The sequence below is a fragment of the Cyrtonyx montezumae genome, unplaced genomic scaffold (genome assembly GCF_038088225.1).
Source record: "Cyrtonyx montezumae isolate F1298 unplaced genomic scaffold, pur_monq_1.0 scaffold_70, whole genome shotgun sequence".
Classification (NCBI taxonomy): Eukaryota; Metazoa; Chordata; class Aves; order Galliformes; family Odontophoridae; genus Cyrtonyx; species Cyrtonyx montezumae.
This window is the reverse complement of record NW_027072079.1, coordinates 103,174-225,069: the sequence shown is the minus strand read 5'-3', so window position 1 is coordinate 225,069 and position 121,896 is coordinate 103,174. Positions and strand designations below refer to the sequence as shown.

Sequence of the window (121,896 nt, the reverse complement as noted above, 5' to 3'; positions counted from 1 at the left end):
CTTGCTGAATGAGTTATTAGTAAGGTCAAGAGACTATACTGCAAGCTGGAAACACGAAGTTTACTACAGTAGTACATTCAGGTTTTATCATCAGTAACTAAGCCATGACAACACATCTGGCTGCACTCACTCAACCTCACGCACCGACCAAGCACTTCGGCTGCAGACACGCTCTGCAATGCAAGGCCATTCATGGCAGACACATCATCCTACAAGCCAACTGTTAAATAGGTTAAAAAAAACTTCTACTTTTACAGAAATGCTCATCTTTTTTTTTTTTCAAAAATAATAATCTTTTATCCTTCTCCTCCTACACCAAGTGACACGTTCATCTGTTGATTCATATTCTCCCACTTCGTCAAAAAGCTAGTTCCACAACCCCAAAACAGATTTCAAGCAGGAAACCCTCTGCAAATTAAAAACAAAAATACAAAAATTATAATCTCTGTATTCATATTGATTTGAATCCTCCAGCATTTGTGAAATCACTTTCAGAGATGAATTTTGGGACCCTCCACACCTTCTCCACACAAGCCACACTCCAGTTCAGTATTCCCCTTCACAAATACATTTTTCCTCACAGTCTCCTTTGCTGCTTATGAGTCCACAGCTCAAATTAAGTCGAGGAATGGGCCGGACAAGCGTTACTTTGGTGACCGAGGTGGCACAAACTGCTCCTTGCCGAGACGCCGCGGCGCTCCCTGAGGCGATGATCTGCGTCCAAACTGGCGCCTCTGTTCCCTGATTTTCCCCGCAGCTCCCCTGGGAGGTCCGCTGCCTCGGAACCCGCAGTAATCCTTCATTCGACCTTCAGCTTTGTCAGGAGCCTTCTCCGAAGCTCTCTCAGCTGTACCGCTTTCGTCGGTTTTGGCAGGGGGAACTATGTTGGTGCGAAGTTCCCTGAGCGGCTGAACAGGAACAGTAGGTGGCTCCTTTGGGGGCTTCTGGCAAACTTCAGCGTAACTCAGCTTGCGTGGCTCCTTCGGGACCAAGGGAGAACAGCCACGTTTACAGACAAGAATATTCACACCGTGCTCTTCCACGCCATCCCAGCAACACCACCAAGAACACACAATGAGTGATGAAGCCACAGCTGTGGCAAACTGCACTAAAGAGACTCCAGGTGCTGCTTCAGCACACCCGAGGGAGGAGTTCCCCATGTTCCTCACTCGGTCTCTGCTTTGGGCCTTACCTGCACCGACACCGCAGGAGCTGCACTTGCATTGGTAGAAGACGAAGTGGTATTTGTCCTTGGTGGCTTTGCAGAGCTGACAGGACAGACAGGCGCAGGTGGGGACGTGTGGCTTTTAACATCTTTCTGAACAGACACTTCTTCTGGTTTGCTCTCTGGCTGAACTGTGCTGTTAAATCAAGAACAGTTTCACATTAATTTCTGTATTAGACATTAATGTTTGCTTCCATCTTTAGAGCCATAATCACAGTTTTCTGCGGAACAGAATGAAACAGCTTTTACTGCCATGATTTGTTGTTTTCATCTTGTGGCCTCCAGCGAAGGTACATTCCACAAACAGGAAAGGAAGCACAAACATTACAGCCATCCTGCAGGATGCCAGCTACAGTCTTAGCCAGAACACACAGATTTTAATACTCTCAGTCTGAGTAAGCTGCATACCTTAATGCCACAGCTTCAGTCTGACCTGATGAACTCACGCTCGTCACGGGCTGCTGGACAACGCTGGGCGTCTGTTCCTCCTGAGCAGAAGCTGGACAGCTGGACAGCAAGTCTTTGCTTTCCTGTTCAGAAAGAAGTTGCAAAACCTGAAAAGATGGCACATGTGCTTGAATTGCTCCTCAGCATCCCAGACCAAGAAAACTGAGAAGTGGGATTTTCTAAAGGCAGCTCAAGACCACATTACAGAGATTCTGCTTCTTTTAGAGCATCACCTCTAAACCAATCACCATTTATGTGATTGCAGCAAACAGTGGATAAAACCCACAGTAAGTGGGGTTTATTGCTCATGCAGCAGATTCACCTGGAAAAGCCCTCGTCTAGGCTGACTACATACAATCCATTCCTACAATGATGAACAACCCACATTTCCTTGCTCTATTCTATTCCAAAACTGAGCTTACACTAGTGTAACTACAGAAGCTTTGACTGAATACTCCCACGAAGCCAAAGAAACCCAGGAACAGAGACAGAAAATGGGCTATTATATTAAAACAGTATAACATTTGGTTTTAAAGCACGCTGACATGCAGCTCTAACACAAACAATTCTTTAAGCAGGAGAGAAGGAAGACACAGCAAAGGTACATTACTGTGGGCTAGACAAAGACTTGAAGCAGATACCTTTTCTTTGCCGATTCCTTTGACAACATCAGACATCCTGCTCTCCAGCACAGGCTCTCCAGGTATTTTTGCTGTACTACCAGGCAAAGGCGGGAAATTTGATGCTAGCAAATCAAACTTTGGTGTCTGAGTCTTTGTTTCTGCTGAAGGCTGAGGTCTCTACAGAGGAAGAAAATATCTGTTAATAGAGCTGTGACATATAGCACTGAAAGTGAGCATCGGGGAGTTTCCCTAGGGACAGTGACTACCCACAGTGTAATCTAAGAAATTAAGGGCAATGCCATTCCTTCCATCAATGCTAAGACAATAACCTCACTTCGCGTGAGCAAGGGAAGTGGAACTTACTGAAATCCGGTCATCTTCTCGTCTCCTCCGACCTCTGAAGATATTCCTCCTTTAAAGGGACAAAAAAAAGAACCCACTCAGTCACTTATCTGTGGCCAAAGTACATATCTGCACAGGGGAACCCGCAGTAGCGGGACTCCCAGCAGCCCATCGATGAAGATTTCACTATTGGTTATGCCAACAATTCATGCTAACAATTAAGTACTTATCACACTCTCCTTAAGTGTCATTTTTCCCCACTGACCACAGAAATATCTACTGTGCCAATGGTTGATGATCCTGAGCCCCACATCTGTTGGACCTCCAACACATTGCTGCGTTACCTGCCCCTGCCAATGCCATAATCTCCATTCTGCTCCATCTGTGTGGTAGGAGAATCCTTCTGGGAATAGCCTTGCTCTTGGTGCCCGCTTAACGTGCTGTTATGCCGCTCCATAACAAAATTCCTTGAGTTGGTTCTACTCAGTGGTCCATCCCCCATTGACACGGTACTGGCAGCAGCTGGACCCTCCACAGCATGCTCTGAGCTGCTCGATGATCGAAAGTGAGGCTTCACACTGCAGGGCACATGGCAAGAGGCTCTGTAACCCAGAGTTTAAAGAACAAGAGGCAAAGCTTCTACTGACTACTGTTAATTTGTAGTTGACAACAAGAGGAGGTCAATATGTACTGGAACTCCACCACAGAAGTCTTGTTTCCTGAACGTTTGTTAAGAGCAAAGAAACTGTTCTTCCTTACTTCCATCTATTCCTTCCATTCTAGTTCTCTTGCAACCTCTGCTCTCATCAAGTGCTGCCAGTAGAAAACAGAGGTCACGGCGTGACAGATGCCAAAGGAAAACAAAATCCCCAAAATGCGGTACCCCGACCTGTACCTGCTGCATGGACACTGGGTTCTGGCAACTTCTTTGGAGAACAAAACCTTACTTCAGTGCAAAGAAAAAATCTGAAGAGCAGACGTACAACTGAACACAGTGAGGAGGCCTGGGCAGATCAGACGGGGGAAGCTGAGAGCCACCCTCCCCAGGAGCTCCCAAAGCCAACGATCTCAGTCCCACTGCTCCCATTATCAAACACCACCACGCTGACTGTGGTTTCTGACAACCCAGACCTTTCACCCAGTAATCGATTACCGCATCAAAGCTGTATCCCCGCTGAACCTGGATGTGGATCTGGGTCTTAATCAAAGAACTACCCTGCAACACCGAGCTACCGGAAAGCAGAACAGCACCCATCTTTTCATAGTCAAATTCTGAGTGATCAAATTCATCTCCTTTGCCAAAGCCACTTTAAATTATCTTTTAGATAGCTGGACAGAAGATACCAATTTAACTTAACCAACACTAACACAGTGGATTTTCTATCACAAAACCCAACCTTCCTTCCCAAGCGGATGTTGCAACAAATCAGAGCAAAATAAACACAACCAGCTTAGACAAATGTTTAGCTACAGACAAAAAAATCCAATATTTAACTAGCGACTGCCTGTATGACAGAACAAACGAAGCTTAATGAACCAGGACAAATCCAAAAGCAGCAGCTGAATGAACCTCTCTGAACAAACCCTTCTGCAGTTCAAGAGAAGATGCATCAAGCAAAGATTAATTCATATTTTGCAGCTCCAAGCAGCATTAAGAACCACTTCTTAGGCACCAGTAAGGTAATGTCTTCCACCAGCAACAACCACAGGGAACAGGAGATAAGCCAACAAAATTCTCCTATTTTGTTCAGCTCGCTCTTAAAATGGAAAAGACTCTCAGGTCACTCTTCAGCCCTCAGATCTCATAATCTCAGCCATCACTGAGAAGGCCACAATCTTATCTGGGCAGAAGAGCGAAGCAGAAAAGACAAGGAAAGATAAAAAAGAGGGAAAAAAAAGCAGAGAGAAAGAAAGATGATATGAAAGAGTAAAAAGAAGGAAAAGCATGAGGAGCAGACTGCCCAGACGCTGACTGTTGGACCTGTTCTCTCTTAGCGCGATACTTGATCATCACTGGGCCAAACCTTCAGTCCTGAGCTTACAAAGGAGTCCTGCTGAAGTCTAATCCCTGCCTGCTTCTGGAACTTTAAGACATATTACTTCATAGTCAGAGCTTGGTACAAGCACAGTGGCTCAGCAAGAGTAGCAGGAAAGATAAGACAACCAAGACAGACCAGCAGAACCTGTACACTCCTGGCCCTGAAGCTATGACTTCCCAATAACACAAGTTTGGCAAATGAAAGTTTTAAAAGCTTAAAGACTACACAGGTGAAAGCTACAAGAAGTCAGAGAACGTGTGGGCACTTCCAAACGTTGATTTTCGGGCACTTACAATTCTTGTATGGATGCTGAAAACGTACTTCTGAGACAACACATGTAATGAGCAGTTTTTACAAGCCCTAAGTTCGAACACAGTTCAAGGCAAAGAAAAAACCCACATTAATCAACTTCAGGATCATAGCTGTGATCTGTGCAGCTGTGACAGAATCAGCTGCCCCATCTCCAGGGCCAGCATTAAGGCTCTGCTGAGTCACCAGAGACCACACTTCCAAGATCATCCTCTGCCAGCAACCACAAACCTTAACTGCACCACACGAACTGTCAGTTGTCAACTGACTTCTCAAACAGTACACAATGCAATTTCCACGCTCAACACAGCAGAAGAGCTCACAAATAAACCCATTTCCACCCACACAAACAGATCACTACTCTGCTGTGTTTACAGTGTACTGCTCCAGCAAATACAACGCTGTTTCCTCCTCCCCAGTGTTTATATCTCAGCTGAGTCTTTATGGTTTATCAGGAAAGATGGGGATAAAGTAAATAAACTACAAGTAAGAGCTGCAGCATCGTGCAGTGTTAGCACAAAGCAGTCAGGGCACGCAGCTCAGCTGCACGTGCTGAGTGGCTCCCTGCAAGGCCACCACACAGCAGGAAAAGCTCACATTTGCACTGCAGAAGTTTAGAATCTGTGTATGACAGACTTAGAAGTATTACCTTAAGAAGTTATTTACTTTTCAGCAAAAATTCCTCTGAGGCTTTTAAAGGAGCTACCTTTGCTCTCTCCAGCACATATGGCCATTATTTTAGGATTTTAAGCTGCTACCTTGACCTTCATTTCGTGGAATAAATCAAGTTGACAAACATGGTTTGATTATTTGATAAAATAAATAACCCGGGTGTGCAAAGACCTCAGAACAGTGGTGCAGATCTCTTACCGATTCCTATGGAACGGGCGACCTATACTCAAAGAAGCAGCATTTGTTTTATACGATCCTGGTGTATTAAAGCCATTCACAAATCCACCGTTAGGAAAGGGGGCCTGCAACAGACACAACAGTCTCAGTGGCTGAATTTCAAAGAAAAATATTTGCAATTATACGAAATCAGTTTCAGCAGTCATTCATCTAGTCTGTACCAACTTCTATGCAGAAACCCCACCAGGTAACAAGGCAGTCCTCTGCTCCCTGAAACAGCTACAGAGCTCATCCACTAACAGTACCTATCAGTCACGGTTTTATGATGTGGAATATCAATAATATAACAAAAATCATAAAACCGTGACACTATTGGACAACAGAACTTAGCACCAAAACCTGACAATGGCAGACAGCAGTGAGATCCACCTTGCTTCATGAGGTCCCTGACATAGAGGAACCTGACTGAAAACTCGTGTGTTCTGAAGCTGAGCCTGCTGATGTCACTCAAGCTCTTACTGTTTTTTGGGGCTAGCTCCCCCCATTCTCAACAGGCAGCAGCTGATACTCACCAGCGGTGTTTCAAAGTAAGGTGCAGGATTTGGAGACCACGTCTGAGGCACGATGCTGTAAATAGAGTACTGCTGAGGACTATATACAGGCTGCATGAACAGTGGGGAGGCAAACTGTGCTTGTGTTTGAACTGGCTGCGCATAAACGCTGGAATCCACTACCCGGTAACCATTCTTAGCAAAAAATGTGTTGATGGCTTTTATCCTTGCCTGTAAGATAGCAAATCAGATTACAGCACATGCGTTAGATGGGACAAAAGGAGAAGTAGAACATGATATCCTTCTTGTCTATTGAAACTGTAACACGAGGGATACTAAGAGGAAGTAGGCTGATTACTTCTTACAAATAAAAACTGATTAAAATCAATCAGATTACACTCTTAGGAGCATAGGATACACACGCTGCTTTAACTAGAGAATCCCTGAAGCTTAAAGTAACACTGCTTTCTATAGCAGTAAGCATCCAGACAATTCCCTTCGCAGCACAACCAGCAGGCCTCAGCCTTATGCGCAGCACAGCTAACGAACCAGAGCCTCGTGAAGGTGAGTCCCTCTCCTGAGCTCCACAGTCCCAGATTCCCAGGGAAGTGGAGAAGATTAAATAGAAATGTATTTCACACCTCATGGGAAGCAGCACTGCGGATAACCAGGAGGCACCGAACGGTGACTTCTCAATGCTATCTATGACCTCATTCAAGTCAGCAGCCTACAGATCTATAAGCTACATCTCTAGCTTCCATCTACCCCACTGCTAATTCCTTAACTCCCCACTCCCACAACTGCATAAAATGTCATTCCAATACAAACAATATTTCATTCTGAAATCCCTTATGAAACAGCCTTACCATTATTGGCTTGCCCTGAAAGGTTTTCACTTCTTCCCTTAAGTATTTAAATGCCTGCACAAAAGAGATTAACATTAGAATACCTTGATGAAATCGTACCACTTTAAAGATATGACTTAATGTGCTTCCTTGTTAGCCCAGCTAAGTTATCTGGTATCCTGAATCAGAAGTGTTAGTTATCGCAGTCGTGGCTGGCAAGTTCTGAGGCAGGAGGCAGACAAGTGAGCTGTAGCCCTACAGTCTAACTCCTCTATTCACTACAATTTGGAAATAATTGCTTAAAATATCAAGAGGGAAGATCAGGAAACAAACAATACTTTTAGCTGCAGGCAGCACACATGCAATTCTCTCGAGCAGAGGAAGTACCAGTAAGAAAACAGAGATATTATTAAAAGCTGAAGGCAGCCTTACCTGTTGGGCATCTGTATCGGACTGGAATGTAACGTACCAGTTGTTGTTGTGAGCAAACTCACAGCTTATGACTTTGGGGCAGTTTTCATTCTTAAACAAAGCCTTAACCTCCTAGGGGAGAGAAAAAAACATCAGGGACTTATGGGGTGCAGCTCAAGCTCTGTAAATTCTTGTCTGTCATCCAGATGAGAACGACTTGAAGGGATATTTTCTAATTTGACAGCTTTGCAACAATTGATTGTATTTCACGGTCACGACAATGTGCTGTTCAATGTCTGCCTTAAAGGAACTAATTAAAAATGCTAGTAGACAAACACTCCCTGTTACAACTTTAAGAAACAAAGAACTAAATCATTCTGTTAGCCAAATATCAGTAGGAATTTTATTATCCCCTCTTCTCTGAACATAATGAGCTCAGCTCACACTGGGTCACAATGAATGAGAGATGTGTGTGTTTAATAACATTCCTCGCTGCCAAAACGACCGTCTGACTTCAAGTCAAGTCACCACTGTGACAGAAATCCAGCCTGAATCCCAAACTATGTCCTGGGCTGACTGTACTTTTGGATCTAAAGAGATCAGTGCCAAGTTCCCTCCAGAAGAGCCCAGCTAGCTCGCTTTTGCAGGAAGTTTACTTAAGAATATTTTTATGTATTAAAAAATAACAGGGTAACAGTGACAAAGTCATTTGGATCTGACTTCTTTTGTCAACGGATCCAGGGAGAAAAAAAATTACTCATGGAGCTTACAACAAAAATATCAGAGCTTAATTAAATACCAGTTAACCTTTTAAGCAAGGCTTCGTGTCTGCAGCACTGCTGAAGAACCTCCCAAAAACATCAAGTTCTCCATCCTTATAATTCTTTACCTCTACAGGTGTTGTTTCGGGGATCTCACGGAGAATGATAATACATCGTTTGTGGTTTGGTCTGACTTTCTCCCCTGTCTCATCCACTTGTACCATAGGAGAAGCTAAAATTAAAACACAGAAACTGGCTTCACATGGGACAGTGTACAAGTCAAAAGTCATCTCTGCAGATTTACATTTTGAGTGGATTCTCTGCAGTGAACTGGGTGCACTCTCACCACATCACTGTTAACACCATCCCAGAGCGGCCTCTCACCAGGACAGCTTAAGGCATTTATAACAAAGCATAACTGGAATTCAGGAGTCTCTCTCTGCCACACAATGTTCTCTTCAGCATTTACCAAACACCCAGACTTACATCTTAAAACGTCGAGAATGAGGTCCATGTCAGTTGTCAGCTTCTTAATACCTTCCATGTTAGCAATTGTCCAGATTGGAACGAACTGATCGCTGTCCATCTGGGACATCAAGTAGAGATCCTTCGAAAGATTCTCACTAAAAACAAATTCATTATTTTATTTAAAAATCCCACTTTTTTTTTCTTTTTAAACAGAAGCCTTAAAACAATTGTGTGCTGCCAGGCTTAAATGTTCCCTGACACTATTCACAGCTATGCTAGACAAAACGAACTCAGATTTCAACCCCTAGAAAGTTAGGAGAACAGGGAGCTGAGAAAGATGATTGAACCAAGTAACTTCCATCAAGTTAGAGTGCTCTCCATGCTGCTTTCTCTGCTAAAATGATCCTCCCAGAGGCAGCTCTTCTCTAAATTACCCCAGCACCTTCCAGCCACGAAGCACAGAGGTCAGCCTGGTTCCCACTCCTGACAAGGATCCATGGACAGGGCTGAAACACACCACAGTGCTCCTACAGATCCCACCCCACACTGCGACCAACTCCTGCCACTCAGTTTGTATTTTATTATGATAACACATATCAACCAAACAACAACAACAAGAATCTGCTAACAGTTCTAATAAAGAGTTCACACAAAGCTGAGCTAACTGTACCGTGAGAAGCAGAACTCAAGTTGTTTCTTCAAACATTCTCTGATGTCTTCTGTGGATACAACGGAGTTGCCTTCACCTGAAATTTATCACATTCACCATCAGATCTCAGTTTCACATCAGTACGATATTGAATACACACTCAGTGGGGAATGACAAAGTTCCCACTCCTAATTTACAAGGCCTGTCTTTAGAGCAGCACGCCATGCAGAATTACAGATACTGACAGTGGTGCTCTTGACCAAGTACCCACCGGCCACTTCATAGATTTGGTATCCAAGATCTTCTGTCGTTAGGACAATCCCATTTGCAGCTGCTTCATCAATTCCTGTGCCATTTCTTGCAGCTTCACAAGGCGTGGAGTACATCACTTCATATTGCTTGCAGCTATCCTCCGAAATCTCTATGTTACCTGGCAAAAGAATGCACCATCAGCAGAAACCCAACAATGAGCTTCAGAACAATTTCCATTTAAGAATGTCAACACTAAAGAAACCACTCAAGAATGCAGTAACAACAAGGCTTGGATTTTCAGTGCCTGTGTTGCAGAGGACAGCACTTCCCACTTCTCCACTTTCACGCAGATCTGGATGGCACAAGGGTCTCAATAAATAACTGCACCCCAAAATCGTAAGATCCCCCCCACAGCAAAGGGATGATTTAGGACACACATTTTCAGCTGAAATTTAAGATATTTAAAGTTCCCCAAAACTTTGAAAAACTGCTCTGTAGTTTCTACTCCAGTAATAATGCTCCTGTGCAACAATACTCAGCAACACCAGGACTGTAAGCGGCCCTCAGAACTTGTTTTCTTGTTCACAGGGTTAAGTTAATACTAAAGTGCAGCAACGGCAAAAAAAAAAGACACATCTCGAACCCATTTCTACACATTTAGCATCTTGTTTCCCTCTTAGCGCGTTACAGTCATCACCGGGCCCCTGGAACACCATCACTCAGCTCTGGATGCCTCCCTGGATCCCTACACAGTCCCGCACACCACGGTGGTAAGGACACCCACTCGTGGGCCGTCTCACCCTCGGTCTGAGTCCCCGCCACAGCCGCCGGTTCCTGCCACGAGTGCTCCGCGCCATTGCTCGGCGGCGCCGCCTCTCCGCTGCCCTGGGGAACCTCCTGCCACACCTTCGCGTTGGGGTTTAAGCCGGCTCCTTTGGATGTTACCTGCTGAGGAGACAACGATTCCATTGGGGAAAATAATGCACAGGTGCTCGTGCAGGTAAGCCCCACGGCACGGCTGAACGGCACGATGTCCTGCGCAGATCCACACGCGAAGTGGCGAGCGATGGCTGCTAAACACCTCCGTCCGTTTTCATCACTCCAAATGGGGAAATCCCTGGCATTTCCATTTCCCAAATATTTTATTTCTACCTCCATGAGGCACTGCCTCCAACCTCTTCATTTACGCCCGCCAACAGCAGCGGGGGAAGCTGCTGGCTGCCAGGGACTCTGCCAACCCTCTAACAGTTGAAGATTTGGCTTTTGGTCCTCCTGTCACCTCTGCAGCACAAAAGGGGATTTTCCCCCTCCACACCCTATCCTAGAAGGTTAAAACAACGAAACAACAACAAAAAAGAAAAGCCATCGCATTCCAAAAGGAAGAGTTACTGGATTTAATTAACGACATCTACCCTAACAAGCATCTGCTCCACTAAGCCAGGATTCCTCATGAACCCATGTGAGCATTACCCGATCTCTGTGACTGTCATACCCCACTGACGAGTTCTGGATGTAGGTAAACTTGTAACCAAAGAGATAAATGCTCCCAAAGAGCCACAGTAAAGATACACAGCACCACAGCGTGCCCGGAGGAGGGGAAACAGAGCTGCCATACTTTTAAGACTGGGCAACAAGACCCATCATAGGACTAAGAACTCCTATCACCCTCCAAGCAACAAACACTCCTCCAAACAGGTTCTCTCCCCGTGAAGTACAGCCCACCTCATTCACAACGCCTGCCTCAATTCAGAAGGCAAAAGCCACTGATCTCACAAAGCCCTTATCTCACGAATTCATGAATAAGGAAGTTTGATATTTCAGACGCCAGCCTCCAGGAGTCTGAGATCAAGGAGTGGCTTACTCCCAGCCCTCCAACATAAAGCAGGAGGATAAGGAAACAGTTGCAGCAGCGTTAGAGATAATTTCTCTGCCAAGGTGGCACCTAGTTCCACAGCAATTTGCTGCAAGGACAAACCCAACCCCAGGAACAAAAAGCCTCCAAACTGCAGAGGTGCCCATGGCAATCACAGCAGAGGGTGAAGCACAGGTGACAGGTTTTCCACAGCAGCCTTCAGAACTCAAAATCTGGGCACAATGAATTCAGTCCACACTGCAACAGAGTTTTGTGAATGTCAGCAGAAGAACACGGCTGGAAGGAAAGGAGAAGTAGCAGTAGTGCAGTGTAAAAGGACAGAGCAGTTCCTCTCCAACAAAATGCTGGAACTAAAGCTCAAAGCGCAGGTACAGCACATTTCCATCAGTCCCAATGCAGTTCAGCAAACCCTGAACCACACTCTGCCCACCCGCAGTGCAGCACACGTAGCAGCAGAGGGAACCACTTCAGAAAGCAAGCATCACATTTCCTTGGATTTACCTTTCATCAGTTAAAACCAAATCTCAACGTGCATCCGATTCACTGCTTTACAAATGCTGCCCCTCTACGTTGTCTTAAAGGTTCAAACTCAGCTCAAGACAAAAAGAAATGCAACGTGTAAATATGATTAAGTGAAAGTGAAAGGCTTCAGGACTTCGCTGCACCGCTGGGGCAGATCAGAGTTTAAAAGCATCCCTGGATAAGTCTGAGTTACTTCAGCACTTCCTGGAAGTCACACGTGTTAACGGGGAAGTTCTGAAGTCACAGGTGCCAGAGCTAAGCAATAAGAAACTGAACAGATGTGGGCTGATAAAGAAATGGATGGGCCTAATAATACAGCGTCTGAAATACACTCCTGAAACAGAGCGTGGGCTACTTCCTCTTCGTTGTAGTGCCTTTAATGACACGTAACGTAGCTCTGGAAGACCCAGCTCTGATGTCATGCAGCTTAAGAGCAAAGCACCATGAGCTCTGAGCAGAGAAAAAGTCCCTCATTTACACTCAGCCTCCTGAGAATACCCCGTGCTGCACTCCGAGAGCGGCGCCGCTGTTCTGGCAAACAGCTCCTCAGGAGCAGAGGCCAAAACACCGATTCCTGCTTATTTAAAGGAGGTTAACAAACACCAGCCCCCTCCATTGGCTGCCAAACAACCCTGCCTGCTGCTATCGGGAACTTTCATGATGAGGTTAAAGCTTTACAGAGATACAAAGGTTAGGAACACTCGCTGGCACCCACGAGCTGACAGAGCTCTCAGCTGAGCCTCCCCCCACTTCACATCACTTTCAGCGAATGCGATCAAAGATTCCCCTCCTGAAATTCCTCCACGTTGGTTACTGAAGCATCTCTCACCTTGAAAAGATGAGAAAGAATATTGGTTTTTCATTCTATCAGTCCACATTACCTTTCACAGATTCAAATAAGCCTACGAATCTATGGGAGGTTGACTGAGAGAAATCTTAGGACGGCTGGTAAGGAAACGCCTGCAGGGACGAGGACACGTGCTGTTACCCATCACCTTCTCAAAGCTCAGCACCGAGGGACACTGCTGCTGTCAGACACACAACTCCTGACCTGCCTGCAGGACATCCCACAGCAACAGCTCAACACCCTGAACGTCTCAGGCAGTCCTCAAAACACACAGCAGCCATCGCAGGAGAACTGCTGCCTCTGAACCATTACCTCCACTCAGCAAGTTTGCTAAGAGACTTTCAGGGCAAGCAGAATTGTGCACGATGAAGAAACCAATTCGCAATCAGCACGTGCATACCTCAGCTAAGCCTTAAATATAGCACTGACAGCTAAAGTCGGCGAGCTAATCCTCCCAAGAGCTGCACGACTTCCAGCACAATCCCACTCCGCAGCGTTTTTCAGGCAGCCCCAGAGAAGCAGAGGGAAAGCCGCGCTCTGCTCCGCCCTCTGGCCTTTCAGAGCAGCTGCCCCCGACCTCACACTGCCATCCTGGCACGGAAAGTACACCTTCACAGGGTTGGATATGTTTGGTTTGGAGCTTCTGAGCACATTACTGAGGGTTCCTGAACAAAGGTGGCAGGAGCTAATGAAGCTGTTGACAAAAAAAAAAGAAGGAAGGAGCCCAAACAGAAGAGCTAAAATGAGTCTGTGCCTCCGTGGGACGCGGCTCCAGGGCATGCAGCTCCAGGCCAGGTGGGAGCACAGAACCCCCACGCTCAGCTCATGAGCTACAGCAGCTCAACTTTAATACTGCAAAACCGAACTCTCACTGCTCATCTTTCCGTGTCTGTGCAGTCTCCCCCCTCCTCCCCCCTATTTCCATACAACTCGAGCTGCAAAACTAAGGCAATCCCCATAAAGGACCGTCCCCGAAGACTTCTATTCACACGCTCCTCGCTGCAAAACGCGTCAGCATTCACGTGGGAGCAGAACCCGCCGTTAACAATCGATTCGCTGCCCTCGCTCACGTCCCATTAACGCGGCCGTTCGCTCCGGACGCCGCTCACTGCAAACTTCAACGGCGCAGCGCCGCAGCCGAACCCGGAGCCGCGATCGGGAACTGCGCTGAGCTCACACGGCGCGGAGTGCGGGCCGGGCCGCACCGCCTCCGCGCGGGAATGGGGCTCTGCGAACCGCTGCGACCGTTCACCGATTAACGGAAAGAACGCAACCGCCGCCGCCGCGGGGCCCGGTGGGACGGAGCCCCGCGGCGGTCCGAACGCCGCCCCCTCCTCCCGCCCGGTGCGAGGCCCCGCGCCGCGCGTCACCTTCAGGGCGGGCCCAGCGCCGGCGCTCCCCGAAGGTCACCGCGGTGCCTTTCACCCACTCCCTCCCGCCACCTCCGCGCGGAGGCCCCGGCCCCGCCGGAACCTTCCAGAGCGCCGACCCCCTCCTCCCCCCCCCGGCGCCCCGCGCCCGCCGCCGCCGACCCCGGATTTGCTGTGTCAGCCCCGTCCCCTCCCCCCGGCGCGGCGCGGCGTGCGCGGCCTCCCCGCCACATGGCCCGGCCCGGCGCCGCGCCTCACCTCCACGAACAGCAGCATCGTGTCCCCCGCGCCTCGGCCGGCGGACCCGCGCTCCCCGCCGCGCTCCCCGCTGTCCGGCGGCGGCCGCGCCAGCGCCGAGGACACCCGGGCTCCGCCTCCGGCTGCTGCCGCCAGGCCCGGCCCCCGTCTCCCTCCGCCGCCCGCTGTCTACTTCCGGGCCACGAGGGACCACTACCGGAGCGCGGGCGGAGCTGGAACGGTCCACTCCCCGCGTGGGGAGGGGGGAGGAAGAAACCACGCTCTACTGGAGGGGGGGGAAGGCACGCGGGGGGGAGACAGCGCCCCCTTGCGGACGGGAGGGGTTTGCGGCCCCAAACTCTTCTCCCGCCTCACGTCACGGGAAGGGGCCGGAGCTCCCACGCGTGGGAGAGCGCACCTCCAAACCGCTTCACTTCACCGCAGCGGACAGAGACTGCGCCAAAGTTATTGCGTCAAATTTCGGTGTTTCGGGGGTTTAAGTGATCTGGAAATGTTCCGTTAAAGAATCGCAGTGGCTGAAGGATGCAGACCTGTGGCAGTGCCTCGTGCCCTGCAGGGGAACCCCGGCCCCACTTAACACCATTACCTGCAATTACGGCCCAGCAAATCGCATGAGTTTGAGCCAGAGAGGTAATCGCAGTCCATCGAGGAGATTAGAGGTGGTGGCACAAGCTGTGCCTCAAATTGATGGCCCAGCTGGCAGATCCCGTGGGCACTGCACTGACCAACACGTCTGAGACACACCTAAGTAAGAAAGAAAAGCAAAATAACATAGAAGAAGCAGAATAAATAACTCCGGGCAGAAGAAATGAAAAGTGCCCTTTTCCTGACAGCAGAATCTGTTCTGGAAGTGCACCTTCACCCCCTGGCAGCTCCAGACTGCAGGGGCAGCAGGAGAGGAAACCCCTTTGGGTCGTTCTTTATTATGACATCCAGTCAGTCCTCGTTCTGGGGGCTGTATGATCAAACCCATCACCTCCTTTTCATTCTTACCCCCCCCACACCCGATATCATCAGCCTGAGCACGTTTCATCATCAAAGCACTCTGCAAACAGTAATCCTTTTACCCTCCTGTGAAGTAATTAAGCATTATCCCTGTTTTACAGATCCCTTTATCTCCAGAATCTGCTCGTTAATTTTTAGTGTACCCATCGCTTTACCTGGCACGCTCACAGCAATAGAGAAATCACAGCACAGAACTGTTCTGAGCCTCACGTCCAGGCGTGATGAGCTCAGTAAGTCCTGCAGGGTGATGACTTTGGGGAGGCCCCGGTTCTGCCCCACTCCTGCAGGATCTCCCCATTTAATCGCACTGGTGAAGTCGTTGGCCAAGACACTTCCACTCCTGGCAGAGCTTTTACTCACAGCCTCACTGGGCTTGAAGTGCAGACAGGGCAGAAAAACAGACGCAGTCTATAGAGCCAGTAAATAATTCATTCTGCAACAACAATCGATTGTCCTCCAAGGGAGCAACTCAGATGGGACAATTCAATAAACAGAACGAGCTATCATCGGGCAACATTTAACACCCATCTGAAAGGCAAAGAGAAACAGTTTTGTGTCTACAGCACAGACAGCTTTCCTTCCTGTCAGTCACCATCTGTACACTCGCAGGAGGGTGGTGAGGCCGACAGCTTTCCCTGAGCCCCCCTGGCCCCCCAGGAGCCCGGCTCACCACGCGGATCCCCACGGCCCTCTCTCCACGGTTGGTTTTGGAATCGCAGCGGAAACAATCGTGGCTCTGTCTGTGATGTGGCAGAGCAGAATGAATTGATGCACACGCTGAAATGAGATGTTGTGCTGTGAGAACAAATGAAGGGCATGGAAGAAAGCTCCTTTTTGTGGCTCAGCTTTGTGGAGTTGGATGAGAGAGGGATTTATTTTTCGTTATTGGTCAAATTATCTGACTACGAGTGGATGCCAGTAAAAACTGGGATTTCCTGTATCCTAACTTCCCTCTGCTCTATTTATTTTTCCACCTTCTGAATTTATCATTTACTTCACTGCAGAAGACTGTGATCTGGTGGCACGTGGCATCTCAGGAGCACCTCACCTGCTGCTCCAGAGGAGGAAGCAAGTCAGCAGGAGGAAGAGGAGGGCTGCAACATGTCCCTGTAGAACAGCGAGCAAAACCTCTCCCAGGCACTGCAGCCAAGAGGACATTTCCAGCACCCGCTGATTTTGCAAGAGGAAACTCCACCTCGAAGCAGCACTGAGGGCACAGCATCAGGAATTCGTCCTTAAGAGGCCACAAGTTGAACGTTGTAACCACCAGGCAGGCTGACAAAGGCAAAAAAGCAAGACCTATTGTAGTCAGAAGCCTGGAGCAGCTACGCTGGCAAAAAGATTAATTACTTCTGGGTGTGAGCTGGAACCACACACCCAGCAGTGCTGAAGTCTGGGTTACTCCCAGCAAAGTGGGAAATGCAGATCTCTCCCTGATTACACTGAGGCAAGGAGTCCATTTCCCTATTTCTTAGCTTTCACCTCACTTCTACCCACACAGGAACAGGCAAAAGGTGCTGAGTTTGATGTATTTACTACAGTCTTGCTACCATCACCATTAAATGGCACACAAACACTGAGCTGGCAGCACGGTCTGCCCGAGCCCTGTGGGTGCTCTCATTCTGGACAGCCAGGGTGCTCCAGCAACCACGGCAAAGCCTTTGGGATCACAGTGCTTTCCCAACATGCAGCACTGCAGACACTGGCTGGGTCTCTTTGGTGGCTTGGCAAATATGTCAGAAAAGGCTGTTCTCAGCAGGCGGGTTGGAAACATCTGGCTTTAATTCTTCTTTAAAGCTGTGACATTCGTTTGGACACCAAACCACTTTCCTTTCATCTATCCGGAGGACTAACCCTGTGGCAGAGCAGCTGACTTTCAGCCTGCCACCACGGCGTGCTGACTTTCATTACCCTGCAGGAAGGAAGAGGTCACGGAGGAGCCAGGGCAGTGCTCTTTGCAGGGGGAGAGATCTCAGGAGAGGGCGGCTGCTCACAGCCGATGCCTTTTCCTGCTCTCCTCCCTCCCTACAGTTCTTCTTTTCAAGTTGTTTCAAGGCACACATTTCTCTGTCAACATGTCTCGCAGTGGGCTCAGAGTCCAGCTCAGACCTGATTTTCCTCTCAACTCACTCAGTTCTGAGAACTAAAGCACTTAAGGAACTGACCGATGTGGCACGCTGTCCCAAGCAGGGAAGAGGACGCTGCTGTGCTGGAGGGAGGAGCTGTGCCTGTTCAGAAATCCCACAGCTGAGGATGCTGAAGGCTTTGTGGATGGGCTGGCACGCTGGGAAGGAGCTCTGATAAACAGGAATGCAGGCAGAGGAGTTTCCTCAACAACTCCTGGAAGAGAATCCTAGTATCAGTAACAATTACAGCAGGGGACAATGTTTTGAACTCTTTGTGCAGCTGAAGAGGCCTAAAGCAAGAACACTGAATGCTGGAAAGATCAGCTGCGCCATCACACGATCCCATGGAAGCACAGTGAAGTTTTATCCGAAGCCAGAGAGACTCTTGGCTCTTCTTGCAGGTCTGAGCTCAGCAGTCGTGTGTTCACAAACTGCCACTGGTGCAGAAGCAAACTGTCTGCTGTCCAGGCAGAACCAAACCCCACCAGCGTGGGATCCGTGCCTCTCGCAGCGGATTGCTGGGTCCTGCTCCAACCCTTCAGCACCGGGCAAACACACAGAGCTGCAGCTCCAAGCAGCAGCCAGGCAGCGGTGCTGAACAATCCACTTCCCATGTCAGACTGGCTACGCCCAAAGTCTTGGCAGTGCTGGAGTGTATGTCCTGTGGCAGCAGCATTCAATAAAACAGCTCTTCTCCTCTGCCCACCCCCCTTCCCAGCTAATGGGCTGCTGTCTTGAAAATGCCACAGTTAAAAGGATTTACCCTTTTAGTTCAAGTGCCCATATAACAGCAACGTACAGCCAGGCAACAATACACTGTCCCGTGGATTCACAGCCATTGTCCAGTGCTGCCTGGAAAGAAAAGTGCCATGTGGCACTGCTAACAGCCAAAGAAAATTCTGGAATAGCTCAAGAAAGTCTTTTGGTAACTGAGCTTTCCTTCTTTCCCTGCAGCACCAAGATTACTTGCAGGGCAGCCAGGCCACTTTGCAGGAGCTGGTCTCAATATCCTGGTGCACGACAGCAGAGCATCCCTCTGCCTCTGACTGTCACACCAGGACCAAGGCTTCCTGGCAGGAGTTGGAGTGAATCACACAGAAGGAGAGAACTGGAGCAGGAAATACAGCTGCCAGGCTGACTCAGCATGGCTTCCCTCTTGAACCTTGAACAGATGGGAACTGTGAAGAATGTTAATGTTTAACTCCACCAAAAATCCCCTATTTAGCAAAAGGCGTCTGAGGCTCACGGGCTCCTCTGGAAGTTGTGCTTTGCTTTGCCACCTTTCAGCAGGCAAATCAAATCCAAAGGGCCTCACAACAGTGATAAGCTCCAGGAAGGAGGTGGATAAAATCAGTGTAGCTCTGCAGACCTGCACTTCACTGGGCACACCAGGTCACACCATAACTACACACTTGCCTTGTAAACCTCCAATGTGTAGGGCAGTAACAAAGCATGCATCTGTGCAGAGACACGAATGGTGCAACAGTCACCAGTGAGCTGGAAAAGAGGTTAACAGTGAAGGGACAGATCGAATGATGTGGAACTACTTCGGGGCATCCAGACCGAGTGGAAAGAGTCAGGAAAGGATCCCACAGCACTGAGCACCTGGGCAATAAAACCACAGGCAAAAAAAACCCACTAATGTAGGCAGATATGGAGGGGTAAAGCTAATGACACAATGATGGGCTCTAAGCTGGCTACTGCTACTCAGAAAAGAGCTGGTGCAATCCTGGGGTAGTGAGCTCTGCATTCACTGATGGAAAGAAGTGGTATTTTTAAAAGGGAATGCAATAAGGAAAAGAAGAACTGCACTGATCTTGTAGGATACTGGCACTTATTATTTTACTGCACTTTACCTGCAGAGTTAACACTTTGGTGTGGTTAGGTTGGTTTGCTGGTGTTGTGGTGGTGACACGTGCTACATGAAAGAAGCAACCCTGGAGTCTTAAAACTGTGCCTGAATGAGAGCTTGGGAAGGGCTGCAGGGACCAACAAGGGCTCTTGTGCTGCACACATCTAAGATACACTGGGTCCTACCTCGTGTCTTTCTGCAGCAGCAATTTTCTGCAGGGCTTACAGCCTCTCCTCCTCTATCCCACCACGTCTGTGGTGATATCTCCTTTAAGTTGTGCCGTTCTGCTTTAACCATGTATTTTTTTCTCCTGCCTTTCTTTAGTTTGAAAATAAATACATAAATAAGAGAGAGAGAGAATGTAAAGGCTGATCGAGCGTGTTTGGAAGTAAAATTCCAGTTTAATCACTGATTAAACAAACGAGTGGTGCTGCTGGGAGGGGTCACGTGAAGTTCATTGGTTGGGTGGAGAAAAAGAAAAAAAAAAAAGGCCAACCATGTGGGTGTTCAAACACTGTCTGTACCTTGGAGTGTTCCTTCAGCAGCTGTCCCAGCCTACCTGCTGGAGCTGGGCCTCTTCTGGGGATGTTCAGCAGCTCCAGCAGTCACAGAAATCAGTCAGAGGATGCAGACTCCATCAGGAAGCACTGCTGCTCCAAGAGATAAACCCTCAGGTGGAGGATCAAGAAGGGGATGCTGAAAAAGCAAAAAAAAATAGCAACAAAAACAAACCAAAAAGTTATTTGGACTCTCCTCTCTAGGATAAATACTGCTCTAAGAGTAATGCTAGAGAAGATGCTGTCCCTTTTAAACCAAAAAAAGCTACACCTGAAATAACTACACCTGAGATTCTTCTCCTGGCATAGGCTGGCTGTATCTCACTGACTCGTATCTCCCTGCAGCTCACAGCAATCTCCCTAAACCTGCACACAGATCACACTTACAAAGCCTGTATCTTACAAGGCTCGTGCATTTCCTGGGCCAACACTTGGATTTTTTACTGAAACCAGTGCATTTCACACGTGCTGCTGCTGCTGCAGCATTAACTCCATTGCTCCCTGCTCCGTGGTGGTCGGGGCACGCGTGGGGAGGTGTGCAACAGAAAGGCACCTACAGCAATTCCTCAAGTGCATCGCTCAGATAAACATCTGGAGGAGCCACTTTCTGGCTGCAGAGCGCACGCTTGTGTCATGCTAATGAAGATGCATAAACGTCCCAGCATCTCAGGAATGCGGGCTATCGAGTCGGGCTGCTGAAAGCCTCTCTTCTGTTCAGAAACAAACTCGGGCTGTGCGGGGGACCCCAGCACGGGCACTCCCTCCTCCTCTGCAGTGCTGAGGGCTGTGTGTACCCCTAAGAGCAGCAGCCGCCCCAGATCCACGGACCCCACCGCCATCCCTGAGACTTCGACATCTCGACGCCTCGAGAAGCGAGAGCGCGCACACGTGGGGAAGACCCCCGCGGGGAGCCGGGCTGCGCATGCGCTGAACGGAGACATCCCCCCCCCCCCACCCGCACACACTTGGTAAAATTGAGGCGTGGCCTGCGTTCGACGGGGCGTGGTCTGAGTGGGGGCGTGGCCATCGCGGTTGCCCGCCGCCGCCGCCGGCGCGGAGGTGCAGTTGTGGCCCCGTCCGCGACAGGTGCGCGCGTGGCAGCGCCTCCGGACGCCGCAGGTGCGTGGGGAGGGAGGGAGCTGTGCCCACTCTGCCGGGGCCGTGGGGAGTGCCCGCCGTGGGTGCCCGCCGTGGGGGTTCTGGGCCCTGGGACCGTCGCCGGGGTCCTGGGGCCGCTCCTCCCGAGCCCGGCGCTGCCCACGCGGTGCCGGCTGGGGGCAGCGGGGTGGGGTCGTCGTGGGGGTCGGCACGGGGAGCGAGGGAGGAGCGAACCGGACGGGTTAAAAGGGAGGAAGAAAGGTGCGGTGCGGGTGGAGCAGGTGAAGAGGTCCCGGTGCTGTGGGGCGGTGCTGCTCGGTTTGATGCGGGTGCCGGGAGCCGCGGGGTGGTCGCTGAACTGCGGTTTTCCTTCAGGACCTTTCCACGTAGGTTGGGTTTCTGTTCCACTGTCGCTTATCAGAGCAAGGTGTGCTGCTCTATGGGGTGCCCTTCCCTCCATGGCATTGCAGAACTCCTCCCCTCCTCCTCCTCCTCCTCCTCGGGACTCTTCCATCTTTAACACAACCGTCTCTGCTGCACCACGCAGAATCTTCACAAAATCACAGGGGTTGGAAGGGACCTCAAGAGATCATCGAGTCCGACCCCCCTGCCAGAGCAGTTCCCTGCACCAGGTCACACGCATCTTCACGACGTTGTTTGAATTCTGATCACGCAGTAAAGAACCGTTCCCTGAAATGGGTCGGAATAATCACTGGGAAGGAGCAGCGAAAGAAGTCAAAGATGTTTGAATGGGGTGAAACTGAAAGCGAATGGGAGGGGGCTGAGGATGTGGAATGGAGCTGGGAATGAGCACGCATTTCTGGGCACCTTGGAGTTCTGCTTCTCATCCCTAACTGCCCTGACCCTCTCAGTGTGCTCCTTCGCTTCCCCTGTGAGCTCACAGCAGTCGCTGCTGCTTCTGCCTGGAGGCATTGCTGAGCAGTGCTGATTGTGCAGCGCACCTGCAGCTCTAAGGCAGCAAACGGGGAGGAAACAGCAGTGCCACAACGGTGGAAAAATTCATCCACAAAGAGTGATGTGAAGGGCTTCCATGCTTAGGCATCGAATTAAGGCCCATTTTCTGCACAATTTAACTAGATTTTTGTTTTCTCAGTATTTTACTGCCACTGTCCTTCCGTGTAAGGTGCACGTCAGTCAGCAAGGTGCTGCCTCTGCCAAGAGAGGCTTCTCATGAATGCCCTGCTACTGTTTCCTCTGCAAAACGGACTCCTGTTTAGAGAATGGTGATTTAAACTGCAAAGTGGGGCTTCGGGTGATCTTCTCTTGGCTTCACATTAATCACAACACTGAAGTTGAAGCTGTAGCATGGGACAGCTGGCTCAGAGTTTTTTCTTTCGCAGCAGATGCATTTTTCAGGAGTAAATTCAATCTGCAATCTCTGTGGATGCATTCCACGCCTTTATGAAATCTGTATGCTAAATGTTCCCTACTGGGCAATGGCAGTAGGGGCTCTGCCTTGTCACCACAGAAATGTGTATTTATATACATGTAAGGTGTGCTTGTTGGAAAGGGAATGTTGAGAACCCCTCAGATTCGACTTAGAACCGTTATCTTTGTGGATGATCACTTGTGCAGTTGGCTAAGAGTGACAGCTTTTCAAGGTCTGGATAACAGAGCATCCTTTTCCTAGTTCAGCCTTGTCAAAACTTCTCAGGGTAACAGGAGGTGATTTAGGGATGCAAAATGCTTTCTGGAAACCACAAAGTTCAAACAGTAACTCTTCAGCCCAAGTTTCTCTCGTTAGTTGGAAGTGGAGATGAGTGTGTTTTAGAGACTGCCTTTAAATGGGAGATGTGAGCCTGAAGCTGCAGCAAGCTGCAACTGGAAACGTAACACTGATAAGTGGTTTCAGTGTTTCAACACTCCAACAAAAATAGTGCAACTTTTCTGGTTTGCCGTGATAGTTCAACCTGTACATCTAAAAGCACCATCTACATCACGATCTTGAAAGACGTGTGCTGGCTTGGTGTGTCATTCCCTCCATTGCATCAGGTGAATTAAGGAATGTTAGAGAAAGTCCCATTCTTCCTGGTGATATCTGCTGGGACAGCAAGGTGATGGTTGGTTTATCTGCACAGCAGCAGGGTGCAGCACTGGAGAGGTTCCTCTGGTTCCAGTGACAAACTGGTGCTTTGCAGACCCGTTCTCCCCTGTGAGCATTGGGAATCAGGTTCTCCTGCCTCAGCTTCATGTAAGATCAGTGAGATCCTGCTTGCTGCAGCTGAGTTCCTTAGGGCTGAGCTGCTGCAGAATCCCAAATCTTTGATGCTTTTCAGGAATTGCATTGTGTGCATACGAGGATTTCAGAATCACATCTTCCCTACGTTTTGCTGTTCGTATCGAGTTCCTGAGGTGCCTTTTAAAGACTCAGACTTCTGGAGTTCTGTGACCTAATGGTCAGCTAGAAAACTGATGGAAAAAATGGGAAAGAGATCAGCCTGTCTGATATTACCATTGCAGGATCAGCCTTGGATCACTTGCTGCAGGCATTGTGTGACACCAGGCTAGGGGTAAAAGAAAATAGGAAAAAAGGAAAGGCGTTGCCTCGCAAGCTTTATTTTTGTCTTATCAAGGAACTCTTTAAATTAATCTCCCCTCCTTTCCTCCTCCACAGAAGAAAACTGTGTAAAATATATGTATGCATGTATCTGATACTGTCTGGTTGACTTACACTGTGAAAAGCTATACAAAATTTCTTTCAGTTTAGAGCAAGACAAAAATAGTCAAAACTATTCCTTTAGGTAACTGGTAGCTATTGTGTCAAGAGGTTTACAGCTGCCTCTGTGAACAGACTTATGTTAGCTCACAGAGGAAACGGCTGCTGCACGAAGAGTGAACGCCACCAGTGAATGAAAAATGTTTGCATAGGAATTACATCCTCTTAGGTTTCATAACTCAAGCCTTCTTACATAAATGCCAGCACATTTGGTTCAGAAAGCAGAACAAGAGAGGGCATACCAGGGCTTCCTGAAGCCTGTCTGTGTGAAGGAAATAGGAGCTTTGCGTTGTCAGTCACAGCCTGCTTCGCACTCCTCTTCTGGTTTACATCCTATCTATTGCCCCATTCATTGTGGCAAGTGCTTTATCAGGAGCATCATCTCAGTGGCATCTGCAGAGGGAATTGTAACGTTAATGTGATGCTGAGTGGTGTTTTTGTAGTCAGTCGGTGGTCGTGATGCTGGATGATCAGCACTTGGTGGCACTCTGCTGCTCATGAACGGTCACTTCAGACGGTGACTCTCAAATCACTGCTTTTCTGCTCATAGTATTCATGGCACTGTACTTTCTTCCTCAGTAGGTGTTTGTGGAGATAAGATGGAGCCTTCCCCATTTAATAGAAGACAATGGACCTCGCAGTCTCTGAAAATCACTGCAAAAGAGCTTTCTCTTGTCAACAAGAATAAGTCATCAGCTCTCGTGGAGAGGTTCTCTAGGTAAGTACTGCAAGGCTTCCCAACACAGTCTGCCTGGGGAGGTTGAAGCTGAGATGCTGAACAATAACTATTTCAATGACAGTTGCTTTGTTTCTCAAAATAACGTTGCTCTGCGGGCATTTAAACTGTTTCAAACATCAGAGTTATAATCTCTCTGCTGTCAGTTGAGTGTGATGCTCTCTGTCACATTACAGTTAGATCCTGGGGGTGTAGTGTTGGAGTGTAGGCAGCTGTTGTTGGTGGACTTCATCAAAAATGGGATTTTGCAGCTTCATCATGAGCTGCATAGGATTCTCTCTTAATGTGGGAGTTGGGCAAAATGTCCTAGACTTGCATTAAGTGTAGCAAGGTTTTATTTCAATCTTGAGAGTGGGAGAAACTTCCTGGAGTAGGTAGAGGAAGGATAATTTCATTCTGAACTTTAAACAAACAGAGATGCTGCTCTGTAAGTACCCCATCCTGGGGAGAAGCTGCTTGCTTTGACCAGCCTCGTTAAGGTAATTTATTCACTCATTGAAACTTGATTACAGAACCTAGTCATCTTGCTAAATGTTGATAATCCTTTGGAAAGGGCTTACTGGAAGTAATCCAAACTGCTATTCCTTAATCAAGTGGAGTCCCTCTACATAAGCAGTGTCAGCTCCTTGCAAAAACACAGCACTGCTTACTGGCTTTGCCAACTCTGACACTAACAGAGGAGCATGTTTTTTCATAAATTGTCTTTACATAAATATTTTTAAGTGGAAATATATTTTTTAATCCCCATAGTGTTTAAATTATCACTTTTGCCAGGTCAGAGACATGCAAATTTGCAACAGCAGAAACTTAAATGGTGCACTGCAGTGGGCTGAGAGTGCTGCCTGAAACCTTTCAATCCTGCTTTATGTTTTCCAGTTGTGGTACAGTGCTTTCATCCCCATGTCTCTATTGCTTTTTCCAGTAGTATTGATCTCTATTCCTCCATAAACTTACTTTCTCAGTGTGTCTCATTCAGAGCTTCCAAAATCTGCAGTATACAAGGTACAGCTTAATACATTGGTGTGAATTAAAGAGGGCCAGCTACAGTTCTTCAGCAGCTTTCAGTGAGCACAGTAAGTGCAACTCACGGCAGCAATAAACAAGGGTGCAATTTGTCCACTCTTCTGCATGAGAAGAAACCTACATAGGAGCACACAATTCACAAAAGGAAAAAAAACTATCACTAAGGTTCATCAGTTGTGAGATGGGTTTTTGTGTGTTGTTTTGTTTGGTTTTTTTACCTTAGAAAGAATCTGGTCCTTCTAAGGGCTTTTCTTTTTTTTACTTAGAGCCCCTTATATACATTAGTTCCTGGTTTGATACCAGCCATTATTTAAAGTCTGGGGCTGATGACTTAGAATATTAGTGACTCATTTATGGCCTGTGACATATCAGTAGTTGTATGAAAAGCAGAATTGCACAGATAAGAAAGACCCACAGATAAGAAAAACAGAAACATGATGAGTGATGACTCTTCTCTTTGAAAAGCAGAGCTTTGGTTACAAATGGCAAAATGTGTCTGATCAGATTAATTAGTGCTTTTCCAAAGCAGAGTGCAATCACCGTGTGCAGTGCTGATCAGTGGGGTTGGTGTGCTCTGAGCTGTGGGTACACTTACTCCCAGTGGAGAGGCATGCAGATTGCTGGGAGTTTTCTGTAGCTTCTTAAAGGACTTTGATTCATGATCCAGGGTAGCTTATCTTCAGAGGGCTGTGATTAACATTTCCACTGCTGGGGTGGTTCAGCTGCTCACGAAGCAACTGCTGAATTGGTGCAGTTTACCACCCAGCATAGTATGATAAACTGGCACTTATGTAGATTTTCTGTGTATGCCAGGCTGTAATTTGTTACGGTTCAGCAGCTGCTGTATAAATAGCTGAGGCAATATTCCTGTGAGGGTACACAGCAGGCAGCTGGGTGGGAGAAACAATACAGCTATTCCAAGGTAAACTGCCTATATTTGAGAATGAGAGTGCTTAGCTAACAAAAATTATCAACGCATGTTATTACTGGAAGCTGAATGACTTAAAACCTGTCTGTCACTTTGCATTGCTCAGATGCTATTTGCTACTGTTTTTTCCAGCCTTGGGTTTTATTTGGTAGGTCTGGTAAGTGCAGAGTCCTAGGTGGAAATGCAATCTCAGCTCTCTTCATGATCATTCAGTATTCTTGTTTAAAAATTGTGGTTTTTGTTTTTGTTTTTCTCTCCTTCCTATTTCCCAAAGGTATCAGAAAGCAGCTGAAGAAGCCACAGCTGAGAAAAAAAGAAATGTAAGTATCTGTTTCCTAGGCAATAAGCAACAGTCTGCAACCAGAATGGGTCACCTGCATGAAATGTTCCTGTGACAGTTTATTTTGGGAATATCAAAGCTGTTGCTATGGGTCCTACAGAAAACTCAGACACAGTGTCTGCCTTTGACCCATTCCCTCTTTTTACTGCTGTGAATGAAAGGAAAGAAAACCAAGCGACTTGCCCAAAGCTATATGTTGAATCACCAGTTCACTAAGCAAAAGGCAGAAGGAGTTGGCTGTCATTTCGAACCACAACCTCTTTGTTCTTAGCTGTAGGCAGTTATGTGGTACCTCTTCCTTTCCTAACTAAATTTAAAAGTTGGCTTAAAAAGAAGCTGCCAGCCTCTCTGAAATCTAGCATGCATCTCTTTGATAACTGTAGAATCTGTGAAAAATGCCTTGTGCTATTAGGTGTGCCAGGACTGCACAGCAGTATGTCTCGTGCAGGGGTGAATAGTTGCTGGGCAGTTTTGAGTCCTTCTGTTACATTACAACATTTGCCTTACAACGTCAGTACTTTCTTTTAAGTACAGTCAGCAAGTGAGCTGATCTTTTTGTAGCCTGGATGGATTCAAGATAATTTGCAAAGCAGTGTTCAAAATGTGACCAGAAGAGTAATAGGGTGAGAGACTTAAATCCTAATATAGCTGCTAATCCTGTTTAATTCCTGTAAGCCTTGCAGACCTGCTCCACTTGCAATGAGTCTGATACACAGTGGACTCCGTAAGGGAGAGAAGGCAAAATTGCAATGCTGGCAAGTATTAGATTTGAATGAATCAAACATGGGATGGGCTGATGCTCTGAGGAGAGGTAACTGCTTGTGAGCAAAATTAGTCTGGAAAGCATTTGAATGTGAGGAGTACTGCTGCTCCATGTATTACCATCTAACTCGCAATGGTAAGGCAGCACTTGTGCTTTGTGTGAATGTTTCCTGTCTGGTGCTTTCAGTGTGTTGAGTGAAATAGAAGAAAAAGCCCAGCAAATGATGTGGTGTTTATGAATGGGAGCAGAAAGAAGCATCTTGTCCGTACCTCACTTAGGTCTTACTCTGTGAGGTATAAAATGCTGAAGCCAGGTCTCTTGTAAGTAAAATGCTACTGTTTTGTGCTAGTATAAATGCCAAGGATCAAAAAGTACTGGTTTTTGGAAGCTAATCTTGGAAGCTTTTTGGAAGGGTTATTAATTGTTGTCTTCTGAAGCAGCTGGAAGACATTGCAACACTTGGCACACCGCACGTCTCTCTTGTGGCTGCTTTTTCTGTTGTTTGTTTGTTCCAGGACTAGAGACCCTCGTTGTGTGGATTTGGGTCCCCTTCCCTTCATGTGTGGATCTGAGCCTTTTGTGTGTCATTTAACTCATTAGACCTTGACTCCCTTTTTCCTTATAAGGCCATCCTGTTTGCTCACTTCCTGCTTTAGCTCCTGACTTTTCTCTTCTCCCCCCTCCTTCCTTTCCCATCCTGGATGCTTTCTCCATGTGGCACAGTTGTAACTATTCACAGCTGTCTGAAAAGCAGAGAGCTGAGCTCAGTACCGAGCCTTTAACTTCCTTTCTCATAGAAAGGAAGTACTTCATCAAGCGCATAACTGGAATCTAACTTCTTGTTCTTTCAGAGCACAGAAAATCTTCCCCCTCATTTTAAAAGGGGGAATCTGAGCGTACTAAAGAAGAAGTGGGAGAATCCAGCGCCGGGAACGGAGTCTCGGAAGGAAACACTACGAAGCAGCTGTGCTGAGGTTAGGCACAGGGTCGCGAGCCCTGAGCTGGGAGTTGGAAGTAGCCTTGCTTTTTCCCCAGACACAGAGCAGATCCCGGCAGCCGGCACAGCATCTCACAGCCAGGCCTCTTCTGGCACCCCTGGCCAGCTGCAGTGTCCCGCTGTTGACAGCAGAAAGTCTAAAAGCCACTCAGCAGAGAGTGGTAAAATGGAAAACTATCTGAGAGAGCCCAGAGAAGTGGAAAAGCCTGAAGCCAGTGAAAGCACAGAGTCCTCAGGGAAGATAGAGAAGTACAGCGTTCCGCTGAACAAGTTAAAGATGATGTTTGAAAAGGGTGAAGCAGCTCAGCCCAAGGTAAGGATCTGACCTTGCATATCTTAAGGGAAACTAAAACTGCTGCCTCCTGGGCATCAGGAAAAATCCCTGGAGGGAGTGGCTCGGAGCTGTTGACTCTGTGAGTAATTGTAGTCGTTGTTTGAGCTGAAACATAACGTGGCTGCTGTTAATAATGTAATTGAGCTGAACGGGGATGTGCAGAGTGCTGCTTTGCTTTGTCGATTGCTCCTTGCAGCTGTAAGATGAATTTGCTTTTGATAGAAGGTTAACATTTAAAATGAGAAAAATACGTGTGGAATTTATGAGGAATTTTTTCAAATCATGAAGGGAGTGTTTATCTCCTGTGAATTATGTAAACATGAATTGTGTCAAAATATGTGTTAGTTATATATAAAAGCTGTTTGAAGAGAGCTCTGCAGTATGGGCAGTTGCAGTTGAGATGAACGTACTGATGGTGTGAAGAGCTTTATGTGTATCTGTGTGTGTCACACGTACGGATGTAGATAGATGTGCGTATAAAAGTGCTGTGAAATACCTCCATCTTTTCCTCCCTGTTCTCTCTTCTTTCTGTGTTAACAAATGTTCCTTATCAAAAAATCCTCACGGGGAAAAATAAGCAAAGATAGCCACACGAGCTGCTGCCTTCACTCGTTTTGACTTGCAAATGCACAGGGCTTGCATTTTCCTACAACTGCTCATGAAATCTGATCCTGCATGTGGACTGCAGACTGTGTGTCCCGGGGGAGAATTGCTTAACTAGAAAATGAGTTGCATATGCCAGTGACTTGCAACATAGTCCTGAGGCTGGTGGATTTTCCAGTTTTCTCATAGTTTCCTATACTTCTGGCTTTGTTTTACTGTGAGTGATTTTCTTGCTTAAAACTAGCAGATTTTGTGCAAAGGTTTTTAAAACATGTATCAGTTAGGGGCTTCAGAGGGGCAGCTCTTTGTTGAAATGACTACATACAGACCCCAAACTTACTTTAACAGCTTAGATTTTCTAGTCTTTGTCATTCTGTAAGAGCCACCCATGCTATCAGGGTGGGACGTGGAGGGTGATTTCCTGATAGCACTTCTCTGAACTCTTGCTGCAGGATGAATCCGTCAGGATTCCTCAGGAAAGTACCATTTTGCAGATGGACGTGAAGTAATTTTATCTTAGCCTGGGGAATAAAATTGTTTTGGAGATGACTGAATCTGGAACTGATAATTCTCTAAAGCTTAGTCATTCGAGTGTGGTTGAAATCTGAGTGAACACAGTAAAAATCATACAGTGGATATTAAACTCTTCAGGTTAGGTTCAGATCCTGTCCCTATTCCAAGTTAATCTGGTTACTTTTTAATTTTGGTAAGAAAAAGGCACGAAGGGCTGTGAAGTTTAAGTCGGGGGGAGGGGTTTCTGATTAGAAAGCACTATTGTAAGGTTTCTGGTTCTGGGATTTTATCTGGGGATTGGAGGATGATGTCATGTAGTCACGTACAATGAAGATAGTTCAGCACTATGGGGACACAGATCTTTCTCACTAAGGTAGGAAGTGACTGCAGCAGTGGTGCAGGTTTAACTAACTGTGGGGTCTGAAAGTATACTCTTCCTGAACCCTGTTTGTTGATAAACTCCTGGCTTAAGTGCAAGCAAGGTTTCATCTAAGAAATGGTAATTTTCCTTGGCATTTACTTCAGCCTTATAATGTAAGCACTGCCAGAGCTTTCCTGACAAAAAACGTGTACGAGCTGAGTGGCAACATGGCTATAGCTTCACAGCAGTAAAGATAAAATAACTTGCCTGGTTGCTGGGTAAGTCCATGGCAAGAATCCAGGTTACTGCCTGGACTTCCTGACTTCATCACAGACTCTACACAAACCTATTCTGATTTTCAGGGCAAAACTCTCTTAGTTTATTCGTCTGTGTTCAGATTTTGCTCTGATTTCTGCAACTGAGCTACAAGCCAGGTCTTTTTCTTCCACAAAGGCACAGTGTAAATGCATCTTAACACATTAGTCTGAACCAGGAGCAGGCATGTTGGTCTAGATTGCTTCAGTGCTAAGCAGAGGCCAAACATTAGGTCTTTTATCAATTTCAAAGAATTCTTCCTGTAAGTAATAGCAAAAGCATACCTGAGGAAGATCAGAAGAAAGAGCAAGTAGATCCCTAAGACTTGTTTAAAAAAAGTTCTCTCTAAGTTGGTTTGTGTTTTTCCTTTAAGGCAGAATCTTACTATGCCTTGTGTATCTAACCTGATGCTCAGGGTCACATTTGACACAGTTGTCTATAATGAAATAGGTGTAACTTTTATTTGGTCTTTTGCCCAACAACTCCTGGTGCCCCAGGCGAAGTGCTGTTAACTCTGTTGTACCTCTGCACTCACCTCTTTTGTCTTAGAACACTGGGGCTTTCCAGACATGAGGAATACTTCATTTTGCAAGCAGCACAAGCTGTAGCACTGGAATAGTGGCCCACCCAGAATTATAGAGGGAACTGAGTGGGATAAGCCTAAACCTGGGAGTAAGGGATTCCTTCATGCTGATGGTGTTACCTTCCATGCACCCTAATCAGCCTAATTACCTGTGGTCAGCCTACTGGTGGCAATGGAGAAAGTCTCTCACCTTCCTTTTGGTGAACATTTTTCACTTACTACTCTGCTTCTTTTTTTCTTTTTCCACAGTGTAAGACTACTGATATAAAATCTGCACAGCACTGGCTTTACCCAGTCTGGATTTCTGTTTATGTTTTTCCAAAAGGATGCTAATGTTTTCTTGCAGTGAAGTTGGAATCCCAGACATCAGATCTAAATTCCTTAAGCCTTTTGTTCCCCAGTAGTGAAATCTTCCTCGTGAATGCTGCTCACCAGTTAAACTTCCTGTGTCTGTACTACAAATTTGTTTGTTCCATTTGTAGCTTCACCAGTCCTGCTATGTGCAAGAGGGTATATGTGGTCCATACAACAGATTTAAAAAATCTACCCACAGTTTATCTGAATTACCTGAATTCACTAGTTCAGAGTTTCAAGTGGGCTAATAAACTTGTTTTTTTCTATCCTTATAGGATCTTCTCTTCATGTGTATTTTGCTTATAGTGATATTTTCTGTATGCTAGTGAAAAACTAGTCCCTTTGAAGGACCAATTTCTGAGCTATAATAGCTTCAACTGTGTGGGCTGAAGGTGACATGAAAGCAGACAGGATGAATAAGAATATGTAAGGACAGTTTGCTCAGAATAAGGAATCTGCAAGTTCTTACAAGCGTGCAGACACTCCCGAACTGAACCTATCAACACACTCAGTGGAAGGAAAAGGCTTGTCATAGCTAAGCTCTTTTCCAGTAAGAAAAGTTTAACAAAGCCTTAAACCACAGAAATAAGAACTATTTCCCATGCTAATGGAAAAAAAAAAAAAAAAGAGGTTTTCCAGCTCCATTTTCCTTTCCTGGTAAAGTGCTGTTTTGTATGACAAAGCAGCCTGATTTTTCACAGTGATTATCTTTCAGTGCAGTTCTGTTAAAATAAAACTTTGGAATTTCCTTCAGGTTGGTGACCAGCAAATAAGAAAGCTGTTGGAAGGAGCTGGGGGTGCAGGGATATGTGGTTGTAGCATCTTGCCAAACCTGCCTTCTTCTCTCATCAGCCTCAACAGTAATTTCTGTTTTTGTGATTTAATTTTTCCTAAAGAGGGAGATGACAAAGATCTGTCACCTTCTAATGTTTGGTATGCTGTCCTTCAGCTGTGGAAACATCTCATTTCAGTGAGGTCCAATTAAACATTGCATTTCATGAGCACTTCTTCACAATTCCTCTTACTGAGCACAGCATTTTTGGGAGTTGGCCTCAACAAATGTATGTCAAATCTGATTTGAGCCAGCCACAACGTTTGGGTTGTAACTACAAAACTGCCCACCAATGCAGCCTTGCAAATAGTGATTATCCTGTTTATCTGAGAATATTTATCTCTAACACTCTAGCTTAAGCCTTATCAGACCTAATTAGGGAATTATTTGGTACCAAGTGCATGAAAAATAGAAATAAAAACAAATGGCTCTAGGTAACTTTTGTTAGTGTAGTTTTTTTTCCCTTGCTGTAGCTGAAAATCAATGCAGATTTTTGTTCTTACTCCTTTCATCATTCTTTCCAATTTTAAATCTTCATAAAATGACTTTGAACATTAATTTCAAAAGAATTGGTATGAGATGCAAAAGTCAGGACAGAAGTTTTGTACTTACAGTGGTAAATGGCTAAATAGCTCACCTGGGTTGTTTTCTGATTTTTTAACCAAGATATCTTATCAAAGGACACTTACCAACCTCTTCACAAGAGTATTTTCCAGGTGACAGAGGGTCATCTATTCTGTGATCAAACTTTATATTGGTTAAATAACATGTCACCTGCTAGACTTGTTTATTCTACTAAAGCAGATTTGCTAGTGACACCTGTGCATCTTAAAGGATTAAATGCAACAATCTTTGTTTGCCCAGGCAGCTGATAGGTGGGTTCTGTCTCTAATAGGTTGCTAGAGACCAGAGGAAGACAGCAATTGGTAGGAGGATTTCTGAAAACAGCTTCTCTTCGGAGGACCTTGATGTTGGCCAAGGAGAGAAGAGTCACAGTGCATCAGGTCAGTAATCCCCCTGTTTGTTTGTTTGTTTTCCCCAGTTTATATAATAGAAAAATACTTTAACATGATAATAACAGTAAAATAGTCATCAGTGTTCATACTGTTTGCTTCTGAGACCACTGGCTTAAATCTGTGTGAGGTGAATATAATCCTTCTGAAACTAGCTGTGTAGATTACAGGGCTTAGAGCCTGTGACTGGAGAATTTCTGTTGTGCTGATAAAGGGATGGGGTTTGTAATCTTCATGCGTGCAACTGGTGTTCATGAAGGTTACTTCTTATTCATGTAATTCTTTTCATCTTGTAGATACGAGTCCAGCACTCAGCCCAGATAAGGTAGAGACCAAGAAAAGCCTCGAGATGCCTCGCTTAACAGAAACTTCAATAAAGGATAGGTTGGCAAAGTATCAGGCAGCTGTGTCCAAGCAGGGCAGTTCTGCAGGCCTCATTACCACGGTAAGTCTGTTTGCCTTGGGTAGAAGTGAATTTTAACCCCAACCTCAGGCTGGAAATAAGATCTTATAGGAGCCACACTCTTTGAAGATAATGCCATCTCATTTTGAAAAGACCTTTGTGCTCACAGGGCTCATTTTTAATGAAGAGTTGCCTCTACTGCAGGAAGAAATAAGTATTTGCATCTTGCTGGACTGATGTTGAAAGTTTTCCAGGAAATTAACTGCTGGCACCCTGACTGTGGTCCTTCTGAAACATAACTGACATTCTTTTTCTTTCTGCCTATCTGGAGCTCTCTGCATGCTAAAAACAAACAAAAATCTCACCTCTGTAATGTACACTAGCTGTAAGCTAGGGGAAGCAGTCTCTACCCAGCTGAAATGATTTCTTGATTTCATCTGCAGTGTAGATTTGATTCTGCAGTTCGTAGGAGAAAAGTCTAGTGTAACCTTCATGGTATGAGTGGAAAGTCATTGCAGCCGGTGCAACAAATGTCATTATCTGCAAATTGCTGATTTGAGTCCTGTTTCTCACCTCTGTTCAGTTTGCCAGATATTTTTTCCAGCTTGTGGCTCAGAGTAGTAGCTGATTCAATAAGTTATGTCCTAATGGCAAGAGATTTACCATAGATTTTTTTTTTTTCTCTTGAGACTGTTTGCAATTCCCCAATGCTATCAGTTTGCTACCAGTGCAGCCTCAAGCTCTTAGGAAGTCCCATTTAGCAGAATTTCTTGTGATTTTTGGCCTGGCAGATCAGTAAGGTGCTGATGAGCTTAGTGTTTGTAGTACCTACAATAGCAGCTGTAAGTCTTGGTTATTTTTTTATTTGCTGCCAAAGGAACTAAAGATCTTTTGACATGGCAGCATGGTATTTGTACTTCCCTTCTCCGAAAATGTGTCACATCTATGCTGCAAAAGAGAGACATAATCTCTCTTGGGATCAGCTATTTTGTGGGCATTGTTGTATAATTAGGTCTGGATTGAAACTGGTAGATGTTTTTGCAGTGGGTTAGAATAGTGGTGAGAAGCAATTCTTTTACTAGCATTGCAAGTGATGCAGGAAGGGTAGGGAGAGATTATGAACAGCATGTTTAGGGATCTGTGCATTAAAACATCAGTACTTAATTACATACCTGTTAGACTCGATGGGTTTACAGAATCCTCTAAGCTGCTAGTGCTGGCATTTAGCTCTCTCTCTTCCATGTTATAAAGAAGTTGCCTTGTGAATGGCATGAGTCTTTCCCCAATTATCTTGAATCCTGCGGCAATGAAACACGAGGTTTTGCAGGATTATTAAAGTGTGAAAGATTCTTTTGTGTTAATCTTAAGGCAGTTTGTAAAAAAACAGATACCTTAGTAAATAACAGTTGGCTTTTTTCCTTTTTTTTTTACTACTATAGAAACAAGTAGGATTTGCTTTTATGTTGTATTTAGCAATTACACAGTGCTTTATGCAGTGCTTGTCTTGAAATAATTTTCACTTCCAATGAAAAGTTAACATGACTGGAAAGTGAAGATGTATGGAGTGAGCAGGAGAAAAATGGGAGAGTTGATGTTAAATGGAAATCTGGAATCAGAGAAAAGGGCTGTCATTACCTTAATACAGGAAAATGCTACAGCCCCATCTCTTTCCTCATTAAAATCCACCACTTTGCTAATGTGTATAAGATGCCTCTTGTTTAAGCTCTTTCACTTATGGCTGTGTATGCTAGGAAAACAGTTTACAAAAATAGAATTAAGAAGAAAAATAGCAAGTACTTTCTTAGGAGAAAAGAGCCTGTCAACTTTCAAGTGCTTTATTCTATAGAATGAGATTCAAGCCAGTGAAAGTGAACTCAAGAATTACAAATCTGAGCAGAAGGAGAATATGCCACCAAGTTTTGAGGACTGCATTTCCTATCAGGATGGGGAGAAGGTAAGATGTTCATGCTGGTGAAGGTCAAGGACTTCACTGTAAGTGGAAGAAGTTGCTGAGTTTCAGCTGAAGTGCTTGTTCCACGTGCTGTTTAGAAATTGAATCTGAGCATGTGACAATATACAGGCTGCAGAATTCCTGATTTTATTCTTTAAATCTAGACTATATCTAAAGTATGAGCTAGCAGGTCTCAGTGGAAGACTTCTAACGTTGTAGGGAACATCTAGAGATAAGTTTTCTGGTGGATTTCCCATCTTCTCAATAATGACATGTCACTAGTGTGGCAGAACCCGTGGTTGTCATTCTTATGTGTTCTTTTTAGAGGCTTCAGCAGCTGACAAGCCTCTGGATTGGGGTTGGTTTTGTTTGACTTTGCCATTAATATTTGAATAGGGTGAAGTCACTTAAACTCCTGTGTCATACTCCCTAACAAAATATAATGATCCTCAACTAGGAATGTGTTTTTTTTTAAATAACTTAAAGGATGAAAAGCTTTGTGTGACGCATGTAAAAGAGACTTTGTCACCGTTTTTTCTGCATTTAGCAGCTAAATTTCTGTTAAGGTAACAGAGTGCCAGTCTGAGTTTGCTCCCATTTTTGAGCTTCAGCTGCAAATTGAGGCTAAATTACTCTCTGAATACAGAGATAATAAAGCATGCTCGACCATTTGTATACTAAACTGGGATAGCAGACGGGATAAAAGTAGCTGAATAATAATTGGGGTACTGTGTATTCAAGCCATTCTGAACACGTGGCAGCCTAATGCCAGGAGGGCTTTTAGAGCTTTCCAGCCTTCATTGGGCCTGGAGCCAAATTGCTGCTTTCAGCTGTTCATTACTGATGGCTGAGTTTAACTGGTTGAGGCTGCTTCTGCTAGAAGGTGAGTTAATTAAAAGAACACCTGTGAAATCAGAATACTTCTCTGCTGTTGTATGGAAAATTTGAATAAAATTGATTGTACGCAGCAGTAATTGCTAAATTATTTGTTGAGGAGTGCAGGTGTAATAAAGAACCTGAGCAGAACATTGAGAATCGGGATTGTCTATTTAAATGGCATGATGAAATTTGGAAATAAGCCTAATTAAAACTGCTGGTACTTAATATCAGCAATAGGAACCCTCAGGCAAAAAGAGAGCAAAAGAAATGTGCTAACCTTCTCTGGCATTTTTTACACTGAATCCATGACTGATTTAGAAATCAGATAAGTGACTCTAACACCCACAGAGCACACGCTGATGTGCTTCCCAGTACACCAGTGTTGGTTATTTTTTCAGTAGAACAACGTGTGTTAATTTATGTAACTTGCTTCTTCCATTACCTCATTAATTTACAAATGTCAGCTGCCTGCGATGGACCATTCAGTCATTAAAGTGAATTAATGATGTTCTGCCATTAATCTTGTTACAGTAGTTTAGTTTCTCAGTGTAGCTACTTAGTACTATTTGACAGCAATAGCACCACATTTAACAAGCCTACATCAAGTGCTTTATCTGTGATGTGTTTAGTATCTGAGACTGATTTATAACCACCTCTTAGAAAAACTGGTTTTGAAAATTCAGAGCTTTTGTTGTTGTTAGGGTTTTCTTTTGTTTTGGAAAGCACTGTTTTTGTTCAGTGCTTAAGTAACATAGATTTGTCAAATGTTGGAGGGAGCCATGAGGTTTCCAGTATGGGCAAGGATTTTCTCAGTGAGAACTAGGAAGTACATCAACAAAATCAATGAGGCTTTCTAATAACTAAGAGAGAAAGATGTACAAGCTGCAGGTGTTTGGGGAAAAACAAAAAAACAGTGTTTATCTGAACACTACAGCAGATGATCTGAACGTTGCAAGAGTTGTAACTGTGTGAGGATATCTGCCTTGTAGCAAGCACCGAACATTCTTGACAGTCAGCTGGACTCTGTCTTGGGCCTTGCAAAACAAAAAAGTAGTTTCACGCGGACCTTATTGTGGCCAGACTCTTCCTGTCTGAGTGCTTATGCTGTCACTCTGTGTGTTACTTGGGCCATGGTTTTCAGACTTTTGAAGATTGCAGGTGCTCATTGCCCAATGTTCTCTTGCAGGTGTCTGTAGGTGAGAACAGCCTGTCTTTCCACTCCAGCCTTTCAGAGGATGGCAATGGTAAGCACTTGTTTTGTCTGCCTCAGCAAGAGTAGGATGTGAAAATGAGGAATTGCACTCCCTCTGATCAGTTATTTGTAGGATGCTTAGGACCACTCGTGACAAATGATAAATTTGACCTAATAAAAACTTTCCTAATGCTAAAAGTCTGTCCTGTACAAGGCTGAACGTTCTTAGTAATGCAGGATGACTACCAAATTCCTTTGGTGTTGACCACAGGTAGACAGGTTCCTATTAAGTCCTTCTCATGTTGCATTAGATTTATACCTGAATGCAGGGCCACGTGAGAGCACTTTGCAGAAATGACAGCACAGAGTTAGGTGTTGGATCTCTGTGTACAAGTTTCTGTAATGTATTAACTGTTCTGACACATGAGTAGATTGATCATGTTTAAATATATTTGCTGTATCCAGATCAAAAGTTTTAATAGCAAACAAATACTTTAGCCCTCAGCTGGTAGGATTGCTATTTGGTCCTTGTCAGTGCAAACTTTCCATGATTTTCAAGTCATTGTAATTATCTTTTCTTCCTGTTCTCCTCCCTTAGTTGGACAAAACCTGGAGAGTGAGACAGAAATTCAGAAACCTGTCAGCACAAAACAGCAAAACTTTGCTTCCAAATCACTTGGCCAGACAGATGCGTCTCTGCCAAAAACAGTGAAGGTAAAGGAGCTATTTATTCTCAAACACTGGCAACGGTTAGGAAAAGCTTTCTATTTAACAGTGAAAAGCCTTAATTCAACCAATCTGTCAGTGAAGTAACTGTATTAATGTCTGATCTGACCATGAAGGAACTTCAGTCTGAATAGAAAAGCATCTCAAAACTTATTTTTCCCAAAGATGAGGCTTGAGCTGCTTACTGGGAGCTGCGCTGCTGCTGTTGCAATGGTGTGTCCTGTGCAGAGGCAATCTGTTTCTCTTTAGCTTGGGAAAAAGGGGTTTGAGAAGGGATGCACATCCTGCAGGGGTTTATCTGTGCCTCCTGTGAAGTCAGAGCTCCTAGATGGTGGCACTGAGGTCCCAAACCTGAGAGCCTTCAGTATGCCAGGACCTGCCCCTCCGTGCTCCTCTTCCAGCTGTTCCCAAAGCAACAGCAGTTGGTAGAAACTTAATATCAAGGGTGAATGGTGAGTGACTCCATGGGGATGAAGTGTGGCATTCTCAATAACAAATCTTCAATGTTAGGTTTTCTTTAGCAAGGGCTATAAAGCAGATGGAGCACTTCTCGCATAGGAATGTATTTGCTAATCTTATTAGCCATGCAGACAGCAGTTCTGAACATTTTGATCACACTGCACTTGTCACATGTGCTGTCTGGAGTTAGGATGCCTGTTCCCTGGGCTGCCACAGGCTCACTCTTGAGGAAACAACTGTGCTTTTGTTGTTCTCCCCATCTTGGAGAGGAAGAGCACTGATCTAACCAAGACCAGTAAGATGTGGCTTCTTAGTGTTCTGAGGTATAAATGCTAGCATAAGAAATTGGAGTTGCCTGTAATGTTTTTGCAGTCTTGATCTGTGAAAGCATACAAGGTTCATGCAAGCTGTGTGTTTTGGTCCTCTGCAATATCTTCCTATTACTATAACCGTTGTAGTCCTCTACCTCATTACTGCTTTTGATGCTGCGCTGCTCAGATAGAAACCCAGATGCTGTTTATTCACGTAAGGTTCCTATTTGTCTTTTCCAGCTTCTGTTTCCTGTTCTTGGTTCCTAATCTCTACTCCTGCCTTCTGCTTCCCTCCTAATGCGAGCTCAACTCTCAGCTTTCTGTCAAGTTCTTTATTTATTGGGCCTCACCTTCCTCCTGTAGCTCCTATCTGTAGTATGCCTGGAAAGGAATTTCTTTCTCTTCACACCCCAAAACACCTCTCCATCAGACACAGGGCTCATTGTTATACAAGTAAGTTCCTCTTCTTAGATGGGGATGCACACTGCAGAGGCACATGCCAGCACTGTAATGTAATGTTGCAAAACTAAGCTCTTGGGGTCACTTTTTGATGGGCAAGTAAATTGTTGCTGCCTTGCTTCCTGTGGCTGAAGAGGATGGTCAGAGTTTTGTCTGAACTGGTAAACTCTCATTTTCTGAGATTTCATGTAGCAACTTGAGATTCAGAGTTCATATGCAGTTTTGGCAGCATGTAGGGGCTGTGGGTCTTTTCAAAAGGAACTCTGAATTTTTGTTGGTCTAGTTGTCATCATAATCAGAACTTTAATCTGCTGTAGCTTAAAACGATGCCTTAAAAAGTTGAAATACCTATTGAACTGAAATTAAATTGGCAGCAAATTTTGTGGCTGTGCCAAACAGACTTGAGCTGACTCTGTCTTCAGCAATCTGTCCCTTGCATATTGTAACTTTCATTGCCTAACCATTGTTTCTTGCCTGTTATAAATGAATTGCTGTAATTATGTTTTCCTGTGCCCATCCTGTTTTGTTTTGTTTTTTTCTTGAGTCACAATATTTTTCCTTGGAGCTTTTCAGTAACTTTGGAGCAGGTAATTCTGTGTGCAGATCTATTTTTTTTTTATGCTGTACTATCAATGTGAACGTGCAATCCCATGGATATGGAGCTTAGGTTCTCCTATTCTGCTGCTGAAGTAGTTGTTATCAATGAGCAGCCTGAGAATACCCATTTTTCACCTGCAAGTTATTTTTTTTTCTTGGAGGTATCTTTCCTGCTGGCCAACCATAATAGATTCCAAGAAGTGAATGGCACCAAGTGACCTTTTTCATGGACAATGTGCTTGCTCCCTTGATGCTTTCAGAAAACAAAGTCTGAAACTGTTCCCATATCGCAGGGCAGCAACGCTTGACTCCTTAGTGTTTAAGTTTACCCTTGCACTAAATTCTCAGGAAATTCTCTTAGTAACTACATAAACAGTTTTAGCTTTTTAACCTCAAAGCCATCCTCAGCTTTAAGTCTTGAGCAAGTTGGAGAGCTGTTTGTCCTGAAACCCGACTACAGTTTTTTTTGTGTAGAACTGGAATTGCTTACAAATGAAGTCAGAAGCATTTCCTGCTGCCCACATCTGCACTGAGGTTATTTTCTCCTCTTTAAAAGAGTAGAGCATTTAGCAAAAACGGACTTCAAACTGCTGAGGGCGGTCTGCACTGTTCCTCTTCTCTCCCCAGCCTCAACTTTTTATTTGTTGAGGTTTTCAGATCTTTTTCTGTGCTAACTTTATTTTTGGTAAGTCTCATAATGACTGTATCTACTTCAGTATTTCATCATTTTTTTTATAAAGAAAAAAATAAGATTGCAGAAACATCCTAGATTTCTGGGAACTGGCTCTGTCAGAGTTACAGCTGGGTTCTAGCATTTTCATTGTTCCTTCTCCGCTTGTGATGTGCAACTCAGTGGGGGAAACTTTGCCTGTCAAACCATACCAATCCCTGTGGGCTTGTTGTAGCCTCTTCCACGCTAGTTGCCCACCAGAACCCACTCTATCAGAATTAGCACTGAGGTTGCAGAAATACTGCCATTTTTTCTGACAACTCTGGAAGCTGTGCATGAACCCAAGCCAAGTCTCCTAGCAGTTGATTTCTTTTCCAGCTAATGAACTTTCTCTTCTTCCCGTAGAAGTTTCAGTTGCCAGCAAAGGAAACCTGTGTTGGGTGTCAGAAGACGGTGTACCCGATGGAGAGGCTCCTTGCCAACCAGCAGGTGTTCCACATCAGCTGTTTCCGTTGTTCCTATTGCAACAGTAAACTCAGGTAAACACGCTGCTCCGTTTGGCTGCCTTCGAGGAAGTGTGGCTTTCCAATTCTCAGAAGCTGAGCATGAAGCTGTCCAGGCCTAGCTGAATTGAAAACAACTATAATCCAGTGAATTAGAGCATAGGAGTGGTAATGCACTTCTAGTTCTGCCGCCTTTGCACTTAATGCAGTGTATTTTGTAACTTGTAACGTCACTTTGTGACAGAAAGATGTAGTGTCCGTTTCCCTACACTTGGAAAGAGGGTCATACAAACATATTGAAACTGTAAGCTTGTCTTCTCTAAACCTATTGGAAGAGATTTGTTTCAGCAAGATAAATAACACACTTGCCTCGGGGGCACCAGAAACTCTATGCTAACATATGACTTTGTATCTCCCTGAATAGTCTTGGGACATACGCTTCTCTGCGTGGGAATATTTACTGCAAGCCTCACTTCAATCAGCTCTTCAAAGCTAAGGGTAATTATGATGAAGGTTTTGGACACAAACAGCATAAGGAATTATGGTCAAGCAAAACTGAATGTGAAGAATCCCTGGAGAAAACTCTCCATGGTGTAAATGCAACAGAGAGTCCTCAAAACCCAGGAGTAGAGGATGCCCCAATTGCAAAAGTAGGAGTTCTGGCAGCGACTATGGAAGCAAAAGCTTCAGCCTTGCCTGAAAGAGAAGAGAAACCAGCAGAAACAAAAAAGCTCAGGATTGCCTGGCCACCTCCATCAGACCAAAGTATTCAAGGAAGCACTTTGGAAGAGGGCATCAAAGTGTTAAAACCCAAATGGCCCCCCGAAGAAGAGAGTTCCAAGCCAGATGTGTTGGAGGATGTGGATCTGGATCTCAAAAAGTTAAGAAGATCTTCCTCACTGAAGGAGAGAAGTCGTCCCTTTACGGTAGCAGCCTCGTTTAGAACAGTATCTGTTAAAGGCCATAAAACAGACAATTCATCCTCTCCTTCTAAGGCAGAGAGAGACACGTTGAAAAGAAGTGAGGAACTGGAGAGAGAGGTTATGGTAGACAAAAAGCAGAAAGAGAAGAAGATTGAGAGTAGGAACATCCAGAATGCTGAGGAGAAAAATGTAGAGGAAGAGCTGGAATTGCCTGGTATCAAAACAGCGGAGTATAACTTTGTAGAAAACGGCCAGGAGAATGCAGAGACAGATGAGGAAGAGCACACTGTGGAAGAGCAGAGAACCACAAATGAAGAATTCCTTGAACCAAATTCTCTGAAGCATTCCAGCTTATCCAATGTAACTGCAAAGGAATCATCTCCTGACCAGAATCGTAAATCCCAAGATGTTGGTTTCTGGGAGAGTGAAGATATGGAAGATCTGTCTGTGGAAGAACAGATCAAAAGGAACCGTTACTATGAAGATGATGATGAAGAATAAACAGGCCTCTTATAATAAAACTTGCTTCAAGGTGCTGGGCCATTTTAAATTGGTGTTTTTAGCTTTAACAAACAGCTGTCCTGTATGAAAGCGATGCTATACTGCACGTCAACATTAAGGGAATCATATGTACAGATTATCTCAGCCAGAAAAGTACTGCAGAAGCCTGAAAGAATGTGTGGGTGCATGGAAATGAGTATCTGTGGCTGTGGGATGCCTTCGACAGGTAACCTCTGTCCCCAGGATGAGAACAGAGCTCCTCTGTGCTCCTGTTGTCTTATCCTTTTGGATCTCTAGGACCTGTTTCACTAACTCACAGAATTCGCCTGTGTGCAGTGGTGGTATGGAACAGGCTTTCTGTAATACACTACTTTTACCACTACAAATGCTACTGCAGTGCTTAGGGACCAGTTTCAAAGGGACTTTGTGACCTGCTTTAAAAACGGTAACTGAATGCACTTTAATACACGTTAAGGGCACAGGTTTGTTGTGTTTTTTTTAATTATTATTACAATAAAAACACTTTCTGGGTTTGGAGTCCAACAACTGAAGCATCTTAAACTGAGCAGAACATAACTTTCAGAACTGCTTATGATTAATTGAAGATTAATACTCCATTTTTTCTCTGTGCAACTGGAATAGTGTGCCCACTGCTGGAACAAATGTATTTTAGTGCTTATCCAAACGCTGTGCTGACTGACAGAACTTCTTGAGGACAAGTCCACATTTTTGCAGGAGCCTGCAGGGCATTACTTTTGCATTTTATATGCATTTTGAATGGTTTTTTGTTTACTTAGAGTTCATTATAATTCCTTTAAAACTGCACATAACATTTTAAGGCCTTTTGGAAATTTTGAAATCCTACTTGTATTGAGCTGCCGTAATTTTTTTTTTTTCATTATGGCTGTGAAATTCTGCTGCATTGCAAATCTTTGGAATAAAACCATATGAACCAGAAATTTTCTGATTGCTAGCATTGAAGTTTAGTACAGTTTTAAACTTGACTGCATTTATTTTACAAATAATGGAATCTGAATGGTGGAAGGAAGATAGCCCTTTTTATTAGCTTTTATTTTTACTGTAGTTACATGAGAATTAACTCTAACTCTATTTGAGGTGTAAAATATCCTGCTTTCTTAACAGTCCTGCTAACTTCAATAAAGTTTGGTCATTTACATTAAAAAAATATATAGGTCTGAAGACTGGATTCATGCTCGTTTTGCAAAGAAGTACCGTTTTAAAAAGGAATGGGAAGTTATGGGTGAAATCCCGAGGTTCTTGCAGCTGGAGGCCAGGCAGTGTCTTACTGGTGCCACTAGGTGACGCTGTGGGTCCACTTTTTGTGAGCATCTAGCGAGGATTGCAAGGCTGAGGGAGAGGGATTAGAAAAGGGTGGGCAAAATAAGGACATGCGGGTATCTTAGTTCCCGTTTCTGGCTTGATCTGCTTCTCAGGCAGCTGAGGACAATCCAGAGTTGGTTTAGTTCAATCTTTTTTTCCATACAGCTGCTGTGTACTGAAGTTGTCTCCACTCAATCCTGGGGTAGTTTTGGTTGGGGGCTCAGATGTAATGAAAATGCAGTGAGTGCACTGCAGCAGCAGAAGCAGATGCTGTCCTTTGTGCAAAAGGGAGGGAGAGTGAAAGAAGGGAACAGCCTGCTGTTGGGTAGCATGCATTAGCAGCTGTGTAGCATAAGGTGTCGAACCTATGGATTTTTTTTTTTAAGTGGAGAACCAAGCCTTGGTTTGAACAGATAGACATTGCAAATGTAGGGAAGCTGATGTACAAGTCCACATTTTCTTTAACCTTTAAATCCTTACCTTTTCTTAACAGCATCTACTTGATCTTAGGTTTCCTCAGCAATCACCAAGCAGTTCTGCTGGAAGCTATTGGTCGTGGACTTGGGACATGTTGGTTTATCCACCTCCTTGTTTCTTAGGAGATGCAGCTGAGCTTTAACAGTGCATCCCCGGTTACATGATCCTAAATCTGCCCAGCTGCCATTGGTAGAGATTCATTGTGGTTAAATTTGAGGCACCTGTGAGTCCTTGGGGGTGCAAAGATTCTGACCACTCAGTGAATATATTCAGAGAAACCAGCACTGAACTTGCTCCACTGAAAAAAAAAATGTGGATATTATGAACTGCTGCCTCCTTGGATCTGTTAGTTACCGAAGTGGTTGAGTGCTCAATGGCCCATTTAATTTACGTTCAGCTGGATGGATGCCAGAAGGGCTATTATGGGACAGATGGGTCTCTGCTACCATGTACGTGGTGCTGAGTACCTTTATGGACCTCTTTAGGACATAATTAACAAACAGAATGAAGCCTTTGTTCCTTGGGTAACCCTCAGTCCCAAGCCCATCACGTTGAAGTGGTTTTCGGAATGCTTTTTAAACTACTGGGAAGGTTTTCAACTTTTTCAATGTGTGAACCCCTCTGTTTTGCACTTAAAGGTTAAACCACGTCTACGTTAATAAAGTGAACCCTTGTTATCTCACCATGTGAGAGCTGGACGGCTGTCCTTGCATCTCTGGGCCCTTCCCCAGAGCAGTGAGTGAAGGGCCGTAGGCCAGGCTGAAGTCTGCTCCTCGGGGCTCAGAAGCCAATCTTGAGATTTAGAACAGAACAATCGGCCTTATTTTTCTTGTAGGAACGCCCCAACCGCCGGCACCGCGGGCAGTTCCCGCCCATTTTCCTCAGGGAGCGCTGCGGGGGACAGCGTATCGCGCGGGTTCCGTTGTGCGCATGCTCCGAGTTAACGGTCCGCGCAGGGGGCGTGGCCCAAGAGGAGCCCCGCCCCCGCATCAATTTCTGCGCAAGCGTTCTGTCTGGCGGGAGGAAGCGGGTGGAGTTAGGCGCGGAGCTCCGCCTGCTGTCGGTGCCGCCGCCGGGGCGAGGGTGGGGGGGAGGGAGGCGGCGGAAGATGGCGGCAGCCGCGGCAGCGGCGTTGCGGGCCTGGTTTTGGAACGAGCGTTTCTGGCTGCCGCACAACGTGACGTGGGCCGACCTGGCCGGCGAGCCGGACGGTGGGCTGCAGTACCCGCGGGCGAGCCACGTCCTCTCCGCCTTCCCGTTGGCGCTCGGTATCTTCGCCGTGCGGCTGTTGTTCGAGAGGTGAGCGCGGGGCCGGGCCCCCTCCCGGAGCCCCGCGGCCCTCGGGCGGCGGCCGCTGCCCCCTCCGCGCTGTGGTGCGGTGTGAGCCCACGGGGGTCTCAACAACGCGCTGCGGGGCGGGCCGCGCGGTGCCGGGCCCGGCTCGGTTCGGTGTCCGTTCAGTTCGGCCCGGCTCGGTTCTGCTCGGAGTACCGCTCGCCCCTCAGATCCCGTGTAGGCCTCAGGCCTCCGCTCGACGCTCCTTTCATCTCTAGTGCAGAGGGAATGCCGGAGGGGCCGTCCCCAGGCGTGGGGAGCAACCGTCACAGCGTGGGGAGCAACCGTCACAGCGTGGGGAGCCCCGCACGGCCCTCGGCGCCTTTCTTTGGGGCCTTCCTGTGCCTTTCGGGGGCCTCAGTGCGCATCTCTGCCTCTCTTCGTGGGCTCGTGACTCCCCTGTGCCTTGCTGTGGGTCCTGACAGCCCCCCCTGCATGCCGAGGGGTTGCAGCACAATGTTGGGAGGACCCACCTTTATTTCCCATTCCCCGGGAAGCCCACCCCTGTATGGGTGACAGAAGGTGTTCGGATGCTCTCTGCCTGCATTGTGCTCTCCCTGATGGTTTCTGGGTGAGGAATTAAGGCCTGCTGTGTTCCTCAATGCTCTGTGGGTCTCCTCCGTGCGAGGTGCGGTTGGATGATGTCTGCCCACGGACAGGTGTGGTGCAGCATTTCTTACTGGGTTCAGTATCCATAAGGTTGCATTACCTCTCCCCTGGGGCAGCAGTTTTTGCTTTTTGTGATGGATATCTCTTACAACCGCATGTGGAGCAGGCTGTGTGGCTGACAGCGATGCTAATTAGGAAAGTGGCTTGGTTAAGAGAATACTTTGGCAAAGCTAATTAAGACACCTCGCTACCTATTTCAATAGTTTATTAAAGGCTGAGTTAATCCTACATTTCTGGGTGTAATAAGTGGATGTATTTCACTGTTGAAACCATTAGAGCAACCAGGAACTGAGCTGTAATTCTTCAAGTTTTCTGTAGGCAGTGTGGTATCCTGAAGTGAAAGCAGATTTTGAGAGCAAAATCCTGGTATGTTTTGAGAAATGCTGTCTTCTTCCTCCTGACACTTTGAACATGTCATAATGGGTCAGATTTGTCTAATGACATTCCCTTGTGCTTATACCCCAGCTGAGTCCTTGGGGATGATTATGGCTTCTGCAATACAGCAGTGACATCAGACTTGGCGACTCAGAACTTGAGTTCTGCTCTCCTGCATCTCTTTTATTTTTCTTGTTCCCTTCATTTCTCTCTGTCCTCTGTAGGAGATCTTCGGTGTGAGGAAGTGCTTTTGTTATGCTGACATAATGTTTCTGTGTGTGAATGCTTCTGTAAATCAGCCTTTGTATCTAGGTGTTGGTGAAATACTCATTGAGCTGAGTGAGTGTGGGAATTGTGTGATGAAGAACCAAGCTTGCAGGGTGAGGAAAGGCCCTGGTTTTACTGGAAGTGGACTTTGAGGCAGGCAGGAGAAAGAAGACTTCTGCTTATAAACGTGATAAATTAGTGTCTTTTTTTTTTTCTTCTTGCTATTGTTTTACCCTACACATCTTTTCCCACTGCAGGCACAAAAAACCTCCCAGGTATTGGGGAAAGCTTGTAGTATTTTACTTGTATAAGGTGACTGTAATTACACTGAAACTCCTTTTTACTTACAGTCCCTCCAGCTCTGAGGAAGGATCAGCAGCTTGTGCTCGTTCTGGTGCAAAAAGAAAAGAAAAAAGGATTTTAGATGTTACTTTGTCAAATCTGTCTGGGAATTAGGGATGGTTCTGGAGTGAGGTGAGCACTGAAACTGAGCGATTGTGAAGAGATGAACTCTCACTTTGGGTATGTTGACTCCAGGATATGCTTACTTTGTCAGTCTTTAGGGAATTGTTCTTCTTTTCAGAGCTGTAGGAGTGAGCTAGCAGAGAACCTGAAACTTCCAGAAGGGAAGGGTTTGTGGTGTACAACGTGACTTGTTAGATGCAAATCTCTATGCTTGAAAACTGGTGCTGGTTTCGAAGTCGTAATAACTGGAGTGAGAATATAGCTGGGTAGGTGTGACTTAGGCCAATAAACAAATAGAGGTTCACAAAACAGCAATAAAAGCATTTACACAATGATAACTCCTTGCTGGGAGGGTGTGGCATGATCTCGACCTTGGGAATAGCTCCTTCAGGAGATTTGTGTGGCATCATAAAGTAATTAGGTAGAACGGGACCTCTGGGTCACCTCATCTTATCGAATCCTTTCCTTACAGCAGGACTGGCCTTGGAATTGGGTTGGATTGCTCTTGGTGCTGTCCAGTTGTGAATATCCTCAAGAATGGGGGTTCTGGAGAGAGTGGGGATCTTATGGGTGGCATTTTTGGGTGATCGGTGGGAGACCATGGGGTGTGCTGCAGAGATAGTGGCCAGCAGGGGTAAGGGAGATCCTTTCCCCTCTTCTCTGCCCTGGGGAGACCCCATCTGGACCACTGAACCCAGTGCTGTGCACCCCAGCTCCAGACAGACTGCTGGGAGAGCCCCTTGGAGGGTGCGGAGCTGTCAGAGAGGTGGGAGAATCCTCTGGAGAGATCCAGACCCACCTGGTTGCTTTCCTGTGAAACCTGCTGTTGGGAAAGTGCTTTGGGAGGTTGGACTGGGGGAGCTGCAGGGATTCCTTCCAGCCACTGCCCTCTGTGCTGCCCAGCAAGCCCTGAGGAAGGTTGATGGTGGGCTGGGATTTTCCCCCTTGCTGCATGAAGCCATCAGTGGGTGAGAGGAGCAGCATTGCCACACTGGGCTGCACTTCCTTAACAGAAAAGATATCCATGGCTGCCATCGTTTTTTCCTTCCTATTTCTGTGGCTCTGCCTCCATTACTGTGACTTTTTCTCTTTGTTTACATTGATGTTTGCTTGCCTCCGTGCACCAAGAAATGTTTGTGTGGTTTTTTGTTTTGCCCTTTGGTCACCTGCATGCTTGGCTGAGTCCCGTGCAGTGTCTGTAGCTCCTGCTTTACTCTTTTTTCTTTTCCTGATTTCTGGACACCTGTATTTTCCCTAAGCCTTCAAGTGAAGGAAGCTCACAGTCTGGAGCAGTTTTGTGCAAAGCTTCAGTGTGTTTTTCAAATCACTGGGTTTTAAAGTGAATTATTTCTGCTTATTTCCCCCTTTTTTTTTTTTTTTTTTTTTTGAGGCAATGCTGTGTCTTCTTTCCTTGATGCTTCAGGTTTGGAATTCCCAAATAATGCCACTTTTATGGATCGTGGGAGCTTCCTTAACCATTCCCTCTCTTTACCTTAAACTAAACTTGCTCTTAAACTTGCTCTTAAACTAAAGCAGCTCTTTATGGAGCCAGAAAACGAAACAGAACTGTTTGACATCCAGTGAGCACGTGGGAGCTGCTCTGCTTGTTGAGGTGCATCCTGGAGGAAAGAGGAGCAAAGAGATAGGCACTTTATAACATCACTAACATGACTTTAGGCTGGTGGTCCAGGTGGCTGAGGAAGCAGTGAGCCATCAAAGCAGGGAAGAGCCAAGCTGAAAGGAAATCAAGGAAATCACCCTTTTTTCTATTTTATTTTATTTTTTTCTTTAGCTGCGACTGTAGAAGAAGCGAGCAGGACATAATGAAGGAACAGGGCAGGAACCTGGCACTACAGCTGCTATTGCTTGGGGGCTATTTTCTAAAAGCAGCAGAGATCATTTAGGATTAGTTGTGAGCTGATCCATAATTTCTCAAGGGGAAAACCCTACAACCTGTGTCTGTTCTGAAATGCACTTGTAGCTACTCCTAACTGAAGCACTGGTGCTGTGCTCCCAAGCATGGCTGCAGCTGCAACACTTATAATAATGATTCTGCTGAATTTCAGTCTCATCTTTTAAACACAAAAGGAAATGGCAGCAAGTGTGATGGTTGGCAAAAGCAGCATTTTCTGCTTAATCACGCTCTGAGTCTTCTAAATGAAATACATATGTGTAATGAAGTTGTCTCTGGAACACTGTTTTGAAGCAGAGTAGATTTAATGATGCAAGTGTTGGGTCCTTTTCAAAATCATTTTTGAGAAACAGGTTTTTGCATGCTCTCAAAGTAATTGATTTTTTTTTTTTTTAATTTTTAATTTGCTGTCCTTGAAAGCTGTTGCCCACCAACAGAGGAGAACACAATTCAGATGTTTGGTAATGTGCTTTTTCCACAGTATCTCTTGGCCAGTTTGACACAGAACACAACACAATAAGTTTTCAATGAGCATGTCTTCGTGTCAGTTGCAAAACCAGGTTTATTTTCAGAGTGGCTGTGCTATAAAATGCACCTCCATCAGCTTTTGGACACTGTGGTGCTTGCAGTACTGAGATGCTGTCTGGGTCTCAGCTGATGTCTTCCCCACCTTGCCTAGGGAAGCAAGCCACTTAATCTTGGTTTTGTTTTCCTCTTAGGGAAAAAGAAATCTGTGTTTGTGTCTTTTGTGAACTGTGTGACTTGAACTTCCTTTTATTTCAGAGCTATATGATGCCAAGAAGCATTCTGGAAAGAAGGTGTTTGATGTGTGGTGCTGCAGGGCCTCCAGCAGCCCTTTGCAGAGGGCTCATGCCAGTGATTATTTATTATTATTATTTATTTTTGAGTGGTGCAAGTCATCTGATGGACCACATCCTGATCCTGCGAGGCCAGAGTATTAGAACTGAACTTTCCACCTTAGATGTGTTAGAGCATGTGCTGCCTGCAGTTAGCAGTTGGGTTAACAAAACATGTGTGTTGGAGCAACGCGAGAGAAGATCTTCAGAAGCATGTTGGATAGATTTTGCAGTTTGTGAGAGGGTGGGGCTGTGACTTGTGATGAAAATGTGCCTTGTTTGAATCCATCTCTTTGTGTTTCAGGTTTATAGCTAAGCCATGTGCCATAAACCTGGGTATACAAGACAGTGGAGCTCACAGAGCCCAACCCAATGCGATTTTAGAGAAAGTGTTTACATCCATCACTAAGGTGAGTTGCACTGCTAGGAGCAGAGACCTACCAAGGAGAGGGTGTGGGTTTTTGTCTTCCACTTCCTTGGCTTGAGAAACGTGTACCATCTGTAATGCTTTCATCCACGTGTTCTTTATATTCATTTGCCTTTGACGTGTCCATCTTGTGGGAAAGTAAGTTCCCTTTATGGCTGACCTGTGCTTTTGCACACAGAGGACTCTTCTTTGAATCAAAAGAATCCTCTTTTAAAATAAGAGTTTTCTTCCTTTATTTCCCTGCCTTTGTCCCAGCTGTTACTGCTGTAATGGGCAGTAATTGCTGGTTTACAAAAAAATTGCCTGGCATCTTTCACTTCCTATTGGAAAAGCACTGCTCTGCTGCGATCTGTTCCCCTGCTTTCATTGGCCATCTGGGGGAATGCTTTCCTCTTCCTGTGCCAAGTGGAAGTCACTTGCTCAAGTAAAAGCATCCAGTCCATGGATTTGTGCCCTGACAAGTGGTGGGATGCTGAATGTTGGCAGCAGGTATCGCTTTTATTCTAAGTTTATGGCTTTTCTCTTGCTTGAGCTGGCAGTGCTCCTTCTCTTTGGAATGACAGAGCTGCTGTCTGTACTTTTGGATATTGACAAATCAGCACAGGTGGGGGGATAGATTTTCATTAAAGATATTGAAATGGATGGCTTTATGTTCTCATTTGGTGATGCTGAACTCCATTTTGAGTGGAGTGGAAAAAGCACTTGGTGAATGGAGGGGAAATTCTATAAAAGCCTCAGCAGAGCTTGCCTCATGGGAGCAGTGAAGTTCAGGAGTAGCTGGGATGACACGTGAACAGGAAGGCCCCTGTGATTTGATGCCATTTGTGGGGAGGACTTTTATGCAGGGGGATGTCCTTGAAAATGATGTTGAGGAAACCCATGGAGTTGCACACTGTGCAATACTTATCTAGTTTCAATGGAAACAAAGCTTCATTTAACTATGCCAGTATACTTATGTGCTGTCAGAGAATGGAAATGTGGGGTGGCACTGATGCAGAGGGAAGGTTTCATTGCTGTCTGCAGTGGGAGCTCTGTGCACTCTCCTTTGAGGCAGATTCACTCTCAGTGTAGCAGCAGCCTGATTCTTTAAAGCATGGAAAGGAGGCAAGAGGTCTGCTTGTGATGGAGCTATGAGAAGTTCCTGGTTCCGGTACTGCAAATCAGATGGCAGATTATCTTGTTTTCCAGTTCAGCAGTCTGGTGACTCTGTATTCCATGAGCGTTCTGCGTAGCTTTCTGGGTTTGTATGTAACTTAAGTGGTAAGATATGTTTATCATCTTTCAGTTGTAAGAGCTCTCTGGCAAAGCTTGTTAAAAGGACACTGATCTGAAACTCGTGTGGATTATCTCACCACTGGGCCATTGTAGAGGCAGTTATCAGGTTCAGTTTGCTTTTTCTGCTCCTGTAAGTCCACTAATGTCATTGTTCAAACAAACTCCAGTGAGAGAACAGGGATGCATTCTTTGTTGTGCAATTATTTCAGTTTTCAAGTTTAATTTTATTCATGCACCTTAAAAGTGATAATGGAAATAATGCCGTTTCTCTGATGCCTTTTTTTGGAATCTATAAACATCAAATATGTTAAAGCCAAATTCTTGCTTTAAAGTTTCCCTAACTTCACAGAGGATACCAACCCTTAAATGTCTTCAGCTGTCATCTTCCTGAGTTCCAGACAGCCTGAGTATCAACTCAGGGCACATCAGTGCAGGTTTTAACTGGTAGGACAGAACATTTTAAAAGCTCCTCCTCCCAGACTAAGAAACAGAACTGCATTCTGCGTAATGATGTGCTGTCAAATGATGAAATCAGTGAGGAAATGTTAAACCACAAGCATTATGAATACTTAAGTCATTAGTGGCTTTTGAAGGTTAAATAAGAATGAATATGGCAACAGGTTCCCCCTTCTGGCAGCATACTGGTGTCAGGGTTAAAAATGTATTTCCTCGTGGGTTTTGTCGTCCACGTCTGGATCCTATTGCAGTTGTACAGAGGATGTCAAACTGAAGGCAGGTTGAGAAGGACGGGAACTGACATTTGTTTCATTTTCCAGTCTCCAGATGGAAAAAGGTTAGAAGGCTTGTCAAAGCAGCTGGACTGGGATGTTCGAAAGATCCAGCGCTGGTTTCGGCATCGGAGGAACCAGGACAAACCCACCACCATCACTAAATTTTGTGAGAGCATGTATGTTCATGGAGAGGCTGGGATGTGCCTCTATCTCAGAGCTCTGGCTCTTTGTTCTCTCTTTTCACTGAAATTGTGGCCAGCTGCCCTATTAAACTGGTGCTTGGGGGGTGGCTGGTGGGAGGGAAATTCTCCTGTAGGCAAGTGGAAGAAGTTAGGAGAGCTTCTTAGGACTCAGCATTCTGCAATATTTGATATATGTGCATGAAACCCAGAGCACTTGTATAGGAGTTACTCTTGCCAGTGATGCACAGCTTGTGAGAGTGAGACGTGGCCATACTGCAGACGTTAACACTTCAGTGTGTGTGTGCACATTTGCATGTGCACAGTTCAGTAGTTACACTGAAGATGAGTTGGCTGCTTGCACAGCTATGCTGTAGCAATTTCCCAGACACAATGACCTTATGGCTTACAGTGATGTATGTGCTTCTGTAGATACTTCCTGAATTTCTCTGCTTTTCCCTTTGGTTCATTCTTTTGTCCTTTGTTTCTTTCTCAGTGCTTGTAGTTCCCCTCTTAGTGCAGTAGCATCTGAGTGCTTTTTTTCCTGACTTGTTTCTTCTGTGCTGATTTCTTTCCTTTCCAGTAATTTTCTTCATATTAATTCTTCCCCCCAGTATGATTTTGCCTACTTAAAGCCACAAGGTAAGAAGGACAAATACAGCTATTAGGATACATTCTGGATAACAGCTGCTTTTCTTGTTATCTTGATGTTGTTTATTGAAGCATATGAATGTTGCATGCTGACTCTGAACTTGGCTGTCGATGCAAAGGAGTGTGGAATGAAAACTCAAATGGATTTAACCTCATGTAAAATGTGTACAAACGAAGGACTATCAATTATTGGGTGAATGCTTTTCAGGTGTCAGAATTACTTTTTTCACAGTTGTTTAAGTTTTTGTTACAAATGTTAACCAGAAACCATTTCTGTTTCATGTTTCGTCTTTTGCTTCTTCTTCCAGGTGGAGATTTACATTCTATTTAAGTATATTTCTTTATGGAATCAGGTTTCTCTGGACGGTGAGTTATCTGTCACACCCCTCTGCACCCCTCTACCTGGTTTTTCTGTTCGTTGTAGCACTGGATTGGCACTGCATTGCTGAAATGTCAGGGGTTTGTCTTTGGTGTCCCTTCTGTGCTTGCACCTGGCTTCAAACAAGGGAAGTTTGGTGACAGTCACCTCTCTGTGCCCTTGTCTGAGATCTTAGAGTTTCTATGTAAAAGCCACTTTGACAATATAAGAAAACTTCTAAACAAATCTGTCATTATGGAAATACTAGAAGCTTGTTTTTTCTTCCCATAGGGATACAGAATTATCTCTGGGTCATTATTATAAGAGCTACATGCTCGTTCTTTGAATTTCTGTTGCATTATAGTTTGCCTTTGGGTGCAGAAAGATTATTTTAAATCATTATTATGTCTTGCAGTAAATTTAACTTGGAACAAAGGTAAAATTTCAGTGAACTGGAACTGTATTGGTCGATTGCCTTAGATAATGGGGAATTAAAAAGACCAACAGAAAAATAAACTTGATTTTTCACTTCAGGCACCCTGGTTTTGGGACACACGACAGTGCTGGTACAGCTACCCTTTTCAGGTAGGAGATAAAAACTTAGTAGATTCAAATCTCCCGTGCAATTTCTTATTTTTGTTAATGACAGCAAATTGAAACTGAGTAGTCTCAGCTCTTTCTCATTCTGTGGATGCTTCCTGGGCTGCAGCCTGGTAAGCTTCACAATTAGTTAGTGGCCATCCCTATTTGAAGGCACAGAATCTGCATTGCTTTGTGTCTTCCAATCCTGGTTATGTAGGTTTGTCAACAGTGGTGTTTCTTCACACAGAGTAGACTCGTATTCATTTTGTGTTTTCTTCCCGCTGAGATTATAAAAAATAACTTACTTACAGTGCTATTTTAATTGTGTATCAAATGTGACCGTAGAGAGGCCAACCAATCTGGTTCAGTGCCTGTTTTTCCTAATCCAAGAGGCTGCAGTATAATTTGTAAGCACTGAACTTTATTCAAAACCTGAGATTCTCCTGTCAAACACGCAAGGTTGCTTGTGTGACTAAGCCTGTAGTAAGGTGGCTGTTGCTTAAGCTTGTTTTAACTAAGCCTTAATTCTGGATCTTTAACTCATGCCTCATCATTCTGAAGGAACACAGTGGGAGGGAAAGGAAGGAAAAAGTGAATTGTAATGTAAATTTTGAAGTACTTTGTCTTCTGACTGTGCTGTCTTTGTTTGTTTTCCAGCCTCTAACATCCAGGCTTTATTATTATTATATCTTGGAGCTGGCCTTCTATTGGTCTCTCATGTTTTCTCAGTTTACAGACATTAAACGAAAGGTGAGATTAACCAGAATTGCACTAACTGCTTTGCTAAATAGACCAGGCTAACAAAAACTGTGAGTGTGCTTGGCCAGTAAAGCTGAAGCTTAGTAATAACTGAATTTTCTCCCTCATTCACACCTCTCTGTAGCCTGCCTCCTTCTCTAATCATTATACAATCCTGGAGGAAGGGAGGAACGAGCCTGCTGTGTGACCTGGTGTATCCTTGAGAGGCTCTTTCGTCTTCCAGAGGAAAGAACAGAATCACTCAATACCTTCTAATAAAAACAGTTAGCAAATTGTTGCAGGAAAAAAAAAAAGATTTTAACTATAGGGCTTTCAAGAGGACAGGAAAATAAAATGCTCTAAACATTATCTTGCTGAGCAGGATGAGAAAATGGGAAACACTGAAGCTATAATAATATGTTTTTTGAAAGTAATTTTTCGTCTCTCTGTGGCAGAATGATGACTGTTCATGACTGCTGGAATCTAATTCTGTTGTGCTGCATTCTAGGATTTGGCTCATTGTTGCTGTTGGAAAACAGTTCATAGTAAATCATGGCTTATTGCTTCTGCTGTACAAACTTCAAAGTTACAAATTATCCTGAATCTTGCATCAACTATTGGAAAAAAAAACCCAAAACAAAACTTTGTTTGTTTTTTCTGTACGGAAACATTAGCTCCAAGATGCAAAATGTCTTGGAGCTGCAGAAAGGAAGTGAATAACAGCATCTGTGATTGTGTTTACAATATTTAGTTCTGTATCCTCGTGGTAAGGTGCACTGATGTAGAGTGTAAGTCTTGTACCCAGGGGACTGAACTAGAAAGCAGCCTTCAATGTATGTGCATTGAAAAAAGTTTTTGAATGGAGCAGCCCAACTCGTGATGTTGGATTATCTTCTGTTCTGTGGCTGTTGTGTTCTGGCAGGCTTTTGCATGCTGTCAGTGGTAACAGCAGAGTACTTATAATTTGTGCCTAGAGCTGTAGAGACCATCAATGTGACTGTAAAGCCAAAGGGAACCAAAAATAAGGGCCATTTATTGTCCTGTCAATCCTTTCAAAGGATTCTGCAGCCATACTCTTGAGCGTTTGTGCCAGAGACTGTGCTGTGCCTGTGTGTGCAGAGGTACAACTTTACAGAGGCACGCGTGCTGGGAGAGACCTTTCTGGAATCTCTTGTGATGGTGGCTGATGTGTGATGAGCTGTGCTGTGTTTGAAGTGGAGCCCAAGTCTGAACTGATGTCATCCTGTGACCTCAGTTGGTTGGTTTTGTGGCTCTGCTCCAAACACATGTATTTGTTGGACAGCCAAAGGGTCTTCATTCATCTTTCTATTTCCAGGACTTCCTGATCATGTTCGTCCATCATTTGGCTACAATTGGACTCATCACATTCTCTTACATGAATAATATGGTGCGTGTTGGAACACTGGTGTTGTGTCTCCATGATGCATCTGATTTCCTCTTAGAGGTGAGTCTCCTTTCTAGTCTTTCTGTACCTAATGCTGGGTGCTGTCAGGGAAATGAGCTGACTTCCCCATTTCTGCTGAGCAGCATTAAGCATGCAGTAATATCTGCGTTGCTGATCCTGCTTTGTCAGCTTTTCATCACTGCTGTAGTGCTGAGAATAATCCCTAAGTATTCCTAACTCCTCATAAATGTGATGGCTTGAGGGTTTTGGAGCTCTACAGCCTGGTAATTACATGAGTGCACAAAAGGGAATAATATTCTCATGTTTCCCATCTCTTCTAGGCTGCAAAGCTAGCCAATTATGCCAAGTACCAGCGTCTCTGTGATGCCTTCTTCATGCTCTTTGGTGTTGTGTTCATTGTTACACGATTGGGCATTTATCCTTTCTGGTAAGCACCTCGAACTGTAAGCTCTTGTTTGTTCTTCCAGTCCTATAAGCAAAGCTTTTGCACTTCTTGCAAGCAGTGCAGGCTGTCCCTTGTGGCAGCCTGAAGTTGCAGACAACCCAAGTGCTGTTTGGAGCAGTCAGGAGTATGAAGAAACCTCTCAGCAGTCAGTAAGAGAGTGTGAGCAGTGACTGGAATCTTAATGCACAGCTGGCCCCTCTTTCTCTTGCTGCAAAATGATGACAGTGCTCATTAGTGGAGCACAGTCAGCTGCTATATGAGCAGCTCAGAGCACTGTTTGCTTCTCTTGACTTGAGAAGTTTTTGGAAATAGTTACAGAAGAGGCATAATTTCTTGAAGTAAATTTAATTTCTGAGTATTTGGCTTAGTCATCAGTGCAGCTTTTGAATTCTTGTGACGCTTGTGTCCTGCCCTCAAGTCGTGACTGTTTAGAGCCTGAAATAGGTCTGAAGTTTCTTGGGAGGTACAACCCTGGCTAAACAGCTTACAGCTAATCGTTCTGTAATGAGGTTCTCTGCTGCCCCATTAGGTCAGGCTCAGTGAGGTGGTCCTGGTAATGTTCTCCACCTTGTTTCTGGTGAAAAGAGTGCATCGAAAATTTTGTTAGAGCTGATTATTGCCATAATTATAGTGTAACTATTACTTTATTACAATATTAATTTTGATTTTATTGAATATATTTATTTCCTGAGGAACGGACAGCCTGCATCCCTATTCTTTGGGGGGCTACTCCAATCATAGGCAGAAACAATATTTACATTTTGGTATCAGAGCTGCAATTAAAGCTCTTCCTTGTTTCCCAGTAAATGCATCAAGGGAATCAAGATAAGGAAAGGTTTTAGCACTTAAGTCTCCAGTGTTTCTTGCCCTTGATAGATGAGATTGTTGTCATTGTTCTCCTTGCTGTTGTCTTTTGTGAGGCGATGCTCTTGCATCATGCTATTACTCAGCAGCCCTGTAAATGTTTAATGTATTTTCCACTGGCTGTAGTGTAACTCCTCATCTTTGCAGAGGAATCAGACAAGCTTGCAGTGGTATTGCAGACCTTATACTAGTTCACCTCACATATATTCCCTTCCCTAATTAGCAGAGTAAAGCACCAGCAGACCTAAGCTGGCCACAAGTCAGCTGTTCCTGTAGCTGCATTTTGGGGCCTTGGGTTCTGCGTTGACAGGCTTGCTTCTCTTTTCCTATGAAATGTTAAAAGCTATGCAAAACTAATGGTGCCTTTAAAGGTCTCTCCACGCATCTCTACTTCATGAAATCTAAATTGTTTATTACATCACTTAAGTGCTTGCAATAACTTCCAGCAACGAGAACAGCAAAACAGTCTTGAAAGAAAGCAAAATGCTTTGTCTGTGAAGTAGTTTGTTGTCTTCCAGCTTGGCAGGAGGAATCTGTAAAACCAGGAGGGAAGGGAGGGAGACCAACTGGGAATAAGATCTTCGTGATTTTTAAAAATGGGTGAAGGATGAATGCCTTAACAGTTGTTTTAGTGACCAGAGCAGTTTGACATCACTTCCTGTAAAGTTATTATAAACTCTGTTGAAAAGGAAATTGGCAGCAGATCTGTTCATGTAACCAAAGTGCATAACATTCACATCTTCTCCTGTTTGTTGCTCGGTTCCAGTGTTTCTAATTGGCTTTAGTCTGTCTCCTAACTCTGGCGGGAGATCAGATGCATCACAGCTCTGACAGGAGCAAAGCAACAGATGCTTAAGTGAGATGCAGAGTGCTGTGCATCTGGCCAGTCATCTCGACAGAGAGCTGGAAGCTCTTGTACCAGCACAGATGATCTGTAATGTGTTTCTGGATCTCTTAGGATTTTGAATACAACCCTATTTGAAAGCTGGGAACTGATTGGTCCTTATCCTTCCTGGTGGCTGTTCAATGGCCTTTTGGGAACCCTGCAGATCCTGCATGTCATCTGGTCCTATCTCATCGTTCGCACTGCCTACAAGGCCCTCATGCGGGGAAAGGTAAGGTGTTGGGGGCTGGTTTGGCTTCCCTTTTTCTACAAGCTCTGTGAAGGAATTATGAGAAACTCGGTTGGTGTCTCATTAGTGAGGACTGGTGCTAGTTCTCAAGGTAATTGCATCATGGTTAGAGCAGTTCGTGTGGTGGTAGTGTTTTGTTTTTGTTTCTAACCCTAGCTGCTCTCCAGACCAGAGCTGCCAAATACATACAGAGGCAGGGATGCTTTCCTTCCTCTCTGTTCTGCTCATGTAAGGAAACAACACCATTTTCCAGTACACTGAGATGTATTAATGTTTATGACTGATTTGTTACCTGCTTTGTTTGGAGTTCAAGGTGGTAAAAAGCTCATTTCTAAAATAATCATTTAGGATGTCTTTTAGCTTCTAGCTTTCCAACATCTGCTGATTCTCGGGTTGTGCTGAGGATCCTGCATCTTCCCTTTTAGCACTGAAAGGCTTCTGGCTGCCAGTGGGAGCCAGGCATTGAGCTGCAGAAACAGAAGATTATCAGAAGTACTGGGGAGCAAGCTGTTTGTCACCAGGCTAATGGGGTGCAGTCTAGCTCCAATCCGAAGTATGCCTGTTTTATTTGTGTGGAGGGGCATTAGGGAGAGGGAAGGTTGAGACTCCAGCAGCTGCTAAGTGGTAGATGTTATCCTGAGAGCAAACAGTGCTGATGTTTGGCTGTAGCCTAAATTGCCAAACTTAAAAGTTGCACTTCAGCTGGAGGCGTGAGACGGGGCAAGCAGCCTAGGAACCGATTTGACACCCAGCCAGCCCATCAGAAGCCACTTCCTTTGCATCTGCGAATGCAACAGATGGTTTGCTAGCACAAATGCCTTTTTTGTCATCTATCTGATGTCTTGATCTGAGTTTTTCTCACAGTTTGTGTTTGACTTCTTAGCTACCCACACTTGAAACGTAACCTTGAAAAATATATCTGTTTGTGGCAGCGTTTGTCAGGGGAAAATGTATTTTAGAGCATGCACACGAGTTTGTCATCTGTTCCCCACAACTGCTGCTGCAAGGCTCTTATTTTCTATGCAGCTGTTCCTACATCTGAGGTCTGTGTCTTTTCCCTTTCCTTGCTTTTCTCCTGTCCAGGTGACCTAGCCAGAGAAGGGATTCTGAGCTTTCTCTTCTTCACTCTTTTCTCACTCCTTTTCCTCTGTGCCAGATTGGAGCTGGACAGTTTCATCCTTTGCATGTAAGTGTGATCTGTACTTCTGTTTCTAGGCTGAGTGGAACACAAAGCTCTGGGGCTACAGCTGGGTGCTGCCTTCTCTTAAAATGCTCGTTTCCCTGGCTGATGCAGTGCTGGCCCTGATCCAGTGTTAAAATGCAGGTTTCCCAAAGGTCTGAGCAGTGTCCTGTGGCTTGTTCTGATGTCTTCGCCTGTCTGATTTGTAAGCTCACAAGGACTCTGATGTCTCTGTCTTTAGTGCTTGTTAACGCTCTGCTGAATGAAAGAGGACAGCAGAAAAACAATCCTTTTTGTGAAAAGGATTACAGCAGTTATGGGAAAAACGTTGAGAGATCTCTGCTTCCTTCCAGTGACCCTATGAACTTCCAGTATAGGAAAGTAGGGAAAAGTACCACAAATTTTGGCTACAGACAGAAGCAGGTACATCCAACAGGCCCATCAGAACCCATCCTGGAGATCATTAACTTCTCTTTCTGTCACATCTTCCTCGGAGCTGAAACATTCCCACGAGGCGCTCTTCAAAAGCCAGAACCCAGGCACAGAACAGGTGGAGCAGGATCAAATTTGAAGCACCTGAAAGCAGGCTCCCCACAGAGTGCTTGTACATGAAGTGAATGAGGAGTGTTAGCTGCAGACAGAAGCATGGAGAGCCTGCCCTAGGGGATGTAAAGCAGGAGCCATTTGTGCATCCAGGTGGCACTGGTGAGTTTATGGCTCTGGAGCCCAGCCAGTGACCAAGGTGCTTATTTACTGTTGGCTTATGTTCCCTTGCCTTGTATCCTGGAGCACTACTCTTCCATGGCACTCCCACAGCAGCTAGCAGCGATGTATACCAGAGCGGTGCCTGAGGATGGTTCCAAAGGTTCAAAATCCCACATAAAGTGGCATTGGCTGGCTTTGTTAGTCACCTTATAACCAAAGCCATAACCACAGGGCAGTTCCCTGTGGGCTGAGATGCTTCTTCAGCTCCTGGACTGCTTAGGTGTTGTCTCTGTTCTGCTGACTGCTGCCCAGCTGTGCTGCTCCTTGTAAACGAGTGCCCAGAGATGAACAACAGGCAGTGAAAATGGGAGGCACTTTGTGCAAACAGCAATGTAATAAATATAGCTGGTTAATCTTTAAAATATCAAAGGCATTCCCTGTAGGACAAAGTGTTCTTTCTGGAACTGATAGATATGTATTTTGTCATTGTATTTTGCTGATTGTTACGGTGTGAGAAGATTTATTATTGTTACTGAAGACAAAAATTTATCTGGAGAAGCAGCCTTTAACCAGTCTAGAATGCAACTCTTGGAAGACAAGACCTCTAGTATCCTCTGATGTGGTGAGAGTGAAGTGTGGTGCCTCACAGTGTTTGGAAAGCAGAGCTCCTAATTCCCAGCTGTCTTTTTCTACGTCTGTCTTGTGTTTTGCATGTGATGACAGGCTCTTCAAGCTTTAAGTTAATAAGGGTGGAGTACAGAAGGCAGTTGTGACTGGGGCTGGTTAATCCCTTGGATACAACCTCCTACTGTTATAACTTTCTGTGAATTGACCAACTTCCCTCCTCTACCAAATCTCACTTGGATTGCTCAGGTATCCAAAGATGACCGCAGCGATGTAGAAAGCAGCTCTGAGGAGGAAGATGTGACATCCAACAGCACAAAAGGAGTTTTTAGCACTTCAAGCAATGGCTCCAACCGCATTAACGGCCACGTGGCTGGCGGGCAGTGGACAGAGGAGGAGTAAGGCTGGCCTTGAGCAAACACGAACTTGTCTCTAAATATTTAGATGTGTTGAACTCCACATTCCCAAGTGATTTTTTTAATCAAGATACCCCTTCCCCGGAAACCTCCAGCAAATCTGAAACAGGCACAATCCAGACCAGTCAAAGGCTTGGCATGACGGACGGGAGAAAGCCAATTACTAGGGCAAAAAGAAAGCTGCAGAGATTTCACTTTTAAGCCATTGTGTACTTCAATCTTAGCCCCACCGACATTTGCAGAGGTGTCTTTGTATGTGTCAGACTGGTTTTTACTGGGATCAACTCAAGGTGGAATGAGTTTGGGCTCAGCTGGCCCCTGGCCACGGTTGGTGAAGGCACTGCCAGCGACGATGGTTCATTCAACGCAGGGTCAGTATCATCTCCTTGGTGCACTCCATAAGCTGCTCAGAGCATGGGGAGTGCCTGATCTTCTGCTCCCCACATACAGGCTGCAGCAGACTCGTCCCTCTGTGCTACAGCTAAGCTCTGTGTTGCGTTGTGTTGTGCTAAACAGAAATGTTGCTCCAACTCGTCTCTGGGGTGCTCTGTGCTAAGGAGCCTATAGCTTGCTAACTGCTCTCAAGAGGGACCAGGCCAGCATTTGCTGCCTCTTCTGGTGCTGAAAGCCCCTCTGAAGCCTCACTGACAGTTGTCTGAAACAGGGGAGGGGATTCCTTATTGCCCCTAAGACAAGTATCACAATATGTACCTTTTAAATCTTTTTTTTTTCTGCTGCAAGTTGTGGTTTTGAAGACATTTCTAGAACTACTGGATGCAGCTGGCTGAGTGAGGAACTCGAAGGCAGACACTGCTGGGGGCTGTTTTCAGCTTTCCACTTAATAAGGGGTTTCAGTCCTTCTCAGCTGTGCTTCAGGACAGGAGTTAAGAATGGCGCTGCTCCGATTCTGCAGTTTTTGTGGAGGAAGTCACTGGGCTGGAAAAGCAGCCACACTGTGGGCTCTGCTTCTTTTTTTACTCGATGGTACTTGGGGGCAGTGGAGGACCTGCATGTCAGTCATGAGCAGAATTTTGGAAACTTCTTGAGTTGTTACTGTTTTATACTGTTGTTTACTCTTATCTTGATTAAAAAAAAAAAAAAACAAGAAAGCACTTCAGAAACACGGTTCACTTTGTTAACTGGAAGAAAAGGAAATGAATGGACATGTCCTGGTGGCCAACAGAGGGATTGGGAACCAGCAGTGTGTGCCCTCGTGGGCAGTGGGACCCTGGGGTGCACTGCACACAGCGTGACCAGCAGGGCAAGGGCAGTTCTCCCCTCTGCTCTGCATTGAGCTCCCCAGTTCCAGGCAGACTGGGAAGTGCTGGAGAGAGCCCCAAGGAGGGTGCAGAGCCAGTGGGGGCCTGGAGCACCTCCTGGTGGGGATAGGCTGAGCCCCAGGGCTGCGCACCTGGAGGGGGAGAGGGCCAAGAGAGGATGGGATCTGATCAATGCTTGGCAACATCTGGGCGTCAGGAGCATGGGGCCCGGCTCCTCTGTGGTGCCTAGAGCCAGGATGAGGGGTGCTGGGCACGAACTGGGACCAGGATAATTCCATCTGAACGGGAGGGAAAACGTCTTTGAGGGAACCCCGGCAAAAGCTGTCCGCAGAGGTCGGGGAGCGTCCTCCGGAAAGTTCCAAACCCGCCTGGATGCTTTCCGGTACGACCTACTGCGGGGACTTGGGCTGGAGGACACACAGAGGTCCTTCAACCCCCAACGGCTCCGTGATTCCCCCTTCCTCGCGGTTCCCAGCAGCTGCGGAACCACATCCTTTCGTTTGCTGAAGCGCGTTTTTAACGACGGATCTATTTTCCGACCCCCCCCCCGCGCACACAGCCGCAGTACCACACTCGGGCGTTTCCACGTAGTTTTATTGCGCTCCAGACCCCTCCGAGAGATCATCACGGCCCGGGATCCTCCGCCCTCAGCTGTCGGGGCCGGCCGAGACCTGCCGGGCGCGGCGGTTCTGCAGCAGGCGGTAGGCCCGGACGCCGCACAGGTACCCGCCGTACAACGTCAGCAACATCATGGAACCGGAGACGGCCTTGTAGCCGAAGTCAGCCAACTGCTTGCTGGACACCATGGCCGCTCCTGCAACAACATCGCGGAGCTCAGCCCCCCCCCCCTCCCGCCGGCGCTCCGTACCCCGGCCCCGGCCCGCCCGGCCCGCTCCTCACCTCTGCCCGCCCGCTCCGCTTCCGCCGCCGCGCCCCGCCTCCGAGTCACGTGGGAGGGTGACGTCCCTCGGGGCCGCGCGCCCGCCCGATGCCCCGCCTCCTAGTCACGTGGGAGGGGGAACGTACCGCCGCGCTGCCTGCTGGGAGATGTAGTCCGCCGAGGCGGGAGGCGGCTCCGCAGCGCCCCCTGGCGGAGCTTCTTCACCTCCACGGCACTCCCGCGCTCCGCTCCCACCCGCCCCTCTGCATCCCCGGCCCCGACCGCTGTTCCCTCGCTCTGCACGCTCCTTTCCTGGCCCTTCTCAGCACCTCTGCTCACTTCAAGCCGCCTTGTGCAAGGCTAAGGCCCAGCGACCTGAAGGAGACGGCTTTCAGCTTTGGAGTCCCCACTGCCCCGCTACCAGGGGGGCTTCCCCCCCTCCCCGAGGGCTCCCAACCTGAGCGGTTTCTCCAAGAGGGCTCTGAGAGCTGTTCCTGTCCACCATCCCAACCCCTGCCAACCTCAGGCTGCAGCACAGCAGCCCAGAGCTGCAGAGCCCTGAGCCGCGCAGGAGCTGCAGCGCACGGATGTGCTGAGGCTGCAGAACATAACTCCAAATGGCAAAGGGAAGACTTTTTATAGCTCGTGAACTCCAACGCTGGTGTGAGGTGTGGGCTGTTGGAAAGCGGGGGACATTGAGAACCCCCAGGTGAGAGCTGGGGCCTTCAGGGCCTGTAGGAACACACAGTGGTCGAGAAATGCCCGCTCGGAGTGATGCACCTCCACAGCAAATGGGTTAACAGCTGAATTCCAGTCCAGAACAAAGCTCCACATCCTACTGCAGGTACTGGCAGCAGCAAGCCGAGGTGAGAGGCTGCAGTATATTGAGGGAGGAAAGCTCAGACCCACTGCACGAGCCTCACGTGGGAGATCCTGAATCCCATCAAGACAAAGGGGAGCAGACGTTGTGCCAGCCCTGCAAGAGGACACTGGATTTCCTTTATCCTCCCTCCAACCTCGCTAAAGTTCCTCCTCAGAGGAAGCCAGAGCTGGCTACTTTGTGTGCTTTTCAGCTCCGTTGAATTTAAAGGTCGTAGGGTGCCACCAGGAACGCGTGTCTAATAAAAGGCACAGAAACAACTGCAGTGCCAGCAGATTAAATTCCCCTAGCAAGAGGGTGAGCGGAGAGCTAAAGGGCCTGGAAAGGTCACTCAGTGTGAGATGCATTTCAAAGAAAGACAGTGAGGAGGCAGGGAAGAGAAGCTGGGGAGAGATGAATAAAACAGCACAGAGTGTCCCAAGGAACTCAGAAAGCAGAGAAGGGGAGGGTTGGGGTACAGGCAGCACAGCAGAATCCTGACCTGGCTCCTGCAGGCCCCAAGTGGAATTGGGACTCTGTACCCAGCTCGGCAATGCAATCTCAACACTTTCCAGTCCTCACCCAAGACTTAGTGCTGGAACTGCTGGCGAAGAAAATCAAGTGGGATGGGATGCTGTGCTGTGTTCTCTCCCAGCAGCATCCTGCAGCCCAAAGAAGGAACTGACAGTGCCTTCTTCTGCACCCTTACCAAGAGCAGCAGGCACCAACCCAAAGGCAACGAAACCACAGAGCAAACAACCTCCCCTTCCCTCTCCAAATTTATTATGATTTTAAACATTGATGAAGTACACTGCCAGTCAGAGAGCCTGCAGCACTGGGACCTGGCCTGAGGGCGGTTGAGCAAGACCTGCAGCAGCTCCAGCCTGCCCCACATGGGAACACTGGCCTGGAGCAGCAGCAGCAGCAAGCCAGTGTCAGTGTCCGAGGAGCACGTGGCGGCCAGCTGGACAAGGGGCAAGTTTCAAAGGCACAGCACAAGGCATGAGACCTCTGTCCCTGCTGTGCTGCTGGAGGTCTCCCTGTACCTGCTGTGGATCACATCCTTCGGTGCCCCTTGTTCTGCTGGTGGACAGTTTCCAGCACCCTCTCAAGAGCGGGGAAAGCACAGAAGCTGCTTTCTCAGCTCCTGTAAATCCACACAGAGAAGCGAAGGCCAGCCTAAGGCACAGAGCAGAACAAGCCAGAGAGAAGGCAAAAAGCTGCTGTGGGTCATTCCTCTAAGAGCAACATGGCCCAACTGCTGTATCAGGTACACTGCCAAGGGCTACGCAGCCTGCCAGCTGCTAGAAAGACTTTGGGGCAGTTGGTCCCTGCATTGCCAAAGCCAAGCCAGAGAACAAAACCCATACGAGGGAGGAGGGCTGGCCAGGGACAGCCAGCAGGCACAAAATTAGCACAGGCAGATCAGTGACAAAAGGGGTCAGAGGCCAGGGTCGGGTGTGAGAACAAAAAGTGAAATCAGTGAGCTCTGAGGGCTCTCCCTGGAGCTGCCCTCATGCAGGCAAAGTGCCGGCTGTGCTGTGCAGCAGAAGCAGCTGGTGGTGGCTGAGGAAGCTGCACATGGCAGGGAGCTCTCTTCTGTGCTGGTGCTTCTCTGAAGAGTGATGATCAGCTCCTTTGAAAGTCCTCAGGAGCTTCAGTCTCTGATGGAGCCTGGCAGGGAACCGTGGCCCCTCTGTGAGGCAGTTAAGACAAAAGCAACAGCAGCAAGCAGGGAAAAGCTGGTGTCACGCCAAGTGGCCCCACAGGGCTATTAGCAAAGCTTGTCCTGCCAGGCAGTGCCTCCTGCATAGCCTGTATCCATCACGACGACCTAGCAGAGTCTCTCTGAGAACTGAATCCACCAAAGCATAAGAAGGGGAAAGGAGGAAGATGCTCAGGTCCACTCAGGGCAGGACCTAGGCAGCAGCAGAAGCTAAATGAGCCCTTCAGACAGAGAGGGAGACCAGCAGGTACCTCCGTGCAGATGCCAGACTCGAACTGGCAGTCTCCATGGCTGAGAAGGGAAACCTCTGCCCTTGCAGTGCTCTGCAAAGGCTCCCAGAAGTCTGGACTCCTCACAAAGCTGTAGCAGCAGCAAGATGGTGCGGGTGGGAGCTCACCCCTCTTCTCAGCAGGATCCACAGTTTTGCAGGCAGAGCCCATTTACATGTGCTCAGGGTGGTTCTGGAGACACTTGATGACATCAGAAACAGGTTTGCCCTCATAGCAGATCTGATAGACAGCTGTGAAGAGGGGGAACCTGTGGGCAGACCAACACAATCACTCAGAGCAGTCACAGCAACAGATGTGCTGGGCAGCAGCAGGTGGGACTGCAGCTCATTGGGTGCACACAGTGCAGAGCTTCACCTGAGCAGTGGGGATGCTGAGAGGAGTGGGGAAGGAGAGCTCCACCCCTACCCCAAGCCTCAAAAAAGCAAATCAAGGGAGATGAGCTCACTCACTTATCCACCATGTTCTTGGTTTTAAGGATGTGATTCAGCTCAGCAGACGTTTGGGGACCTTGCAGCTTCTGCCCATTCAACATCTCCTTCTCCAGCTGTTCAATGGACTGAAACAACCCAACAGAGAAGGAGTTGGACACTGCCACGCCATCCATTACCCCACGTTCCTTCCCTGGAGCTGGGCAGTGGGATTGGGTGAGTGAAGGTGATACCCTGGTGCTAACTGGCCCCACGCTGTTGCAGGTTCCCCTCGCTGCTGCTCCCTGCTCTGCTCACCTTCCCAGTCTTGGCAAAAGCCTCAGCCACTTTGCGGTTACGACCTCCGTAGCAGGTGGTGATGAGATCGGCGACCCCACAGCTCTCCAGGAAGGTGGAAGGGGTGACGGGGCCCTTGCAGAAGATCTTGGCAAAGCTAATCATCTCCATCAGCCCCAAACGGATCACAGCAGCCTTTGTGTTGTCTCCAAAGCCAAGACCATCGCAGAAACCAGCCCCTACAGCCACAACGTTCTGGAAAACAACGACACAGAGCCATGTGTTCTCAACAGAGCCCCGGGGCACTGCTGCATCCACAGGTGAAAGTGTGATCCCATCAACAGACTGCTGCCTGCTCCTGCCTGTCTGGTGACCACCATCCCTCCAAGCAGCTGAGCAGGACATGCACAGAGCTCCCCTGGAAGCCTGGCTTTCTGCCCAGCTGTCTCTAGGCAAGCTGGAGTGCAGTATCCAGAAGAGATCACTCAGTGCTCTCTGCAGAGCTAACTGAGCCCTGAAAACCTCAGTGAGCAGCTCACCCACCTTCAGAGCCCCACAGATCTCTACAGTGTCAGCTTCCTGCACCACCGTGACCCGAAAGTTTGGTGTCTGCATCAGCTCCTTCAGGATCTGCCCATACTGTGCATTCTTACAGCCTGATGAGACAATGAGAGAAGGGACAAGATGATGGAGCAGACCCTAAAGGAGGACTTCATTCCAGCCCACCCGTGTGGTCCTGCTGCATTCAGCACAGTGAGAGGAATCCGTTGCCCAAATGATGGACATGGCTAAACATTTGCAGGCCCACAAAGTGCCAAGCAGACGTTGCCTGGCAGATAACCAAGGTTCAAACTTGGAATTCCCAGAAGACAGGGACGATCCCTGCCACAGAACTGGCATGTCCGCTTTTAAAGGCGTCTTCAGAGATTGCAAATTCGGGTTTGGAGACTGCTGTTCTCCCTGCAGTGCCCTGCACCGTGTGTGCTCACGGTGGCAGCATGCTCTGCTTACACCTCTCCAGCCTCCTGCACGGCTTGTTTGCTTTTGTTCTAAATACAGACACTTTGAATCTTGTAACTTCTAACCCAGAGAACAGCTCTGTTGGTTTTGGCCGCTGTGTGTGGTTCACAAACAACGTGGAGGACGGCAGGAGCTGCCAGCAGGTGAACTTTGAAGCAGCCCTGGCTAGCAGGTCCAGGGGAGCGTCCTTTGAAGCCCAATGAAATGAAGGGAAGCAAACTATTTCCTAAAGGGTCTCCAGTGCCCACCCCGTTCATTTCTGCCACGCTGACTGCCAGATGTTCATAGTGCTGGCAGGAGCTTCCAGACACACAGCTCTGTTTTTAACAGTGAGCGATCCCATTGCACTGTGGATGAGTTCACCCAGTTCCCGTGGACTCTCACTGCCTTCAGAAGGAAGGAGGGCCCAAGCAGCATCACGTTCTCCCCTCTGCCTCCTCCTGCTCATCAGAAATGAGGGTGCTAACGAGAGGGACGTTGGCTCCTTACCGATGGTTGTCTCGCAGAACTTCTCTTCTGCCACTTCGCTGGCAATGTTGGCCCCCATGAGGACACTCATCTCAATTCCCAGTTTCTCGTGGATGATGTCTGAGATCAACCTCAGCCCATCGGGTCCTTCATCCACCCCCTGGGAAACAACCAGGGGCAGAGATGAGCTCGTGGCCCAGGAGTCCTGGCCCCAGTCCTGCCATCCCAACAGCCCCCCCATGCTCAGCTGCACCCCACTCCTCACAGCACACGGGATCTCCCATGTGTCCTCACCCATCCCTATCCCAATACACCTCCAAATCCCCACAAGGCACTGCCCATGCTCCCGTGTACCTAACTCCGTTCACTGCAGGGGAGTTGGTCTAGATGACCATTAAAGATCCCTCCCAACTAAAAAAACTCGATGATGCTACGACGCTATGACTCCAATTTCTGCTCGAAACCCCCCAGCACCCTCCTGGCTGTGCCCCTGCTCACACCTTGATGAGTGACATCCCGATAGCACCTTTCTTCACGTGGGCCTTGATCTGATCGCAGACTTTGCCGATGAACTGGTGGGGCACCACGAACAGGAGGATGTCAGCCCCAGAGCAAGCTTTCACCAGGTCTGGCTCTGCCACCTGCACAGCACAGCTGCCATCAGGACCTCGTCCACAATGCTTCATAAAGAGGGGTCTGCCCTAACCCACAGCACAGGGAGCAGGGGGTTTAGGGGACAAACTCTGCCCCATGAACCGCAGGGAAAGGCTCAGCCTGGCTCCCAGCTTGGGAGGCAGCAACACGTGGCCTTGGGATCAGCCCCTGGGATGCCAGAGTGGGGGCAAAGGTGGGCAGTGAGAGCAAGCAGGGCTGCAGCTCATCCCAAAGCACGCGAGGTCACCAGGAATAGCAGAGCCCCACGCAGCCTGCTGCACCCCTTCCTCCACGCTGCCGGCACATGGGGCTGCGGCAGCTCAGCAGCTTTTTATTACCTGTCACCAGGGTGATAAAACACGGCCCTCGTGCTCAAGCAGGCCACCGGAAGGCTCTCACTCACCACGTTGGGGGGCAGCTTGTGGCCCGGCAGGTACTTGACGTTCTCGTGCTCCGTGTTGATGATCTCGGTGAGCCGCCGGCCGCCCACCTCCTCCTCCAGCACCCACATGCTCACCGTGTTCTCGAAGGTGCCCAGCCGTGCTGCATTGCTACCCACGATCTTGGCGATAGCAGAGCCCCTGCGTGGGGGAGGGGGGGGGGGAAGCGGAGCCGTGGGCAGGGGGCACCCGGGGGGATCCCAGGGCACCGGGAATCACGCAGTGCCCCGGGTGGGGGGCAGCACCTGGAATAGGGGAACGTGGCGGGCGCTCACCAGTTGCCGGAGCCCACGATGCACACCTTCTTGCCACCCATGGTGCAGGGAAGCAGGGAGCTGCGCAGCACGGAGCCCGAGGGCGCTATTTGAAGGCTGTCCCCGTCCCCCCCCCCCCCACCCCGGGCCGGCCCCCCCGCCCCGCCCCGCAGAACCGGGCTCCATCACGGGGACGATGTGCACTGCCCCGGAGCAGAGGAGGAGCGGCTCAGGTCGCTCAGAGCCGTCCTGCCTCTCATTCCCTCCCAATTTTCTGCAGAAAAGCAGTTTATTTCCTCCCGGTGCCTTCCTCCCCACCCCCCTCCTCCCCTCCCCCCCCCCAGTGGGAAACATGACCCGTCTGAACGCAGCCCCAGCCTTAACCCCACCGAGAGCAGCAGCGCTGACTGCTTGACCTTAGGAGCTGCCCTTGCTTCTGCATTCACGATCTCACCAGCGTCCTCAAGCTTTGTGCATTACCTTTCCACTTTTAATGACAAAGCCGAATGAAAAGGGCAAAGTCCCTTTTTTTTTCCACGGCTTTTGACCCATTTAGGTAACCCTTAATACGGTTTTCTCCAAGTTCTGTGGCACGGACACGAGGCTGGCCAGCATTTATCAGCAGCTGGATTTCTGCTCCACATCCTTTGCTCTTATACCACAAAAGCACCCTGCAAAGGGCTCAGTGGTCCCCGTGAGCCAGAGATGCTTTTAAGAAAGGCTCAGTGTGAAAGGCTAAAACGGGAAGAATGTTCTCTCTGCAGTTTCTTAAACCAGCTGGCTTTGTTTTAAAGAGAAAAGTGAAAATGATCCTGTCCCTTCCCAGGCAAATACACAAACTGTCATCCACTAAGGCAGCTGCTGAGAGAAAAAGCATGCTGTCAGCACAGGGGGAGGACAGCTTCCTTTGCAGGCTTTTATTAAAACTGGGTGACATCTACAAGGATACAGTACAAAAAAAAACAAAAAACAACTTTTGGTCCATGGAAAAACAAACAAAAAAAAAAAGAAACCAACAACGCAATAGTTAAGAAAAGCAGTTATTCTGCAACAGCTATGTTTGCCTACGCAGTGTTCAGCATCCTTCATGTGCAACTACCCTGAGGAGTCAGTGGGCTGCTTCATCAGCACCAAGACCTTCACCCCAGTACCACAGAGGAGCAGTTTCAAAAGGGGGCAAAGGAGAAGGGGAGGGTCTATTACTCACAGACATGTGGGAACACAGACACGAGTAGGGCTCCCAGATTCAGAGCAACCTCCCCAACCACACCACGCTGGGGTTGGGGGGCTTGTCAGTATTGTGGTTTTGCAGCTGTTCCAAGGGAACCAACTTTGAGTTACAGTCCGTTTGCATTACAGTTCCAAGCAGAAATACTGAGATCCAGGCCAAGAGAAGTTGTTCTCTTACACCCGACCACTGGGTCACTAGTAAATAACTCCATGAAGAGGCATAAGGGCTGCTGCTCCCCAAGGTGAAGAAAGTCTGTTTGTACATTCCTGATCCATAACTTGACTAAAAAAACCACAGGAGCTTCAGCACGGAAACATCTGCTAACTCATATATGCTTGGGGCTACCTCCATTCCCATTGGATGGATCCACACTCCCAGCTCTGCAGGAAAGAGCCTCTGGTCCCCACAGCCAACGACACGTTGTCACTGTCCCAAAGGAATGAGTAAACAATACTCTGCCCCTGCACAATTGCACTGGGCAGCTGCTGCATTCCCTCCCCACTACAGGGAAAGCAAGCAGCCAGCTGGCTTCCAGGAACCATCAGTGGAGTCTTTTTCTGAGCTCTCCCAATGCTTCCACATCTCTGCAGTAAGACAACGCTTCATCTCCCAAGTGATTCCCAGCTCAAGGCAGTCTGTCACAAACGTGAAGGGAGCAGCACAGGGGGAAAGGATAAGGAAAGAAACAATTCTCTATACAGTCCAGTAACTTCCTCAAAGAGGAGAGTGACCTGTGAGGCAGCCCAGTGCAGCAGCCCCCTCCCACTGAGGGAGGGGAGGGATGGAGGTATGTCAGCATCCTGCCCACTCCGTCTCCTGGTACCTTGCTACAAACCGAGGCAGAAACTAAACTAGCCACAGAACTCTGCCCCTTCAAGCAGATCCTGGCTTCCCAGAGTCAGGCCTCACGTGTGCCACAACTAGATGCTAGTTGAAGAGGGACGGGAAGAGGAAGAGTTTCTGAACTTGAGAGGAGCTCCAAGTCAGCGTTCATACTGGCTACTGGGGACACTACAGGCAGCACGGAGTCAAGGGGAGGCTCTTGGAAGCCTTGGGACTGCCAAGGCAACAGTCAGGAAGAAAACCAGGTAGAAGTGTGTACTTGTTGGAGCCTGTCTGCTTGCCACACCCCAGAAGACCCCAGGTGTCCTAGAGCTGCCCCAGAAGGGACAATGCCAGGATGGATGATGGTGCAAGGCCTCAGCACCACAGCGTGGTTACGTGAGCCTGAACTGCATGCTCTGCAGCACCCTGTCTCCACAAGGAGCTGTGATGCCTTCTGGTTTGGGAAGAGATGAGGGCCTATGTGTTACGGATTCCCAGGGCCTGCTCCAGCTCCTGCCGTCTTTGCTGGACCTGGAAGAGAAGAGTTGAAGCATTAACACAGATGGCAGCATGGTATTCAAGTACCCCACAGGGCCCAGCTGGATCAGGCTGAGCACAAACTGGGATCATAATGCATCAGCAGTGTCTGAAAGCGAGGCTTAACACTGCCCCTTTTCACCAGGGCATCAGCCCCAAGGAGTGACAGGTACACCAAGTCATGGGGTATGGAAGGGATCTCTGCCTGGGGACACTTACCTTGGAGTAGAAGTATCTGCACACAGCTTCCTGAGCCCATGGCTGGAAGTAGAACTCAGCTCTACGCTCCTCTTCAGGATTCCCAACAACATCAGTCATCGTCTGGAAAGCACAAAGGACAAAGCAGTTCAGGGAGTACGAAAGCTCTGCACTGAACAAAACTGCACCCCCCCTTTGCCTCAAAGAAACTTCAGTTCAGTCAGGTCAGGTCCTCATGCTTGATATCAGTTCAAGTCCTGCTTTCTGAGCAGGAAATTGCCTTTCTCTCTCTGTGGGAGCTAGTTATAATGAGGGAAACATGTGACTGGATCCACCCTCCACACAAGAAAAGCTCTTACCTTCAAGTCCCGGCACTGGGACTGGAGCCAGTCATTGATGAAGCCCTGAGGATCTCGGGCAAAGCTCAGCATGAACTCACGCTGGGTCTTCAGCTGGTTAATTGTCTCTATTGTTTCATGGATCTGAAGGAGACAAGCACAGCATCGAGACTGCTGAATGGGGGAAAAATGTCAGAGAAACACAAAGAGATCCAACACGTGAAGGTGAATTCTTATACTCTCTGGTTGACTTCTCAGATAGGATTCACAGCTCCCTGCTCTAAATGTTACCCGTTTTTCCACTGATCTCTTCCTTTAAAACCCTGCTTCCAGGTAAAGTCACCTATCTATAACATGGTTGCCTCACTCCAGCTTTCAAATGCCCAACAGAGCAAAGCTGAACGGCCACATTCAGAGCTCATCTTGCTCCACAGACACACTCCTGTCTAGCAACGATGGCTGAACTGAAGGAACTCCTCCTACCTTGTTATCCAGAGCAGCAATTTCCTGCTGACTGGCAGTTGATAGCAGGAATGAATTCATCTGAGTCTTCAAGGTGTCATCTACCTCCACATCAATGTCATAGCAGGCCGTTTTCTTCTGGTCATTAGGATCAACACTAGAGATATCCAGAAGAAAGGAACCACAAAAAGTGAGTAGTTCAAGAAATTGTCACATCAAATTCTGACTGCTCGAGGGTGGTGCAGCTAAGGACTGCAGGCAGAGAAAAGCCAAGCCAGTGCTGGCTTCAGCTCTAACATCAAACAGCAAAGCTTTATTGATGTCTTTACTGCACATGAACCAAGTGATTGTTCAGACAAATTTCTACCCACACACGTGTAATGCAAAGACAGTATGAGCTCCCTGTGAAAGAGAGGGATACAGCAAGTGTCAGCAGTGCCCACTGCTGTATAAGGAAATAATGGCAGGCAATGCAGGGGAACGGCTACTGAAAAATCAGAGCACATTCTATGTCACCTTCTGTGCCAGTGTCATCCATCCTTTCCTCTCCTCCTTCTAGAAATAAGAAGCCAAGTGGAGCAGCCTCACCTGATGACGTGATTTATGATGATCGGTTCGGGGGGCATCAGCAGTGCATGAAGCCTTTGTGGAATTTCAGAGAACTTCATCCGCTGAGATTCAAATATCTGTGACAGAAACACAGGGCTAAGGGAAGGAACAGGAGCTCTGTGCCAGAGGTGCATGCCTGCTGACCAGGAAAAGCTGAAGCTCGTTCCCCACCACAAATACCATTACCTGCTGCAGGTATTTGTCACAGATGACGTACTCCCGCTCGTGGGGGTCCTGGAGCTTGTGGGTCTTGATATATTGCCACAAAGCCTGGATGATCACTGGGCGAGTCTGAGTGTGGATCCCCAGGAGACGAGCCAAGCGGGGATCCAGTTTGAACTGGGGAGGCTGAAAGAAGAAGCACAGAGAGGTGAGAAGGGACTACGGCCACAGCGAAGCAAAAGCTGCGTACGCCCAGCACTGCTACCAACATCTCACCTGGTAATCGAGCATCAGAAGGACAGTGCAGCGCACGTTGACATCTCCTGGCCTCTTCACCTGGAAGCCATCTGTCTCCTGAGTTGTAGCAGTTCTGTGCCACTGGGATAGGTGCAACAGGAGGAGGCATTTAGCTGCACCCACACACTCGATCCCTTTGGCTCCCGCTGCTTGCCACCCAACCTCACCCACGACAGAAAATTCATCTTATCCCCATTTATAGTTTGAATCAAGAGTGAATGCATTTATTCAGAGCTCTGGCAAGTCAGTGGAAAAGCTAACACGAGAATTCAAAAGAATTCAGCCCTGGCTCCCAGCCACTTGTTAAAGCCTTAAATACCCCACTTCACAAGTTACACAATGACATACAAATTCAGCCTGCTAGAAAAGCAACCCATTTGTAGAGATAATACAGCAAAAAGAAGCAAGCTCACCTCTACCAGGTGATTGTCAGGGCCATAGAGGTCTTTATCAAGTTCAATGACCAGAGATTTAAAGAAGGATGAGAACTTTCTTTTCTGTTTGGTGGCATCATATTTGGACAAAGCAGACTGCAAGCAACACAGGAAGGAAGGGTGTCAGGAGAGCAAGCCCCAGGACTCAAGCACAGGCAAGGTGCACAACAGTGTTCCTGTAAGTTGTGAACACTTACGTTCATCAACACATGCTTGAAAATCAAGTCCCAAGTCAAAAATGGTGAAAGACTGGAGATAAAGATGAGCTTGGAGGAATTAACTTACTCAGCAATTACATAAAATGCGAGTGCCCTGGTTCTAAGAGCCAGGGTACACAAGTGCCACTGATAGGCTCTCACCATTAATTCTTATAGCTATAAGAACTTTGTATAACTCATGTTCTGCCATGGGGATACCCATCGGTCGCCGAGTTGGGCTCTCGGTCTCGTCACCATCAGACTCCTTGGAAAACAGAGATGAAGGAGGATATCAAGCCCTTAGCTACACTCCCAGGCACTAAGAAACTGGTTCAATTGCCAATTCCAGATCCATAAAATCAACTCTGTAGTTGGGTGCCTTACACTCACATCTTCTAGCAGCCGTCCTTCCACTCGAAGCTCCCAGGAGGCCACTGTTCCTTCACCATCCTCTGCATCTGACTTGGCAGGATTGAAGGTATTGGAGATAAAAATACGTAGCTTTCGTTTTTGCTACAAGAAAAAGCATCAGCTCAATATTCATTCTGCACCAAAGGGATGACTCATCTTGCTTACGTTCTGTTAAAACTAAGCTTAATATTCTTCTCCTCCTCATACATCCACTCTCTCGGGGCAAACAGTGCAGAGAGAGGCAGTCCTGGTCCTGCCCCCCACTTAAGTCTCGGGCATTAGGATTCTTTACACACTTACAGGGATATGACACAATCTTCAGAGCCCTCCTACTCTCCTGATCACAGTCAGAGTCTCTAAATGTCCCTCACTTACCTTAATGGGTCGTTTCAAAGCCTCCTGGATATCCAAGCGTTTCCTCATGATGGTCTGGTCCAATTTCCTTTCAAAGGCCAGCAGGTCCATATAAGCTTGAGACTCAGGCACAAGTTCACGAATCTACAGCAGAGCACAAGCCAATCAAGAATGCAAATCACTGTCAATTCCCCCCCACACCTCTGTACCACCAGAGGCTGTGACTGCGTGTGTCACTCACCCTCTGAGGTAGAATTTTGTCTGCCATCTTCTTCTTTTTAGCACTGTGAAGGAAGGAACACATTAAAATGGCAACCGTTCACAAAAGGAGCAAGATGAGGTTTGTCTGGTTCAGGACCATGGCACCAGGAGTGCTCTCAGCCCTACAGAAGCTGATCACCTGAATACAACCCCAAGGAAAGCAGGGCTGCATCACTGGAAAGGACGCCCTGGCAGAGCGTCCAACCAAAGGGGCTCCTCTGGCTCAATTTTCTCTACACAGACTTTTCTAGGAGACTCAGGAGTGAATTATCAATGTTGCTGTGGCATCACATTGTACTGCCAGAAACTGAATGTAAACCTGCTTTTGTCTAGCAGCTGCACATTATTCTTTTACCTGCTGGAAGCTCCCCTTCACCCTGAGAAGAAGCTGCACAACAACGTCAAAGTATCTTTCAGACACCCAACAAAAAGAAGCAATGAGAGGCCCAGGCCTGGCCCTGCACACAGGAAAGCTTTGTGCTGCTATGAGCAGCCAGCAGATGACACCAAGTCAGTGCCTGCTCCTTCAGTGAGGACTCACAGCTCTCTCTGATTTCAGTGATACCTGTCTGCACCCTGAAACACAGATCTTTCCCCATGGGGCTTTTTGGAGAGAGAAGCAACGTATCTGCACCCATCTGGGGATGCCCTGAGCACCCCCACTGCCCTAGGGATGCACTGAGGATGCTCTGAGGGCCCCTTGGACTCAAGGATACCCTGAAACTCCTCCTTGCCCTTGGGGTGCCCTGAGGAACCCTGTTGCCATAGGAATGCCCCCAAGACCCCTGCTGCCTTAGGGATGCCCTGAGAATCCCTGCTACTCTGAGGATGCCCTAAAAAAACCTCCTGAGACTTACACTGATCGGGAGTTACATGGGAAAGACCTTAAGTGCCCCCACTACTCCAGGGACCCTTCGTATTTCATGGATGCCCAAGGATATCCTAAGCCCCTCATTGCCCTGGGGGTGCCTGGCTACCTCCTGAGGACACCCACTGCTTTAAGAACCCCTCGCTGCCCAAGGGCTGCACAAGGACACCCCGAGAGCCCTGCTGCCCCAGGGCTGTCCTGAGCTCCCCCCTCCCCTGAGGCTGACGACACCCAACGATGTTCTGAGGCCCCTGATCCCCTGGCAACGCCCGGATCCCCCCGGCACCCCCGGCCCTTACTTGTGGTTGCGGTTGGGCACTGCCTGGGGTTGCACCTGCTGCAGCTGCTGCGGCGCGGGCCTCTTGCGGGCCTGATCCAGGCCGGCCTGCGCCATGCCGGGCCGCACCGCCGGGCTCCCGCCGTACCCGGGCGGCCCCATGGAGGGACCCTGCGGTGCCAGGCGGCTTCCCGGTAACATCCCGGGGCGCTGCGTGGGGGGGGAAAAAAAAAACCGCTCCAGTGCCCACCGGGATGGAGAGGAGGGAGGAAGGGGGGGGGGGCGGCCCCGTCCTCGTCCCGGCCGCCTCCTCTCCCTCCCGCCCCGCCCCGCACGCCCCCGCCGGCCCCTCCCCTGCCTCACCGGATAGGCGGCCCCCGGCAGCGGCGAGCGGTACAGGCCTTGTCCCGGGGCCGGGCCCATGCGCACCGGCCCGCCTGGCGTGCCCGGGCCCAGCGTTCCGGCCCCGGCAGCGGCTCCGCCGCCGCCACCGCTGGGAGTCACCGACTGGAAGCCCGCCCGCGCCGCCATCTTCTCCAGCACAAAGGGGAGCGGACCGGAACCGGAGCTCTGACATAGAGAGAGCGCGCGGGCACCGCCCTAGAGCGGCACCGCTCGCAGAGAGCGCCCTCTGCTGGCGGGAGGAGGTACTGCAGGTGGGAACCCGCCGGGGTGGGGGGGGGCTGGGAGCCTCGATGCTCTGAGCGGGGGGGGGGGGTGATTGAGCCCCCCATTCTCACAGATATTCTCTGTCCGTTTTGGGACCGCTTTGTTTAGGGTTGGGGGCGCCCGGAGGAGGAGTCCACCCTCAGCAGCTGCTGCAGAAGGCACAACGCTGAATTAAAGGGCGCTTTTTGCAAGTATTAGCATTATTTTCCCTGTCCCCAGGGCGCTCATCCGTGTGGTTGTTCGTAGAGCAGAGGGACCTGCATCCAGCCTGCATTAATCCATGAATAAAAACCAAGAGAGCAGTCACACTGCAAGTACTAATTAAGCCATTCATGACGAGCCATTCAGGAGCCTGTCCTGTACACGGCCTTGTTGACTGAGGATAGAAGTGGGGAGATGTTGGCACCTTTTCCACCAAATTCAGTGTTTCCTGACCTCGATGGAAAACGTGATGCCGTGAGCACAGCCATTAGCTGTTGTCTCAGCATCCGTGTGTCCGTGCAGTTAATGTAATGCCACCTCCACAGCCTTGGCGCCTGGCTGCCTGATGAAATATTCATGGGGAGGAGAAGCGGTGGAACTTATCTGCTCCGCATTGTTCAGATGCAGCAACTTCAAGTGAGGCTTAAAGCCCGGCCAGAGCCTTTTGGGCAAGCTGGGATGTGGCTGGGAGGGACACAGGGAGGGAGAGAAAAGAAAGGAGATGGACTCTCCAGCAGCAGTTCCCTCTCTGTATGGAACTGGGGAGCCCAGCACTGGGCCCAGTGCTCCAGCTGTGCAGTGCACCCCAGGGAATCATTGGCCTTCTTGGCCACCAGGGCACACTCCTGGCTCCTGGTTACCCTGCTGGCCACCAGGAGACCCACGTCCTTCTCTGCAGAGCTCCTTTCTGGCAGCTCAGCCCTTGTTCACTCATCCAACCCACATTAAAGAGCTGCAGGGTCCTAAGAAATCCCACACAGTGTGAGCTGACATGGTGTGGCCCAGCTCCCTTTCTCCAGGGATGCTCTCTTGCCAGTCCTCCTTGTCCCCTGTCATTAGCTGTGTTTCATAAGAAGCAGGGGCGGGTGGAAATAACCCCAGTGTCTCCTTACACTTGTCCTTTCTCCTTCCCTCTGCCCGAGGGTTTTCTTGGTTCACTGCTCAGTGAAATGTTACCCGTGCACCTTCGTTTCCTGCACCTGCTGGCATGAGGCAGCTCTGCTGAAACCTTCCCCAGCCCGCGTGGCTCTGGCTCCAGGCAGCCGAGCAGCATCCAGGGCTGTGTAATTATAACCCAGTGCCTGTTTCTGCTGGCAGCGTTAGCAGAGAGCAAGTGGTAACCAGGAGTTATTGCTGTGGAGGAGAGGAGGTGATGCTATCTGTACCGCCGCTATCTGCACGGTGCGTGATTAATCCTCGCTCTGTAGGGTTTCAGCAGCCACACAATCAGTGGTGTGCAAGCAGGTGCTTCCCAGCAACCTCAGGCTGATGCGTGCAGCACCTTGTCCTCGCGTGCATTGTCAGGGATGCTTCCTGGGGAGTGTAATTAACTCCTTGCCTTGTGCACAGTGTGTACCAGCAGCCGTGGATGCACACTCTGCATGCATCACACACCTTGCAGCCCACCAGCTGTTTGCTGCCCTTCCCTGTAATCCCGAGCAGTGCAAGGATCCTTGCTCCTGCTCTGATGGTGCATGGACTGCATGCACTTTGGAGCCTGGAGTCAGAAACTGTGCAACTTGTCCCCTGCTCATGTTGGGTCCTGTCTGGCTCCAGGCTGTGCACCCATCCCTCGCCTATTGCTGGCTCCAGGCTGGGAATTGTAGTGGCTGTGCTGCTTTTGGGGTCCCTGAACCCCTCTGTTCCAGGCTGAGGCTCACACAGCACTTCCAGCAGCAGCAGAGACCTCAGGCAGAGGCATAGGATACAATGTGAGGCTGTGGTGGATGGAACCAGCCCTCTTTAGGGTTGCTGGGGAAGAGACCGTGGGGCCAGGGCCGCTGCCTGTCCCTGCAGCAGGAGCTGCTGAGTGCCACTGCAGAGGTAGTGAGCATAGTGAGCTGCTCTGGCTTCACAGTGTCTGGCTGCAATTAATTTAGGTTCATTAACTCCCTTCTGGGCTTAGCTATATCATCCTGTTCCTATTCAAAGCCCACCCTGTGGCCTTTGCAGAACCAGCTCTGGCAGAGAAGAACTGGAATAGCAGCAAGTCTCTTCTAGTTTGAATGCACACCACCCATCTGCCATTTCCAGGAGCAAGTTTGGCATTTCAGCATTCCCTGCCCACTGCCCATTCGCTATTATTCAATCTCCATGGGGTCCCTAGGGCTTTCTTGGATGCCCAGTGCTGGATCTGGCATGCTACTTTTGTTCTTTGTAGCTAGAAATCCTAAGGACAGAAACTGCTTACAAATGGCTTGTAATATAGCTGCTACTAACTTGGTTATATTAAAACCAGGTACTATTTGAGCTGGTGACTTGTTTCTGCTGACTTCAGATGTCTGTCCCAAAACACAGAAGTGCTGGAGCTGTTGAAGACTGGCAGCTGCACAGATGTGAATCCTCCTCCCTCCGCGCTGGAGCAGAAGTCGATTCCCATCCTCCATCCCCAAAGCAGCTCTCGGGTGTGCTCGTGGTGCTACAGGGCCAGGGGTGTGGGGCTGGAGCCCACCTGGGTACCAGGGCTCACTTAATCCCGGAGCATTTCCCGCAGCACAGACAGGCTCGGTGCTCATCAATTTTATCATTCTTTATATCGTCGTTAAGAGTAGCAGGTATTGATGTACAATGCATCTGTCATCTTATTGTGCTTCCTATGAAAATGTGTGTACATAGTACAGATACCAGAGAGAATTCAACACTTTATACACTTGAAGGCATTCAGAGATCAGTAACAGAAAAAAAAATGGCACAAGAACAAGGCCTAAATGCTACGGAATGGATATCTACACTGATATGATGCATGTATAGATATATATATATATATGTACACATATATATATAGTCATATATATTATATATAAGAAATATAAAATGCAGATGGCGTAATAGAAACAAACCAAAAGTTTGATGTTCCAACAGGTGAGCCTCAAGGTCAGATCCCAGCCCCATCTTTAAAAGCTTTAACGGGTGAAAAGGGAAGAAAATAAATACATGAATGTGGCGAAACATTAGGAAAAATCCATAAGAAAATTTATGGATGCGGCCGACCTTTTGTCTTTGGGCGATTACTGGATAACAAAGGACTGACCCCCAGTTCCTAATTTTGGTCAGCAAGCAAATAATAATAATGAGGATAACAATGAAAGAAAAAGAAAAGGGGGGAAACGAAAAGAGTTTAGAAAGAATAACTACTAAAAAGACTTATTGCAAAAGCTCTTAAAGAGAAGTAGCACTTCAGCCCCAGAAGGGCTCTTGCTCGGGGTGGGGGGGCTGGGGGCTGATGATGGTCCCACTGCTGGGATGGGGCAGCGGTGGGGAGCAGTGGGGGGCCCGGGCCGTGGGCCTCGATGGTGCCCAGGGCTCATGGCCCCCTTGGGGGTGGCTGTTTTTTGGGGGGGTTTGGTGGGGTGGGATCCTGCGTCCCCGTGGGCCGTGTGCCATGAGGTGTCCCTTAAACCTGTCCCCTTGTTGATGCTGGGGCTCCTATGGCCGCCCAAGCAACGTGGTGCCAACGGGAGCCGGAGATTTCCTTATGATTTTCCCCCCGAGGATGGTTGTTCTGATTTCCTGGGGACTGTGGGGTAGAAAGGCCACACTGTGACGGAGCAATGAGGCCCCACACCATGACAGAGCCCCACACTGTGGTCCCCCAAGGCCCCGTCCTCCATGCCGCTCACCCAGCGGCCCAACACTGCCATCCCCGGGGCCGAGGCCGAGGAAGACATTTCAGAGAGCTGGAGCTGCTCCGTTTTGTGCACATGGAGCAGCTGGGGGTGCCCCGGCAGGGCTGTGGTGGTGACAGCAGACCCAGGGGGCTCTGATCTGACATGATCCCTCCTGCCAGGCACGGGGATGGGCGCAGGATGAGGCGTGGGGAGCAGAATGAGCATGGAGACGATGGACGGACGGACAGACAAACAGGGCTGTGGATGGAGACTCTGCGGCCCGAAGGCTGCTTCTTCTTGGCTTCTGGGTTTCTAGTTAAAAAGGCCGAGAGGGGAGCCGAGGGGGAGGAGACGGGGCAGGCCCGCGCCCCGGCCCGCTGTGCGTGGCTCCTTGAGTCTCTGAGCCAGCACGGCCCGACCCGGCCGCCTGCCCCAAAATCTGAGGCCGCCGCTCTTGTCCGCGTCCCGCCGTGGCTTCGAGCGAGGTCCCCTGGCTGTGTCTCTCCGCTGGGAGAAGGGCAGCTCTCCGGAGGGCTTTGGTAGCTCGGGTTGTTGTACATCCAGACGTCGGTTAGCAGGTGAAGTCCTCAAAGGTGCCCCGGGCCGGGTGGTGAGGTAGGATGTTCGCTGCGTACGTCATGCCGGCTGGGTGACCTCGTAGGCTCTCGCAGGGGTTCTGTGGGGGTAGAGTTGGATGCTGAGGTCACAGCTTTCACCCAGAACCGATCCCCGTCTCCCTGCAGCGTTAATACCTGCTGCCACTTCTCCCCCAGGGGGTGACAGTGGCCCCCAACAAGACCCCCTGCTCGGCACTCACGTGGCGTTTCACGTCATCCATGCTCAGCGCGACGCCTTTGTCCGTGTTGTTCCTCTTGTGGTTCTTACGGCACTTGCCCCGCCGGCACAGCCGGTGCTTGATGACCTGCAGGAGACAGCTCTCAGCTCCAGAATGGGCCCCACCAAGAGGACTCCCCCAGCTGATGGGTGGACATGGTGCCAAGGGGGCTGTGCTGACCCCAGAGGAATGGGGCACGGCATTTTGGGGCTCACCTCGTAGGCGTAGTCAAACAGCTCCAGCACAGTGAGGATGCTGGCCCCGATAAACAGCCCCATCTGTCCTCCGATGTCACCTGGGGGAGAGAGGAAAACCATCAGCAGGGCACTGCTGGCAGATGGAGCAGAGAAAGGGAAGAACTCATCACTGCTGTGACCCTGGGGGGTTGCTCTGCTCTGCACCCATGCTGTGTGCATACCCTGGTGCCCCAGGATTGGGGTCACAGCACATGGGGCCACATTCAAGGATGCCAACCAGAGCTCTTGGCACAGCCACCACCCCGGAGTGCTCACCTAGCAATCCAGCCACCTCGTATGCCTTCTTCTGCTCGATCGTCTCATAGTTCAGGGCTTCGAAGAAGATATCCAGCACCAGGATGTTCTCCCTGCGTGGGCAGAAAGCAACGTCAGGTCGTGGTGCTGGAGAGACCCACTGCTGCCCCATACCTGCTGTGCGTTACCCGATGTACTGCTCCGACTTGTTGTACTTCTTGGCCAGGTACTTGGCGGAGGCTTTGCTGGGGATTTTCACCATGGACAGCTCTTTGCCATAGCGGGTGACATTGCAGGGCATCTCACAGACGCAGTACTCATTGTCCTTCTCCACCAGGAAATCTGGGCAGGAAGAGAGATTCAGATGGGAATGTGGGAAACCCTACAGCTCAGCCCCACGGGAACAGGCAGCCTCACCTAAAGCCGGATCTGCGCACTCCTTGTACTGCTCTGGGGTGCAGTAAGGGGCATCGCCTGCAGGAGACAGAACAGGTTTCCCATAGGACTGTGTCCACTGGGTTTGGGGCAGGATGCAGCGATGCATAACTCACCTGGCATGTGCACCATGCGGCAGTTGCAGTTCTCCACCAGGTAGCGTGTCTCGCAGTCGATGCGGCAGGCAGTGATGCTGTAAGTGTCGTAGAACTCCGAGTCACCCGCTGTGGCCTTACAGTCGCCCCAGGGAGGTGGCAGGTAGATGAGCTGAGAGGGAAGCCAGGGATGAGGAGAGAAGCACTCATCCCTGCAGCCCGCAGCATGGTGAGGGGATGGAGCCTTATGCACCGCTCCCCATCTCCATCCCACACTGGGGGAGAGGACAGGGGTGCCGAGAGGGGGATCGGCACTCCAGGGGTTGGGAGAGGTTGACCCCCAGCCCCTACCCGCTGCTCCTGGCAGGACACAAAGGTCTGGAAACCGGGTGCCACACCAAAACCCAGCTGGTCGATGAGTGGAGGCTCATCCTGGCTGTGGATCTGCACCTTGATCCCGGCTTCAAATGAGGTCTCATCTGCAGCAGAGAGAAGCAGAGAGGAGATGAGCCCTGCTGCAAGAGGGAAGAAAACTCCTCCTGTCTCCCACCCTTCCCTTTGGTGAATTCTCTCCTTCACATGTCCATCCATCCCTCCATCCCTCCAACCACCCCATGTCCTTGTCCCCTCCAGCTTTATGGTCCAGAGCTTGCAAAGAACTGCACGGAAAGTGCCTGTCTCTATTTATAAACAAGTGATGGCTGCTTGTCTAAAGCAACAGGGAGTTGCCATGGCAAATAGCAAAGACAAGGAGGAAAAAGGAAAGCAAAGGACCTGAAGTGGTGAGAAATAGAAAGAAGGAGCCTTGGGGACGTGGTCCTGTGGGGTGTGGAGCTGGGAGGCTGCTGGGAAGCAGCCCAGGAGCTGCTGGGTTACCTGTTTCCCCCCACACTGGGAGGTACTCGTCCTGCTGGATGTCCAGCATGATCTCCAGGCCATTGCCAGTGCCCCCCTTCATGGTGATGAGCCGGGGTTTGCCGTCCTGCCCTGCGTTGAAGGTGTAGCATTTCCCATAGCGTGTGAACACCTGTGGGAGGGGACACAGGGCTGAGGCTGGGGCCCCTCTGCTGGCCCCAAACTGCCACCAGCACTGTGGCATGGAGCCAGCACCAGACCCAAAATGTGGTCCTGCCCATCCTGGAGGACAGCCCGACCCAGGCTCCTGCCCCATGGGGTCTCTTAGCATCAGAACTGCCTTTGCCCTGGAAGAAAGACGAGATCCCCACCAAGGCGATGGGCCCAGGTTGGTGGAGATGCTTTGCAGTACCGTGACCCCACAGCCCTAGGACGATGGCACTCAGCCCCACATCCTCACCAATATTTGCCCCATCTCTTCCAATCCTGCAGATAGGGGCTGGACAAGATCCTCAGCCCCTACCCAGCCCTCCTCTCACCCTCAGCCTTCACTTCCAGCTGCCAGCACAGCTCCAAGCTGCTGAGCTGCCACCGGCTAAGGGAGCATTTAGGGACAGCAGGCTGCTCAGTGCCCAAGGTGTGGGGGGGACATGAGGATGGAGATGTCTGGTCTCAACACCAACACCAGCAGGATGCCTGGGTGCCTGTCCCCAAGCGTGAGCAGCATTACCCATTGCATCTGATCCAACACGATGCTGGTGGGAGCTGCTCCCTGGTTTCCTTCCTCTCCTTATGCAGACAGGTGCGGGAATCCCCCAGGAGCCTGCTCTGTGCCCAGGGCTTTGCTTTTCCCCATCCCAAGCTGCGAACGCGGCGCTCATCACACTGAGCAGTCCCAGATAGTGGAAAGGGACGAGGAGAAGGCACGATTGTGGGCAGGTTGGGGGTGATGGGAGTCAGGAGATAACGGTGCCAGGCAAAAGAACCGTGCTGCCATCCTGTCCCCAGGGCAGCAGGACAGGGCTACTCACCGCTACGAAGTCGCCGGGGCCACACTGCTCGCCCCGGTAGCTGCAGCTCAGCAGCATGTCCTCCAGCTGGTGGCAAGTGCGGTTAAAAAACCCATGCAAATTTAGAGGCTCATCCTCATCCCAAGAGCTGAACTGGGCTGGGACAAAACCCAGCTCCATCCCGGGCTCGTAGTCAACCAGGGGTGCAAGGTAGAGCAGGTCCTCGTGGCTGAGCTGCGAGACCCGCACCCGGTTGATGTTGCAGAAGGTGACGGCAGGGAAAGTCATCTCAGGGCTGTCCTCCTCGCTGAGCAGCGTGACGTGGTGGTACTCCAGGTAGTACACAATGCGGTCGGCCACCTGGTAGAGGAAGACGGAGAGGGAGAGGAGGAAAGCCAGCGCCCAGAGCGCCTGCCGGGCACCCAGGCTGCCCTCCACGAAGATGTGGCTCAGTCCATGCAGTGTGCAGCTGCTGGCAAAGGCCACGAAGTCTGTGGCTGCCCCTGCGTCCTCCTCCTCCTCCTCCTCTTCCTCTTCTTGCCCGTAGAGGATCTCATCCGCTCCATTCTCTCCTCTCCCAGCTGCTGTGGCATCTCTCGGTGCTTCCTCGTTGGAGAAGGAGATGGTGCAGAATATCTGGAGGGGCATTGTGCAGAGTGGAGGTCCCAGCTGAAGGGTAGGGGTCCTGGTCCTGCTGCAGGCTGGGGGTCTCCAGTGGTGAACTGGTGCCACAGAGAGTGGGTGAGAGGGGCTGGGAAGGGGAAAAGTTGGGAGCAGGGAAATAGAAAGGAAAAGGAGTGAGAAGTGTGCAGCAATGCACGGAGTGAAGGGAGAGGAGCAGAAGAGGAGCAGAGGGCTGCTGGGGGGGGGTGGGGAGAGGGTGGAGAGGAGGGGATATCAGGAGCAGAGGGCTGGGGAGGAGCGAGGGGCGGTTCTGCGGGCTCCTTGCTCCCCCGGGAACAGCCTGGCTGAGGCAGGACAGAGTGAAGATGCCGCTGACTCCGGGATGCACTGCTGCGTTGAGAGCTGCCAGATCCGGGGTGCACAGCTGTGCACGGACGCGTGTGCAAGGACGGGTGTGCACGGATGGGTTTGCATGGATGTTGTGCATGCAGGCACCTGGTATGCTGCATCCTCCATCCCTGGCATCCTGATCAGCAGCTCCATCCACGCCGTCCCGCTGGGTGCCAGGCTGTTTCCGCAGCCTCCATCTGCTCTGCTCACCGGGGTCTCTGAGCTCTTCACCGTGGCAGCCCAAAGCCCTGGGCAATCCACCCAGCAACCTGCCATCATGTCCATCTGGGTGGTGCCAGTGAGGATGCTGTGGTGTCCCCGAGTGCTCCGTGCTGCTCATCCTGGTGACACTTGTCCTAGTGGGCTCATCTCCCTGCACGGTGGGACAGCGATGTGTGCTGTAGGTCAGGTGTCCTCCAAGCCCACGCTGCTTTTTGCAGGATTTGGGCACTGTCATGTTTCAGGTGATGCCTCCTCCTGGAGAGCCACGCAGTGCATCTCCTCCATGTGGGGCACAGGGAACCCCAGGGTCGGCATTCAGGCTCGGTGCTGATAAGCAGGATGAGATTGGGGTCCTAGGGAGGCAGACCCGAGGTGGCATGGGGCTGGAGCTGGGTGAATCCGGGAGCCAAGGTATCATCCCCCACTCCCTGCAGCCCTGCGGCAGCACGGCCCCTTCTTGCGGTTTGCTTTTATCCTGCATTCAGCACTTTGTAAAAGCATCCAGTGTGACCACAGAGCAATCTCCAGCCCCATCCCAGCACCGCAGCCGCCATCAGCAGTCCGAGGGGGAGGGGAATATCTGCATGAGGCAGTGCTTCGATACACAGGAGCTGGGCAAGGGGGTTTGGTCGAAAGCATGGGTGCAACGAGCGCACCCCAAGCCCTGAATCAGCTGTGCATCCTTCCCCAGATGGCTCCTGGTCCCTGTGCACATCCCACAGACTCGAGTATCCCTAAAGCAGGTGAACAAATGCCATCAGGAAACTGCTGCAAAACAGCTCCGATCCCTTTGTGAAGATCTTGGCTCTGCCAGAGCAAGAGAAACTTGTGAGGTGTGCACAGGGGACTGTCGCCAGGGCTTAGCCAGGAGGACAAATGCCAATGGAACAACAATGGGACAACGTGGTGTTCTCTGAGGGTCCACCCTGGGGCTCCCCACACTCAATATTTCCCTTTTTGTAAAGGGGACAGAGCAGAGGAACCAGCTGCAAAGCCAAGGAAAGCAAGCAAGCGTGGGTGACCTTGGGGACAAGAGCCAGAGCCACGGGATGAAATTTCATAGGGTTGAGAGCAAGGTTGTGCCTTTGGGGAGTAACCTGGAGAGCCTCAGCTGGAAAAATCCTGGGACATTTGGATGGAGATGAGCTACAGCTGCACCATGGTCAGGGCCAGGCTCTAAAAGGCATCAGCTGGGAGAGAGGGGCTTGGGGGCACTGATCTGCTCAGTTTTGGGAGGTAAAGGTTTGGGATGTGACATGAGCCAGCCCCAGAAGTGAACTTGAAGGAGCCCATCCTGACCCTACAGCTGGGGACGATCCGTGGCTGTGTCCCCATGCTGGGGGCAAAGGGTCACCGTCCCAATTTCTGTGAGTTTTGGAGATGCTGGAGGAGCCTCTCTCCAGCTCCTCCCTCAGCGGGAGTTATTTTTACCCTCATTCAGGTGAAGCTTTTGCGGGGGAGAAGGACGGGGGATGCTATAATTAACTGTGACATCAGTCCCCGTGGTGGCATGTGCTGGGACGCCGCCGCTGCGTCCCGACCCGGGGATGCTCCGTGCCATTGTGTCCCCTACAGCAGCGGGACCGTGACAGCAGCTCTGTGTTTCCCTGCTCCATCGCGGTGGCAGCCCGCTGTCCTGTCCCACAGCGTCGGGACGGGCCGGGGCCACCGCGATTCCCCGGAGCAGGGGAGTACGGAGGCGGCGGGGAGGGAGGGATGCGGGTGGGGGATTTGACGGCAGCGGCAGCAGCGCATTTCACAGCCTGTCACGCTTTAATGGCAGAAGAGATCAAAGCCGGGATGGAGTTATTCATAGAGATAAACCAATCCCCGAGGAGGCGAGGAGAAAACAACATTGTGAGCTCTGTTATCCCAGGCATGCAAACCGCAGCCCGGCCCCAGGAGGTGCCGCGGGTTTGCTACCCAGGCAGTGGGGTGGGATGGGACGCGTTGCAACCCCGCAGCAGCCGGGAGCAGAAGAGGGAGGGGATGTTTGATGGGGCAGAGGGGCTGCCCCACACCTGCATTGCACAGCACGGAGGAGAAACGCAGCTTTGCAACGCGCTCCGGTGCCCGGAGGGGCTCTGCCCCAACACGAGGGGGAGATGGGGGAAGACTCCGTCGCTCAGAGGCGGAGGAGTGGGGTGGGATGCGGGGATCCTGCGGCACTAATCCCACCGCCTTTATCAGATGCTGCCACCTTGCCTCCGCTCGCTCCACCGGCCAAGCTGGGCGTACTGGTGTTATCCGCCCCTTTATCCCCCAGATTATTCGCTTCACAGTGGATTAGCATGTCACATTCTAATGCAGAAAAAAAAAAATCCCAATGATTTAAACAGAGGAGTTTCTTTTTTCCCATCTGTATGATTCCCCACCGCTGTCTTTTTCCCCCCAACTCTGTCCCCATGGGTGCAGCTGTGAGGAACGGAGGTGGTGGGTGATGCAGGATCGTTCACACATGGGATGGGGGACAAAGAATGGGGAACAAAAGGTCGCTGTGGGGCTGGCACAGCCTGTCCTAGTGGCCCCATGTCACCCCACTCGGGGCTGTCGGCTGCAGACCCACGTCCACAGCGCAGGACTTTAATAAAAAGCACATTATGGTGAGTAACACACTAAGTGGACTTCATTACAGACCTGGGGCCTCCCTGGCTGTTCCGTGTGATTTCCTATCAGACGAGCCTTATCTCCTCTCCAAACGTTCCCATTTAAACTCCATTAATCTTTCAAAACCTCCTCGTCTCGGTGCTTCCCAGCCCGGTGCAGCTGCTGGCAGCTCCATGTGGCTCTGCAGCCCCACTGCTGGCGTTGGTCTGTGAGCAAACCCCCGTGGCTGAGCTCCTCCATGCACCCACTGCCATCCCCAAAGTTCTGAGCACCGATTTCCCCTCCTCTAACCGAGAGCATCTGCAACACCGAGAGATTTCTGGGTGACTTTTTCCCCACGTGCAGCATGGGTTTTTGCTCTCTGGTGCTGTGAATTCCAGCTTTGTTCCACGCAGGCACTTCTTCAAAAGCCTTCCCATAGCTCCTGCTGCTTGCAAATCTTCCATAAGCCGGGTTGTGACTTTTTTCCAACATCCTTCACCATTGCTTAGGTGCTCGGTGCAAACAAATCCACACTGACGGTTTTATTGGTGGCGGAGGGGGGAAAAAATTGTATTCCCATTCGGTTCCCTCGCTGCCTGCCTCGTGGTTTTCACATTTAATGTGATCTAAGCAAGGTGCTCCCTTGGACCCGCTCTGCAGCTGCTCTGGGTGCTGCAAGAAGGGGTTCAAATCCCCCACAAAGCAAAGGTTGTGGGCCCCACCTTGGTTTGGTCCTTAGGGAGACAGCCCAGATGCAGTGGGGAAGAACAAAATATCTGTTTGGAAATAAGAATGGTAATTTAAGACAAAGAATTGTAACATCCAATGGTGAAGGCCAGCACAGAAGTGAGCCTGAGATGGCGAGGAGCATCTTGAGTCATGGCTGTTTTGGGAATTGCAGTGCTGCTCGGAGGGGCCCTGGCTCCAAACTCTCTGTAGATGATAAAACAAGGGCGGCTAAAAAAAGGCAGAGAAATTAAACCCGAGGCGAAGGGCCATGGGGTGGTTCATTTCTCAGCTCTGCCCAGCTCAGTGTGCCCCTCTGCCCCAGCTCCTCCCAGCTTAGCACTGGGGCACAGAGGGGGAAATTGCATTGGTTCCTTGTGTGTCCTCTTCCAGATAGCTGCAGTTGCCCAACACGCCATGTGCTGGTGCTGCTGCTCCAAAGGGGCCTCCGATCAAGACAGAAAGGAGATGGAGGGGAAATCATTTCCATGAATTCCCATTTTCTGGCCGTGTTTCAGCTCTGCGTTCCCAGCCTGCAGCTTCCCTGGGACCAGTGGCTGTGGGGCTGTGCCATGTGTGCCCAGAGCTCCGTGATTGTGGCCTCCCCATCTCCATCTGCACAGCACTTGAGAGCCTCCTCATCACTTTCAGCAGCTGAAGATACCATTTAACCTTATTAATAATAATTAATAATTAATTTGTTAATGGTTTTGTGTGCAAAGGCATCTCCAGAGGAACAGCAACAGCCCTGCAGGGCCCCAGTGTGCATTCGAAGTGCTTAGAGCTCTTTGCACGACACCTCTGGGTGTGCAACGTGCTTTGGGGTGTGCAAAGCTCTTGGGGCATGCATGACTCCTCTGGGTGTGCGTGGTGCACTGGGGTGTGCAAAGTGCTTTGGGTGTAGGAGATGCAAGGAGGTGTGCAAAGTGTGCTGGATGTGCACGGCACCTCCAGGTGTGCGCAGTGCGTTGGGGTGCATGCAAAGTGCTCCAGGTGTGCACGATGCAGTGGGGTGTGCAGAGTGCATTAGGTGTGCATGACACCTCTGGGTGTGCAAAGGATATGGTGGTGTGTACAAAGTGCCCTGAGATTCACAAAGTGCTTTGGGTGTGCGTGGCATCCCCAGGCGAGCAAAGTGCTTTCAGAGTTCACGATGCATTGGGGTGAGCAAAGTGCTCTGGTTGTGCACGACACCTCTGGGTGTGCGTTGTTCCCACACTCACACGGTGCACACACGTGTGCAGCAGCTCTGGGTGTGCTGTTGGGGTGGGCTGCACGGCCAGGCTGAGGACTCAGTGCCCTGTGCTGCTGCTGCTGCTCTCTGCTTCCCCACGTCCTGCAGGCAGTGGGAGTGATGCTGCTCAGTGCCCACAGGTTCCAGGTGCTAAATGATTCAGCTGCTCCGTGGCTGAGCTGCTGGAGGAGTGGCTGCAGGGTGCACACACACGTTGGACCCTGCTGTGCTGAGTCCAACACCGGTGTTCCCGATCCACCACTGCAGCTTTGGCTCTGCCAAAATCCCCCCCGGGTTCGGTGGCATTGCTCCCGTGCAGGAATAGGAACGGTCGTGCTGCAAAACGGGTGAAATGCAACAGGCTCTGAGCAAACGGCACCGGGCGAGCACTGTGCACATCTCAGGGATCCCAAACTCCATACCCTGAGGGCGTCTGCTGCTGGAAAAGCTCCGGCAAAGCCGAGGAAACGCTGAGCAGATCTCCCGGTGCCTCTGCTCTGTGCCCGAGGGCTGCACGGTTTCAGGGCTGCTTTGCTCTGAGCAAAAAACCGATGAGCAGAAATCCTCCACGCGGGCAGAGCCGGGGTGTTCCCATCCCACCCGCGGCCGCTCCTCTGCTCCGTCAGCTCCGATTATTCCACGTGGTGAAGCCGGATCCCACGCGGTTCGCTCGGAAAACGCTGCGAGCTCCGGGGTCAGAGGAACCGTTTGTAAACGCAGTGCTCCGCCGGGCTCATCCTCGAGGTCCCCGCGTTGGTTTTGCAGGGCGTGATGGGGCTAAATCCGTGCAGCTTGTAGGGTCTCTAAGTGGTGCTGGAGATGCTTCACACTCCTGTGGTTATCTGTGGGTACTTTGCTGTGGGGACACTGTGGGGATCCACTGGGTTCTGTGCTCACGATGCTGGTGTCCACCGGGGGGTGCTGGGGGGGCTCAGAGGGGCTGGGGGTGGGAGCAAGGTATTCCTGATCCATTCTCCATTATAGCAGCTCTGGAGATGGGGGGAAGAAGAGGAGGAGAGCGGCAGGGGTTTGCTCCAGAGCTTTCCAGCTCTCTCCCTTCTCATCTTCCCTGAGCTCATCACTTCCAGGGCAGAGGACACACGAGGCAGTGCCATGATCCCTGTGTCAGACTCAATTCTCCCTGGTGCCAGCTCAGCCTCGGAGCCTGACGGGAGCAGTCCAGAGGTCTCAACCCTCTGCAGTGAACCGTGGTGCCCCCGCTCTCTGCTGGGAGGATGCTGAGCCCCTAAGCATCCCCAGGGGTGGGGACACGTGGGTTTGGCTCTCCCTCAGGATGGGCTGAAGGGATGTGGAAAGGAAAACTGCAAACGCATCACAACGGGCACGGCAGCATCACTTCAGCAGCACTGTCCCCAAAAGGGGCTTCACAGAACCAAGCACACAGCATCACCCTCACCTTCAAAGGTGGTTCGCATGGGACAGCCCCACTTCCCATCCCATGTCCCTGGGTGAAAAGGATGTTTCTCCTCCTTTTCCCTGGGATGCAAAGAGAACGAATGGGGTTTGGAGCTCTGCTTAGAGATGAGACCCCTAGGCCTTTCCCTTAATGGAGGAAAAGCAGATTTGGGGCTGGGGGAGGAGGTGGCTGCAGCTCCCTGCACATCCCCAGCCCAGAATGCTGCACGGGGGGGGGAAGCTTGGTGAACCCAAGCACCCACATGGTGCTGGAGAGGCTATGAAGAGCCAGGGGAGGGACTGGTGCCCCCATGCTACATCCTCAGGCCTCTTTAAAGGCTTCAGTGCCATAAACAGGACAACCCTGAGCATCTCTGGCCCCGGAGCATCCCTGCATTGCACCCCAAGCACCCGTCCTGCAGGACATTGACCAGGGTGCATGGAGGTGGAGGGGAGCAAGCAATGCCCTGAAGTGGCCTGGTGATGATGCAGGATGAAAGGGGAGGTGGGAGAAACCTGTAAACCCCCTGAAAACCCCCTTGGCAATGCTCTTAGATACAGCATCTCCTCTATCACTAAGAGGATGGGGCAGTGCTGTCTGTGACAGTGTCTGCCCAGGCATCCCTCCTCTCTGGGCCATGTTAGGAGCCCTGAAACATAGTGGGGAGCACAGGGCAGTGGGATCTGTAGTGGGGCAACGTGGGATGGAGGATGTGGTGCATCACATAAGGATATGGAGAATCATATAGGGACATGGAGCATCACACAGGGACATAGAACATTGCATAGGGGTGATGGAGCATCACATAGGGGTGTGGAGCATAGCACAGGGACATGGAGCATCACTCAGGTGATGGAACATTACATGGAGACAATGGGGCATCACATGGGGACGTGGAATGCAGCATAGGGATGTGGAGCATTGCTCAGGGATGGTCCCACTGCTGCCCTGGCACCCATTGATCTCAGTTGGTGCCATTGGAGCCAGAGCAGCAAAGAGGAGCTCAGCACGAACGGACTCAGGAGGGAGTGGTGCAGAGGCAGTAATGAACCTTTGGGTCAAACCAAAAGCTGCCACCAAACCCACGAGGGGACAGGGCCAAGGTTTCCCAAACAACCATCCCCATCCCCAGCACACACAGCTCCGCCGGCACACGGCTGCAAGGGGAATCCAACGAGCAGCATAAATACAGCACTGAGCCAGCTTTTTCTAATCAAATCCATTAAATCATCCAAACCTGCTTGCAAGGAATAATCCAGGCAGTAATAATAAACCAGCTGCACGTCTATTTTGCTTCTCCCGCTCAGAGCAGAGGAGGAAGGAGGGTGCTTGGATCCTAACAGCGGATATAAGGACACAGCGGGAGGGTCCCTGAGGATGTTCTGATGCAGAAAACACTGGGGAGCACCAAGCATCAAAGCTGGTGGTGGCACACGTGGGCTGGGACCTGACCCTGCTGAGAAGGATCCAGCCCCCTTGCCTCCATTTAACAACCAAACAACAGAGGAGTGCTCTATCCCAAGATCCCGTCCAGGGAATTCAGTGCTGGAGATTAAAATCCCTCATATAGCACTGGGATGTGTGCAGCAGCCCTGGGGACACGCAGTAGGTGCCTCAGCACACGCTGAGGATTTGTCATGGGAAGTGAGCGGGATGTCCCCAAGGCCACACCAGGGACAGGGACCCCAGAGCTGTGTGCTCCACACCAGAGCAGCTGATGGGGAGAGGCAGCCTCGGGGCACAGAGGGGTTATTGTGCACTGGAGCCACGCATCAGTGTGAAATGCATCCTCTGTGCTGCACCGCTGGGACCCGCTGTCCCCAAGGGCTCGCAGGGCTTCCCCTGCTCCCTGCTGTGCCACCAACACATCCTCATAGTGCAGTGGTTTCCAGCTCAAATATCCAGCCCAGCACGCACAACCCTGCATCACCCAGAGGGCTAAGCCCCAGCAGCATCCCCTGGCACCCCCTTGGCGATGCTGCTGCCCCTTGTCTGGGATCCAAAACAGGCAGGAATGGTGGTGGACAGACCAGTGCCCACCTTGCGTGGAATTCACAGCCTGAGGAGGGGGCTGTGGGGGCACTCACCACTTTGAAGTCTTCGGGGCTGCACTGCTCCCCACGGAAGAAGCAGGAGAGCAGCATCTCCCGGATGTCGTGGCCAGCGCGGTCGTAAAACTCCAACATATTGAAAGGTTTGGGCTTGAAGTTTCGGAAGTTTGCCTTGTCCTGCAGGATTTCCAGCTGCTTCTCATCAGCTGTCTGCGTGTCCGGGATCTCATATCTTAGGGGAAAGAGCAGGCAGAAGCTCAGGCCTAGCTGTGGTGGCTTCACATGAGCTGCTTCTGCCCCAGCCCAGGGCAAAAACACGTGGCATCTTTAGGGCTCTCAGCAACACAAATTAGATGGGCAAGGATGTGTCCCATGCATTCAGCCATCAGCATCTTCCCCACAAGGGTCACCACAGCCCCTGTGACAGCACCAAACCCAGACCAATTGCTCCATGATTGGACCTGCAGCAGTGGTCCCAGGTCAGGCCAGCCCAGTGCATGCCCTGTGTACCTAAATATGCACAGGCAGAGACTGCTGCTGGGCCCTGGGAACATGGGAGTGACTTGGAAGCACTTAGGAGCTGCTACAGGCATGGGGATGGGCTGGGTAGGGTGGGTGAGGGGTCTCACCCTGGCTACTGCACCGTGGGGTCCTGCAGCCCAAGGGATGGCAGCGTGCTGGTGGCATGCAGCAGCTTCACCTGCCGGCCTTGAAGCATGGAGCTGTGTTCTGGGGCTGGAATCGCATGTGCTGGATCCAAGCACAGGGACTGGAGCCATGTGTGCTGGGATCCATGCACTGGGGCTGGAACAGAGTGTTCTGGACCCCCATGGAACAACTCCACGCCCCGGAGCAGGAGCAGGACCTGGAGGACACCCTCCAGGTAGGGCTGTGCATGCTTGAACTCAGCTGCAAAGCTGAGCTGCCTCAGGATGTGCTTCCTTGCAGAGATGCACTGCGCAGCTGGGCAGCAGGGCACACGGTGACACGCTGAGCTGGGGACAGAGGTTTCACCCGGGGCCACTTCAGGACACCCACCTGTTATTGAGCAGGGCGAGGAGTTCACCAGCATGATACAGGTCGTTCTTGGTCACCCGGCTGAAGCGAAACTCGTTGAGGTTGCAGAAGGTGACAGCGGGGAAGGTGAGCCTGGTGGCAGCCACCTCGTCCAGCTTGGTGACATGTGGGTAGAGGAAGTAGTACTGGATGCGATTGGTGCAGACGAGGGCGAGCAGGGCCAGGGAACCCATGAAGCAGAGAGCCCAGACCACGCGCTTCAGCGACAGCCGCTCGTAGGAGAAGATGTGTGAGATCCCGTGCAGGGTGGAGCTGCTGGCGAAGGCCTGGATGCTCACCGGCTGCCCGCTGTCCACCTCCTCCTCGTCCACCTTCAGGTCCATCATGGTCCGCGCCGGCAGCCCTGGGGGGGCCACTCTGTGGGGAAGGGACCCCTGGGTGCCCGGTGCCACCTCCTGGGTACCACCGCAGCCCGGGGATGCTGGGGTGCACATCCATGCACTGCCATCCCCACAGCTGGGGGTGCACCCTCGCATGGGGCAGCGCTTTGCTGTGCCCCGTTCTCCCCCTGCATCCTCTATATTCTGTCTCTGCATTTATCGGGGTGCATCCTCTTGTACCACCCCCCTGCCCCCCTCCTCCTCTATACCCTCCTCATCCCACAGCCCGACAGAGGTGATGTGCCCCCCTTCCCCATCCCGGTACCCCCGCAGCACGCATCCCCTCCTCCTCCCCCGAATGGCACCAGCGCATCGACAAAGAGACGAAGGAGGGGGAGGATGCAAACCTGGAGTCAGGGCCGCTGCGACGCGGGTGCCGGGGCTGGGGCCGACCTCCCTCCGCCGGGGTGGGAAGACAAAGCCGGGAGCGGGGATGGAGGGTGCGAGCGGCACCGAGCCCGGCAGCGGCGGGCGAACCGGAAAAGAAAAGGAGGGGGGGGGGGAAATAAAAATAGCCTCGGCGGTACCTTTGGTGCAAGCGTGGGAGCGGGGATGCGTCGGGGCCTCGCTCAGCACCGTGCGGGGGGACCGGAGGAGACCATTGCCGGAGAGAAGGCGGCCGATGGGTGCGAGGAGAGGAGCGGGAGGAGAGAGGGAGGCTGCTGCCCTGCCAACCACATGGAGCGATGGATGGAGGGATGGATGGATGCCTCCCCCTGTGGCTATCTGGGAGCTGGTGATTTCTTCAGATGCATAATCCGCATGAAGTCATTGTCTGTGCGCTGGTGGGGCCGGAGGCCGCCGAGGGGTGCCGCAGGCCGGTGGGCAGCGAGGAGGAGGAGGAGGAGGAGAGGGAGGAGGAGGGAGAGGCGGAGGAGCAGGGAGCTCCAGCGATTGCAGGCTGCTGGCAGGGGCTGTTGGTGCTGTGTGTGTGCGGGGATGTGCGTGTGTGCGTGTGCATGCGTGTGCCGCTCCCATCCCCCAGCGCCTTGCAGCCGGGCTGCAGCTCCCCGCGCACCCCCACCCCACCCCCCCCCGGACCCTCCCCAAAGCCCCGACCCCGCTCTCCTCGTGCCAAGGACTCCGCTGCCCTTTGGGTTTTCACCCGCGGGCGGTCCGGTCCCACTTGGTGACTCCGTCCGTTTTGGGGCAGCAGTGTGGCACTCTGACCCCGGCACGATGCTCGCCGCGGTGGGGATCCGACCCTCCTTGGAAGCGCCGGGCTCTGCCCCCGCCCCTCTCCTGGCTCTGCACCTTTGGCTGTTTCTGAAGCTGTCAGAACAGTGCCGTTATCCCCTGGGTGCTTCCCTGCGGGGTGCGAGGTGATCTCCTCCACGGAGCAGAGCAGGAGGGCTCAGTGTGCTCCCAGCCAGCAGTGCAGCATCCCTGAGCCCCTTCCCCTCTTTCTTTCTCCCCACCGTGAAGCTGGGGACCCCCCCTCAGTCCCAAGCATGCAGCAAGCACCTGCCCACCATGCCCAGGAGGGCGGCTGCCATCAGATGGAAGAGAGCGCTTTGATGTTCCAATGTGATGCTGGGAGGAAAGCCTGGGCTCACCCCGAAAGTGTCACCTGGACCTAAGGTGCCCTCCCAACGCATCCTCACTGCCCTGTGCCTCATGGGAACACGGGGAGTTCAGGGTACAGCGAGGTCTGTCCCCATATCTCATGTCTTTGGACACGTTTGGTTTGGTCCCTTTCTAAAACATCCTGTCCCACTCCTGATCCTCACCCTCCCTTTGCTGGAGCAGAAATCTGGGGCTTTGCAGTGGGTCCCTATAGGGGCATCACCCCTACAGGGACAGAAATGGGGTTTGGGGATGCCTTGCTGAGCCTGTATCCCCCCCCCGCTCGCCCTGTCAGTGAGCTGTGAGGCTGACACCTCCTCCTAATGGCCACCTCTCCACTGGGGCTCCCGATGGAAACTCAGGGAAGGATATGGGATCAAAACCTTTACAGAGGGGTTGTTTCTCCACCGCCCTTCTTTTTTTTTCCCCGGATGACAGCTCATTCTCTGCAGTGGTTTTATTGACAGTAAATGCACCGGCAGTGGCAGCGATGGGGTTTCAGGTTGGAGCAGACACACACGTAGATGCTCTTGCAAACCTTTGCTTTCCACCATGCCAGAAACCCCAGCAAGGCAGCTCTGTACTTCCAAATGGGAATTGCATTTCCTGGGGAGCCAACAGGGGCCCCCAAATGTTCCAGGGCCACCTCCTGCAGGAGCTGGGGAGGAGGTGAGGAGCGAGAGGAAATTTCCCCACCCCTGGCCCCCAGCCAGGATGGATGCAGCTGCATCCTTGGAGAGGAGTGGAGCGTGGGGAGCGCGAGCATTTCCGTGTTATTTTTTGGGAGAGCCACGTGATGGTTGTGTTGATTCCTGCTGGGAGAGGCAGCGAGGCCAACTGAGGGCTGTGGGACTGGTGAGGAGTTAACGATTAGCCCCAGGCGTTAATTGATAGCAGCAAGACAGCAGGCACGAAGGCTTGAAGGTCGAGGCTGGGAGCTGAGCGCAGTGGGTGTGATGGGGGGAGAGCTGCTGTGGCTGAATCCTTTGTAGGGGCTGCTCAGCCCTTGTGGATGCTGAGCTCCCCTCGGCTGGCTGCGCGTCAGCCACGCTCACAGATCTAATTAGCAGGAAAAATGTAATCAACGGAAGGTGCTGCACTGCTGAGCCTCCCAGCACAGCCTCCAGCTGGGGTGTCTGGAGAACACCTTGTGAGCCCAGGGCTGACTCCAACCCTCGTAGGTTTTTTTCCACTTCCAAGCAATGCTTGTCTCCATTCCACCGTGCAGATCTTTGTTACGGAAACAAACTTCCATTCTGCTTCTTGGAAGAAAATCCCTAGGGCAAAATCACTCCCAGAACAAGGCTGGGTAAGCGATGCTCTCCCTCCCTATAGGGCTGGGTTGTGCCCTTCCTTGGATCAGGCAAATTGCTTCTTTATCTACACCTGCCACCCAGCTGTGCCATGGGAGGCAATTTAATTCCTAGCAGTCTATTAAACATCACGTGAGCTGGAAGAGCTGGATGCTGCTGCTTGCTTTCCTGGGGGTGGGAGCACCCTTGGGGTGACCAGCCTTGCAATCTCCATGTATTTAAAGTGTGAGCTTGATTTAAAGTGTGGCTTGCCACGAAGACCTTGCTCCAGGGCACTGGAGGCAGCACTGTGGTGTATTGTTGCTCTCCAGTGGGATGGTGCTGTTGCTTGCTCCGTGCTCTGCCATTGCTCCAAGCCTTGTACTTGTTGGGAGCTTTGCAATGCTGTGTGGTGTCTGTCTCTTCTCACCATCCCCATCCTATGAGGGCAGGAATCCTGGAGGCTTTCGGGGAACCCAAGCTCCCCTAGAACTCAGGCTGAGTGACACATGAAATATCCTCATAGCCCATTTCTGCTAATGGGCTGCAAATTGCTTCCATCAGCTCTGGTATTAACAGATTGCTCATCTGAAACTGCTTCCAGGAGCCCATTCTGGGGCCAAACTCTTCCTAGCTTGGGGAAATAACCATCAACATCATTAGCAAGAGTAAATTGTATTCAAATGAGGCAGTGTGGGGACTCTCTCCATGAACCTTCCTCGCTGGTGGGGCAGCTCAGGGCTGTTCCATCTGCATGGGCTCCACTTCTCCCTGTTCCCATTGGCGTGGCATTGCTTTGTTCCACCTTTGAACCACGAGCAGCTTCGTTGCCACCACATAGGTCATGGTAGAGTTCCAGGGCTTCCTAATTGTTGAGAGCACTGCTAATTAGGTACTGAAAGGCAAAGCCTCTGTGCCTCGGTGGGACTAACGAGGCTGTGAGCAGAGCTGCTCCTTGTTGAGCTCTGGCATTGGGCGGATGGCAGCGGGGATAAACCTCACGTTGCTTCTTTTGGCACCCCATTGCTCCTGCTGTTTCAACCACGCCTGCCCACTTCAGACACCTTTCCATAGGAAATCTCCACGTGGAAATCCTCAGGAATGAGACCACGCCGCTCGGTGATGCCACGGGATGCCTGAATTCAGCACGTCCCCATCTCCCAAGCAGTGCAGCTGAAAAGGGTCGAGGTGCACAGCCTCAGCTGCTCGCAGAGCTGCAGTGGGGTTACCCCGAGGAAGATGCAATCCCTGCAGGCAGCTCCCAGCCGGGGTCACTCACCCCTGTGCAGTGTCTCTGCCTGATTTATGCCGTGCTGAGCTCCTGCTCGCACCCGCTTGGCTCTCCCGGCACGAGGAGCAGCCAGTCCATTAAACACTGAGTCATCCTCAGCGGCATTTAATTCGGTGAGGGGCAGCAGTTTGGATAATTAAAGGCCTCCGTGGCCAAAGCTGGCAGCAGAGCTGGAGGGGAAGGCGAGGACACTCGGCAGCACTCCTCAATGGTGGTGGCTCCCCTGCATCCCCTTCTCTCTCCTGCTTGGATTTTGGGGTGGATTTTAACCCTGTCCTCCCCCAGGTGAGGGCTTCCTTAGCCTGGTGAGTGCAGTGATGCTCTGTGCTATTTCTGCCTGGATTAACCACGTCCTGATGGGATCTCCCATGGGCAGACCTGCTATCTGGAGGCCTTGGCTTATTAAAAGGACAAGCTGTTCGGGGAGCTGGTAATAAAGCCATGAAAGCTTTTAGGAACCGGAGTTGAAGGCATTAATATCGCTGTGCTCTGCGTGGGTGAGAAATTAGACAAGAGTTCCTCCATGCTGATGGTTTTTTTTTCCTCCCCCCTATTCATCTTTCTCAACAATTATCTTTTATTTTGATATCTTTCTATTTAAACCTTCAGCGCCGCACTCGGGAGGAGGCTGAGTCGCTTAACAACCAGCACAGGGACCTGGAGGTGCTGGGGACTGTGCCTGGGGCTGCAGGATCTGACCCCAAGGGGCAGGAGATCACTCCCCATGATCATTTTCTGCAGGTGAAGCTCTCTGCTGGCAACCTTGGGATGAGCCGTGCACCTGCATCACATACCTGGGGCAGAACATCTGGGATTCCCCCCTCCTTTTGCTCCTCATCACCCTCAGATCTGAGTGTCCTTCGCCTGCTCAGGATTTGCTGCATTTTTCTTACGATCCCTTCAAGACTCTCACTCCTTTTCTGCCATCCTGGAAATCTTGTGATCGATCAGCTGCAGCTTTCTGGAGCTGTGGCCGGCACGTTGCAAGCTGGAGGAGGATGGAAACACTGTGCAGAGTTGCTGAGCTGAACGTGCAGCTTCATTCACTCGAGCAATTAATGCGAGGTGATGCAAAACCACTGCGCAAGGACCGTCCTGGAACACTTTCCCTGGGCACCATCTCCACCTTGGCTATCTCCTATCACCCTCCCTTGTTTTACTCTATGTCCAGAAAGGCCTCGTCCTCTGGGACAGGTGCAGTGTGGTGTCTGTTTCCCTGGACCAGAAGCTCTGCAGATGCTCAGGATGAGCCCCACATGGGGCCGAGGTCCATTGAGTTCATTTTGCATGGTGCTGGGTTGAGCAGGGGATCTGTGGTTGCCTGCGGTCCCAACTCCTTGCTTGCTTTGCTGCTCCAGTTTCCCCATCAGAAACTGACCCAGACCTACACAAGTAGGAACACCCCGTGCTCTCAGCTGCCATGCCATGCTCCTATGGATGTGCCCAGGACATCCCTGCTGTCCCAGACCACAAGAGGGTACCAGCAGCGTGTGTGTGCACACGGAGATGAAACATGGGATGTGTGCAGGACAGTGGGACCCTCAGCTCCTCCCTGGGTGCAGACCCAGCCTGACCCCCTCCCCCTGCCCCCCCCCACAATGCTGCTCTGCTTTTCAAATACCATTTGTCCATCTGTGCTACTCCAGCTTTGCTAGTGGCTCTTTGTCCCCGTGCCCTTGTCACTGCCACAGTGTCCATGCAGATCTCATTTTCCCTTATTCTCTCTGACACCGGTTGCAGTCACAACAAAACCCATTAAGTAATCACCGAGGTTGAGCTGGGAGGGGAGATGGACCCCCCCCCCCTCCCCTTCCCCCCACCCCAAACCCACTGCACGCCAGCAGCACAGAGCTGTGATGCAGCTCACATGTCCCACGCTCCAACAGATTGCACAGGAACAGAAGAGTTAAAACGCTGCTGGCACGCCAGCATCCTCCAAACTGCACCGATGGGAGCACAGCTCCCCCGCTCCCCGAATGCTGGCAAACAAATGAAAGCCATGTTGCTACGAGAGCGTTTCTTTGCATCGCAAAAGCAATGGGTGCAGGGGGACCCGGCGAGAGCCACGTGCCCGTGCTCAGCTTTGCTCACGGCGGAGCTGAGATTTGCTGCTGCAGGCTCTGGAGCGATGTGGGGAGGGTTTGTGGGAGCCTGCTGGGAAGGGCTGCGGCTGACAGCTCCTCTGCTGGAGCTGCTGCTCAGCATTCTGCCCCAAAATCATTACTCTGGGAGGAACTGGGCTGTGCAGGGAGGGGGTGTAGGTCTGTATCCCCCCAGGCTATGGATCAGCTCGTCGGCTTTCCAGCAGCTGTCCGTCGTCTCTGAAAATGAGCTCCCATTTGGCTTCTCGTGCTCACATTTGCCTTGAAGACAAATTAAATGGAGAGATGCAAATTCCCTAAAATGATGCAATGGCAGTGGTGGCCCCGGTGAGGGCACTGCTTGACACGAGGCTGGTGCATGGCACCTGGAGAGGGCTGCTGCTGGTCCCTGCCCTGGCTTGTTGTCCCTTGCTTCTAGAGATGACACTGTTTTCTTCTCTTGTTTTAAATGGAGGGGGGCAGGGGGGGCTGTTTGCTACCCAGCCCCTGACCACCAAGCCCATGCATGGAGCAGATGGAGCCCGTCTTGAACACGCAATCTCAGCAAAAGCAAAGCCAATAAGTGAGTTAATTACCGCCGTGTTATGTGAGAGCTGGGGATTCCCAGGAGACGAAGCAACCCTCCGCTTGCCATCCGTGGCCACGGGAGCTGGGTGTGCAGAAACTCAGCCTCAGAGCTCTGCAGGGATTGAGGGATCTGTCGCTCCCCCTGCAGCTTTCCTGGCGTGTTCATGGGGTAGCTGCAGAGTGGCACACGGAGTCTGCTACTCACAAGGCACTCCTGGCTCTGACTTGGTAAATGTGAGTGCACCCGAGGGTGCAGCATCTTTTGCTTTTGCCTTGATGCTGAACAAAACTGGGAGAGAAAGAAGAGCAGCTCCCAAACTCCCTGGTTTAAAAGTGAATTTTGATCAGAGTTGCACCGATGTGTTTGGGGCAGCTTTGCCATGTCTCCTTCCAGCTGTGCAATGCCTTGAGGACCCCCCAGGGATGCAAAGGTTGTGGTTTGCTTCCTCTCTGCTCCCATCAGCTGTGCAAATAAGGTTAAGTCCACAAATGGTTTCAAACCTGATTGTCCTTGGCTGCCCCACAGCTCCTACCTACCCCTCCCTTGGTGTGTCTGCCCCACAGATAAGGGTGGCAGTGAGTGGATTTAATTCCTCACTTCTGCATTGGCTGCCAGCTCTCGTGCCCGCTTGCCCTTGATAAATATTGCACAGAGATTTGGCAGCCAGCATGCTGGAGATAAAGGTCCGGTCCCAACAGATCTCCTTCCTCGGTGCCTTTTGTCTGGATGTGTGTCCAATTTGTTAAACAACCCACCTGCTGCAGGAGAGCCTCTTCCCATCTCTGCTCCAGCTTCGTGTTAGTGCTCAGTCTCCAAGGGAGCTCCCTCCTCTCTGTGCACAGCCTTGGGTGGGAATTGAGGACTGCCATTTCCAGGCCTTGAATTGTCATTGATCGGGGGATTGATTGCAGAGCCGTGGCTCAGTGCTCTCCTGAGGCCAGCAGGATCCTGTTCACCTGTGTCATGAAGAATGTGGGGATGCTCCTGTGCAGCAAACCTAGATAACAGAGAACTGAATACTCCAGCAGGGCTCAGCCTTGCTAAAATTCCTCTTTGCACAGCTGCAACCAGGCTGGATGAATGCAGCTTGGATGCCAAGAGAAGGGCTGATGTGGGGAGGCCTCACCAGGAGCTGCATTTTGCCCTTGTGCTGCATCTGTGTTTGCTGGAAATCTCCCCCTGTAACCCTTCAGGTGACTTCAGAGCTAAAAGCTGCTCCCTGGTGGTTCACAAATATCTTTCACCAACGAAAAGTGCTGGGCTGTGCAGGCACCAGTCCTGGAGCTGCAGTGCTGTGTGAGCATTGCTCCCGAACCCAACCTCGGATTTATTACTGTAGGAGAGACAACAGGCAAATGCCATCAACTGGGGTGGGGATGGAAAGTCCCAAGGAAGCTTGTAGCTGTGTATAAATCTAGCTGGTGGCACCCCCACCCCCTTTTGCAGGACTCCAGCAGACTAATGTGCTACTGTCCCAAGTGCTGTCTGCTTTAAGAAAACTAATGAAAGAGATGAGTGACACAGATCTGGAAGTGTTTGAGGTCCAGTGTGTGCTCGCTGTCCTGCTGCAGGGACAGCTTTGGATGCTGGTGAGCTTACAGGTGTTTGGATCCCCTTCTTTGGAGGTGGCTCTAATAATGTGAGCTCTGTCGCTTCTAACTCCATAAGAAATGTCATCTAAAGTGCAACAAATAACCCTCTGATTATCTTCTGGATCCTAATGCTACTCCCCGGAGATAACAAGCTGCAATTTTCCCCCTGGGCCATACAATAATCGCCCCAATTATTCCTAAGCAGTGGTTATTAAACTCGTGGCACTGCTTTCATTTACAAAGCAAAAATAATTAAGCAGGTGTCTATGCTGGCTGTTCGGCTGGGAGTGACCAGGGTTATTTCTGCTTTGTTCTGGGAAAGAAGCTCTCGGAGGCACTGGAAAACCTCCGTGGCTTTTCTGCTCTGTGCAGCACAATTCTGTCAAACAACAGAAGAAAAAAAAGGTGCAGAGGAACCCCCGGATGATCGACCAAATAAATGCAGTCGGTGCCTGTTAATTCTGGGGGTGGTATCTCAAAGGATGTAACCTGTACTCAACTATAACATCAGAGGGATTTAGGGAGATAGCTCGGTTACCAGAGCTGAAATGTGATGGGCAGATGAAATCCCGCTTTAGTCTCCCGTGGAAGCTGATGAGCTGTGATGGTTTGGCTGGCTTGGTGTCTCCCAGACCAGCAGAGCACTGTGTGCTGCTGCAGCTGAGGACTGCACGTTGCTGCTGTGTTTCTGGGTGCTTGTTCCCCTTCCTGTACCCACACGTAGCCGGGACGAGACGCACAGGTTTGCACGGATGGAGAGGCTGCTGGTTTCTGGAGGAGAGAAAACAGAAAGGGATGACCAGGACGGAGGGAGGCAGTGCTGGTGAATTATGCATGACATAGGGAGGAGAGCTGTTATCTGCACGGACAAGGGCCTGTGCCAGGCAGCCTGGCTCTCCGCTGTACCTGTGCCTTCCTTCGCCCGTCCTTTATCTCCGCTCCCAGCTTGTAATTTAGCCCAAATATCAGAGGAAGCTGGAAGATTAATTTTCTCTGTTTGCATGGCAAAAGAGAGAGGGGCCGCGCTCTCCTCCAGACTCCCAGCTGCTTAATCCATCACTGAACCCTGTCCAGGGAAAAGGCACAAATTTATCAGCACTGGTGCGAGGAGGTTGGGACCCCGTGGCCGTGCTGAGCCTGGGGCTGCACACCAATGGGTTGCACACCCACAGCAAGGCTTGGTGTGCCCCACCCGTGTGCAATTTGGGGCTGGGGGAGCCAGGGAAATGCAAATCCTTTCCCCCCATCCTGGTGCTAAGGATTGAAGAAATGTGTGGGGATTGGGAGAGTCCTTCCCTGCTGTGTCACCGAGCCATGACCTTTGTGTTCTGCCAATGCGTGAGTGCTCGTAGCTGCGAGTTGCTCAAATATTTAAGAGATGACAACTGGATTAATACAAAAAACCTCGAGATAACGATCCCTTGAGTTTAAAGCAGGAAACATCAGCTCAGCTCTTATTTCCCAGCTCTCTCCCTTTAGCTTACTCCCTGGCTTAAATGAAATCATAAATATCAGCCCACAAAGACCCTTTGTCACCGCACGTAGCTCCTGGCGACAAGAGGTCATTCATTAAAAGGCAGATGAAGGCAATAAAAAGACTCCCATTGTTTTTTAACGAGTTCAAGATTAGGCCGCGGTTCCTCCACCGCCATCGATGCACCAAAGCAGAAAGGATGGGCTGCGTGCTGCTGCAGGCACCAGATTTTTCTGATCTCATCCAAGTGCTCTTTTACCCCGTTGCTGGTCACTGCTGGAGGGATCGCACAGGCAAACCCGGCTGCTTTGGCTTGACAGTGCAAGCTCTGCTCCTTTGGCAAGCTCCTTGCAGGCTGCACGGGCACGGCGCCGAGCAATATTTTGCACAGCTGAGTCGTGGCAGAGCCTGCTCTCACCCAACGGCATGAGCGTGATGCCATCTGCCGGCCTGAGGCTCGGGCAAGCCGGGAAAAATTAGAAATTCACTCCCAAAAATGTCTGGCTTCCTCCAGCTGAAGCCAGGCTGCCCTCCCTGCTCAGCCTGCAGGGTGCTTTCCCAATTTCACTGAACCAGAGCTTTCTGAAATCAGTGCTGCATCAAGAGAAATGCACCTAAGATAATGCTTTCCGCTTTTTGTTTTCCCCTAGAGAAAGGTTCCTGTCTTCAAGTTTCTAGCTCTGCTTTTTTTTTTTGTGGTCTTTTATTTATTTTTATTTATTTAATATATATATTTTTTTGGATGGCTGCTCGTGAAGACCATCGGGCTCTAACTGGTTTTGGATTAAGAAGGACTTAATAAAGGCTTCCCCTAAGCACAAAGCTGCGCAAATGGGTTTGCAATTCTGGAGTTAATTAGGCAGGAGCCAGGCAGAGAGATTTGTGTGAAGCTCCACCAAGAAGTCGAGGCTGGTGGGGAAGGTTGAATGCTGCAGGGCTGCTTGCTAGCATGGTGCTGCGCTGGGGCAGTTCCCTCTGCATCCTGCACCCAAAGGATGGGGGCACGGGGTCACCGCTGTCCCCAAACATCTCCAGCATCCCCGAGTGAGTCTCCAGCATCTGGATGAGAATGGGCGAGCGACCAAACCGAGTGAGATTGCAGGAGGAGCTCGAGAAGAATTTCAGCTGCCTGAAAATGTGGAGTGCTTCCGCCAGTAATCACCGGAATCATCAAATTAGCATAAATTCTATTAACGGTTTCCCAGATGAGACATTTCAAGGCTTCTCCCCCCCCCCCCCCACTTGACACAAACAAAAGAGAGCATAATTGCTTTGCAATAAAGGCCCTCAATCCCCGTGCCTTGTCTTCTGCTTTGAAATAGAGTGAGATGTGAAGGGTGCATCTGGCCTGCCTGCTCTCACCCACGGAGGAGGAAAGGGAAACCTTACTGAGCTCCCCATAACCTGCCTGTCCATCCCGTTGGCCACAGCAGAGCATCATCATCGTGTGAGGAGGATCCTGGAGGAGCTCCTATGGGGCACACAGATCCCAGTGCCCTTCCAAGTCCCACCAGTTGCAGAGGAAGATTTGGAAACGCGACGCTTGAAGTTTTATCATTAAAATAATGCACCTTTTTATTGGCAAAAGATTTGTCGTCCAAAATCCGGGAAGAAAACTCTCTAACTCCAATGTGGTGTTAGAAAGGGACATTCCTTTGCTGCTCACGATACGGCCTGGATGATGTGACAACCAAATGTGCTCTCCCTGGGTTCAGTTTCTACATCTAAACAGGACATCCCTATGCAGTACATATTCTTTCTTTGCCAGGAACCCATCAGTGTGTGCCAGTGTCCCCCTGGGCATGCATGGTAGCACCTAGTGTGGTCATACACCCACTTGCTTTCCCCCCATTTTTCCACCATCATCTTCACCACTGACCTTGAGCTCTTCTTCCCCAATTTGGACAATTTCTGATTGCTATAATGAGCAATTTCCAAAACAATACGTGTGAAATCCGAGGAAAATGCCCTTACCCCTGGTGAAATGCAAATATAAGTGGTCTATTAAGACTCCAGTGCTTCTTTTGATGTAGAATTAAGAGAAAACAAAGCTGTTCACACATCAAGCAAATTGGAAATGGAAAGTTTTGGAATTAGCACTCGTTGATTCCTTTTGCTGAACTAATATATTGGTCCTTAAACTGATCCCTATTGCTAAACAAACCAGCCTGTATCAGTCTGCAAATGACTATTGAAAAGATGGAGAATTTGCTTATGAGCAAAAGCCTCTTTAACTCTTCAGAATGACACTAAAACAACTCGCCTACCTATAAACACGATCTGCCAACAGAGATGTCTTAGCTGAGAAGATTTAATTACAGGCAGGAGCTGCAGGAGGCCCAGGGATGCTGCTGAAATCACTAAATCTCCTCAGAAGTGGGGGTGCCAAACGCTTTGGGGGTGTACAAGAGGCTCTCATCAGGTCCAGCTCTAACGACCAACCCTGGACTTGTTTTCCAGACTGGGACAAATTGGGATTTTGTGTGCCACAAGGTCAAATATCAAGGTCAGCATCTTCGTTTCGCTTTGCCGTTGGCACAGAGGATGAGGCATTTCTCAGTTCTTCCGTAAATGTGGGTAATTCTGACCACTTTTCCTCTAGGTACCTCCTTGACGTTTACTCTTCAGGGAATCTTAAAGCTTCCTGCAACCTATTATGAATTAATTATTAAGTTAAAGCAGACTATATAGCCCAAATAACACAGTCCTGACGAAGCATCTGGATCTTTGAGAGCAATCTGCTTTATGAACTCCCTTTTCCACTTAGTAATTTTAAGCATTTAGTTCCCCTTTCTAATTGCTAATATCCATTCTTCAATTACCCGCTGTTTTGTTTCAGATTTCAAAGATTAAAGTGCATTGTTATTTTACGATTATGTGATTCCGCTTCTTGTAATCGTTGGCTTTGGCTTCGTGTTTTATCTCTTTGCATATTAAAGGTCTGCAGATGGAGGAGGCACGAAATGGGGCTTTGCCTTTCGGCCCATGGGACGGTTGGCTCAGATGGAAGACAAAAGGCCACGGCATCGTTCCTCTCAAGGGGAAACACTGAACAAACGTCCTCCTGCTAAGCTTCAGTCCTCTGAAATAGCTCTGGGGCACACTGAGTGTCTGATGTCACTACCAAACCAGCCCATGGAGGGCTCGGGACCCCACCATGCTTTGTGCCATTGGTATAGTACAAAGTCACAACCGGGGCTTGGCCTCAGAACGGCTTTTCTCCCCCCAAAATACCCCTCTGCTGCCAATAGCTGTGCTTGGGGTCGCTGCAGATGGAGCAGCTCTCGGTTTGGGGGTCCGGGCACCTCCGCCATCCCCCGCCTGCTCTGTTGCTAAGCAGCGCAGGCTGGAAGCAGCTGCCAATAGTCATGATGGCCCAACCGGCTTCACCACACGGCAGTTCCGGCAAGCGGTAGAACAGAAAAGCCTCGCCCTTAGCAAACATGGCGCCAGTTCGGCTTCAGGCGCACAGCGAGCGGAGCCAATCAGATAGCCGGAAGGTGGAGAGCGCCCTGGGATTGGCTGGCGGCAGGGATTCAAACCGAATCGCAGGGCGGTTGAGGTCGGCTGTTGGAGTGGGAGCTTGGACGGCGTGAGTGAGCGAGTGGGGGGAACCCGGGTGGGGGTCCACGGAGTGAGGGGTCCGTGGGGTGCCGGGTCCGGGCGGAGGGGGGGTCGGCAGGGCCCCGAACCCAGGCCGAGGAGAAGCCGGGCGGGGCAGGCCTGTGGAAGTGCCCCTCGATACGGAGCTTCTCCTTCCCTCGTAGCCCACGTAGTGCGGGGGATCCCGAGCTGCGTGGGGCTGTAAAACAGAGCGTGGGGCACTGTACGACGCGCTGTGCCCCTCCTGGTACCTCTTCCAGCCACCTCTGCATCTGCTCGCGGTGCCCATTCGTTTGCCTGGGCTGCCCCGAGCGCCCCTTCTCGATGGGAGGGTTGGGGTCTGCCGTGCTGAGCTCGGTGCTTTCCTCTCTGCTGTTCCCGTTTGTGCTGTTTTTGCTGTTTGAGGAAGATGTGCTGACTTGCCCGCGTTTCCAAGGCCGTTTGCAGCAGGAGCTGTAACTCAAAATGCAGCTAAATTTAAAACTTTATTGAAATTCCCCGGATCGCTGCTTCTGTTTTTATCTCGTGGTGCTCTGAATGCTCACGGATTCCTGGTGGCCTACATAGTACCCAGCTGGTCCTATGGCCTTACAGAAGGAGAATTTGTGATGCTTCCCTGTGCCTCCAAACCTCTGCAGTGCACCTGTGGCTGCTGGAGGAGCTGTGCTGCTCTGATACTGAGCCCTGCAGGGATGAGGGTCGTTGCTCCCCAAGAATTTAGATGCCTGTTTCTTCCTTGAACACCTCTTCTTTTTTTGTGTGTGTGCAGCTTCTACATCTTGCCTACAGAAAAGAAAACTCTGAAACGAGTTCTCCCTCCCTGGAGCTGGTAACGCTCTTCTCATTTGGAGGTGTGAAGAAAGGGCTGAGCTGTTCACTTAATTCAGTTTTCTTAGCAGGAAGATGGGTACCACGATGCGGAATCTGTGGAATTTGTGTGATCAGCTCGTTCACCAGGCTGAAGTTTTAAGTGAAGGGAATGAATACCGTAAGTTTTATCAGTGAGCAGCATCTCTGTGTTTCTATTCCTGCAGCAAACGTGATTAGCTGTTGCTGGAGGATCTGCTGATGAGGTCTTGGGTGATCAAACAGATCAGATTTGAGGGTTATTTCTTTCTTTTCCCATTGTTGAGGAATAGGAAGTCACAGGGGGAATGTGGGCTGACTTTGGCAGGGTCTCATGTGAGATCCTCTTGATGCTGATATTAGGATTTGATGTGAGAAGGTTGTGAGGTCTTAAGGACATCTGGAGCGTAGCTGCAAGGTCAGCTTCTGCACGCTTCAGTTAATAGAGATTTTATGTAATTAATAGAAACCTGCCCTCAATGAAAGGAGGGCTGCTGCATCTCCTCTCTTAATCTGAGTGATTAAAGACGTGCCTTTCCTCCAGAGTTTATTCAGTTGGCAAAGAACTTCGAAGACTATCGAAGAAAGTGGCAGAAAACTGAGCAGGAGCTTGGCAGGTACAAAGATCTTCTGATGAAGAATGAAGCTGAGCGTAGTGCTTTGGATGTGAAGCTGAAACACGCTCGCAATCAAGTGGATGTAGAGATCAAACGCAGGCAAAAAGCTGAAGCAGACTGTGAGAAGCTGGTGAGTGTTTGCCTCATTACCAGTTAGCTCCAGTTAATGTGGAGAGAAGGTGGTTAGACTGCGTTTATCCGTGGGAAATAAGGACTGGGAAATCAGGGAGAAGTTGGTTTGGGTTCTTGTGGCAGCCTCCTGCTTTGATCTGGAAGGAGGTGGATGGCTGCTGATGGGCACTGAGCTGCTATTGCCTGGCAGAGCCTGAGCTTTGCAGCTATCAGCAGCCTGTATGTCAGGCTTGCTCTTAGCAAGTTCTGAGAGCTTATCTGTGTGGTATCTCAAATACCAGAGCTTGGTTCATTCAGTAATTAAACAGCTTCTGCTATGATCTGCCTTTTCAGGAGAGGCAAATACAACTGATTCGAGAGCTGCTCATGTGTGATGCATCCGGCAGTATTCAGCTAAGTGAAGAACAGAAGTCTGCCCTTGCCTTCCTTAACAGACCACAGGTTTCTGTAGGAGGTTCAGGCAACAAGAGGTAGGAAGGATGGTGTTTTGCCTGAGCAGCATAAATGACAAGTATTGATCTAGCTGTGTGTGTCTGTGATACGTGCTGCATCCATATCAGCAGTTTTACTTTCTATTCCAGTTTGAAATAGAGCTCTTTTGTGTAAGGTTGTTTTGAGGCCACAGCTGCCTGAAAGCCAAACTGATGCATGCTTCTAATTCTTGGTTTTTAGGCTGTCTACAATAGATGAATCTGGCTCAATTCTGTCAGACATCAGCTTTGACAAGACTGATGATTCACTGGTAATGTAATTCCAAATGCTAAACTATGAAATCTTAAACCTGTGGGGTAATCTCTAGAGACCTCTTGTGTTTAGATTACTGTGGTATTCAACTGGTAGAGCTGATCTGCATTTTTCTGCTGTGCTAATGGGTAAAACTTAATGGAAGTGCAGACCAGAGGTGGTGTGTTTACACTGAGTGGACCAGTGCTGAATGTTTTCCACAGGACTGGGATTCCTCTACGGTGAAAGCTGTCAGACTGAAGAGGAGAGAGAAGCGGGTATGTTCAATTCTTTCCCTTCAGATAGAAACCATTGTTAGCCTCAACTTGGCACCATCTGTCATCTCACAGCCACCTGTGACACGTAGCTGCAAGTCACAAAACCCTGATGGGTGTGATTCTACTGTAATTCAGACTTGCTGTGTGCACAGAGCACGATGAGTGGAGTTTCAGGTATCTTGTAGGGAGTGGGATCTTTCTGCTCTGTAGAGGAGTGAATTTCTCCACCAGATTGGGATTGGTGGACTATATTGATGGAGCTTGCTAGAACTATTTGGAAGAGCTGTATGTTGAGGCCCCCTGATACTCTTCCACTTTCTGATGGACGACTGGTACCACGGGGAACTTGATGCTGCTGTGGTGTGTGCAGTCGGTTGTTCTGATTCTCTAGTTTGCACTGAACTCCTGTGTCACTCAGTGAATAGTATTGCCTGCCTTGTAGGCTAAAATACTGCATCTTTTCAGCGCTCTTCCAGGCAGTATGCTGAGGGCCCACCAGCTCCTGAGAAGAAAATCCGATCCATTGGCTCCACAGCAGACCAGGTATGGTGTTCCCAGTTGGCTCCATGTGTCTTTAAAGCAGTTGGTCACAATGCACACCTGTTTCCAGGGCCAACAGTCTTAAATGCCTGTCCTGTCAGCATTGCTGTTGCTAACAGTGTGCTTCTTGCTACAGGGAAATGAATCCATAGTGGCAAAGACGACTGTCACGGTTCCTGGTGATGGTGGTCCTATTGAAGCCATCTCTACCATCCAGACTGTGCCATACAGCCTGAGAAGCCAGAGGAAGAGTGGTAGGTGTCAGTCTCTGTTGTCCTAGCCCTGAAGCAACCACTTAGCAGACTGGAAGACATCCTGTCATGTTGTACTTTCCTCCTCTCCACAACTTAAGCTTCTTCCTCTGATGTGTAGTGCATTTTCTCTGGAGCAAGTGACACACAAGGGAACGATTCCCATCTGGTCAGCACTCCTCTTCTGTTTTCTAGGTCCTTTGCAGCCTTGGAGCAGTGAGACAAGCTTAGGCTCTAAGCAGGTGGAATCCAAACCAGAGAGTGATGGTTCTGGCACCCCACAGAGCAATGGGGGAGTGAAGTTGCATGACTTTGTCTCAAAGACGGTAGGTTTGCAGGCAGGGAGGAACTTTAAAGTCTTTACTTTCATTAAATGCATGTGGTAATAAACTACTGATAAGAAACCACCAGCCATTGCATCCCAAGTCAGTATTCACCGTGCCTGTTATCTGTGTGGTTATCCAGTTCAAGCCACGTTACTGCAAGGCACTCATTTCCTCCTGCCTACATGCTCTGAATCATTAGGTTATCAAGCCAGAATCATGTGTGCCCTGTGGAAAAAGAGTGAAATTTGGAAAAATCTCTCTGAAGTGCAGAGACTGCCATGTGGTCAGTCACCCAGAGTGTCGGGATCGCTGTCCTCTTCCCTGCATCCCCTCCTTGTCAGGCCCTCCTGTCAGAATTGGTGAGGTGAGTCTGGGGGAACGTGTGGCTGCTGACCCAAAGAGGATGATGCTGGGTTAGTTAAAACACTGCTCAGGCTCCAACAAGCCTGCCTGCTGTTGAAGAGCTCCCACTGTTCAGAGCTGAGTAATAAAAAACAGGCAACTTGCTGGAGGTGTGCTCAGTAACCAGGACAGTGGTTGGTGGGGTTGTCTTGTTGCAGTGGTGTTATGTTGTATATGTGGCAGCAGTATGCTGATGGCTGTATTGCTGCTCAGGGCTCGTGAAGGAGAAACAAGGCTTGCTCTTAAGCCTAAATCTTGCTGTCAATTCTTGAGAAAATGCTTTCCATGCCACGAAGACTGAGTGCCTTTTGTTTTTCTGTTGCTGCTCTTCTGCCTTTTAGGGTACGTTAATGGACTTTGTCCCTTCTGCTCCTCCAATGATCCCTTCCATCATAGTGTACTGTGTTAACGAGATCGAGCAGAGAGGCCTACACGAGGTAAAAATGAGTGGTGGGACAGTGCTGATGAAATGGGTTGGGGTGTCAGGGAAGCAAATAGTTAACCTGAACATTCACCTCTTGTTAAAAGGTTATAGCACTGCTATATTAAGGGGTATACAGCTATTAAGAAGTATATAGCACTGCTCAGTGAGAATCTGAGTGAGCAAATGTCTGTGCTGGGTGCTCAGGTGTGGAGAGAAGTGGGAGCAGAAGAAGGTAGACTTTGCCTACGGTTGATATTCTGCCTCTAAGCAAATGCTTTCTGCCAACAGAAGGGACTTTACCGCATATCTGGCTGTGACAAGACCGTGAGAGAGCTGAAAGAGAAGTTTCTCAGATCAAAAAACACTCCTTCACTCAGTAATGTGGATGATATCCACGCTGTCTGTGGTCTCCTCAAAGACTTTCTACGCAGCCTGAAAGAACCCCTGCTCACTTTCCGGTTAAACAAGACTTTTATGGAAGCTGCAGGTAAGAAGGCAGAAAGTGACATCCACACTTTCACCAGGTTTGATGACAGGTTTATCTGACACGTGAGCTGGCAGACCTCACTGATCCTACTGCAGCTCTGCTGCGGATCCTCGGGGCTGCTGGGAAGATCTCTTCTTCCAAAATAGCACAGCAGAAGAGGAGAGAAATTCCAGTTAGAAATTCCTGTTCTTTCCAGAACATAAGGGGAGCTTATAAACGAGGAGGAGAGCAACTTTTTGTGGTCTGGTTGTGATAGGACAAGGGGGGGATGGCTTTAAATGAAGAGGGGAAATTTAGGTGAGACGTGTGGAGGGAATTCCTGGCACTGTGGCCTGGAGGAGTGTGAGTGCCCCATCCCTGGAGGTGCTCAGTGCCAGGTTGGGTGGGGCTGTGGGCAGCCTGATCTAGTGGGTGGCAACCTAAGCCATTCTAGAGCTTGACCAGGACATGGAATTATGGGATTGATAAGGGTTCCTGGTTTGCCCTTACTCTGAGGGGAATGCAGCTGCTGTGCCTCTAGAATTGCTTTCTGAGATCTAAACTTTTTTTTTCTTTAATTTTTTTTCCCCCTCAGAAATCTCAGATGAGGACAACAGTGTGGCAGCTATGTACCAAGCAGTTGGGGAGCTTCCTCGGGCCAACAAGGACACGCTGGCTTTTCTCATGATTCACCTGCAGAGGTATGTTCAGGTGGAGTGATGCTTCTGACAGGAGGATATTGCCACTGGTGTGGTGACTGATTGTCTCCTGCTGCTGCCTCTGAGTGAGAGGTCTTCACGCTGGAAAACATTGCTTCTAGAAATGCAGGTGTGTGAGAGAGAGAAAAGGGGGGAGGGGGGAACTTATTTTCTTTGATTTTTAAAAACAGAGTGGCTCAGAGCCCGGACACCAAAATGGACATTACCAACTTGGCCAAAGTCTTTGGCCCCACAATAGTTGCCCATGCAGTGCCCGATCCTGACCCGATGACACTCCTGCAGGACACAAAGAGGCAACCCAAGGTGGGTGAGCAGGAAGGGCTGCTGTGGCTGAATGGATAAACAACCCTGCCTCGAGGGAGCTGAGGCAATGCCTGCTCGGTGTCTGCACGTCAAGGCTGTGTGCAGTTCCTGACATTGGCTGCTCGTGGTGTTTCTGTAGGTAGTAGAGAGGCTTCTGCTGATGCCTATGGAGTACTGGAGCCAGCTGATGATGGTGGAGCAAGAAAACGTTGACCCAGCTCATGTCATTGTGAACACCAATGCCTTCTCCACTCCACAGACACCAGATGTTAAAGGTAATAGCTGGATGCTGCTCTACTGGCAGTGCAGCTGCTGTATGAAAACGATCCTCAATCAAAGCTGCTTGTGTGAGTGTTGGAACTTGCCATTCCTGCATGCTGCAGGGAGGAAGAGGGGAAGGATGCATGCCAGAAAATACTAGACAAATCTGGTATCTCTGACAGACGCTGGTGAATGTCTGACGTCGCTTGCATAGCAATGAAAACTCAGCTGTCCTCATGCTGCTCACTTCACTGCCTCTCTTTTGATAGAGTGCATATTTGAACCCCTCACTACACCAGAGAAGCAGATGTACAGGAGAATGTCTTCCAGCTCCCTGTGCCAGAAGGTCCTCTCCACCTTCAGCATGACTCCCAAGTAAGTTCCTCTGGGTGCTGTATGGGATGGCTGCAGGAAGTTTGGATGTTCAAGGGGAACTAAAAATAAGCTTTTGGACACAATCCTGGGAGCAGCTTGGATTTACTGCTCCATCTATCCTCTGCCTTAATCAGTACTGTAGTAACAGTGCAAGCTGCATAATGGTTAATGAGCATCGTCTTATGGCAGGGAGAGGAATGAGGTTTTCTGGTTGTATTTTCTTTGGGAGGTGGGTAGGACTTGGGTGGATGATCTGTGGGGAAAGGGAGACAGTTAATGTCTATATCCCAAACCCAAACCTCACCTTTTCAACTTCTCTTGAGCTAGATCTGCAAGCAAAAGCAAGTCAGCAACCCAGCTTAGACGTCAAGGCAGATTCTTCGCCTCTCCCGTGCTGAAATGAAATGGACCTGGGTGTAAACATCATCCTAGGATTTGCACACCAATATGCACACGTGCAGCAGCTCCTCTCCTTGTCCTTTTGGCAGCTTGTTGAAACAAAATGTTCCTTTTCTCTTTCAGCCTAATTAAAGACCTCCAATGGGATTTTTGTCAGGTAGTAAAATCCACCGCTGTGCAATGTACTGCTTTTAGTGCTGGTGAAGAAAATAAACACAAGTTCTGTTTGAAGTGTTACTTAAAGACTGTTAAACTCCCTGACAGTTCTCAGTAGCATCTTGTTCTCTGCCTGTGGAACGGGAAGCACTGATACAGTAGTTATAATTTTATTTTTACAACCACATAGGCTGCTCTTTGCACAACTGTTGCCCCCCCCCTCAGCCTTTGTGGGCTTTCAGTTCTTCCAGTAGCACAGCAGTCTGCAGCTCCCACTGTGTGCTGTGGGCTGTCATCCTCAGGGTGGCAGTGTTGCATTTGTCGAGGTCTATTTTCTCTGGGTAACATTAGAAGATGATTTTAAAAAAGCACCTCTCATTTTTTTTGGGAGTCTCTGCTTCCCAAAACAGGGAGGTATGAACTTGCACGGTGCTGCACAGGCAAAACTTAGGGGGAAATGTACAGAAGTTCATGAAATGTGATTTTCCTGAGCTCTGGAAAATGATTTTAACCTGTTCAGCAGTTAAGTAAGTCACGGTGTGCTTTGAGCCCTGTGTTCCTGTACTCTGGTGTATGCTTTCCATCTGCACTGTGGGATTTTAGCCAGGGCCTGGGCACTTGCAGAATGCTCTTGTGCTGCACTGCTCTGGCAATGCTGAGGTGCAACTCAAACCCGAATGAAGCATCCTGCTCTGCTTGCCTTGATGCCACTGCCTCCCCTTCACTAAGTATGCCTAGGTTCTGAATAGGTGGATGAGAAAACCCTCAGAGCAGCAGGATCAGGACTCACCCTGGATTCCTCCTGAGAGATGACTGTAAGTATTTCAGAAAGCAACAGGGCTCAGGTGCCAGGAGGGGGAGGCATTCTGCAGTCCTGTATCCCAGCGTGCGTGACATTGCTGTCATCATGAAAAGGCCACAGACTCAGGGAACCCTTGGTGCTGGACTTGTCAGGCTGGTTTTTGGCTGGGGCTGTCCAGACCTGCCCAAAACTTTGCTCCAGTTTGCTTAGCTTGCTTGTCTCTAACCACAACTGCTTAGCAACTTGGTGGCTGTTACCTAAAGGGTCTCAGCAGCTGAATTTGTGTGGTTTTATATAACTGTGGGGTATGGTGTCTGTGCCTGTGATAAATCTGATGCGTTCCCTTCGAGGAGCAGGTACTGTGGTCTGTGAGCAGAGGTTGGCCCAGGGCTACTTGCAGCTCGCTGATGATTTGTTGCTGCTCATTAATTAATAACACAGCTTGGGCAAGTGATAAAAATTGGTCTTGATGGTCAAAACCGATGGAACAAGTATAGAAGGCATTAAAATACATAAGTAGAGCCCCAAGCAGACCCTAAAACGAGGGGGAAGAAACTGTGAACCTTGACATCACGTTCCTCTTGGTGCATAGGAGACAAAAAGCCGTCATCAGTGTCTTATTTTCTCCCTCAGAAAGACCTCAGGATGCTGATGAGTCGCTGTAGCAATGCAAAGGAAGAGAGGAGAATTCAGCAGAGGAAAGGGGCTGATTATTTTTCCCATTCCTTGAAGCCCTTAATAGAAATTGAGCAGTTTGGATATTATCACTGCTGTCACTGGACTAGTGGGAGGTGATCATCTTGACGAGGCTGCCAAGGCATCCCTTAAACCCTCAGTAAATTCTAATTCTTGAATCATCATTCGAGCACGTTCTTCCTGAGCCCTTTCCTAGGGTCATTTGATTCATCCAAGATGCTTCTCCATCTCTTGTGACCAGGAACACATCAGTTCTGCAGCCTGGAGAAGCCTGAGCTGCTGCTCATCCCCTCCTCTTGTGTGGTCAGCTCAACACCAGTGCTCCCACAGCCCCACTGTGTGGCTCTGGGGTTGGGTGGTGGATTCATTTACTTATTTATAGTTTGACTGGGGCTGAGCTGAGCTGTGGGCAGCAGTGGCACCACGGAGGACAAAGCAGGAGCTGGAATTCCTCGGGGCTGGGCAAAGCTTCTTGGCTCTTTCTTTTGCTAATATTAGGACTGGTTTGGGGATGGTTATGGTTCTGTGAAGTGGCTATTAATATCATACAAAGCTTGGATGGAAGTCAGAAATAACAGCAAACGAGAGAGCTGCTAGCCAACCACAGCCAAACAGGAAGCACAGGCAAGGCTCAGGGCTGCAGGAGATAAAAACAGTGGGAAGGAAAAGCAAAAAGAGCTGCAGTGAGATGCAGAGATGAAAAACGCCAGGAGCTTTGGAGATTGCTTGAAAACACTCCTTGGCCCCAACAGTGGTGTGGTGTTCAATGGAATAATGGCGATCAAATGCTCGGAGCTGATTGAAAGGAAATCCTGGTTTATTGGCACCAGACGTTTCCCGAGTTTGGAAAAACACTCTTTTAAAGCCTTCGAGTTCCCCTGCTGCCCATGCAGGGCTGGGAGGGGTTTGTAGCAGGGCACACACAGTGCCTGTACCCTGCTCCCTGAGGATCTGCTTTTCTGCCTCTCTTCCTTTGCACGCAGCAGTCTGTTGCTGCTATTGGCAATCTCCTGCTTCTGAGTCCTGGCCTATCTTCCTTTTTGCTAGCTTTTGTAATTGCAATCCTCTATGAGAGGTATGGCATGGTCTGCAGGAAGAAATAATCTTTATATGACCAAAGGAGCTGTGTAGAAAAAGCAAGTAGGCAGACAGCAGGCTCTGGGTGCTTTATCTCACAGGGAAAGGAGGAACTGAAGTCCAGGTTTAGGTCCAAGAGGAAGAAGGCTGCAAGGGGGACTCTGAACCCCACAAAGCATCACAGCCTGGAAACACAGAGCGTGGAAATGTCGAGTGCAATGCCTGAGGGTTGGGGCATTTCAAGGAGCTGAAGCTGAGCAGCTCAGGTGGAAACTGGAAAAAAAAATAACCCCAAACCCACCTGCACCTACCCGCCCTGTTTGGCTCATACTGTTGTGCTGCTCATTGCACAGCTCTGGCCAAGAGCTGGGAAATGTCTGTGTTCCCCACCTGCTCAGCAGCTGGAGGAGACACAGAGAGTTATGTTGGGTCATTGCTCTGAGCCACGGTTTGTGGCAGGTTGAGGTAACCACAGGAGCACGAGGGCATAAACGAGGCAAGACTTGCAGAGAGACACAGTGGCTTTAGACCAAAAGAAGCGACTTTTCAGCTGGAAAGTGGCTTATATACTTTAAAAGAAATAAAAAAAGTCTTTTTTTCTGCTTGTCCCCACGGTGGGTAATCCCTTCTCCCTGCAGACCTTGCAGTAGGGTTTGTGCCAGCAGATGGCACAGGGCTCCCATCGCTGAGCTGAGGCTGTAGGGTGGGGCTCTGCTTCACAGCACGGTTGTGTTGTTTTGAACACCGTTTTGGAGATTTTGTAATTGTAATCTCCTCTTTTTGGAGGAAAAAGAATGCATTTGGAAATGTGAAGGTTTCCCTTGGTTGTGTAGAGGGAGGAAAAGGAGAGCAAGAGCAGTCGGAGATCTTTGCCATGAAGGTAGGAAGGGCCCCAAGGACACAACTGGGCAGCAGGTTTAAAAAGAAAAGGGGAATGAATATATTTTATTTCG

At 49.5% G+C, this 121,896-nt stretch overlaps 8 protein-coding genes across 15 annotated transcripts; 3 read left to right on the top strand and 5 right to left on the bottom strand.

The window, feature by feature from the left end:
• Positions 1–570: 570 nt before the first annotated feature.
• LARP4 (La ribonucleoprotein 4) lies at positions 571–14,714 on the bottom strand. 3 transcript variants are annotated; one of them, XM_065751480.1, is made up of 16 exons: positions 14,642–14,714; positions 10,572–10,716; positions 9,791–9,949; positions 9,541–9,616; positions 8,889–9,025; positions 8,531–8,634; positions 7,663–7,773; positions 7,252–7,305; positions 6,407–6,616; positions 5,856–5,959; positions 2,982–3,215; positions 2,659–2,707; positions 2,314–2,472; positions 1,634–1,755; positions 1,193–1,361; positions 571–980 (listed from the first exon to the last, which is right to left on the bottom strand). In XM_065751480.1, the coding sequence occupies exons 1-16, from the start codon at positions 14,657–14,659 to the stop codon at positions 645–647; spliced, it is 2,187 nt and encodes a 728-aa protein (XP_065607552.1). In that variant the 5' UTR covers positions 14,660–14,714; the 3' UTR covers positions 571–644. The 3 variants fall into 3 exon arrangements, with proteins under 3 accessions (XP_065607552.1, XP_065607550.1, XP_065607551.1); XM_065751478.1 differs by having other exon boundaries at positions 1,193–1,364; positions 10,572–10,719; positions 14,642–14,712; XM_065751479.1 differs by having other exon boundaries at positions 10,572–10,719; positions 14,642–14,711.
• Positions 14,715–24,615: 9,901 nt separating this feature from the next.
• Positions 24,616–44,457, top strand: LIMA1 (LIM domain and actin binding 1). Of its 2 annotated transcripts, XM_065751456.1 has the most exons (10): positions 24,616–24,734; positions 26,978–27,023; positions 28,658–29,116; positions 33,594–33,702; positions 34,008–34,156; positions 35,961–36,068; positions 38,131–38,188; positions 38,735–38,850; positions 41,764–41,897; positions 42,286–44,457. In XM_065751456.1, exons 1-10 carry the CDS (start codon positions 24,616–24,618, stop codon positions 43,283–43,285), a joined length of 2,298 nt encoding a protein of 765 aa, XP_065607528.1. In that variant the 3' UTR covers positions 43,286–44,457. The 2 variants fall into 2 exon arrangements, with proteins under 2 accessions (XP_065607528.1, XP_065607529.1); XM_065751457.1 differs by lacking the exon at positions 35,961–36,068.
• Positions 44,458–46,196: 1,739 nt separating this feature from the next.
• Positions 46,197–63,220, top strand: CERS5 (ceramide synthase 5). Of its 3 annotated transcripts, XM_065751462.1 has the most exons (11): positions 46,197–46,402; positions 51,288–51,393; positions 53,462–53,592; positions 54,555–54,612; positions 55,139–55,189; positions 55,844–55,936; positions 57,261–57,389; positions 57,671–57,777; positions 59,618–59,774; positions 60,949–60,978; positions 62,551–63,220. In XM_065751462.1, exons 1-11 carry the CDS (start codon positions 46,212–46,214, stop codon positions 62,701–62,703), a joined length of 1,206 nt encoding a protein of 401 aa, XP_065607534.1. In that variant the 5' UTR covers positions 46,197–46,211; the 3' UTR covers positions 62,704–63,220. The 3 variants fall into 3 exon arrangements, with proteins under 3 accessions (XP_065607534.1, XP_065607531.1, XP_065607533.1); XM_065751459.1 differs by lacking the exon at positions 60,949–60,978; XM_065751461.1 differs by lacking the exon at positions 62,551–63,220 and having other exon boundaries at positions 60,876–60,964.
• A 1,310-nt stretch (positions 63,221–64,530) lies between these two features.
• Positions 64,531–64,827, bottom strand: LOC136058187 (cytochrome c oxidase assembly protein COX14). The gene has a single exon (XM_065751476.1). It carries the CDS (start codon positions 64,801–64,803, stop codon positions 64,645–64,647), a length of 159 nt encoding a protein of 52 aa, XP_065607548.1. The 5' UTR covers positions 64,804–64,827; the 3' UTR covers positions 64,531–64,644.
• Positions 64,828–67,509: 2,682 nt separating this feature from the next.
• Positions 67,510–71,390, bottom strand: GPD1 (glycerol-3-phosphate dehydrogenase 1). Its single transcript, XM_065751483.1, has 8 exons — positions 71,314–71,390; positions 71,002–71,179; positions 70,445–70,585; positions 69,966–70,104; positions 69,000–69,112; positions 68,478–68,711; positions 68,202–68,308; positions 67,510–67,999 (listed from the first exon to the last, which is right to left on the bottom strand). Exons 1-8 carry the CDS (start codon positions 71,352–71,354, stop codon positions 67,903–67,905), a joined length of 1,050 nt encoding a protein of 349 aa, XP_065607555.1. The 5' UTR covers positions 71,355–71,390; the 3' UTR covers positions 67,510–67,902.
• Positions 71,391–72,171: 781 nt separating this feature from the next.
• SMARCD1 (SWI/SNF related, matrix associated, actin dependent regulator of chromatin, subfamily d, member 1) lies at positions 72,172–79,285 on the bottom strand. Of its 2 annotated transcripts, none has more exons than XM_065751484.1 (13): positions 79,117–79,285; positions 78,776–78,963; positions 77,589–77,631; positions 77,369–77,491; positions 76,967–77,095; positions 76,365–76,481; positions 75,931–76,032; positions 75,679–75,840; positions 75,472–75,569; positions 74,905–75,040; positions 74,443–74,565; positions 74,105–74,206; positions 72,172–73,879 (listed from the first exon to the last, which is right to left on the bottom strand). In XM_065751484.1, exons 1-13 carry the CDS (start codon positions 79,282–79,284, stop codon positions 73,826–73,828), a joined length of 1,545 nt encoding a protein of 514 aa, XP_065607556.1. In that variant the 5' UTR covers position 79,285; the 3' UTR covers positions 72,172–73,825. The 2 variants fall into 2 exon arrangements, with proteins under 2 accessions (XP_065607556.1, XP_065607558.1); XM_065751486.1 differs by having other exon boundaries at positions 76,973–77,095.
• A 3,531-nt stretch (positions 79,286–82,816) lies between these two features.
• ASIC1 (acid sensing ion channel subunit 1) lies at positions 82,817–98,256 on the bottom strand. 2 transcript variants are annotated; one of them, XM_065751444.1, is made up of 12 exons: positions 98,190–98,256; positions 97,244–97,639; positions 96,242–96,437; positions 85,964–86,114; positions 85,439–85,566; positions 85,109–85,259; positions 84,975–85,031; positions 84,746–84,899; positions 84,579–84,670; positions 84,282–84,361; positions 84,049–84,153; positions 82,817–83,907 (listed from the first exon to the last, which is right to left on the bottom strand). In XM_065751444.1, exons 2-12 carry the CDS (start codon positions 97,606–97,608, stop codon positions 83,803–83,805), a joined length of 1,584 nt encoding a protein of 527 aa, XP_065607516.1. In that variant the 5' UTR covers positions 97,609–97,639; positions 98,190–98,256; the 3' UTR covers positions 82,817–83,802. The 2 variants fall into 2 exon arrangements, with proteins under 2 accessions (XP_065607516.1, XP_065607515.1); XM_065751443.1 differs by lacking the exons at positions 96,242–96,437; positions 97,244–97,639; positions 98,190–98,256 and adding an exon at positions 86,974–87,656.
• Positions 98,257–111,124: 12,868 nt separating this feature from the next.
• On the top strand, positions 111,125–118,241 carry RACGAP1 (Rac GTPase activating protein 1). Its single transcript, XM_065751458.1, has 17 exons — positions 111,125–111,139; positions 112,050–112,138; positions 112,541–112,743; positions 113,079–113,215; positions 113,418–113,487; positions 113,693–113,746; positions 114,212–114,289; positions 114,423–114,540; positions 114,733–114,863; positions 115,063–115,227; positions 115,607–115,702; positions 115,978–116,176; positions 116,751–116,856; positions 117,045–117,177; positions 117,317–117,452; positions 117,708–117,813; positions 118,141–118,241. The coding sequence occupies exons 2-17, from the start codon at positions 112,054–112,056 to the stop codon at positions 118,214–118,216; spliced, it is 1,893 nt and encodes a 630-aa protein (XP_065607530.1). The 5' UTR covers positions 111,125–111,139; positions 112,050–112,053; the 3' UTR covers positions 118,217–118,241.
• The last annotated feature ends 3,655 nt before the right edge of the window (positions 118,242–121,896 follow it).

Bases quoted from the DNA above. Each gene is read 5' to 3' on its own strand.
- GPD1 (XM_065751483.1), bottom strand. From the start codon at position 71,354: ATGGGTGGCAAGAAGGTGTGCATCGTGGGCTCCGGCAACTG. The intron at 70,586-71,001 runs GTGAGTGAGAGC...TGTGCTGTGCAG, and splicing joins ACAAGCTGCCCCCCAACGTG to GTGGCAGAGCCAGACCTGGT. The intron at 68,309-68,477 runs GTGAGCAGAGCA...GGGTTGTTTCAG, and splicing joins CTTTTGCCAAGACTGGGAAG to TCCATTGAACAGCTGGAGAA.
- ASIC1 (XM_065751443.1), bottom strand. From the start codon at position 87,600: ATGCCCCTCCAGATATTCTGCACCATCTCCTTCTCCAACGAGGAAGCA. The intron at 84,900-84,974 runs GTGAGGCTGCCT...CTTCCTGCCCAG, and splicing joins GTGCGCAGATCCGGCTTTAG to ATTTCCTGGTGGAGAAGGAC. The intron at 84,362-84,578 runs GTGAGCACTCCG...TCTCTCCCCCAG, and splicing joins CGAGGTGGCTGGATTGCTAG to GTGACATCGGAGGACAGATG.
- RACGAP1 (XM_065751458.1), top strand. From the start codon at position 112,054: ATGGGTACCACGATGCGGAATCTGTGGAATTTGTGTGATCAGCTCGTT. The intron at 116,857-117,044 runs GTATGTTCAGGT...TTTTAAAAACAG, and splicing joins CTCATGATTCACCTGCAGAG to AGTGGCTCAGAGCCCGGACA. The intron at 117,814-118,140 runs GTAAGTTCCTCT...CTCTTGAGCTAG, and splicing joins ACCTTCAGCATGACTCCCAA to ATCTGCAAGCAAAAGCAAGT.
- CERS5 (XM_065751462.1), top strand. From the start codon at position 46,212: ATGGCGGCAGCCGCGGCAGCGGCGTTGCGGGCCTGGTTTTGGAACGAG. The intron at 57,778-59,617 runs GTAAGCACCTCG...TGGATCTCTTAG, and splicing joins TTGGGCATTTATCCTTTCTG to GATTTTGAATACAACCCTAT. The intron at 60,979-62,550 runs GTAAGTGTGATC...TGGATTGCTCAG, and splicing joins GACAGTTTCATCCTTTGCAT to GTATCCAAAGATGACCGCAG.
- LOC136058187 (XM_065751476.1), bottom strand. From the start codon at position 64,803: ATGGTGTCCAGCAAGCAGTTGGCTGACTTCGGCTACAAGGCCGTCTCC.
- SMARCD1 (XM_065751484.1), bottom strand. From the start codon at position 79,284: ATGGCGGCGCGGGCGGGCTTCCAGTCGGTGACTCCCAGCGGTGGCGGC. The intron at 76,033-76,364 runs GTGAGCTTGCTT...CACCTATCCCAG, and splicing joins CTGACAATCACCTGGTAGAG to TGGCACAGAACTGCTACAAC. The intron at 75,841-75,930 runs GTGAGATGTTGG...TTCTTCTTTCAG, and splicing joins TTCTGATGCTCGATTACCAG to CCTCCCCAGTTCAAACTGGA.
- LARP4 (XM_065751478.1), bottom strand. The intron at 9,950-10,571 runs GTGAGACGGCCC...TTCTTTTGCCAG, and splicing joins GGCGGGGACTCAGACCGAGG to GTAACATAGAGATTTCGGAG. The intron at 7,306-7,662 runs GTAAGGCTGCCT...TCTTTTGTGCAG, and splicing joins CCGATACAGATGCCCAACAG to GCATTTAAATACTTAAGGGA.
- LIMA1 (XM_065751456.1), top strand. From the start codon at position 24,616: ATGGAGCCTTCCCCATTTAATAGAAGACAATGGACCTCGCAGTCTCTG. The intron at 27,024-28,657 runs GTAAGTATCTGT...TTGTTCTTTCAG, and splicing joins CAGCTGAGAAAAAAAGAAAT to AGCACAGAAAATCTTCCCCC. The intron at 34,157-35,960 runs GTAAGTCTGTTT...TTTATTCTATAG, and splicing joins CTGCAGGCCTCATTACCACG to AATGAGATTCAAGCCAGTGA.